The 144179-nt window shown below is 44.2% G+C and overlaps 6 protein-coding genes, 1 long non-coding RNA gene, 1 other non-coding gene and 1 pseudogene across 15 annotated transcripts; 4 read left to right on the forward strand and 5 right to left on the reverse strand.

Annotated features, from left to right (window-relative positions):
• Window positions 1-351: 351 nt before the first annotated feature.
• On the forward strand, window positions 352-458 carry LOC120680380. The gene has a single exon (XR_005677646.1). It is a non-coding gene; the product is annotated as a small nucleolar RNA R71 (small nucleolar RNA).
• A 21432-nt stretch (window positions 459-21890) lies between these two features.
• Window positions 21891-31814, forward strand: LOC120679601 (protein NRT1/ PTR FAMILY 4.3-like). The gene is made up of 5 exons (XM_039961222.1): window positions 21891-22165; window positions 22301-22518; window positions 29896-30336; window positions 30479-30606; window positions 30706-31814. Exons 1-5 carry the CDS (start codon window positions 22060-22062, stop codon window positions 31586-31588), a joined length of 1776 nt encoding a protein of 591 aa, XP_039817156.1. The 5' UTR covers window positions 21891-22059; the 3' UTR covers window positions 31589-31814.
• Window positions 24939-30561, reverse strand: LOC120679602. The gene is made up of 2 exons (XR_005677260.1): window positions 30439-30561; window positions 24939-27677 (listed from the first exon to the last, which is right to left on the reverse strand). It is a non-coding gene; the product is annotated as an uncharacterized LOC120679602 (long non-coding RNA).
• Window positions 31815-35090: 3276 nt separating the features above from the next.
• On the forward strand, window positions 35091-80328 carry LOC120679786 (putative receptor-like protein kinase At4g00960). Of its 8 annotated transcripts, none has more exons than XM_039961440.1 (20): window positions 35091-35138; window positions 35309-35519; window positions 35621-35903; window positions 36310-36532; window positions 36623-36743; window positions 54207-54407; window positions 66287-66333; window positions 68670-68892; window positions 69008-69128; window positions 69897-70096; window positions 70332-70488; window positions 70597-70849; window positions 71007-71229; window positions 71342-71465; window positions 71907-72076; window positions 72205-72361; window positions 72452-72695; window positions 72864-73087; window positions 73225-73345; window positions 79932-80328. In XM_039961440.1, the coding sequence occupies exons 8-18, from the start codon at window positions 68804-68806 to the stop codon at window positions 72992-72994; spliced, it is 1869 nt and encodes a 622-aa protein (XP_039817374.1). In that variant the 5' UTR covers window positions 35091-35138; window positions 35309-35519; window positions 35621-35903; window positions 36310-36532; window positions 36623-36743; window positions 54207-54407; window positions 66287-66333; window positions 68670-68803; the 3' UTR covers window positions 72995-73087; window positions 73225-73345; window positions 79932-80328. The 8 variants fall into 8 exon arrangements, with proteins under 8 accessions (XP_039817374.1, XP_039817375.1, XP_039817377.1 ...); XM_039961441.1 differs by having other exon boundaries at window positions 35365-35519; XM_039961438.1 differs by lacking the exon at window positions 35091-35138 and adding an exon at window positions 65351-66026 and having other exon boundaries at window positions 35153-35519.
• Window positions 35367-35923, forward strand: LOC120677944 (cysteine-rich receptor-like protein kinase 45). The gene is made up of 2 exons (XM_039959129.1): window positions 35367-35519; window positions 35621-35923. The coding sequence occupies exons 1-2, from the start codon at window positions 35367-35369 to the stop codon at window positions 35921-35923; spliced, it is 456 nt and encodes a 151-aa protein (XP_039815063.1).
• Window positions 73758-74958, reverse strand: LOC120677945 (uncharacterized mitochondrial protein AtMg00810-like). Its single transcript, XM_039959130.1, has 2 exons — window positions 74838-74958; window positions 73758-74152 (listed from the first exon to the last, which is right to left on the reverse strand). Exons 1-2 carry the CDS (start codon window positions 74956-74958, stop codon window positions 73758-73760), a joined length of 516 nt encoding a protein of 171 aa, XP_039815064.1.
• Window positions 78711-82403, reverse strand: LOC120677946 (BTB/POZ and MATH domain-containing protein 2-like). Its single transcript, XM_039959131.1, has 2 exons — window positions 81321-82403; window positions 78711-78965 (listed from the first exon to the last, which is right to left on the reverse strand). The coding sequence occupies exons 1-2, from the start codon at window positions 82401-82403 to the stop codon at window positions 78711-78713; spliced, it is 1338 nt and encodes a 445-aa protein (XP_039815065.1).
• A 35970-nt stretch (window positions 82404-118373) lies between these two features.
• Window positions 118374-119444, reverse strand: LOC120678759 (BTB/POZ and MATH domain-containing protein 1-like). Its single transcript, XM_039960074.1, has one exon. The coding sequence runs from the start codon at window positions 119442-119444 to the stop codon at window positions 118374-118376; it is 1071 nt and encodes a 356-aa protein (XP_039816008.1).
• Window positions 119445-124104: 4660 nt separating this feature from the next.
• LOC120677948 lies at window positions 124105-125174 on the reverse strand (annotated as a pseudogene).
• Window positions 125175-144179: the final 19005 nt, after the last annotated feature.

The raw sequence follows: 144179 nt of genomic DNA on the forward strand, positions 1-144179 counted from the left end.
TTAGCCTGGCCAAAAACAAGGTCTCTCAAGGAGGGTTGATTCGAATTGAAATTCGAATTGAAGTAGTTATTTCTGTGTTTCTTGAATTCTGCCCTTTCATGCAGATGTTTGAGTAGGAGGTCTAGTTTGGCGGCAAGCATGTCCGTCTCCTTAACGGTATGCATTCCGCCCTTTGTTCTGGGCTAGGAACGCTCCTCGTTCCAGCCCTGGTTGGAGACCATCTTTTCAATTAAGGTCGTAGCCTTGGCAATTGTCAGGTCTAGATAGGCTCCTTCAGCAGCGGTATCAAGATGGGCTCTGGATGTTGTCGTTAGCCTGTTGTAGAAGTTTTGGAGCACGAGCCACTCATCCATCCCATGATGAGGATAGGCAAGTATGTATTCTTGAAGTCTCTCCCAAGCTTCTGGGATGGATTCCATCCCTGTCTGCTGAAAACTTGAAATTCTTCCATGTAGGACATTTGTTTTGCCCAACGGGAAGAATTTGGCGAGGAACGCCATGGAACACTTGTTCCACGTGCTGACGGCTTCCTTATTCTGATAAAACCACTATTTCGCCTTCTCTAGGTGGGAGAAAGGAAATAGGAGGAGGCTGATGGCGTTAGCCGTAACGCCCCATATGGTTACAGTCTTGCATAACTCCAGAAAGTTCTGGAGATGGGCGTTGGCGTCCTCATTTGGCTTACCACAAAAAGGGCTAGCATGCACCATGTTTATGAGGCTGGACTTCAGCTCAAAGTTCACGTCCCCAACATCAACGTTGGGTCCAGTTGCCAGATTGACAGCGGAGGGGACGGAGAAGTCGCGGAGAGTCTTCTCAGCCATGGGTTCGGTGATTGTTGATGATGCTTGGGAAGCTGATTCGCTTGTCAACTGCGAGAACGGAGGAGGGACGACGCGAGGTCGGACCCTTCTCACGAGTTTCTCGGGATTTTCAATGAAGTTTGTCAGCAAAGAGAAACCAGACATACACTACCCTGTTTTCAACCAATCAGGAGAAAAACAAAAAACATAAACACATTAGCCTATATAAGCAGTAGCTACCTCTTACTCATATTGCCATGTTTATGTGGTTAGTAAAATCTTTACACCTAGTGCCACCCCCGGCAACGGCGCCAGAAATGCTTGTTGACATTTCTTAGCACAATCACTAGGAACGGGGGTGTCCCTAGTAACGGCGCTAGAAATGCCGTTGTAGCATTTCACCCGGAACTATTCAGGGTATCGTTATTTATATTTTCCCAAGGGATGGCGAGGTTGTGTAAAGATATTTACTAGTTCCATAACCATGACTTTATGAAATAAGGTGCAGACTATAGATTATGCAGGGGTAAGTGATAAATAAATGATAATCAGGGGTAATGTGACACACAGAACAGCCAACTCTCATGAATAAAGAATAAACAAGCACACCTAAGGTTAGTGAGAGCATAAGCTTAGATCCTAGTATACTATTCATGTCAGCAGATAAGTTACGTTAGCCACATGCTTAGAGCTGCAGGTGTCGGGAAATTAGGGACATCGGGGAGAATGACCCGCACTGGAGAACACCCAGTCCCGTTTCATCTTTGCATGAACTCCTACACGATACCCAAACGTCGGGGAGTACGCTAACCGAGAAGCAGCTTCCCGGCGGACCGACAGGACTGTCACCACCTGCGGTCTACGCTAGTCAAACCGTGGAGCACCGTCATATCTGAAGGATCCCGCATACCCGGGCACCATGCCCGCATATGAGGTCACTACCTTAGCACCCCCGGGTCTCCAACCCTTCGGATGGACAGGTAAGATGCTAAGGTAAGCCCGAAAGCACAACGAACTGATATCCTTACCCAGATCATCTGGTCTAAGCAAGCGACTAGTATAACTTGATAAAGCACAGATCAAGACTAAGCATGCTAAGAACATAGCAAGATAACCAAGAACGAACTCAATATGAATAGCATAACGAAAGTCGGAATACAAAGCCATACTAGAGGCCAAGGATTGCTCGCCGACCCCGAGGACGACTGGATTTGCTAAAGGAGATGAAGTACTAGCCTAGCTCCACTACCATAAGGAGTACAAGTCACAAGAGAGTGTGAGAGAGAGGCCTTCAAGTGGTTTGTATTGTGAGAGTGGTGGGAGGCCCCTTATTTAGCCCTTGAGGTCGGTTCCTGCCAATTTTATACATGGAAACATCCATAACCGCCTTCAGTAGGATCAGATCAAACATCCTGCCAAAATACACCTGGACGGGAGGTGGGCCAGGTTCGGCCGACCCATGGGGTCGGCCGGTCCCACCTCACCGCCTCTGGCCGACCCAGGTGGTACACTGCCTAGTGGGCCCCTTGTGTTGATATGTCGGTGCCGGGGCTTCGTTGGTCGGTTTGGTCTGGTTTGTGGGCCTCTTTTGCATGTGTTACGCAGGACGTGATCTTCTGTGACTTTGTCTGCGTATTCTTCGTGTTTTCTTCTTATTCCGGACTTGTGCTCCTAAAAACATAAATCTTTGAAAACAACTGCGGGTCTAGGTTAGTGATACAAATATGCAAGTAAGAGGTATGGATTTTCTTCTTTTATGAGTATAGTTGACGGTCATATTTCGCACTTAACGACCGTCAACACATAGATCTGAATGGTGCCAAGTCTCTCTTCTCCTCTAAACCCTTGAAAGGTTTTCGAGGTTGTTTTTCTTGCACACATGATTGGCACTTTGATCCTTTGACTACTTCCAATTTTGGAATAAACTCTAATCTGGACATTCTAGCAATGGTGTCAAAATTGATATGACAGAAACGAGAGTGCCACACATTGGACTCACAAATTTGATTCATGGATGCAATATTTAGTTGGAAATTTGGATCAATAGTATTTAAGCAGAACAAGCCTCCGCTCTCATAGCCTTTACCAACAAAGTTCCCGAATTTAGAAATTACAACTTTATTGGATTCAAAGACTAACTTAAAACCATCTCGACATAACAAGGATCCACTAATTAGGTTCCTGTTTATTGACGGAGCATGTTGCACGTTCTTCAAGTGGACAATCTTTCCTGAACTCAATTTCAGTTCGACCATACCAACACCAAGAACAGGCGCAACAGATCCATTTCCCATCAAGACGGAGGAAGTCCACTCTCCCAGGTAAGAAGTAAACAAGAATATGTCAGAGCATACATGTATATTCACACCAGTATCAACCCACCAATCTGTAGATTGAATTGCCGAAAATACAACTGGGAAATTACCATACCGAGATCCACCGGCCTCATCGCCATTGCCTATGGTGACGTTCACCTTCTTGTTAGGCTTGCTATCATCTCGGTCCTTGAGGTAGCGGCAATTTTTCGCAAGGTGCCCTTCTTTGCCACACACATAACATGCTCTGACCTTATCATCCTTCTCAGGTCTCTTCTTGAAGTTAGTGGTTTTATTAGGCTTTCAACCATAGTTCATCTTACCCTTTCCCTTACCCTTATAGGTGGGCTTGTTCACTATGATGTTTGCACTTGCCCCTTGAGCGGATGTTCCTGGAGCATCCTTTGCCCTTGCTTTCTCTTCCACATCGAGAGCTATAATCAGATTCTCGGTGGAGATATCCCCTCGTTTGTGTTTCAGGGTTGTGGCAAAATCCATCCAAGATGTAGGGAGTTTGTCAACAATGCCTGCTGCCACAAACCTGTCCGGCAAAGGACATCCCAAACTTGCAATCTCCCCCAACCAGTAGCAGCATCTCATGTGACTATGCAACTATTGACTTTGCAGCATCAACGCTGAAGTCATAGAACTGCTCACATGCATAGAGTAAGCGACCACCTTCTGAGACTGCAAATTTGCGCTCAAGTGCATCCCACAACTCTGTGGGGTTTGTGTAATCCATGTACAGATCGTAAAGCTGATCTGACAGCAGGGATAGGATACATCCAAGCGCCTTATCACTATCACTTACAAACGCCACGGTCTGCTCAACCGTGAATGGCATTGCTGGATGGATCACCCACCATAGTTCCATAAACATGAGCCAAAATTTGACTCTAGTCTGCCATCTCCGGAAGTTACCACTGGCAAACCTCTCAGGTTTCATTGCATCCGAAGGACCATCCATTGCTGAATTACAATAAACACATAAATAAGATTTTTGGATTGTTGGAAATATGCGTTTAAAGAGTCCAGATTTCAATTTGAGGCAAAATAGAAGTAACAACACTACTGCTATCTCAAACAAAAATGAAAACTGACAGAGTAAAACGAACCGAAAGATACTCATGTTAAATTCGATTACTCTTTCCGATCAGTGCTCCATCCTCGTGAAGAGACGATGCAGTGCAGATTGTAGCAGTGCAGAACATAGTCGATCAGCCTCGAGCAGTCGCGCAGTTGCGCTACCCAGAAACCTTATTGCCGTCCCTCGTGCAGGCTTCATGTGGCAAAACCGCCTAAATTATCCCGGCTCAAGTGCGTAAACCATCACCATAAAGGCAACATTAGCTTAAACGCACTTCAAACGGAACAATTTTTGGTCTGTCGGGTAACGTCCTGATACAACCACCGATTCTCGGATCGAACAAGCATACCCCGCACGAAGGCGAGTTCAGAGATATTACAACCACACTTTTACAACACAGGCATATTAAAGATTACAAACCAGTTCAAAAGATTATTACAAAAACCAACTTAAGTAAAACAGTTATACAAAACATAAGTGTAGAATCAGAGTTTAAAACAGCGGAAGATGAAATACGATGACTACAACACGTCGCCAAAAGTATACCAAGCTAGCCCAAGCCTGGTATCACTCGTCATAGTCATTGCCGGCCGAAGAGGTATCCCATTCTACGGACCAGCCAGGAGGCAAAGCGCAAGGATAGGTCAAGCTAGCGATCTGATCCTCAAAACTCATACCTGAAAAAGGGGTTTCAACAGCAAGGCTGAGTATTCTAATACTCAGCAAGACTTAACCGTCAACGGGTATAAGTAGCCCACCTTAGCTAGACTATGCAAGGCTTTGTAAGGCTCTGGTTTTCCTTTGCTGAAAAGCAATAAAGAGTAGGTCCTTACTTTCAAGTTTTAGCTTCAACATTCTAGTTGATTAACCATTCTATGTAAGCATCTACTAACCAAACATGGTGGAACTTCTAAACAAACATCAAGATTAATAAGAATATTGTTGCTCTTATTACTCTGTGTGGCAAAGAGATCAAGCAGTCTCATTTCATCGTGAGAGGCGGACGATTCTGAATCGAAATTCAACCTTGCAAGGAAAACCCAACACACACGTTTGGAATACCGTCGGGTCATTTCCAAACAACCGTTTGCCTTTCTTTCCGGCTCGTGGATAGGAACACTCTCCCCGACTACAGGGCTCCAAGGTCCACCCGTGCCCGGTCCACCCTTGTCCCTAGAAGTCATAGTGTTGCGTAACATAAAATAAAACCTATCTCTAAGAGAGAGTGTCAGGTATATCCACTCCCCGGTCCAATCGGTTACTAGGCTTACCGCGTACCATATTTACGGCATGTGGCTAGTACGTTCAAAAACTTAACCAACACTACCACACACCGCGACCTTAGCAAGTTCATCAACACAGACGGGGTCTCACATAGGACATGATATCGAACACAACCCCGTCCGTCGTCCTTATATTGATAACAGAAAGTAAACAAGCAATTCCTATAAAGCTCGCGAGTGACAGGCAATCACTCGACTTTTACCGTTCCTATAAGCTTAGCAATTACTCGAACTCAAGTCTAGTGTTCAGTACATTGGTTCCTAGGATCATGCATCTAGGTTTTCAATTCAACTCCTATGAACTGTAAATGCACAAGTAAAATAATACAGTAAATGATATTAATTTGAAGTATAGGTTATGTCCGGGGCTTGCCTTCTCGGTAGTTGCTAACTATTTCAGCGCTAGGCTCTTCCGAACTTTGGTTCGGGGCTTCAGTTAGTTCCGCAGTGTTCACTTGAGCTTCGAGATCACCTCCGTCAGACTCCGGAATCAGCTCGTACGTCCCGTCTGACAAGGTAGTCGTATCTATATGTAATGCAAGAACAACATTATAAACAAACATGGGCAATCGTTTATAGAGTAGTTAAATAACAAATTTAACTACACAAGGCATCATGATCAACAGCACAAAAGAAGTTAACTAACTTCATAGAATGAGTGGTGGTGATTTCCTCTACGATTAAATCATGGTTTGTAAATAAAACAACAACTCAGAGTACAAATAGTAATAAAATCTACCAAAATTACACTAAACAGAACATGAACAAAGTAATCTACCCTACAAAAATCATATCAAGACATGTAACCATTTAATCACAATAAATCATTTATACAGGCAACACCTAGTACAAGCCTGAATTATACAGATCAAAATAGATCAAAACAGAAGCTCAAAATTTAACAGGAGATCTAAACAGGGATGATCTAGCTACTGTGAATGTTTCATGATTTTATATACAAGGAATTAATTCAGATAAATTAAACAAAACAGACACCAGTTTAACAAGATTCAATTTTAACTCCTATTCTAGCCATGAACTGAAGCTTAAACTTCCTGGACAAGCTAATCTACTCAAAAAGAACATGCCAAAATAAAATCATGATTTATTACAAACAGAAACTATTTACCATAAATAAAGTGTACTAAACAAAGATTAAAACAAATCAATAGCTACACAAGGGAACTGACCATGAAATTTTTATAGCAAAGCTAGTGTTACATGAGTAAACTACCACCAAAATTTCATAGCAATAACAGCTTTCAAGCATCAGATAAGAAAAAGACTAAACATCTAGTATTTATTTATCTAGTGACATAAAACCATTTATACAGCAAAAACTGGCAACTAAAGCCTAACATATTATGGTTCTACTGCATAGATCTCTCCAAAAGGATTCCAAAACATCAAGATTTGCTATTTTACGAATTTTCTATGAATTGATCTAGAATTTCAAAGTTCACTGAAAAATATTACAAAGCAGTCCTTAGTGCACTATTCACATGAGTCTAGGTCTATTCAAATAACACCCTGAAGTTTTGTTTCTTCCACCCCGAGGTCCCTGGGCCGGGTCAGAGAGAGGGGGCGGCGGTTGACCGGCGATTTCCCGGCGAGGGGCTCACCGGCGGCGAGAGTGGAGGGGTGCGTGAGCTTCACGGGTGCAAGGCGCACCTCTGGGTGGCCTAGGGTCGCGGGGAGAGGCTCGGAAGCGGCGGCTCGGCGGAGCAGGGCGGGTCGGCGGCGGAGGCGAGCAACGGCGAGGGTGCTCCGGTGAGGTTTGGGCGAGGGGAAATGGCCTGGGAGCTGCGCGAGGTCGAGGCGGTGCTAAGGGTGGGGGCTGTAGGGGTGGAGCGGGTCTAGGGTGGCGGCTCCGCTGCGGGGTGGAGCTCGCCGGGGTTCAAGCAGGGCGGCGGCGGCGTTCTGCGGCGTGGGAGCGATGAGAGAGCGAAGGGAAGCACGAAATCGAGTTCTGGGGCTCTTGTAGTGCTCGGGCGCTCGCTAGAATAGAGCGGCGGGCTCTGCAGGGGACGCTCCACGGCGGCGTCGCGGTGGCAGCCGTCGGGGAGGTTCTGGGCGCGGCGGGGGTGCGTGGCGAGGGGTGGAGGCTCCAGCGCGAGGCAACAGGAGGGGGAGGAGCTCGTCCGCGACGCGTGGGCGCCAGCGCACGGCGGAGTTATGGCCGGGAAAGCCGGGAAGGCGCTCCACGGCGGCGCTGTCGGTGGCCGGCGACGGGAAGCAAAGCAGGGAGGGGAAGAAGGGGATAAGGGCGATTTTGCAATTTCCAAAAGTTCCAGGGACTAAATTGTAAACCAGTGATAACTTTTAAACCAAAGCTCAAATGGAAAAGTGCCCAACATGAAAGTTGTTCAAAATTTCAAGATCTACAACTTTGATGTTGTGCAAAAATTTATTTGGCCAAAGCTTCAAGAGCTAAAATTAAAATTGTTGAAGGGATTTTGAATTCCAGGAAATTCGTCTTTTTCAAAGCAATTTCATTTCAAATGTAGACCTTCAAGCAAAAAAAAATTGATGCCATGCAATAAATGCACTGAAATTTTGCACAAACACCCTTCACTAAAACTATAATTGCTCAACCTACTCAACACAACTGCAGAAAGGACCTTGCATAAAATCATAATTACACATATACCCTTTCATAATTACAAAAGGATCCTTTTTAAGCATTTCAAGCACATGATGCAAAGCAAACCTACACCATTACTGTGCGGACACTTATTTAATTACTGTGCAAACACCCGGGGTGTTACAGCCTTCCCCCCTAAAAGGAAATCTCGTCCCGAGATTACAGAAAGAAAAGGGTACAAAAACTGGGTACCTGGATTGGTTCTAAGGAAATCGGGAAAGTTTCTTTGGAGAAAATTTTCAGTTTCCCAAGTAGCTTCTTCTACAGTATGCTGATTCCACTGGATCTTGTACATTTTAACTTTCTCCCTTCTAGTACTTCTTTCTTTGGTGTCAAGAATCTTGATCGGATACTCCTTATAAGATAGATCGGATTCAATCTCAATATCCTGTGGTTCAAGGATCTCAGTAGGTACCCTGGTGCACTTCCGAAGTTGTGAGACATGGAAGACATCATGAACGGCAGCCAACTGAGATGAAAGACGAAGTCGGTAGGCAACGGGTCCACAAGTTTCGATAATTTCAAATGGTCCGATGTATCGGGGTGCTAATTTCCCTTTTAAGCCAAAGCGTTGAACACTTTTAGTAGGAGATACTCGCAAATATACAAAGTCTCCTACCTCGAATTGTAAAGGATCTCTCCTTTTGTCTGCATAACTTTTCTGTCTTGATTGAGCTGCTTTAAGATTAACCTGGATAATTCTGACTTGCTCCTCTGCCTCCGAAACTAAATCTGGCCCAAAAATTTTGCGTTCTCCAGCTTGTGACCAATTCAAAGGAGTTCGACACCTTCGACCGTATAATGCTTCAAATGGTGCCATTTGCAAGCTGGATTGATAGCTGTTATTGTATGAAAACTCTGCCAGTGCTAGGCACTTAACCCAGTTCTTGCCATATTGAATAGTACATGCCCTCAACATGTCCTCAAGGATTTGATTGATTCGTTCAGTTTGCCCATCTGTTTGTGGATGATAAGCTGAACTACGAATCAATTTTGTTCCAAGGGATTCCTGCATTTGCTCCCAGAAACGTGCTATAAACTGAGGCCCACGATCAGAAATAATCGTCTTTGGAATGCCATGTAAACGAACAATCTGATCGAGATAAATCTCTGCGTACTTCTTGGCAGAATAAGTGGTGTGTACTGGAATAAAATGAGCGGTCTTGGTGAGTCTATCAACGATTACCCAAACAGAATCCTGCTTATGAGGAGTAGTGGGTAAACCAACGATAAAATCCATACTGATATCCTCCCATTTCCAGGATGGAATGGGTAAAGGTTGGAGAGTACCAGCTACTTTCAAGTGACTAGCTTTAACTCTTTGACAGACATCACACTCAGAAACATATCTGGCGATCTCTCTTTTCATTCGAGTCCACCAGAAATTTTGTTTGAGATCATGGTACATCTTGGTACCACCGGGATGAATCGAAAACTTCGATAGATGTGCTTCATCAAGGATTTGTTTTCTAAGCTCATGATTCTTGGGTACAACTAGTCGAGATTCAAACCATAAAACTCCTCTATGATCCACTCAGAAACATTTATACTTTGGTTCACCTTGGGATAACTTTTCCTTGATGACCTTGATACCCTCATCCTGTAATTGCCCCATGATGATGCTATCATGAAGTGTTGGCTCAAGGGATATATGGTTCAAACTTCCTTGAGGTACCATTTCTAGGTTTAACTTCATCATTTCCTGGCATAGAGTTTCATTGAATGGTTCTACAGATAGACAATGGCATTGTGACTTGCGGCTGAGTGCATCCGCAACCACATTAGCCTTTCCTGGATGATAGTGCACTTCTAGATCATAATCCTTTATTAACTCTAGCCATCGTCTCTGCCTCATGTTGAGATCAGCTTGAGTAAAGATATATTTGAGGCTCTTATGGTCAGTGTAAATATTACAGTGAGTTCCCATAAGATGATGTCTCCAAATCTTAAGAGCGTGAATGACAGCTGCTAATTCCAGATCATGGGTTGGATAATTCTTTTCATGATCCCGGAGAGCTCTTGATGCATAAGAGATAACCCGGTTGTCCTACATAAGCACACAACCAAGTCCCGTACCCGACGCATCACAATAGACATCAAAAGGTTTAGTACTGTCCGGTGTAGACAATACTGGAGCGGTAGTTAATCATGCTTTGAGGGTTTGGAAAGCTTCTTCACACTTATCATTCCAAACAAACTTTACTCCCTTCTTCAATAACTCCGTCATAGGCTTGGCTATTCTGGAGAAATCAGTAATGAATCGACGATAATATCCAGCTAAACCAAGAAAACTGCGAATTTGATGAACTGAAATAGGAGATTCCCAATCCATCACTTCTTGTACTTTAGTTGGATCAACAGATATACCATCACTGGAGATAGTGTGACCTAAGAATTTCACACTGTCCAACCAAAATTCACACTTGGAGAATTTGGCATAAAGATGATGATCTCGTAATCGTTGAAGAACGATACGCAAATGTTCAGCATGATCTTCTTCATTCTTGGAGTAGATCAAAATATCGTCAATGAAAACCACGACGAATTTATCCAGCTCCGGCATGAAGACTGAATTCATCAAGTACATAAAATATGCTGGGGCGTTGGTAAGACCAAAAGACATAACCAAATATTCATATAGTCCATATCTAGTAGAGAAAGCAGTCTTTGGAATATCACAAGGCTTGATCTTTATTTGATGGTAGCCAGAACGAAGATCAATCTTAGAGAAAACCTTAGCTCCAGCTAACTGATCAAATAGAATATCAATGCGGGGAAGAGGATACTTGTTTTTAATAGTGACCGCATTGAGTGGTCGATAATCAACACATAGCCTCAAACTATTGTCTTTCTTCTTCACAAACAGGGCTGGACATCCCCAGGGTGAAGAACTTGGACGTATAAAACCTTTGTCAAGAAGGTCTTGGAGTTGGACTTTCAATTCTGCTAATTCATTTGGAGGCATTCGGTACGACCTCTTAGAAATAGGGGCGGTACCGGGTTGAAGTTCGATAACAAACTCGATGTCTCTATCAGGGGGCATTCCAGGCAAATCATCTGGAAATACATCCGCATACTCCCACACAATGGGGATATCTTCAAGTTTAATTTCTTTTGTGGCATAAGCACAAGAGTTAATGCACTCTCGTTGTGGTAGATAGAGTATGGTGGCTCCTTGATGTGGTGAATCTATCTCGATAGCTCGGGAAGAGATATCTAACAGTACTCTATGTTTAGTCATCCAATCCATGCCCAGAATAACATCCATGCCTTCTAAATTCAACAAAATCAAATCTGTCTTTATCACTTTACTACCCAACTTAAGAGGTACATGTGTAGTGATTTGATTGGAAGCTATCTTCCCACCAGGAGTTGTTATCATAAAAGATCCCTTAGTATGACAAAAGTCCAATCCTACTCTTGCTCCAAATTTGGCACTTATAAAACTATGTGTTGCACCAGAATCAAATAATATAACTGCGGGTTTATTGTGGATAGAGAAAGTACCCGTCATAACTGGTGCTCCTGCTGGAAGGTCTGCAAGAGTAGTGAAATTAACTCGCCCTTGCCGGACTTGCACCATTTGCCTCTTGCCCTTGCCCTTGTTGTTGTTGTTGTTGTTGTTCTGATTAGAGTTTTGCCCTGGATTATTCCTTCTGGGTTGTGGACAATTCTTGGCAAAATGAGAAGCACTTCCGCAGTTGAAACATCGATTATTACTATTCCCACTATTGAACTGTGGGGCATTCGGCCTCGGGCTAAATTGCTGTTGTTGCGGCTGAGGCACTGGAGGTCTGAATCCTCCTTGTTGCTGAGGCGGCCTAAAGACAAACCTACCCACTGGGGCATTTCTTTGTGGAGGCCTTGGTGGAGTATTTTGCACCAGGCGATACCTTGGTGGCTGGGCACTCGAGGGTCCCGTTGGTGCCTTCTGCTTTTTCTCAGCACGATGTGCAGCAATACAATCTTCCTGTGTAATGGCCATATTCACCAGCTCATTATAGGTATGGGGCTGAACCAAGTTTAAACGTTCCTTGAGCTTAGTATTGAGGCCACGACGGAAACGATCACGTTTCTTGGCATCAGTATCAGCATGATGGCCCGCATACTGGCACAGATGATTGAAGGTCTGTGCATATTGAAGAACAGTGCGGGTTCCCTGATCTAGAGCCAAGAATTCATTCAACTTTCTTTCGATTAGTCCATCCGGAATATGATGTGATCTGAATGCAGTTCTAAATTTCTCCCAAGATATGATATGTTCAGCAGGCTGCATTGCACAATAATTATCCCACCATATACGTGCAGGACCACGCAGCTGTTGGGCGGCAAAGGGGGCCTTGTTTGCATCAACACACGGTACTGCTAACAAAGCGAACTTGGAATTGATTGTACGGAGCCAAGCATCGGCATCCAATGGGTCATCAGCTTTGCTGAACAGTGGAGGTTGGGTACCAAAGAATTCCTGGTAACCCGCTGGTTGTGCCTCCCGTCCTCCATACTGTTGGCGTGGCTGATTTTGTTGCCCTTGGACTAGCTGGCGAAGCAACTCTGTTTGCATGGCCATTAACTCGGCCAGATTTGATGGGGGTGGCGGTGGTTGCTGAGATCCACTGCCAGTTTCACAACCAAAGCCATCAGGCGTTCCGCGTGTATGACCAACCATCTGTAATCATGGAAGACATCCATTAGATACATATTTCTCGCTTCCAAAATCAATGGTACGTATAATGATCATACATTTGGATAAAACAAAATCAGCAAAAATGTAACTAGATGCGGTGTAGCACAATGTGCACAACACATAAATGTGCAACCCACAAAATTCAAAACTGGTCCGCGGCTAGATAGCTTCATGCTTCATCGTATAGAGACTCAATGCTGAGAGCAAAGGGTAAAGAAAATAATCTATCAATTCGCTCTTCATCGCTATGTGCTATGTTGCTAAACAACAGAGATCATAGAAGGGGTTGGACTAAAATTTAGTCTCACAGATTCAACATGCTAACATTTGATGGGCACATATGCCACAAAAATCTGCAACATCTTGTATTCATCAAACGGCGTGAAAATGCACAAATGCAGAGATTTGCTAAGTAGAAAGATTATGATTTCCAAGCTGGTAGTCGCTACTTATATTACATCCAAAGCAGCCTTGTTCTTACAACCTAACATCGCTTAACCTTACCACATATAATACAACAAGTGGTACTCCTCCCTAAGGCTATTTTACAATAACATCTTCCCTATATACATATGCTACAACAAGAGAACACAACTATCTAGGACAAAGTCTAAGACGCCTAGAAGTCGTCGAGGTTGCCCACAGAAGAGGCACTGCCGGAAGAAGAGTCGTCCGGCTGAGGGTTAGGCTCAGCAAGTGCGTGCTCGGAATCTAAGTCAGATACTCCCTCAATCTCCTCTGGGTGGGTCCTCCTCTGCTGCTGCCGGCTCAGCTGGGGCATCTAGTTGCTCCTGGAGCATACCAACATGTGCTAAAGCATCAGCCCAATCTGCTTGCAGCTCATTCACCTGCGCCTGAAGAAAACCGATAACTGTGTTGCGCTGCTCTATCTCAGCACCATACTCCATAGCCTGATGCTCAAACTGTGCAATAGCAGTATCCCTCCCAGCCACGGCATCCTGAAGTCCCTCAATCTGAATATCCTTCAGACGAAGGCCTCGCTGAAAACTCTGGGCCAAGTCTATCACCTGGTCCATGTGTCGCTGCTGAAGTATCTGGTAGTGAGACTGGGCATTCATATATCTGACTACTGCCTCGATAGTCTCATCCGCTACATCTCCAATCAAGTGTCCAAAGTGTGTGACCCTGAACAGCCACTCTGCATTTCCAGCACTGACTGCTGGGAACAAACCAATAGGATATGCTGCTACCTCCTCGGGATGGTGCTCACAAAAAGTGGTGATAGCGTTGAGAGCTGCTTTCTCAAACGCATCCACAAGACGGTACCCAATCACCTTGATCTCAATCGGTGGCCACTCCAAGGTGGGGTGCTGAGGAATGGTCATCTTAACTCTGTTCTTCTTAATTCCATCCTCCGAAAACTGGCGTCCCGTGTACTGGGGTGGATCTGGGTAGTGGAAGATACGAAGTGAATCCCAAAGAATCCTCGGAAAACCCTCCCAGTACAGACAATCGGTATGAGCATTTCCCTCCTCATCCCAAAAGATCTGAGAACAAGTCGCCATCTGAATCAAAAAGGATTCAAATGTGAGTAATGCAATTATCTCAAGACTTCTCAAATAAAGCTTTAAGAAGACTGCGGTAAACAAATGTGTTCTAATTCACAAGATGATATGATTCCAACTCAAAGAATAATAAACCACAATTGGTACTGGTTCATCATTTGAGATTCTAAGGAATGAAAAGATCCTTATAACAACAAGATGGGGTTTAGGAGGAAGGCATGACTCGGAACCATATTTTTCATCCAAGGAAACCTAAGCATTTTAACAAGCATGCTACTAAAATCAGAGTTTCACTCACTCATGTTTTAAGCATACTAACACTTATCTTATAAGGATTCATACTAGAAATTCCTTAACAAGCTCATGTAGCAACTTCAACTATTATAAACCAATCAAACATCAACCAAATATGCATGCACGTCCTGACCGTCCTCACAAGATAGACAATTGCCAACTATGGTTGGGCTTACGTGGTTAGCACAGTGGTATACATAAATACGGCTATCCCTATATAGCTAGTCGATACATTCTAACCGTTCTTATCTTAACAAATCGCGGTTAGTGTTCCTGCAGAAGATTGACAGAACATATATATATATCCAATGAACCTTTCATGCCAGCACTCATGAAAGCATTCCCAAACATTACCGCTCACTATAGAAGCGGCAGCCATACAATTTCCGCTGTATGGCCAACGTTAACATACGCTACTCAGAGGCGTATTCACAAGTTCCTTTACTCCCAATATAGTCGACCGAGGTCGGTATATTGGCAGCAGCTCAAGTAGGCCACTGCTTGAGCGCAGCGTTCGGTTCGCATCACCGACGGGAAGGTCAGACTCCCTCAGCTGACTGAGCACACTTTACTTCCAATATAGTCAACTAATAGTCGATATATTGGAAGCACCTCAAGTAAGCCACTGCTTGAGGGCAGCGTTCGGCTCGCATCACCGACGGGAAGGTCAGACTCCCTCAGCTGACTGAGGATCCTTACCATCTTACCTCACGTAGGTGCGTCGTTACAAGAAGTAAGAGTTGCTTGTGAGCATGGTTTGACAAAATGTAAAGTGCTGGAAGTCAGATAACATAAACCATACAAAAATAACCACCTAGTAATTCCCATAAATTCCCTAGGACTTTACGTTCTAACACAACTCTTAACGAATCCAACGTAGTTTTCCGAAATTCTTTATGGTTCCAATTTTATATGGAAAATGGTTTTTAAGGTTCCAACACCTCCGATGTATGCTTGCAGCTCTGATACCAGCTGTGGCAGAACCGCCTAAATTATCCCGGCTCAAGTGCATAAACCATCACCATAAAGGCAACATTAGCTTAAACGCACTTCAAACGGAACAATTTTTGGTCTGTCGGGTAACGTCCCGATACAACCACCGATTCTCGGATCGAACAAGCATACCCCGCACGAAGGCGAGTTCAGAGATATTACAACCACACTTTTACAACACAGGCATATTAAAGATTACAAACCAGTTCAAAAGATTATTACAAAAACCAACTTAAGTAAAACAGTTATACAAAACATAAGTGTAGAATCAGAGTTTAAAACAGCGGAAGATGAAATACGATGACTACAACACGTCGCCAAAAGTATACCAAGCTAGCCCAAGCCTGGTATCACTCGTCATAGTCATTGCCGGCCGAAGAGGTATCCCATTCTACGGACCAGCCAGGAGGCAAAGCGCAAGGATAGGTCAAGCTAGCGAACTGATCCTCAAAACTCATACCTGAAAAAAGGGTTTCAACAGCAAGGCTGAGTATTCTAATACTCAGCAAGACTTAACCGTCAACGGGTATAAGTAGCCCACCTTAGCTAGACTATGCAAGGCTTTGTAAGGCTCTGGTTTTCCTTTGCTGAAAAGCAATAAAGAGTAGGTCCTTACTTTCAAGTTTTAGCTTCAACATTCTAGTTGATTAACCATTCTATGTAAGCATCTACTAACCAAACATGGTGGAACTTCTAAACAAACATCAAGATTAATAAGAATATTGTTGCTCTTATTACTCTGTGTGGCAAAGAGATCAAGCAGTCTCATTTCATCGTGAGAGGCGGACGATTCTGAATCGAAATTCAACCTTGCAAGGAAAACCCAACACACACGTTTGGAATACCGTCGGGTCATTTCCAAACAACCGTTTGCCTTTCTTTCCGGCTCGTGGATAGGAACACTCTCCCCGACTACAGGGCTCCAAGGTCCACCCGTGCCCGGTCCACCCTTGTCCCTAGAAGTCGTAGTGTTGCGCAACATAAAATAAAACCTATCTCTAAGAGAGAGTGTCAGGTATATCCACTCCCCGATCCAATCGGTTACTAGGCTTACCGCGTACCATATTTACGGCATGTGGCTAGTACGTTCAAAAACTTAACCAACACTACCACACACCGCGACCTTAGCAAGTTCATCAACACAGACGGGGTCTCACATAGGACATGATATCGAACACAACCCCATCCGTCGTCCTTATATTGATAACAGAAAGTAAACAAGCAATTCCTATAAAGCTCGCGAGTGACAGGCAATCACTCGACTTTTACCGTTCCTATAAGCTTAGCAATTACTCGAACTCAAGTCTAGTGTTCAGTACATTGGTTCCTAGGATCATGCATCTAGGTTTTCAATTCAACTCCTATGAACTGTAAATGCACAAGTAAAATAATACAGTAAATGATATTAATTTGAAGTATAGGTTATGTCCGGGGCTTGCCTTCTCGGTAGTTGCTAACTATTTCAGCGCTAGGCTCTTCCGAACTTTGGTTCGGGGCTTCAGTTAGTTCCGCAGTGTTCACTTGAGCTTCGAGATCACCTCCGTCAGACTCCGGAATCAGCTCGTACGTCCCGTCTGACAAGGTAGTCGTATCTATATATAATGCAAGAACAACATTATAAACAAACATGGGCAATTGTTTATAGAGTAGTTAAATAACAAATTTAACTACACAAGGCATCATGATCAACAGCACAAAAGAAGTTAACTAACTTCATAGAATGAGTGGTGGTGATTTCCTCTACGATTAAATCATGGTTTGTAAATAAAACAACAACTCAGAGTACAAATAGTAATAAAATCTACCAAAATTACACTAAACAGAACATGAACAAAGTAATCTACCCTACAAAAATCATATCAAGACATGTAACCATTTAATCACAATAAATCATTTATGCAGGCAACACCTAGTACAAGCCTGAATTATACAGATCAAAATAGATCAAAACAGAAGCTCAAAATTTAACAGGAGATCTACACAGGGATGATCTAGCTACTGTGAATTTTTCATGATTTTATATACACGGAATTAATTCAGATAAATTAAACAAAACAGACACCAGTTTAACAAGATTCAATTTTAACTCCTATTCTAGCCATGAACTAAAGCTTAAACTTCCTGGACAAGCTAATCTACTCAAAAAGAACATGCCAAAATAAAATCATGATTTATTACAAACAGAAACTATTTACCATAAATAAAGTGTACTAAACAAAGATTAAAACAAATCAATAGCTACACAAGGGAACTGACCATGAAATTTTTATAGCAAAGCTAGTGTTACATGAGTAAACTACCACCAAAATTTCATAGCAATAACAGCTTTCAAGCATCAGATAAGAAAAAGACTAAACATCTAGTATTTATTTATCTAGTGACACAAAACCATTTATACAGCAAAAACTGGCAACTAAAGCCTAACATATTATGGTTCTACTGCATAGAGCTCTCCAAAAGGATTCCAAAACATCAAGATTTGCTATTTTACGAATTTTCTATGAATTGATCTAGAATTTCAAAGTTCACTGAAAAATATTACAAAGCAGTCCTTAGTGCACTATTCACATGAGTCTAGGTCTATTCAAATAACACCCTGAAGTTTTGTTTCTTCCACCCCGAGGTCCCTGGGCCGGGTCAGAGAGAGGGGGCGGCGGTTGACCGGCGATTTCCCGGCGAGGGGCTCACCGGCGGCGAGAGTGGGGGGTGCGTGAGCTTCACGGGTGCAAGGCGCACCTCTGGGTGGCCTAGGGTCGCGGGGAGAGGCTCGGAAGCGGCGGCTCGGCGGAGCAGGGTGGGTCGGCGGCGGAGGCGAGCAACGGCGAGGGTGCTCCGGTGAGGTTTGGGCGAGGGGAAATGGCCTGGGAGCTGCGCGAGGTCGAGGCGGTGCTAAGGGTGGGGGCTGTAGGGGTGGAGCGGGTCTGGGGTGGCGGCTCCGCGGCGGGGTGGAGCTCGCCGGGGTTCAAGCAGGGCGGCGGCGGCGTTCTGCGGCGTGGGAGCGATGAGAGAGCGAAGGGAAGCACGAAATCGAGTTCTGGGGCTCTTGTAGTGCTCGGGCGCTCGCTAGAATAGAGCGGCGGGCTCTGCAGGGGACGCTCCACGGCGGCGTCACGGTGGCGGCCGTCGGGGAGGTTCTGGGCGCGGCGGGGGTGCGTGGCGAGGGGTGGAGGCTCCAGCGCGAGGCAACAGGAGGGGGAGGAGCTCGTCCGCGACGCGTGGGCGCCAGCGCACGGCGGAGTTATGGCCGGGAAAGCCGGGAAGGCGCTCCACGGCGGCGCTGTCGGTGGCCGGCGACGGGAAGCAGAGCAGGGAGGGGAAGAAGGGGATAAGGGCGATTTTGCAATTTCCAAAAGTTCCAGGGACTAAATTGTAAACCAGTGATAACTTTTAAACCAAAGCTCAAATGGAAATGTGCCCAACATGAAAGTTGTTCAAAATTTCAAGATCTACAACTTTGATGTTGTGCAAAAATTTATTTGGCCAAAGCTTCAAGAGCTAAAATTAAAATTGTTGAAGGGATTTTGAATTCCAGGAAATTCGTCTTTTTCAAAGCAATTTCATTTCAAATGTAGACCTTCAAGCAAAAAAAAATTGATGCCATGCAATAAATGCACTGAAATTTTGCACAAGCACCCTTCACTAAAACTATAATTGCTCAACCTACTCAACACAACTGCAGAAAGGACCTTGCATAAAATCATAATTACACATATACCCTTTCATAATTACAAAAAGATCCTTTTTAAGCATTTCAAGCACATGATGCAAAGCAAACCTACACCATTACTGTGCGGACACTTATTTAATTACTGTGCAAACACCCGGGGTGTTACACTTCACGACGATAAGGGTTTGGAGATACCACTCACCCTTCTTCTCAGTGCACGGCAAGGGAAGGGCCGTCGAGATCCAGCAGCTCGATGTCATAGCACAGCAAGAGGTGGAAGAATGGCCGGGAATTAAGAGATATTTTCCGGAATATTTTCAGTCCACTAATATAGGCGTGGCAGCCCTCGAGGAGCCGTTTTCTCTTTGATGACGCCCATAAAAGACATTAAAACGTATTCAGGATGGTCATGACAATTTACTGGGTATTATGGAATTAACCGGCCATTGATTAGCGTCAAATTAGTGCACAACGGTTAAAATGTGAGAGACACAAGTGGCAAAATATTGGCTGAATTACAGCCACATAACCACACGTCACAAGTCACAAGTCACGCGGATATACATGCGAAAAGACGCGAATACGCGCGCGTGCGTTGGTGTGTGTTTAGCAAAACCTTACACACTCCATCTCTTGGCTGCTCCATTCAACCTATAGAAAGTGCTCCAATATTTAAATTGGTGTCCACTTGTTTGTATTAGCAGTATGTGATAATACTAACCAGCCACATGTTGCTTTAGAATTCTCTTGAATGGGCCATAAATGAATCAAATTCCAACACACATCACACACATATGATGTCTTCCAATGGGATCCTGTTTGTGTTTTGTACTAAAGATAGAAATTTGTACCACTTTATATGAGCACTTACACACCAGATCTATGGGTAATATGATGGCCCCTTTGACATAGCTTCTTGAGGAGCTTCAAAAAGAGCTTCACATGAAGCTATACCAAAAGGGTAAAATTCCATCAGCTTCATCAATGAAGCAACCCACCAGCTTACACTATGGTGGAGAAGCTGGAATATGTGGCTTCGACAGCTTCAACTTCAGCTTCAGTTTCATTGGAGAAGCAGCTTCACCAGAAAAGCAGCTTCAGAAGTCATTTTAGACTAAAGCTATGCCAAAGGAGCCCGAAGGAGCTAGTCCCTCGCAGGAAAGTCCCCGACAAAGAGTAAAAAAAAGAATACTTGCTAAAAATTTTAAGCTAGTTTAAAGTACTGTCGAAGGTTTAGAAGATGTCTAGTAATTTTAAAATAATGTTCTAAAAATTTTGGAATAATGTTTAAGAAACTACTGAAAAACTATCGTCCAGTTCCCAAAAATGCTGAAAGTAGATATTTAGGAAAAAGCTATAGCACACCAGATATTTATTAGGAAAAAAGATTTAGCATACTCCCTCATATAATTGTCATTTCAAACCGTGATTAGTCATAAAGACACTAATTTGTCAACTTTAGCACTAATTAATAATATAAATTTGTAAGTACAATCAAAAAATATATATCAAGCGCACACTAGGTATATAATTTTTAAAAATTAACTCTAGAACATTTAAAAGTTTAATGATGGTCAAAACTGACATTTGTTGACTAGACACATCCAAATATTAGTAAGGATTTTTTTTTGACATCTCTGGCAGCCCAATTTATTACTCGTCTTCAACCTCTCCATGTCCCCTGATAAAAAGAACGAGAAACTGGCAAACAGTAGCAAATATATAAGGCCCGGCTTAGATCTTTAATCGTAAACCCAGTAAACGAAAAAAAAATATCACATCAAATATTTTGACACATGCATGGAGTACTAAATGAAGTCTATTTACAATTTTTTTGCATGGATGGGCTGTAAATCGCGAGACGAATCTAATGAGCCTACTTAATCCATGATTTGCAACAGTGATGCTACAGTAACCATCTGCTAATTATGAATTAATTAGCATCATTAGATTCGTCTCGCGATTTACAACCCATCTATGCAAAAAAAATTTATAAATAGACTTCATTTAATACTTCAAATTAGTAAAATTTCTTTGTAAAATTTTTACACATAAACAACTAAACAAGCCCATTTGTCTTGCATTGTCGTCGGAAGATGCAAGAACGTGCAGAAAGTAAAGCACACACACGCACATAGAGAGAGAGAGCGCGCACTACGTTCAGCGTTTCCATTGGAAAAAAATGCAAGTCAGACTGTCAGGGAGCACTATATGTTCACCAGTTGGTCAGCACCAATTCCCAATGCCTGCTCTGATCACAAGTACTCTCCAAACAATTCCGGACAGTGTGAAAGGCCAGTGTTTTCTTCTGTTTCAGAGTTCAGATTAGACGGAGACGACCGGCTGGCACACGGCGCGGCAAGCAAGCCGAACGCGCCGCGCCGTGTGCCCGACTCCAACTGCTACCGGTCGCCCCGTGCAGCGTGCGCACGTGACGTGCGTTCGAACCCAGCCGGCTGGCCAATGTGTAACCGAGAAGGAACTCAACCACACGCCGCCTCGTCTCTTACTTCTCGCGTACATATATTTATATCTTTATATATATGTGTAAATATATATATATATATACATATCTTTATATATAACCCCTGCCACTGCCAGCTTGCTGACTTGACCACTAAGCTTAGCTTCATTGCTTGCCCATCCACTTCTGCCGGAGCTGGACCGACTCGCCAGCTTCGAGCGCAGAGCGTCCTAGCAAGTCAACTCCTACCTGGGCAGGAGAGTGTGTGTGAGAGAGGGGGAGACATCATATCAGCCGCCATGGATGTGGAGAGCTCCCCGGCGGCCGGGGCCTCCGTGGACTGGCGCGGCCGCCCGTGCCGCCCGCGCCGGCACGGCGGCATGCGCGCCGCCGTCTTCGTCCTAGGTACGCCGCCCGGCCCGCGCCTCTCATCCGTGCACATTTCTTTTATTTGTAGCATAACTAGTACCGGAAGGACGAAGCTCTCAGGGGGCCGGCAATGGCGCGGCGGTCGTGCCTGATGATTACATTGTATCGCAGTGTTCCAGTCGGCGCAGACGATGGCGCTGGCGGCGGTGGGGAGCAACCTGATCACCTACGTCTTCGGCGAGCTCCACTTCCCGCTGTCGCAGGCGGCCAACGTGGTGACCAACTTCGTCGGCACCGTCTTCATCCTCTCGCCGCTCGGCGGCTTCCTCTCCGACTCCTACGCCGGATGCTTCTGGACGCTCCTCGCCTTCGGCGCCGTCGAGCTCGCGGTACGTGCTTCGATCATCTCATATGCTGCTGGCCTGCTGCTGCAAGCCTGCAACTCCACCCACCCATCCATCGATCGCCATTGATTGGTTGGTTCGTTCATTGGTTGATGGATCCCCCTCTATTCTACATCCCATTCACTAGTAGCTAGACACAGATAGCAGCTGCTCGCTTTCAAGGAGGACCAGCCCAGCCGGCCGGCCAGCTAGTGTTTCCTTTTCCTCCATTGTTTTTGACCCGGGTCTCCGGCCTTGTCAAGCAAGGGAGATGAACTGAGCACAAGAACATGGTAGGGTCGTCGCCATGGACGGATGGGCCGGAAAGGGCGCCAGTCACCATCACCCGGCATGGCGACGACCAAAAGCTCGTGATTTTTTTTTCTTCAAAAAAAGGAAAAGTCAGGGCATTGGATTCCAATACAACTAGCTGCACAAAGATCCCAGCTGGGCGCGGTTCAGCATTTTTTGGGCTTCGGATCCGTCGGCCCCAAAGTCGAGTCCATTGGTCTTCTGGGTTGAAACTTTTCTTAAAGGGTTTGTTTAGATATTTTGGCGTAATTTTTTTAGAAGAAAATCTTACTATTTAGGAATACTAAATAAAGTCTATTTATAAATCTTTTTGTATGGATGAGTTGTAAATCGCGAGACGAATCTAATGAGGCTAATTAATCTAGAATTAATTCATAATTAGTTGATGATTACTGTAACATCGCTGTTGCAAATTATAGATTAAATATACTCATTAGATTCATTTCGCGATTTACGACCCATCCATATAATAAGTTTTGCAAATAGATTTTATTTAGTACTCCATGCATGTACCCAAATATTTGATGTGATATTTTTGGAGATCTAAACAAAGGCCAAAATCTGTTCAAACTGTCAGAACTGAATGGGAGGATTCCGGACAGGAGCATTGGGATTCACGAGCTGGTCCAATGCATGCACCTGCTGGTGCCCCCCCCCCCCCCCCCCCCCCCACTCATCAGTCACCGGGAAAGGTTTTTGTGACCTGTGTGTTTGGTGGCTTCCGATTGATCTCTGGGGGATGGCACTGAGTTTTCATTGCTGGGCCAAGGCCCGTATCATTGTGTCGCTCGCCCTACCCCTGACCCTGAGGCCACTTACCTTTTTCTTTTTAATTCTATGTCCTTTTTTTCCTACTTACTTTATCAGCATATATAATCAGACAGCTCTCATGCTGTATATTATTGAGGAGGTTTAATTGCTGGGGCCAAATGAATAAGGCTTGTATCATTGAGTCCATGGGGGTAGATGCTTGAGTTTTTTTCTTTTTTCTGCTGCATTTTTTTTCATGAATTATCCAGCCCTATGATGATTGGGCAGTTCTCATTGCTGGGGCCAAAGCTTGTACCACTAGGTTGCTCCACCAAGCTAAAGCGTGAAATTTATTTTTTATTTTTTCATGCTAATTTTCTCTTACTTAATTTAATTTGTTAAAATAATCATGCCTCTTCCTGATTTACTCAAAAGAAAAGGAGAGACAGCATGCCTGTGCGTGGTTGTACTGGAGATTCTGATTTTATTACATAGAGCTGTAGAGGCACAGGCACTAGCTAGGAGCATGTAAGCTGTGCTGTAGTGCTTGGACTGAGCTATAGGCTGACACTGCTCCTACGTAGAGAAAAGTTTTTCTTTTTTTATTTCGATAACTTGCCTGGGCAAGTATTTTACTAAGAAGACAAGTCTTCCACGGACTGTAAATATGTTCATCTAGATTTTGATTTAATCACACTTTTACAATTTTGATCATCATTATCTAAAATTTACCCCGTCAAAAAAAAGTATCTAAAATTTACAACATAAGATTAAGTGATTATCAGTACCTAAACTCATTATAGAAAATACTTTTATTAATATATAACTCTGTTCAATGAAGAGAATATATTTTCTATGTAATTATTTTTCTAATAACCCTTATCAAAATGAAATGAAATATGATTTTTATAAAAATGGAAGGACAACGTTACCAATAAATTGTATAAAAAATTTTAACTTTTTTTACCAGGGCTTGATATTACTGTCGGTACAAGAACATTATGAAAATACTTTTATTATTGATATATAACTCTGTTCAATGAAGAGAATATATTTTTCTCTGTACTCTAGAAAATTAACTTTGGACAAATCTAAATGGACTTGTATTGGTGATCAAAGGAAGTATTAGTAAATAATAGTTAGTCCATAACAATTTGCTAAAGGCATGCCCACCCGGCCCATACATAATTATTTTATTGGACCTGGCTAACGTACGGCCGGCCGTAAATTAGGCCGGCCGTACGGCCTATCCCTTTTTTGGCAACCGGATGTCCGGACCAGCTACTGCTTACTCTTTTTGGAAAAATTAACGCCGCAGCCCAAATGCAATGATGATTGAGGACCAGAAAAAAAAAGCATAGGCATATCAGAATGTACATGTCTTGATATACAACACATGATTTTGAACTGCAAATGATTGTAAACCCAGCAGTTTGGATAATAATTGGTTATTTACACAAACATATTTGCCTCTCTAAATCCAAAACTACATCACATGCAAAACTAAACATCCATGACTCATGGTGTTGTGCATGTATGTTACTAAAAAGAGATCTACCAACATAGTATTACAAATGCACGTTATCATCGTACTTGCATAACTGATGATCTTTTTTTATGACCTGTCATACAATGAGAAAAAAGAGAAGCAGATCAGTTAGTTTATAGCATGTAAGAACTAGCTTATGTATCCTAATAGTCAATGGACAATCAATAGGTACACAAAAAATGTTATTAGTAAATAGTAGCTGCTGAACTCAATCAGAAAACAAACCTAATTGATTGCCAGACCTGCAGTAAACTACACAAACAACCTTATGAGTTTTTAAAAAATTGCTCAAAGGAACTAGGGCAGCTAGACTTAACGGCGTTCAGTTCGAGGAGAGGGAGTCCTAACAAATACCTCTAGTAATATTTCATCAGGTTTACCTCCATGGTTCAATTGTAAAAATGCTAAACCATGATATATGAATTGCTCAACTATTATTGGAGAAATGCTAAAGTCCCAGCTATAATTGCATAATGCAATTATTAGTCTAAAAGTTGCTAAAGAGCCATAAGTAAAATGCTTAGTTGTAACTAGAAAAGATGCTTAACTAAAAATGAAAGTTAGCTTTAGAAATTGATCAGTAGAACCAAAATAGGAAAAATCATCAACATATCAAAGATTGCTAAAACAAGAACACAAAAATGCGACACCACAATGGACAAATTGCTTGGTGACCACAGCAGACAAATTGCTTGGTGATCTGACATAACTATCCTGCATAAAAAGTGTCTGAGGCATCATTGTTTTGTGGAGGTAATTGCATTTTGGAGTTAAGAGCATCAAGCAAACAACATAATTAAAAGAGGGAAAGATATGTAGATTTATAGGGGCTGCAAAAGAAATCAGTGTTTTCTGTCATGAATGATCTATATTATTGGGTGAAAAAAGATAATATCAGTCACCATATACTTATTATGAGCATATTATAAAGAGTTTAAGATGTTGGTCACCAAGGAGAACTAAGATTTCTCAAAAAGCTCACCGTCTAAAGTGAAGTGTCACTAGTTTTGACTATCACGTCATTGTATGAGCTCATTCATATCTTGCCTGTAGCAAAAATGTTTCTTTTCTGGAGCTTTGAGTATGGAAAAGCAAAGAAATGTTGTTCTTCAAAATCTCGAATCAAGTCTTACCGCATCTGCATCTTCTTCTAGATTAATGTAAAGCATCGTTCATCCTTTAGATATTCACAAATCGTTTGGGCAGCCTCCTTCCCTATAGATGAAACAATAGCTCTATTAGGACATTTGTGCACATATGCACAGAATTAGAGCATCTATATACAATACAAGTGCTTTATTTGAGTCAAGAAATACAATTGTTCAATTGAGCAGGGAATAGCTAAGTACTACTTAAATGCTTGGTCTGACCATTTTAAAATTGCTTACCAAATATTATTAACTTACTACCTCAGTACTACTTAAATACCAATTAAATATTATTAAACTATTTTGTTACTGCATAAGAATATTTTCTTATGACCATGACTTCTATAATTACCTAGAAAAGGTGTAACGCAAATGTGCACTAGTAGCTGCAGTTTTACAGGGAAGTGATCTGGATAAAAAAAGCCGAGTAGGCTGGCTGCATAATGTGTAAAGAAAAAAAAAATAAGGCTGCACAGTCTAACAACCAAATATTCGTTTTTGTATACAAATTAGGAAGTGCGCTTGAAAAAAAGTATGACGGTGTGAACTAAATTTTACCCATGCTATCATGAATGTTTGCCAAAGAGCCTGCTACCCCTCCATACAGAGAAAAAGGAAGTACATGTCTAGTGAAAAGAGCAACATATGGGATCTAGTAGGAAAGCTCCTATTTCTGTGACAATAGTTCAGATCATGCTTCAAAAACTGAACAATAGTTCTAAAGAACTTGCTTTTAGATCTATTGGGAATGCTGCTATCTCTCTACAACATATTGAAAATTACATATCCAATAACATTGCCTAATGAAGTAAACTATATTACCTTTTTAGTGCTATATTAGTGCCTAATTAAGAACCACATATCTGTCTAAATTAGCCTATATTGTACCCCAATGAATTTTGAATATGTACTCTCAAGATGACTGCACACAGCATTAACTTCCATGTGGTTAGGCTAAGGAACTAGGTACTGTGTTAAATAGCAGTGCTGATGGTTGTATATTACCTTGTACTTCAGGCAACCAATGAAAATAAATTCAAAAATTTTAAATTAAACATTGCCTAATGAAGTAAACTATTTTGCCTAGTTAAGAACCATATTATTGCCTAATCAGAACCATATTAATGCCTAATGAAGTATATTATTTTGGATAATCCAGAACCATATTTATTTCTGAAGTTGCTATTCATTTATATTTCCTAACAAAGTAAAATGTCGTATACTAAAACGTATCGTTGCCTACTGAGAAAACAAGTAGCAGAAAAAAAGAGAGGTTGATATACCACATTAGATGAGGCAGCACGACCATGCCGCCGCTTTTGCCCTCTTGTCATTGTAACTTGGTATGGTTATTTGATTAGCATTAACCAGGTTCTCAGGTGAATCATTAATGCGTTGTTTGCACTCTGCAATATACACAATTATAAAGAAAAACCATGTGATTCTGCATAGGCAATATATTCAAGCGATTCAGAAAAAGGTAGCCGTCAAATTTCTGCTAGAATGTCCTACCACAACAGAAAAAAATTGTTAAGCTAACACATTTCACTACAAAAATTGGGCTAGTTACACCAGTATATCTCTAAGACAAATAGACATAGCAACACAGTGGGCTTTACTTTAAAAAAAAGCAAAACGGTGGACTTGTTACCCGCACCAAAACAATTTCACCAAAATAAAAGAAAACACACTACACAGAGCTGCTAAGATTAGGTTCAGCATGCGAGTTAGTTTTTCACAAATATTTAACACATATCTTCCGTGATGGTATTTTCATACAAAACAATGGTAGACTAAAAAATGCCCAATCTGCTTGTAGATTTAACATATATGCAGCCTACAAATGAATTCCAGTAAACCAAATATTTAGTCAATAAATTATGTTATTGCCTAATAAATACAATATTATTGCATATACCGGATTACTAAATTGGTATTGAATAATCACTAAACTGCTTGGCTTCAACTTACATGCTAGAAATGATATATATATATATGAACAAGAACAATACTTCTTTCACAATTTCAAACAAGAAAACTTGACTTGCCAAAGTCGGCAGATCCTTGAATAGTTGTGCTTAATAAACTACACTACCTTGTTGATCTTGAAAAATTCCAATTAACCAAATGTGAGCTCTGCATAGGCAAATATATCCAAGCGAATAAAAAAGGAAACTGCCAAATCTCTGCTAGAACCTACATCAGCAAAACAACTATTAAGCTAACCCATTTTCACTGGTAAAAAGAAACTAAAGATAAGGATAATATAGTATTTAGTTATCTAGCTCTAGCTCTAGCTATCATTCAGTTAAGCTACTCATTTCTTCTGATGAAAAAAACATGTCTAAAAATCAATACACTAGCTCTTAAGCTACTGATCTTAGTTATCATCCTCTATTGTATTCAAAACTTGACCCTATTCCTTATACTCATTCTAGCAGCACGAACTCTACCTACCCCCCTCCTGCCATTAGAAAAATACATGAGTCCTATTGCAGGATTATGTATACAACAGACAACTATTTCAGCACAAGTGATTGCAGTAAATGCTTAGCATGGATACACTAAATTGCTCGGAAAAAATGACCACAAATGCATGCTGGTGTAGGGGTGCTAGATCCAGCGAGGAGGGTGGGGCTTCAGGGGCGTGGAAGCCTTTTTGGCCTTGACGTTGTCGAGCTCGTTAGTGCCTGGAGAGCCTCTCCGTGCCTAACCCCCACCCAACCCCCAGCTCCAATTCTTCAAATCCTAACCTATCCATGCCTCAATCAGGGAGATACAAAGGGGAAGGAAGACCATTACCTGGCAGTGATAATCATGAGGTGAAACACTACCCCTACACGCCGCGGCGGCCATCCCACGCTGCAGCACCCACGGATCCGTGCCGCTCCTCGCCCCGCCCGTAGTAGCATCCAAGCCACCGGTCATCCTCCCGCTCGCCGCCTCATCCTCGACGCGCCGCATTGCCATGTCCTCGCTCATGTTCCTGTGCGTCGCCGCGGAGGGAGATCCTCGCCACGCCGGGCCGCCATGTCCTCATGCGCATGCCTGCGTGCCACCGCGGAGGGTGGTACTCGCCACGCCGTGCCGCCGTGTCCTCCCGCGTGTGCCGGCGTGCCGCCGCAGTGGGAGGAAGTTGGGGGACAAGGAGAGGAGGGGAGGAAGGAGTTGCGGTGGGGTGGGGAGAGAAGGGGAGCCTGGGGAGGACGTGGTAGCGGGGAGGAGTGGAGGAGAGCGCAGGGACGCCATTGGAGGAGGCGGCGGTAGATCTGCCGAGGAAGAAGGGGGCAGGGGAATGGGGAGAGGAGTAGGTGGGTGGGGCGGTTCCAATTAAATGTTTTGTTGGATGCCGGATAGATTCATGCGGCCGCTCCAATCGAACAAAATACGGCCGGCTGTGGAGAAGTCATTACCTTGTTTTATTAGTACATAATTCTGTGACAAAATGTTAATGACATCATATTTCTGTCAGTAAATATTTTCTTCTTAGTATATTTCTGTATAACATAAGTAATTATTGTTATAATAATCCTTATCCAAACGAAATGAAATATGACTTCTATAAAACCGGAAGGTGAACATTATCAATAAACTGTATCGACAATTTTAAATTTTTGTTACCAGGGCTTGATACTACTGTCGGTACAAGCACATCTGCCGCAGCTCAAGTCGGCGCCGTGCAACATGCTCACCATGGTCGGCAGCTGCGAGCGGGCCAGCGGCTTCAAGGCCACCATCTTCTTCGTGGCGCTCTACCTGGTGGCGCTCGGCTGCGGCTGCGTCATGCCCAACATGACGGCGTACGGCGGCGACCAGTTCGCTGGCGCGGCGGAGAAGGACGCCAAGATGCTGCCGACCTACTTCAACCTGTCCTACTTCGGCTACTGCGCCGGCGAGCTCGTCGCGCTGACGGCTATTGTCTGGGCGCAGACGCGCTACGGGATGGACGTCGGGTTCGGCCTGGCCGCCGCCGCCCTGGGGGCCGGGCTCATCAGCCTGGTCTCCGGCGTGGTGTTCTACCGGATCAAGCCGCCACGGGGCAGCATCGTCACTCCGATTGCAAGGGTGAGAAATTCACATTCACACAATCTTTCAAGTTCGTGTGCATTTTGCTTTACTACATTTTAGTTTTGCAAAATCATCTTTGAAGTTCAGAGTTCGGAGTACCTGAAAAATAATGGTTTCTCAACCGTGCAAATTTCGTCAGGTTTTTGTTGCTGCGTTCACAAAGAGGAAGCAAATTTGCCCTTCCGGCTCTTCCAATCCTGCCAACGGCGGAGCCGGTGATCCGGCGGCGACCGTCGACGACAACTTCCCTCACGCCAATAAATTCAGGTGAGCTTCTCGTACGCCATTCACATTCAGCCTTCAGGTACTTAATTCAGGGTTCAGGATCTTCAGGCTGACAAGGAAAAATCTGAAACTTTGACACAGGTTCTTGGACAAGGCGTGCATCAGGGTCGCGCCGGAGCCGGACACGGAGCCGGAGAGTCCATGGAGGCTCTGCACGGCGGCGGAGGTGCGGCAGGTCAAGACGCTCCTCGCCGTGATGCCCATCGTGGCGTGCACCATCGTCTTCAACACCGTGCTCGCGCAGCTGCAGACCTTCTCGGTGCAGCAGGGCAGCGCCATGGACACCAGGCTGGCGCCGGGCTCCTCCTCCTTCGCCATCCCGCCGGCGTCGCTGCAGGCCATCCCCTACACCATGCTCCTCGCGCTCGTCCCGGCCTACGAGCTCCTCCTCGTCCCGCTGCTGCGGCGGGTCATGGGCACCCGGTCCGGGATCACCCCGCTCCAGCGCATCGGCGTGGGCCTCTGCGTGGTCGCGCTGTCCATGGCCGCCGCCGCGCTCGTCGAGCGCCGGCGCCGGGACGCCTCCGTGTCCGGCGGCGGGCGGCTGTCCGTCTTCTGGCTCGTGCCGCAGTTCCTCATCTTCGGCGTGTCGGAGCTGTTCACCAACGTGGGGCTCATGGAGTTCTTCTACAAGCAGGCGGCCGCCGGCACGATGCAGGCCTTCTTCATGGCGCTCTTCTACTGCTCCTTCTCCTTCGGCTTCTTCCTCAGCTCCGTGCTGGTCTCGCTGGTGAACCGGGCCACGGCGAGGGGCGGCCGCCGCGGCTGGCTCGGCGACAACAACCTCGACAGGGACAGGCTCGACCTCTTCTACTGGGTGCTCGCCGCGCTCAGCGTGCTCAACTTCTTCTGCTACCTGCTGTGCGCGAGGTGGTACAACTCCGGCGGTGCGGGCGGCTCCGATGAGGCCGCCTCCGGCGAGGCCGCATCCGAGGACGAAGACGACGGCAAGGGGCTCATCTGAAGAAATCAAGAACGAGCATGATACTGAAACTGATCGATGTATATGAGCATGGTCCTCTTTTTATTAGGAAGTATACAGGTCTCCTACATATAGAAGAAGAATGGTAGATATTAGCATGCATACAAAGTGTGAGTGTGACGCCAAAGATTTCTACCGGAATTGGCCAGAGATACCACCCATTGTGCCGCCCATTCATGTTAACGAGAACTTATTATGTTTGTATACCTGTCAATTAATTGAAAGTGTGAATGTTCCTGCTCAAGGTGACCCTGTCCCCATTCTGCAGTGTTGCAGTGACAGTTGCTCTTGCTACACAATTACTTTGCCCATGTACTAACTCTCTAATCCTGAAAAGATTCCTTGTGTATTTGTCAAATAATACAATTGTCTCCATTCAAAATGAAATAAATTTTCACTGCTGACAAGTCCATCATGCAGATTTTTTAGGTGACACGAAGTGCTCTGTGTTTGTATCCAGTAGGTTTTCAGCTTAAATTTCTATTGACAGTCACTTGGTTCTCAGCTTAAAGGTATATCCCTGGATCTGTCAGGATATCCTGATCAGAGGGGTACTAACTTCAGCACACGCCTCATTGACCAAGGAATGAGAGTGAGGACAAATTGCATGTTCCTTATGGTCAGATGACTGAGTACAGTTGCATACTCTGTAGTTTGAGGCTGAGGACTCGCAGTGGGGGAGGACACCGGGCTTCCACGGCAAAATCTATTCCTCACACCCGCGAGTAGGAGTTTTCTTTTTTGAGAAACCTGGTTTATATTCCATTCAGATTTTGGTAATTACAGCCCACAACTTAACAGGATATTCCTAAAAGAAAGTAAAATTACATTCTAATCCTTGTAGCCATCTCCCGGTCGTTCTCGCCGGGTTATGTGTCGCTTCAGGTGATGGTTGGGACTGAAACAACGAGCAACTCATATTTCGGGCCCCAATTAGGCCCATTCAAAGAGAAAAGATTCTGTACATGCAAAGAGAACTGGGACGATGACATCACCCACATACAGGCAATTTCGAAACTAAAAAGTTATAATTATTAAACCGAGCATCCAAATTAAATTTGAATAGCACCATTATCTTTCTTGTGACAAGATCTTCGAAATAAACAGTCGCCTATGTTTGCGTGAAAGTTTTTATAATATTTTCTTTTACAGTAAATAATTAATTTCGGATCCTAGGAACAAATAATTTAACAACACGGAAAAATAATTATTTTGATGAACAAAAAAACATAATGAACAAATAAAAATTCACAACGAACAAAATATTAAACATCCCGAACATTTCATTGTATAGGATAAGTAATGAAAAATGAATATTGCGAACAAATGAGTCAGCATCATGAAAAAATTTAATCTACAAAAGTGAACAAATAGGTTAACATCATAGAACATTTGATTGTAAATGAGTTTAAAATGAAAAAGAGGTCAAGAGAAAAATAAATAAATAATGAATACAAAGCAGTAAAAGAATAAAGAAATGAAAAACAAAAATTAGGAAAAAAACTAGAATTAGAGAAATAAACATAAAGAAGAAGGGAAGAATGCTACAGTACTTGCAGCTTGAAGTCTCAAAAAGAAAAAAAAAGTAGAAAAACAACTATATGGACCTAAAGTTGTAATGGGCCCAAAATACCTGCACTTCTCGCTTCAGACAATGCTATCGCGTATAGCCTTTCCGGTTGTCGCCACCACCCTACGACCTTCGGAGTCGTTCGTGAGCAGGAGTCCCTGACTTAATATTTCTCGTCACGAACTTTAGTTGGAGTGGATCCAAATAGAACTTGAGAGCAACTCTAGTAAAATTCCTACTTAAACCCGTACTTATAAACTAGGGAATGAATGGAAAAAACTTACTCCAGTAGGCTCCACTTGGGTCCCTGACTCCCTGGTTCCTGGAGCAGGGAGTCCCTCGGATTTCATTCACCAGCCCCTTCTACCACAGGTGGGAAGGGAGCCCCTACTCGATCTCGAGCGCTGCTCCCGCCGCAACCTGCACGATTCCGCCGCCATTCCACCACCATGTGCTCGATTCCATTGCGCCTGTCGCCGTCACCTGCTTGATTCCGCCACTGTTCTATTCCACCGTGCCTTGGAGAGCACCGCGAGCCTGAAGTGCTGCCACAGCTCGCCCATAGAGCGCCGCGAGCCTATGCCCAGAGTGCCACCGAGCTTTGGATCGGAGCTTCCAACCCTCCCACCATCTCGCCTGAGCAGCCATGGAGCTACCTGCCTGCGGGAGAGATGCATCGGGGGAGAGGAAGAGAAGAATGCGTCCAGCCATCGAGCTACTTGCCTGCGGGAGATATGCATGGGGGAATAGGAAGAGAAGGATGTGCGTCCGCAGGGGAGAGAGATGTGTCCGAGGAGAGAGATGGGTCATGAGAACAAAAAAGAAAAAGAAAAAGTGTGAGCCACGTAAAGGTAAGTGTTGTTACTATAGCTGATGGTAAAAATTATAGTTCCAAAAATAAGAAGAATCCCTACTTAAAAAATGTAGGAACCAAAAAGATACAAACATTTTAGAAACGGTTGGTTTTATCAACATCTTAAAATTTTTGCATCTAACGGCCTGAGGTTTATGTGGAAATGTTTTAGGTGAGGGAAGCGTTTTAGATCTTTATATTATATATAGATATAGATAGATAAAATAGATAGATAAATACTCCATCCTTCCATGTTTATAAATAATGGTATAATATGATACACTCTCCTAAATAACACTTTAACTATTTATTTATCATATATTATATCACTTATGGTTATAAACTTATAATCGTGGTAAAGTACATTTGATTACGAATCCAACCACATAAAATTTTTATTATAAAAATAAAAGAATATTAGTTAAATTATTGGTCAAACGTAGAAAAATTTGAATATTGATATGCACGTGTGTCTTATAAACAGTTAAGGAGGGAGTAGATATATATAGACCGTGTTTGGATTTCACCGTATGACCACTAATTAAGAGTATTAAATAAAATTTAATTATAAAACCATGTGCATAATCCCTAGTTAAATTCGCGAGACAAACCTAATAAGGCCTTTTGGACCGTATGATTAGAGGAAGGTTACTGCAGCACCACTGTAGCAAATCATGGATTAATCACCATCATTAAATTCGTTGCGCCAAACTGCACTCATATGTAAAAAGATTTTACAAATAGATTTTATTTAATACTTTGTACATGCAAGATTCTGAAAATTTTTCCCCCTAACCAAAGGTGATCTAGATTATAGTGTAGATTAAAAGTGGCCTAGATTATAGTATAGATTAAGCTGGACCCACCGTCAAGTGTCAGCTCTTGGAATCCTCAGCTCTTTTAATTTTTCACCCACCACGCATCCGTTCTTATCTCTTCCTGCGCTCGACCGGAGCGCCATCGAATCTCAAGTAACAAACCGCCCGGGGGAGGCGCGGGGCCAGCCCGGCCACGTCGCCCTCAAATCCCGGTCCCTGCGATGCGCATCGTCCGCCTCGTTTGGGGATGTGCCGATGTTGGGCCATCAGCTCTTATGCTAGGTGAATTCGGTAATTACCTACTGTAAAATGTGGGTCAAATGCGGTACTTTTCGATTTTTTTACGATTTTGTTTAGCCTTAGAATTCGATAGAATCTCAAATACGATTCCCAATTATAGTTTTCGTTTTCATCCCCAGTAGTATATTCTCCAATAGAGACGGTATAATTTACATTTGCAGCAAAAGGAAAAAAATTGTTGCCGCCGATCTTATTCAGCAAGAGTGTGACTTTGTAGAAATGGGTGATCAGATAAGTGAAGTTGAAGAACTGGAACGCATATTTGCTGATACAAGAGCAGAGCCAATCAAGATATCCTATGCTGCTATTAAATATGTTACAAAGAATTTCGCGGAAGTGATAGGTCGTGGTGGATTTGGGGTGGTTTACCTGGTAAGATTTGTTCTTGACTACCTCCCAAATAGTAATTTTCATACAACTTCCTAAGTCAGAGGACAATGTTCATGTCAATGCTTAAAGGGTGTGTTAAACAGGGAGGTCTTCGAAACGGGATGGTTGCTGTGAAGAAACTTTTCGCAACGATGGATCTTTCTGAACTTTTCGCAACGATGGAACTTTCTCATAAGCAATTTTTGGATGAAGTTATCTCCCTAGCGAAGCTAAACCACAAAAATGTTGTAAGATTTCTAGCATACTGTGTAGAGACAACACTTGAAGTCAGGGAAGCAGAAGGAAAACTTGCGGATATTGAGGTGCAGCAAAGGTTTCTCTGCTTTGAGTATGCACCTAATGGAAACCTTCACCATTATCTTCAAGGTAAAAAGTTTGCTACATGACTCTTCCCCATCTGTACTAAATCAAACAATTACTAATTGATGATATCAGCTATCCATTCTCCTTGTCAGTTCTGGTTATTTTTTTAAAAAAACGTTTCATGAGCCCCTGAATTATGCACACTAGCTTTTTGCAAGAGTACTTTCTTCGAATATTGGAGGATGTATATATGATTTTAATTCTGAACTATGGTACTCCAACATGCATATGTGTACTATTATGTGCATTCCTTAAGATGCAACTGATACCATGGAAAGAACAAAACTAAATTTTACTCAGTGTCTAGCATCAAAACATTATGAAAGCCACAGCTCACATGACAACGTACCTTTTCTTTTATGAATTTTCATGACAAAAGCACTAACATTTTGACTGTTTACTTCTACAGAAAAAACTCATGCGCATGAATGGAGCGTGTGTTATGAAATAATTAAGGGAATTTGTCACGGTTTGTGTTATATTCATGACAAAAGAATCTTTCATTTAGATCTCAAACCTGCTAATGTGCTGCTGGGTGCCAATATGGAGCCAAAAATTTCAGATTTTGGTCTATCAAGGGTTTTCAATGAAAACGTGGCTACGGTTGTCACTAAAAACATTGCGGGAAGACTGTAAGTTCAATCTCTTTCGCTGTCTTGTTGAAATAAAATATTTGAAATCACCTTCATGCTCTGATGGCAAAACCATATTATTGCCTGCAGCGGATATATGGCACCAGAATTGATTGATCAAGGCAAAGTATCATTGAAGACAGATATATTCAGTCTGGGTATTATCATGATAAGATTATTAGTACGGCATAATGATACTATTATTGAAAATGTAATGATAATTTACCAATCTATATTCTTTTAACTTTTAAACTTCAAATTTTACCAGTTCATTACCTTAGAATTAGAGGCGCCTGCTTTTTCTATGAACGATCGCAACATTCGAAACAACATGGTCGGCCTAGGGCTTCTGACAGGCCCTAAGAATCTATTTGCACGGACAGTCAACCTAACAAACCAGCTGAGTATACATACATTTTAATGGTCATAAAAATGTATGTATACTTAGGCCCGTTTGGATCCACCTTGACTGTAGTTTAGTCCGGACTAAAGTTTAGGCAACTAAAGGTTAGGTGACTAAACTGTAGTCTATAGGTGTTTGGATCCATGGACTAAGTTTAGATGGGGAAACCATTTAAAACATATAATGTCCCTTTTGCCCTCAATTTTTCCTGCTTGCTACACGCTGCCGCTGCTGGTTTGCCTGCTGCACTCCACTGCTGCCTGCTGATGCTGCCTCTGCCGCTACTACTCCGAAGAGGGCCGGCGGGGAGGAGGTCGGGGCGCACGGATACAGCAAGGAGAGGGCCAGAGTGGATGCGTGAGCTACTCCGATGAGTGGCTGTACGAGCTCCCCGCGAGCTTCTTGCGAGTTCCCCCAAAGCTATTGGAGAGGTGGCGGTGTGCGGACGGATCAGGAGGGGCGCCGTGAGACCTTGCCGATGATGGGGGCGGCGGGCAGGTGGGTGGAGGATGGCGCCGTCGCCGAGCCGACGGATTGGGGTGGCTGCGGCGCGGGAGTAAGGGGAGGCGGCGGCGTGCGGACGGAATGGGAGGGGGTGTCGCGTGGGCGGATGGAGCAATGCGCTAGTGCATGTGTCGGGGGTGGTGTCATCTATGCAGGTCGGGGGGGGGGGGGGGGGTGGGAGTGGCTGACGTCGGAGCGAGAGATGCGGTAACATGTCGACGGATCAAGATGTGAGCAGCGCTAGAGCTCCATGTCAGCCTTTCTGACCTCCCTCTTATCCTTAAGCAGGGGCAAGCGTCCATGCTACGTGAGTGGGGTGGCCCTAAAGACGCGGCCAACCATGCGGCGCGAGCTGGTCCGTGTGATTGAGCGGCGGGGGCGCTGTGCGGGTGCATGGTGTGAAGGCTCGTGTGGCGAAGCGCCGGATTGGCGATGGCACGAGCGAAGAGTGGCTATGACGGCGTGGAGTGAAGGCCCTTACGGTGGAGGATGCGAGCGGCATGAGCCACCTGAGCAAGCGCGGAATCAATGCTTGGGCAAGCAGTCGGCACCCAAGGTGGCAGCAGAGCTCAAGGTGGCAACGTGTGGTAGCACTAAAGGAGGCCAAGCTGGAGGCAGGGTGGTAATAGATCATGCCTTAATACTCCTTTCATAATTCAACTCAGCCCTTATTTATTCTTAGCTAAAAACATACTATAGAATATAAGCCCGTTCTTTTTTAGCCTGCTCCTTTTCTAGTTTAGTTTTTTTAGAAACAATTTTAGATCCTTCATCACTGGCTGGAGAGTGGAGACAATGGGTAGGACTCGGGTTAAGGAGGTGTAGCTCGTGGCAGCGTAGGTCGTGAACGCGTAGAAGGAATCGGGATGAGATTGATGTTTTAAATAGTGGATTGTGCAGTTTAGCTCTCATTCCTCAAAACTAATGGGCTACAACAGAAGCTAAATTATTTAGCAGATTTTGAAAAAAAGGAAAACTTAAGGATGCTACACAAAATTAGAATTGAAATTGAACCAATCTACACCATTGGATCAAAAGCCCAAATAGACTCCCTAGATAGAGATGCGTGTCCCTATCTCCTATATCTCACGCCCATGACCCAACGTCACTCTAAGACTCCAACGTCGCCTGCCTGCGCGTCCCTCCAAGGTGTCCCTATGTACTCTCCTGAGCGCATGTGCGACCTGCGACTAGGCCTGCTAATGGGTTGGGTTGAAATGAGTTTTATGGGGTGTGTTTAGAAATGGAGTGTGTTTGGATGAGTTAAAATGGGTTGTATTAGTTAATGGGGTGGGTCGGGGCGGGTTCTATATAAATGCGGGTTGAGGCGGGTTGGGGTGGGTTGAAATGGATACTTTTTACAAAATAGTATAACTATATATAAATGTGGGTTCCACGTGAGAGCTGGACTCTGAAATTAAACCACGTGTTTATATCAGAAAATTTTATCGAAATTGACTGAATTTTGTTGGAGATGACTCAGTACGACTGACAGCTATTTTGTGCAAAACAGTGTGCCTAGAACTACCTGTGGGCCCCACATGAAGAGCCGGACCCTGGAATTAAAACCTCGCGTTCACACTATAAAATTTTATCGAAATTGACTGAAATTTGTTGGAGATGACTCAGTACGACTGGCAGCTACTCTGTGCAAAGCAGCGTGGCTAGAACTACATGTGGGCTCCACATCAAGAGCCGGACCCTAGAATTAAAATCTCGCGTTCACACTATAAAATTTTATCGAAATTGACTGAAATTTTTAGAGATGAGTCAATATGACTGACAGATACTCTGTGCAAAGTAGTGTGGCTAGACATATATGTGGTCCCCACATTAAGTGTAGAACCACTAAATTCCTCTGCATAATAGAACCCATGGGTTTTTATGGGTTACCCGCTTATAATGGGGCGGGTTGGTTAGAGTTGAGAAATTAACTAATTGGGTTGGGTGGGGTTGGGTATCTAAATATGTTAATTTTGGGTGGGATTGAGTATGGTGCGGGTTCCAACCCATTAGCAGGGCTACCTGCGACCTGCGCGTGAACTATGCCGAGGGAAGTGTGGCTACACCCATCATCGGGAGCGTCGTCACCGTCAGCTAGGTCCCTAGTCGATTCAGCTTGTTCAGCCACCATTGACCTCGCCGGCAGCTCCTTGGGCGTTGGTTTAGCCTCTCCTGCACCTCCAAGTGAGGTTCTAGTCCCACCACCAAGCCATAGCACCGCTAATATCCGTGAAATCGGCCGTAACTGCAGTAGTAGTAAAAAATGATGGTAGCGTAGCGCCGAACCGCTATAACCTGTAGCCCAATATTTGAAACCTTGGCCTGAGAATTGAGATATGGGCATATTTAGAGTTGTACCCAACCTTTGGTGGTTCCAGGAAATCTAACCGGGAATTTAAGAGATCCATGGATCCACCAGTTCCAAAAAAAAACTTGAATCCAGCTGGTAGACGCCTGCTAGGTGCGGCCGCCGCTACCGTTGCCGCTGTCGTTGCCCTTGCGAGTGCCGCCGCCGGTCTTGGGGGGAGCCACTGCGTCGTCGCTGGTGCTGCCAGAGGGGGCGCCCATGGTGCTGGAGCGGCCCCCGCCCAGGCTGGTGCAGCCAAAACCAGTGAACGGGAGGAGGGCAGTGTTGGCGATGCTCCTGTTGTCGTGAGATAGCCGGGTCTCCTTGAGGACGAGCATGTCGTGGGCGCGGGAGAACGACGGAGTTGTGATGTCATCGACGGTGCTGGCGAAGCGAGGGTTGAGCCCGTGGAGCATGGTGAGGACGAGCGGGCGGCCCTCGATGGGGTGGCCGACGGCGTAGAGTTCAACAGCCTTCAACTTGATGCGCTGGTGGTGAAGATCTCAACAATGGCGACTCAAAGTTGCCGTGCGGTTTGATCATCACCGGCGAGGGTGAGGTCGAGGACGGAGTCGCCGACGGAGCCGAAGAGCCAACTCTTGACACAAGAGTCGGCGATGACCCACTGTGGATCGTCGGGGAAGGGGGTGCCGGGGCGTCAATTTGCGGACGGAGGCTGAACTTGCAGCACAACACCTTGAAGTAGGAGACCCACTTGATGTAGATGGAGTTTATCTCCAACATGAAAGGAACGTGGGTCTTCACGCAGATGGCGGCCGCCGGATGTATGAAGAGGGGCGGTGCAGAATCGCCGGAGCTGGTGGAGGCGCTGGAGGAGCTCGATGTGGTGGAGGAGGTCGCAACGCTGGTGTAAGGATCACCGGGGTGTCCGACCCTAGAGGGGGAGGGGGTGAATAGGGTTGCTAATCGCTTTCTATCATAGGGCTCAATCTATTTGCATGAGATAAACCTAACACGTCCTACACATGCTAGTTATGACTAAGATTTATCTATGCTACTCTCTACTTACCCCTAAAAGACTTGCAACCTATAGCCAATCCTAATCAAACTAACTAGGAAAGTAAAGGTACGCAAGATAGAGTAAATGCAAAAATGTAATACGATAAGTAAAGAGGTAAGGGAGAGAATATGCAAACTCCCGTGAAGACACCAAGACACACGATTTAACGTGGTTCAGTTATGACACCAAGTCCCTCCCTACGTCCACGGCCACTTGTCCAACAAGAACAAGTGTGATGCCAAGTCTCTTCGCTTGATCACCGTCTTGTGTTCGCCACCAAGGCTCCCGGCAAGCAAAGGCTAAGTGACCTCAAGTCACCAAGACAAGGCCACCGCCACCGTCTCTCTCGAAGCGTCACCAACGGCACCGTCTTCACTATTGGAGCTTCTCACCAAGAGGGGTCTCCTTCCCCGCACAAAGTGTCGTTGCCGCTCCACACCAAGTCGGAGGGTCACACGACGAGTACACAAGATGCTTGCCGCAGCAAGACTTTCACTCAAGCTAGTTCCCTCAAGAACTAAGCCTAATCAAGCACTAAGCACTCTCACAAGTGTGCTTAAGCCTATATGATGTACAATGAAGCTCTATGATGGTTGGAGGTGTTGGAGGTGTTCTTCAAGTGTAGTAAGCTTTCAGCAACTCCAGCACACACAAATGACCCAGCCTTGGGGGTATATATAGGCAACACAAGCAAATATAGCCGTTGGAGAAAAGCTGCTAGAAAAATACTTAACGCCGGTTAATCCGACGTACCTCTAAAAGCCATCGTCGGTTCAACCGGTGATACTAAACTGCCCGCCTCAAAAACTAGCCGTTGTGTGTACGGGCAATCAACCGATGCTGCGTCGGTTTAACCAGTGAGTGTAGTTGTTCTGTGAACTCTGAAAAACAAACTCTCTGGACAACTGCACCGACGTTCACCAAGACCCGATCGTCTGTTTATTCGGTGTATAGACCTTGCCTCAGCTTCTGGGTCCATTGCACCGACGTTCTCAACTTTCCTGACGTCGATTCAACCGGTGATACTAAACTTCCTAGTGTGCTCCAAGTCAATGCACCGACATATGTGATTTTCTCAGCGTCGGTTCAACCGGTGATACTAAAGTATCTCTGTCTTGATTTCTTTGACTTTGTTTTCTTCACGGTCTCTTCAATTCTTGTCCTTTAGACCGAAGAGGTTTCAGGGCACTGCCCTGAGACCCACGAGGGGCGGCTCCCCCTCGACCCCCGTCCGCGGAACCACCATAGGTGCAGCCCTTCGGGCCTAGCTACGCCTATCTTCTCTTTGTCATCACTTGAACCTAAAAGCTTGAGAATGTTCATCTTAACAATCATATTAGTCCAAGTATTGTGTTGTCTATATCAATCACCAAAACATTATATTGAAATATGACATGAGAGGCCATTTTCGCTACAGCTGGTCGACATTGCGGCGAAGGGACGCGACGCGATTAGGAAGGGATGTGCGACGCAGGGCTGGGTTTGGCAGCGTGCTGCAAATCAATTTGATCAGCGGCATGTCGATGGGGGGGTGGACGCGTAGGGAGGGAATTCTAGCGCGAGGGATGGCGTGCAGCTGATCAGGGAGATCGGCGGCAGGGTTATGGGTGGTGGCGTCTAGGCAGGCAGCAGCCGACGTGCAAGGGTGGGTGTTGTCTACCGAAACCCACCGGCGAGCAACGACGGGCAACACGAAGAGCCGGGAGGTTGCTGGTGCGCTGGCAAGCACTGCTCCCTCGTCGACGGCCCGCAATTTCCGTCACGCGCCCGGAGAATGTGTGAAAGGCGGGCGTGCCACCTGACCTATACCCGATCAGGAGGGTGTAGACGTGCCCCGAACAGTTTCCTGCATACAAAGACACGTGTAAACGTAAGTCCGAGCCGTGGTCGGCTCCCCGGGACGACTCTTGCATCGGCTTTGAAGAGCCGATCGAGTCCCGGTGTCAGACGGGATCTGATTGTATCCGGATATGATAAATAGAGCAAATCACTATAAAACTGCTTCAATCAAGTCCAATTAATCTTAACCCACGATGGTAACAGCCTCACTGCTAGATCGGAACATCCTACACGTGACTGGGCCTAGCGAACGTAACAGACAACTAAACCACAACCTAAAACAGAGGCCTAAGAACTAGCAAGAGCCGATTCCCGGAACAATCCCTATCAAGGCTAAGAAAAAGCATCTACTACGCCACCGGATCATCCAATCCGTTTGCAAGGCCTAACCCAGCAGATATTATGCCAACTCTTAAGATAAGAGCAAACCATAACAGATTGGATCTACTAAACATGAAAGAAGCAGGGTGTTGTCCCTGTGCGACTAGTTCTACGCGATAAGAACTAGCGAGAGATTGAAACGTGACTACACAGAGACAACATGATATTCGCAGATGATAAGCAACAAAGCACAAAAGATCTACTAAAAGCCATGCTACGAACATCATGATAACTAGTACTACTCGCCATCAAAAACGCTTCAGTACGAGTAATACCAAGGTAAAAGCAAGAACAATACTGCCCTGATCGCAAGAAGCGATCAGGGCAGCATGGCACTTACTTGGTTGAAACCCTAGGATTAAGGGTGGCGATGCGCCGAGAGTTGTTGTTTGCGAGTCGTGATGACGCTCCCCTTACGAATAACAAAGGATACATATTTATAGTCCGGAGACTTGGGAAATAATCTAAACTTATCTTGTCCCGATTGGACTCTATCTCTAATCTTGAACTAAATCTAAGAATACACGGCCAACGTGGCCCATATGCTCACGCAGGAGCCGATTTACAAGCCTTCCTTAATCTTCTGCTTGAAGCCCATCTTTCTTTCGGCCCATAAATTAACCCTTGTTAATTTATGGCGATAACACATGCCCCCCTGATTTTGGCAACGATAGTTCCAAAACCAATCCGTCGCTTCATCTTCCCATTAATGCTCATTAATCATACTGCAACCACCAAGGAAGACGCACCATCTCTGCAACTGACTCCTTGTAGAATGTGAAACTGCAGATCCATCTTCTATCTTCTTACTATTTAACCTCCCTCTGTATCGGCTCTTCTTCATAGCAAAACTCCATCTTCTTCCCAAAGCCAGTAGCACAGAAACCACCCCAATCCTCCAACAGCCATGGCCATCTCTTCCTCCTCCGGCTCCAACTCGTTCGGAGACTCTTCTTCTTCTTCCTCTTCCCTTTCTTCTTCTTCCTCCCTTTCGGCCTCCTCCATTGAATCTATCCCAGAGAGCCGAGAGCCGACCCCTGAGTGGGACCCAACAGCGGCCTACGAGGCGCTGGCTCCTCTGCACTGGGATGCAGAGGAGTTCGATTTCAGGGTCGCCTCCGAGGAGGACGAACCCATGACCGAAGGAGAAGACCTCCGACTCCTGTTCCAAGAAGAGTCGGAGAAGGACGAGGAAGAAGACCCCTCATCGGACGGAGTCGACTCTTCCTCGGAAGAGGAGATCGACTCCCCCTCCGATGACGACGAGCCGATGGGCGGAAAGCCCTTCCAGTTCCTCGGGTCCTCCGAGGAGGACAGCGAAGAGGAGGTCAGCGGCGACGACAGCGGCTGGAGCAACTCCGGGTCTGAAGGCGGCAGCAGCGCCTTCAGCAGCGACGACGACGACGACGACGGCAGCGACGACAATGGCAGCGGGGATGTGCCAGCCCGAAGCCCCAAGCGTCGTAGGTACTAGGTACCTACGAACAGTAGTAATACCATAAGGGTAGAATCACAAAGCCGAAGGATTGATTCCTTTGTAAAATCGGCTTTCCCTGTAATAAACTTTCCTTTAATGAAATCGAGTTCCGTCAATCTTGTGTGTCTTCATTTACTTTCCCAAAAAGCCGATGGCAACACATCAGGCTTCCATAAATATCCAAGAGCCGACGAAATTCAAACTAGAAGCAACCCGCACAAGAATAATACTTCCAGTCTGATCCAAACTCGACGAACCCTCAAATTTGAGTGCAATTCGAAAAACAAACTCTACAAATCCGAGCAAGAACTCTCCAGGCAGCCAGAATTCGAACCAGAATCTCCAACAACCAAACCCTAAGTCCACAGATCTGTGACCATGGCGGATTCTACAGTTCAGACAACAAGTTCTAACGATGCGGCAATCCATGGCCTGAAGGTAATATTCGGCCTAATCTTTTAGTTTTCTTCAGCTCACTAAGCTTCTGAAACTGAAACTCTGAAACATGACACCAAACGCATATTTCTGAACTTCTGAACTTCAGGTGTCAGACATCCTTCTGCCGCATCCCTCCAATCCAAAATCTTTCTGTCTTGGCCCACAAACCCATGAAACCCCCACAGATTTGATCTCTTGTGAAGCAAATAGGATCCCTTTTGTGAGTCAAAACATTGATTTGAACCTCTGGGCCGACTGCTTAAGAGCCTGGCCTAATCCACCTGAAAGCTGGATAACATGGTATAACAGAGTAGCAAAAGCCCACATGCCCTTGTGGCAAGATTTGAACATAGCCGATGCACTTAGCTTATCACTGTCACCCCTTGACAAAGATGAAAATCTTCTGAAAACCATCGGCTATTTCTGGTCTGATGCTCTGAATTGTTTCCTTTTTGGTCATGGACCCATGACCCCTACTCTGCTAGATGTTGTCATGATCACCGGACTAGACATTAGCTCTCCTAATCCTGCTGCTCACAAAATGGCAGAAGTCCCCTTTAAACTTTCTTCCAAAGTCAACTACACAAACTGGGGTACTTACCTGAGTCAGCACATGAAAACGAAAGGTCCAGTGACTGAGAAGGAACACACAACATTTTTAAATCTTTGGCTAGAGCACTTCATCTTCTGTGGCCCTTCTTTAGCTCCAACTAAGAACTATCTCCCCTTGGCCTATCACCTGGCCCATGGTAATCACACTGGCCTAGGCAAACTTTTTCTTGGAGAAACATATAGATATCTCCACTTAATGACATCCAATCTGCTCAACCACAAGAAACTGAGAACTGGAGGCCCTTGGTGGTTCATTCAGTTATGAGCACAGCTGTACTTCCAGCATCATATTCCCAACTTCCAAGGCCTGACCAAGAACTCTTTCCCTGATGAGAGTGGCAAACCAATTAGATGCACAAGCTATGGCCAAGCTTTATTCAGTCTTCCTGGCAGTAAACTAAATTCAGCAGATGCAGCAAACTGGTTCAGAGTCTTCTACAAAGGACTAGATAATCCCCTATATTTCCCATTTACTGAATCTGAATCCTTCGAAAACCCAACTGCCTTTAGATTAGATAACTTTGCCGATGACGACAGCACTCGGCATCTGTATTCTTTGATGATTCGACCTAGCTTCCTTCCTGTTGGCATCAGCACTTCTAATAGAATTATCAAGCCAGGCTATGAATCTTACCAGCCAGTCGTAGCAGCCCGGCAACTTGGTCTAGGACAGGTCCCTCCCCACTTCCATATTCACCACTTGGTGGAGAGCAGAGCCGATCTGCCCGATGGTATCACCAGTTCAAGATGCTACAGTATGTTTGATGACCTCCACATCCCAATACCAGCCGATCTGTTCTTTATCTCTTCATCAATCGGCTTTGATACTTGGTGGAACATGTGGAGAACTCATGTCTTCAGAAAAGCTCTAGGTCCTCGACTGCAGCAAATCGATCCTGAATATGTAATCCTCGAGGAAGAGGTACTGAATTTGTACATTTAATTCCTCCTAAGTCCCCTATCCTTTTCTCTTGGCTAATCCTGCTCATCCTGTTAGCAGCAACAAGATGGCCCAGAACCCATAACCAGTACTGGGGAACCGTTTCACCTTCTTCCAACTGCTCCTGATGTACTTTTCTGCAAAGGATTACCACCAATGAAGAAAGTGATAATGACTGTCCAGCCAGACTTACTTCAGTCAGCTTTCAAACGAAGACAAACTTCTGCAGTAGTTGCCCCCCGAGTCTTGACCAAGAAAAGGAAGATGATCACCAGGCGAGTGATCAAGAAACCAGTACCAACTTCTTCGAGCCCATCAGAGTCCAACACCAACCAGGTAACTCATCATTCAAGAACTTCCTCTTTATTTCAGACATATATACTCTGGTTGACTGTAATTCTATTTTCAGGATGCAGCTGAAGAAACCTTCAATGCAGAAGGCCTGAATCAACATGAGATGGCTGCAACTCCTGATGCACTGATGGATACAAACGAAGAACAAGCAGATACAGTCGATGCTCTTGACGCTAATACTAGCTCTGATGGGACGATTCCTCCTGAACCGACCAACACTTCTTCTCCAGAACAGGTGACATCACAAAACCAATTCTGAACCAGCCGATAACTTCATAAATGCACCTTGTTCTAACTCCAAAGATGTCCATAGAGCTTTGACATTTCAGGTTTGCTTTCCTTCGACCCGGCATCAATGGGTCTGATTGTCCCTGGAGCAGAAACATTATCTCTGCAGCAATCGGCTAACTTGACACATCAGCTTCAACTCATCAAGGATCTTCTATCCGCTCCAATCACCGCTCTGGTTGACGATTCCAGCAAAATAAAGAACATCTTCGAGCAAATAGAATCCCAACTTCCAGAGCCATTGCAAATCAAGCTCTGGTCGGCCAGCAACCTCCCATTTTTTCGGATAGAAGTCAGTAAAGCACAACAAAGGATGGAAGCACGTCGCTCTCAAACTTCTCTGAAAGCTGACATTACCCAAAAGTGCAAGGCCCTCAACCAGAAGAAGGCAACTCTAGATATCAAAGCTGACGTGTCTGCCAACGTGAACCGACTCAACCTCCTGAAGAAAGAGCTGGCGGAACTCGAAGAAAAGGTCCGCACCACCAAAGAACTCATCCAGGCCGAAGAAACCTCCATCGCAAACTCCAAGCAAGAAACCCAGGAAATAGCCAAGCAGATACAAGCAGAGTTTGCAGACATCAGCACCTTGAGTCGGCAGATAGTCACAGGCGATGACAAGGATGACGAAGCGATTGTAGCACGAGCAGACGCCGTCCGTACTGAAGCCATCCATGCCATAGTGGAATTCCTGAACCAGTAGATAGGCTCAAGAGAGAATTAGTACCACCTGTTCATTTGAGACTTGCAACTGTTCTTTTAAAACATCTTAAGTCGATGGTCACACATCGGCTGTTCGCTTTTCATATTTTTCACTAGCCAACTCAAAGTGTTGGCCTGTCATGATTTTTCTTTTTCTTTTTTTTACTGGCCAACTCAACGTGTTGGCCTTTCATGACTCTTTTTTTTTACTGGCCAACTCAACGTGTTGGCCCGTCGTGATATAGCCAGATGGACGTCATCGGCTTTCATTACTCGCCTTCCCACACGCTCGGGAAATACCTCTTGAGATGCTGACCATTGACAGCAACAGGAAACTTGACACCGTCCAATTCCTCGAGCATGTATGCGTTCCCAGGCAAAACCTGATCAACCTTGTATGGCCCATGCCAAGTTGGAGACCATTTACCAAACTTTTTGTCTTTAGTTCCCAATGGCAATACCGCCTCCCAAACCAGATCTCCAACTCGGAAATCCTTAGGCTTGACCTTCTTGTTGTATGCACGGGCAACTTTAGCTTTGTTCTCTTTGACTTTTTCCAGCGACCAAAGCCTTAGCTCTGTCAGGTCCTCCACGTTATTGTTCATCAAGGCTGCATACTGTTCAGCAGATAGATCATTCTGAAACTCAACACGCCTTGATCCAGCCGTGATTTCCCATGGTAGCACAGCGTCCTGGCCGTAGACTAGATGGTACGGCGACGTCTTGGTAGACCCATGACATGAAATACGATATGCCCACAAAGCTTCTGATAACACCTCATGCCAGCGCCTAGGATATTCATCGATCTTTCTCTTTATGATCTTGATAAGGCTCTGGTTGGATGCTTCAGCTTGTCCATTAGCTTGGGCATAATACGGAGATGATCTGATCAGCTTAATCCCCATGTCATCGGCAAACTTTCTGAACTCCTCTGATATAAAGACCGATCCTCCATCGGTCGTAATGGTCTGAGGAATCCCAAACCTGTGAATGATGTGTTCTTTGACAAAGCTGATCACATCTCTCGATGCTACTGACCTCATGGGCACTGCCTCTACCCACTTTGTGAAATAATATGTGGCAGCTAAGACCCATTGGTGACCCTTGCTAGACGACGGATTGATCTGTCCAATCATGTCCATGCCCCATCCTCTGAATGGCCAAGGTTTGATGATAGGATTCATCACTGATGCTGGCACTATCTGAATTTTGCCAAACTTCTGACATGCTTGACATCCCTTGTAATATTTGAAACAATCCTCAAGCATAGTGGGCCAGTAATAACCCGATCGCCTAATCAGCCATTTCATTTTATGAGCCGATTGGTGAGTACCGCAGGCTCCTTCATGTACCTCATGCAAGAGCCGATTTGACTCTGAAGGCCCCAGACATTTGAGCAGTAGTCCTTCCAAGGTCCTGTAGAACATGTCATCCCCTATCAGAACATACTTCATGGCCTTGAGTCTTATCCTTCTGGGTGCCCCCCGAGCCGAATCCTTCAAGTAATTGAAGATATCGGCTCTCCAGTCTCCGGGTTCTAGAAACTGAACCTCCACATCGACTCCATCGGCTGCTTCCCTGTACCCGGAAGCCATCTGTGCCAAATCATTGGCTTCATTGTTCAGAGTCCTGCGTATCCAGTGGAAATTGATGTATCTAAATTGTGACATCAACTCACGGCACTGCATCCATATCGGGAAAAGAGCCTCGCTCTCACATCTATATTCCTCCGTGAGCTGAGAAATCACCAATTTTGAGTCCCCAAAAATTTCCACCGCCTCTGCTCCAGCTTCAAGGAGTAGTTCCATCCCTTTGCGAACGGCTTCATATTCCACCAAATTATTGGTGCATGAGGCAGTCATTCTGATGGAAAAAGAATATGTCGCCCCACGAGGCGAGACCAACAGAATTCCCACACCGCACCCATCATCACAAGCCGATCCATCAAAGAACATAGCCCAAGCACGAATAAATACTGCAGCAATATCAGTGCTGATCCTGTCCGCAACAAGATCCGCCAGTGCTTGTCCCTTGACTGCTTTTGCAGGCTGGAATCGGATATCAAACTCTGACAATGCAAACATCCATTTTCCATGTCGGCCTTTCAGGACATGAGCCGACAGCATGTGCTTTATGACATCTGATTTGCATATAACAATTGTTTCCGCCGAGAGCAAAATATGACGAAGCTTTGTACATGTAAAGTATAAGCAAAGGCAAAGCTTCTCGATTTCAGGGTACCTGGTCTCGGCGTCTATCATGCATCTGCTAAGGTAGAAAACCACCCTCTCCTGGCCGTCATGCTTCTGAACCAACACTGAAGCAATAGAAGTGTCACCCACGGATAGGTACATATAAAACGGCCTATCATGCTGAGGAGGAACCAACACTGGAGGCTTTGACAAATATTCTTTGATTTCATCGAAAGTTTGCTGTTGTTCTGCCCCCCAGCGAAACTCATCATCAGATTTGATCTTCACTAGACCCATGAACGGCTCAATGCGCCCAGACAGATTAGAGATAAACCGTCTGACAAAATTGATTTTACCGATGAGCTTCTGCAATTCTTTTTTCGTAGTAGGTGGCTTCATCGTCTTCACAGCCTCTTGACTCTTTAGGCTGATCTCAATTCCCCATTCATGCACGAGGAATCCTAGAAATTGACCGGCCGATACACCGAAGGCACACTTCTTTGGGTTCATTTTGAGCCCGAATCTTCGAGTCCGCTCCATAACTTGACGCAGATCTTCTAAATGCTCCGCAGTTGACTTGGACTTGACCACAACGTCATCAATATAAATCTCCACCAGCTTGCCGATGAGATCGTAAAAAATGTAATTCATAGCACGTTGGTACGTTGCACCGGCATTTTTTAGTCCGAAGGTCATAACCAAGTACTCAAACAAGCCATCTACACCTGGTACTCTGAACGCAGTCTTGTTCACGTCCTCTGGGGCCATGAAGATCTGGTTGTAACCGGCGTTGCCATCCATAAAACTCATCATTTTGTGGCCAGCAGCGGCATTGATCAACGTCTCTGCAACAGGCATTGGGTATTCATCCTTCGGAGTTGCTCTGTTGAGATCTCTAAAATCGACGCAGACACGCCATCGGCCATCTTTCTTTTGTACCGGCACCACACTGGAGATCCATTCTGCATACCGGCACGGCCTGATGAACCCAGCATCCAGCATCTTCTCCACCTCTTTCTTAACTTCTTCTAGGACTTCGGCCTTCATCTGACGTGCTGGTTGCTGAAACGGCCGAAACCCCTTCTTGAGCGGGAGTCGATGCTCGACGATGCTTCTATCCAGATCGAGCATTTCAGTGTAGTCCCATGCAAAACAGTCCCGATACTCTTTCAGTAATGCAATCATCTCCTCACACAAAACCGGATCCAACTTTTTGCTGACAAATGTCGGCCGTGGCTTATCCCCAGAACCGATGTCAACTTCTTCCAAATCGTTAGCTGACGTGAACCCGTATCCTAGTTTGCCGTCGTCTGAGAAACCAGCCGCGAACGCAGGCGAGTCTTCATTGTCTGCAAGATCAGCGGCAAACACAGGGAGATGACAAGAAAAATTATTTGGCCAACCGCATGGGCTGGCTGCCTCTATACTTCCATTATAATTCGAAATCAAATAGTGCATGAGTGGCCAACTGCCAGAGCAGGCCATCGTGTGTACATGATGTAACAATTCCGAACCCAAATAGGATTTTCCTATTTTTTGGGGCCGATCGCCGGGATCGGCCTCTCTATTTCTATTACATCCCGTGGCATGCCAGGATGCATTTACTCTATGAGGCCAGTGGATAAGACCAGCCTCAATCCATTTTTTGTCGCCTCGATCCGATCACAGTCTTCAAGGGCAATCCCTGAGATCCGCTCTTGTCCTTCTGCATCCCAAGCATGCATATCCGCGACGGAGACTTCGCTGGAATCGTCTGCAGGGACCACTTCTACTTCATCGCCGTCCCATTGGACGAGGTACTGATGCATTGTGGAGGGGATACAACAGTTGGCATGAATCCAGTCCTTTCCAAGCAGCACCGTGTATGTACTCTTGCTGTTAACGATGAAGAACGATGTCGGTACGGTCTTGCGGCCCACTGTCAGTTCCACATTAAGAACCCCCATTGCTTCTGATGGTTGTCTGTTGAAGTCATTGAGCATCACATTGGTCTTGATCAGATCAGCAGAAGAACGACCCAGTCGGCGCAGCACAGAGTACGGCATCAAGTTGACTGCAGCGCCAGTGTCGACCAACATCCTGTTCACAGGCTTGCCGTTGATGAAGCCCTTGAGATATAACCCCTTCAAGTGTTTGTAGCTCTTCTCCTTGGGCTTCTCGAAAATGATTGGCCGTGGGCCGAGATCCAGCTGCCAGAATGTGTTGTCTGCCGAAACCCACCGGCGAGCAACGACGGGCAACACGAAGAGCCGGGAGGTTGCTGGTGCGCTGGCAAGCACTGCTCCCTCGTCGACGGCCCGCAATTTCCGTCATGCGCCCGGAGAATGTGTGAAAGCCGGGCGTGCCACCTGACCTATACCCGATCAGGAGGGTGTAGACGTGCCTCGAACAGTTTCCTGCATACAAAGACACGTGTAAATGTAAGTCCGAGCCGTGGTCGGCTCCCCGGGACGACTCTTGCATCGGCTTTGAAGAGCCGATCGAGTCCCGGTGTCAGACGGGATCTGATTGTATCCGGATATGATAAATAGAGCAAATCACTATAAAACTGCTTCAATCAAGTCCAATTAATCTTAACCCACGATGGTAACAGCCTCACTGCTAGATCGGAACATTCTACACGTGACTGGGCCTAGCGAACAAAACAGACAACTAAACCACAACCTAAAACAGAGGCCTAAGAACTAGCAAGAGCCGATTCCCGGAACAATCCCTATCAAGGCTAAGAAAAAGCATCTACTACGCCACCGGATCATCCAATCCGTTTGCAAGGCCTAACCCAGCAGATATTATGCCAACTCTTAAGATAAGAGCAAACCATAACAGATCGGATCTACTAAACATGAAAGAAGCAGGGTGTTGTCCCTGTGCGACTAGTTCTACGCGATAAGAACTAGCGAGAGATTGAAATGTGACTACACAGAGACAACATGATATTCGCAGATGATAAGCAACAAAGCACAAAAGATCTACTAAAAGCCATGCTATGAACATCATGATAACTAGTACTACTCGCCATCAAAAACGCTTCAGTACGAGTAATACCAAGGTAAAAGCAAGAACAATACTGCCCTGATCGCAAGAAGCGATCAGGGCAGCATGGCACTTACTTGGTTGAAACCCTAGGATTAAGGGTGGCGATGCGCCGAGAGTTGTTGTTTGCGAGTCGTGATGACGCTCCCCTTACGAATAACAAAGGATACATATTTATAGTCCGGAGACTTGGGAAACAATCTAAACTAATCTTGTCCCGATTGGACTCTATCTCTAATCTTGAACTAAATCTAAGAATACACGGCCAACGTGGCCCATATGCTCACGCAGGAGCCAATTTACAAGCCTTCCTTAATCTTCTGCTTTAAGCCCATCTTACTTTCGGCCCATAAATTAACCCTTGTTAATTTATGGCGATAACAGTGGGAACCCTAGCGCAGGGAGCTGAAGCGAGACAGGGATGATCATCCTTGATACCATGTAGAAAGGTAGAGAGAGATGAGAAACACAACACACCCTAATCGGGGGGTGACCTTTCATTATATAGTGCCAATATGTCTTGGAGTACAAGATGTACATGCCCAATGGGCTTATGCGCCTAATACATGCCTAATATTGCATGTTTAGTAGCTCCATCCATATCCATATTAGATCTCGTGTCTAGAGAGCCCTACCAAACTAGTATAAAATGAAAAAAAAACTTGAATCTTTTGTTTGTTTCAATGTTTAAAATGCAATTCCTCATGAGTGGTAACTCGCCGCTAATGTACAGCATCCTATATGCGCATGGGGACAATATATGTATGTATTGATTTGTGTATATGTGTGTGGAGAGAGGGAGGCATTGTTTTGGAAGAAGACCACTTTTAGCCCTATGAAACATACGGTGCCATGAGTTAGGGAGGAAGAAGGGTGACGTGGAAGTTTAAAACTGTTTCGACAGACCACGTGGCAATACCACTGTCCATGTCAAGTGATCTGGTATTGAAAACTAAGGTGGTTGTTAAAAACGCAAACAAATAGTTTAGGGGGCCGGGTTATGTAGAATCTCTGAATACTTTGAAAGAGTAGACCTTTTTTATGTTTTAATAGCATATATGTGCTCTCTCACACAGACTGTTCTCTTGCAAAAAGGTACATATTCATGCTCTCATGATTGCGATATGTTCAACTTTGCAGTGGCATGAGACAATAGATGCAAACTGCCCAAAAATGAAGAGATGCATTGAAATAGCACGAATTTGTGTCGACCACGACCCACATAAAAGACCTACCTTGTATGATATCATTTGCGCACTTGATGACATAGAAATAACCGTTGAAGAAGATCCTCCAATTATTAATGAGCCAAGAAATGATCCAAGGTCTTCATTATACTAGGTATGATCGCTCAAAGTAAATTTTACATGGGTATTCATCAAAAGGATTCTTCACTGCATATTGTAAAATAATTAATATTGGAAAAAATCTCTACATGTCACTGGTTAAAATTTAAATCCATTATATGCTACTGCCAATGACTGTGGGCCCGAGTTCCCACCTGTCATAGTAGATAAGTCGACGGCATAGAATGGATTATGAGTTTCTCAGTGTCATATAAAGAAAATTTCCTATAATATTTGTTTACATAACATTTTATGAGAAATTTGAAAATTGTTTGCCATATTTATGAGAAACATGCTCTCATATAATTATATGATTCCTTAATTTACGCATATAAAAAAATAATATTACGATTTTCATGGCAACAATTGTAACAGCCGGTTTATGAAGGCAAACCGAATGCATCTCATATGTGCGCCTGGATCAGTTTACATACATATGATTAACCATAAAGTGAATATCACAACTAGTTCAAGCGTAAAGAGAGTATTAAAGACTTTATTATAAAACCGAATGTCTTAAGAAAATAAATAAATGTCTATAGAGTAGCAGCGGAATCTTCTTCAGCACAGGCAGATGACTGGGAGACATACGCCTAGAAATCCTCAAAGTCTTCTGGAAACTCCGGACAGTTGTTATTACGGTCTGAGCAGCAAGTATGCAAGGGTGAGTACACTTATGGTTGGTACTCAGCAAATGGCAGGGAAATAACTATAATATATGCAAGGCTAATTCAAGGAATAGCTGACACGGTTTAACTGCACTCAGCAATTTTAGTTGATCGAATTTTATTAGCAAGCATTATATAGATATAAGTATATACCATTAAACCCACAAGATAAGCATATATAAAGATAAACAACAACTAACCATAAATTAGAGCATCGATTTAGATCAACTTCAAGTTCAATTATCATGTGAGGGTCCAAGCCGCTCTTGACCGTGAGCACGGCTAACCGGTTAGTTTTACACTCTGCAGAGGTTGTACACTTTACCCACAATTCGTGTTTCCCATGTCGCCCGGGTTTGCAAAGCCCTTAAACACTTCCTTTGGTGAGTGGCTAGGGATTCACTACGAGGCTTTTCCAAAGAATCACTATATGTACGCACTGGTCCCTTTTTCTGCGGTGCCTCAGAAGACGAAGCTTCGTTCACCCGCTCCTCAAAGCACGATAACCCGAAAAATCCACCAATCACCGCCCCAGCACGACATATAGATCATCTAGTTACTTAGCCAAGACCAGAGTCATATAGTATTGTGGTTGCACTGTTTTCCTGGGTGGTTCTCCATGTTCCAATTAAATCATATACTCTTGATTAACAACATTAGGCATCATGAACATGGGATAAAAACAAGTATAACATGTGTATCATCATTAACCAACCATAACCCAGAGTATAGCAACTAGCATAGCTACCCAACATGAAATTAAACCCAAGTTGATCAAGGAATAAGGTAAACAATACTTGGCATGTCCTTAACTCGGTTCCCATCATTTTATAGACACATGCATGTACATAAAACTAAATGTGATAGATTTGGTGATTTCATGGGTCAAAAACATGAACAAGGGTCCACTTGCCTTCCTCAAACTGCTGCTGGTCCGGCCCTCCGAAGCCTTGATCTTGCTGCTGCTCCTCAAACTGCGGATCGCCTATCGTATCGCACACGCACATACAAATAAACAAATACAAACAATAACAAACAGTACACCAGACAACATAAACAATACAAAAAGAGGTTACTAAACTATACTACTCGTTGCAACGATCGCGTGAGCGTAAAGATCATCGAAAACGGATCTAAAACAGAAAAATTATGGATAAAACAAGATCTAAGGGCCAAAGCGTAATTAAACCTTATACTCAGGGGCTAAAACATATAAGAAAGGGCTTTTCCGTAAATACTTTTCAACAGCAGTGGACGGCAGGTAAATTTTGGAAAAATAGAGGGGCTTATGTGCAAAAATGGCATGGTTGACCGGCCATGGCTGGGTTGACTTAGATTGAATCTAATTCGGACCGTTGATCTCAAATCGAACGGCCACCACGTGTTGAGGCTAAGCGGGCGGCGCTGGCGGCGGCGCAGACGACCGGCGGCGAGGCGTATGCGGCGGCGAGATGGCCGGACTTGGTGGAACGGCCGTCCAGGGCTCTTTTCGAGCACGGGTTGCGCGGTTAGCGAGCTCGCGAGTTCGCGAACTCAATTAGGGGGGTTTGGGAGGGCGCTAGGGCAGTGGAGCGGGCTTGCGGCGGCGCACAGCGGAGCTGTGGTGGCAGCGAGCCTAAGCGGGCGAAACAGAGTGAGAGGGAGGGAGAGAAGAGGTCGGCGAGGTTCCTCTCACCACAGCGAAGCTCCGGAGCAGCGATGTCGTCGAGGAAGCAGAGCGGAACGGTGGCACGATGGCGGGCTTCGAACTCGACGAAGGCGGCGGCTTTGGGAGCTATGGTTAGCGAGGGCTAAGGTGGCGGCTGCGGGTTTGGCGAGGTCTAGGGGGGGTCTCGGGTTCCTTTTTTAGGGGCGACCGGGCGCCTGGGCGTGCGGGCCCAAGGGGGATAAGGCGGCGCGCGCGGCCGGGTCGAACTCGAGCTTGAGTCCAGCTCGGTCGGGGGAGGGAGACGGTCCCGACACGCGGGGCCCGCTTGGCGGCGAGACAGGGAGGGGAGGTGGGCCAGGGGCGGGGAACGGGCCGGCGGGGAGGAAAGGGGCGGCGCCGGTTGGGCCGAAACAAAAGAAAACGGGCCGCGGGAAAGGAGAAAGGAAGAAAAGGAAAAGGTGGGCCGGGCTAAAAGGGGTGAGGGGAAAAAGAAAACCCTTTTCATTTTCTGGAACGATTCAAACACTTTCAATTTAAATTCAAACTCAAAGATTTGAATTTAAGTTGAACAATAAACAAATAAAAATGCAAACCAGCATGAGATGCACAAAACTATTTTCCTTACATTTATTTTATGGCTAAATTTTTTTATTTAAGCTTGCGATAAATGCTCTAAATTCAAAATAAAATAAATAGAACCTTATCGAACCTACAGAAAACCTAATTACATTTATTTAGGTTCCTAATTTGAAAATACGGGTGTTACAAACCTACCCCCCTAAAAGGAATCTCGTCCTCGAGATTCAGCTGGGCTAGCAAAGAGCTGAGGGAATTCTGCCTGTAACTCATCTTCTCTTTCCCAAGTAGCCTCATCCTCTGCATGATGACTCCACTGAACCTTACACATCCGTATCCTCTTACTCCGAGTAATCCTCTCTAACGTGTCTAGAATTTTGACCGAATACTCAGTATAAGTCAGATCATCTTGAACATTCAGTTCCTCCAGTGGCAATTCCTCCTCTGGCACCCTCAAACACTTCCTCAACTGAGATATATGGAACACATTGTGCACATCGGATAATCAGGCCGGTAGTTCTAGCTCATAAGCTACTTCACCCTTCCGGGCCAAGATCTTAAATGGTCCGATGTAACGAGGTGACAACTTCCCCTTAACTTTGAATCTGCGCAAACCTCTGATAGGTGACACTTTGAGATACACAAAATCTCCTTCTTCAAAGATCAACTCCCTACGTCCCATGTCTGCATAGCTTTTCTGCCTCGACTGTGCCACTTTTAGATTCTCTCTGACAATCTGTACTTGTCATTCGGCCTCTTTGATGATCTCTGGGCCGAACAACTGGCTTTCTCCCGTCTCACTCCAATATAATGGAGTTCTGCACTTCCTTCCATATAGTGCCTCAAACGGTGCCATCTTCAAGCTGGCCTGGTAACTGTTGTTGTATGAAAACTCTGCATATGGCAAGCTCTTATCCCAACTGCCTCCGTACTTTGGAGTACAAGCTCTAAGCATATCCTCTAACACCTGATTAGTCCTTTCTGTCTGCCCATCTGTCTGCGGGTGATAAGCTGAGCTGAAGTTCAGCTTCGTATCCATTGACTCATGCAACTTCTGCCAAATCCAAGACGTGAACTGAGTACCTCTATCGGACACAATCTTCTTAGGTACCCCATGTAGGTAGACAATCCTGGATATGTATAGCTCTGCCAGTTTGGCTCCCGAGTAAGTAGTCTTCACTGGAATGAAGTGAGCTACCTTTGTCAACCTATCCATAATAACCCATATGGAATCATAGCCATCCTTTGTACGTGGTAACCCCACAATGAAATCCATACCAATTTCTTCCCATTTCCATTCTAGTATTTTCAATGGTTGCAACAAACCGGCTGGCCTCTAGTGTTCCGCCTTGACTCTCTGACAAACATCACATATGGCCACGTGAGCTGCAACATCACGCTTCATGCCATACCACCAATATCTCTCTTTCAAGTCCTGGTACATCTTGGTGCTGCCTGGGTGAATCGAATAGGCCGAATCATGGGCTTCCTTTAGAATCTTCTCTCGTAGATGATCCACCTCTGGCACACATATCCTCTTTCTGAACCACACGGTTCCATGTTCATCCTCAGTAAAGTTAGGTACCTTGCCTCTTTTTATCAGCTCCTTGATCTCTTTGATTTTATCATCCTCAAGCTGACCCTTCCGTATCTCTTGCTCAAGAGTTGGCTCGACTTCTATAGTGATTCCCTCAGTGTGACCGACAAAACCAAGGTTGAGTTTCTCAAACTCCCAACACAATTCTTGAGGCATCTGGTTGACTCTCATTGCATTTACATGGCTCTTGTGGCTCAAAGCATCAGCAACCACATTAGCCTTTCCGGGGTGATAGTGTATCTCCAAATCATAATCCTTTATGAGCTCTAACCATCTTCTCTGTCTCAGGTTAAGGTCATTCTGAGTGAAGATGTATTTTAGACTCTTGTGATCAGTATATATCTGACATCTATGTCCCAACAGATAATGCCTCCATATCTTCAAAGCATGCACCACAGCTGCTAGTTCCAAATCATGAGTGGGGTAGTTCTGCTCATGCTTCCTTAACTGACGAGACGCATAAGCAATCACATGTCCATCTTGCATCAGCACACAACCTAGTCCTTGCCGGTATGCATCACAATATATATCAAAGCTCTTGTGGATATCCGGCATAGCCAACACTGGTGCTGTGGTCAATCGCCTCCTCAATTCCTCAAAACTGGCTTGGCACTCATCGGACCATACAAACTCTTTTCCTTTCTCCAGTAGTGAAGTAAGGGGTTTCACTATCTTAGAGAAGCCTTCTATAAATCTTCTGTAGTAGCCTGCGAGTCCTAAGAAACTCTAGATTTCTGACACTATCTGAGGTGGTTCCCACTTCAACACATCTCTGACCTTGCTGGGATCAACTGCAATTCCTCCATCTGTGATGACATGACCAAGAAACGAAACCTCATTCAACCAGAATTCACATTTGCTGAACTTGGCATACAACTGGTTCTCCCTGAGCTTCTGCAAAACAAGCCTCAAATGTTCCTCATGTTCTTCCTCATTCTTGGAGTACACCAATATATCATCAATGAACACCACTACGAACTTGTCGAGATACTCCATAAACACCTTATTCATCAAGTAAATAAAGTAAGCTGGTGCATTGGTCAACCCGAATGACATAACCATATATTCATACAACCCATATATGGTAGTGAAAGCGCTCTTTGGAATATCCAATGGTCGTATCCTCAACTGGTGATACCCAGACCTCAGATCGATCTTGGACAATACCTTGGCTCCTCTCAGCTGGTCAAACAAATCTTCTATAAGAGGCAACGGATACTTGTTCTTGATAGTAACTTCATTTAATGACTTGTAGTCCACACACATCCTCTGTGTACCATCCTTCTTGTCAACAAAGATCACTGGTGCTCCCCATTGTGATGAACTAGCATGAATAAATTTCTTATCTAACAATTCCTTTAATTGTTTCTTAAGTTCTTCTAGTTCACCAGCGGACATCCTATATGGTCTCTTAGCAATAGGTGCAGTACCAGGTAAAAGATCTATAATGAACTCAATGTCACGTTCAGGTGGCATACCTGGCAAGTCATCGGGGAACACATCTGAGTACTCGCATGCTATCCTGATGTCCTCTATCAGAGCAGCCTTCATCTGATTCACAGTACAATCTGCTGGTGTTGGAGGGGTTGCAACAAACTCAAACCTCTCACCTGCTGGACTGGTAAGGAGCACTGATCTCTTGGCACATTGAATGACAGCATCGTGCTTGGTTAACTAGTCCATCCCAAGAATAACATCAATTCCATCCGAATCCAGAACTATAGGTCTTGCATCAAACTCTCTACCCATAATCTGAATTTTAATTCCGTGGCACTGGTACATAGCTCTCATATTTCCCCCGGGTGAGTTTACTAGCATAGCTCTAGGCATGGTGCAAAGCGGTATGGAGTGCTTGGCCATGTATTGAGTAGATATAAAAGTATGCGATGCTCCAGAATCGAATAAAACTGATGCAGGGGCTGAGTTGACTAAGAACATACCGAATACAGCGTCCTGATCCTCCTGAGCGGTGTCTGCAGCCACGTGGTTGACCCTGCCGTGGATGTAGTTCTGCTATCCTCTGTTGTTCTGCGGGGTCTGATTGTTGTTCCTGGGCTGCTGCTGCGGAGTCTGCCTCTGTCCGCTGGCGTTGTTCTGAGCAGGAGTGTTCTGAGGAGGATTGGGACAACTGTTCGCATAGTGACCATATCCACCACACTTGAAACACACAGTGGGCCCAGTAGGGGTTGTGTTGTTGTTCCTCACGGGAGTACCGACATGAGTGTTCTGACGGTTCTGCTGGGGGTTGAAGCATTGCGCCGACTGCTGATTCTATTGATTCTGCTGAACTTGGCGTGGGTACTGATACTAGTTCTGCCCAAAGTTGGCATTCTGCCCTCCGGGGCGAATCTGGTTTCCTTGTGGGGGTCCAAAGTGCGGGCGTGAGTTGCTAGATTGGCCTTGTGACTCGAACTTCCGCTTCTGTTTGCCCATCTCCTTGCGAGCATTCTCCACGGAGATGGCATCGTCCACCAGTTTCTGGAAGCTTTCAAACCTGTGCACCAACAACTGATATCTGATGGGTGCAACCAACCCTAGCCTGAAGTAGTCCTGCTTCTGCCCATCTGTGGCCACGTCTGTGGAGGCATAGCGGGACAGCTGGATGAACTTGTCCTGATACTCACTTACGGACATTCCACCTTGCTTCAGATCTAGGAATTCCTGCCTCTTCAGCTTCGTCAAACCCTTAGGTATGTGGTGCTCTCCGAATTGAGTCCTGAACTCTTCCCAGGTGATGGTGTTTTGATCAGCATGGGCGGCGGTATAAGCATCCCACCAGTCTGCTGCAGTTCCTTCCAATCTACCTGAGGCATACAGTACTTTCTCCCTGTCTGTACACTGAACTATGTTCAGCATCTTCTCAATGGTCTTGAGCCAGTCAACGGCATGAAGAGGATCTGGTGAGTGGGAGAAGGTAGGAGGTCTGTGAATCATGAAGTCACGGTGGCGATCCCTCTGTGGCGGCTGTGGTACTGGAGCTTGGTTCGCTTGAGCTTGTAGATTGGCCATGGCGTTGGCCATTTGAGTCAACAGCTGTGTCTGTGCAGCAAGGAATTTCTCCATCCCTGCTGGTGGTGGTGGCGGTGGCCCGTTGTTCTGGTTGTTGCCTCCACTCATGTTGTTGGGTTGCTGGTTGTTGCCTCTTCTCTGACGCTGCACTGGTGGCTGATCAACTCCTGATCCAGACCTGGTGTTCACCATCTGACCCGTTAGAAAAGAAAGACTCATGAAATAATCATGGTAAAATATAGGTGCAAGGTTGAGATAGAGACAACATAAAATAAAATAGATAACCCCAAGCTTTACTAACTAGCTAACTTTATTAAAAGCTTGATGCAATCATGGTCATCACTCCATAATTACACCGCAATCATTACAGAAAGCCAACTCACAAATGTTCACAAAACCAAGCATTGAAACACACTGATTAACTAACACACTTAAACAAACGTTCACGAACTAGCGATTACAAAAAGACTCTTTACAAGACTCAACCTAAACTCTTAAGCCTATCATCTAATAGAAACGGTTCTGGTAGCCACGGTCGCCGAAATGAAGCCTCTTGCGTGGGGGTGACAAGGCGGGAAGCGGAGGCTCCTCCTCTGGAATAGGTGGAGGCGCCTCTCCTACAAGCTGGGCCTCTAGCTGGCGAATCCTGTGATGAGCTTCTCTTAGGCGGTCTTGGGTGTCGTCCAGCTGGTTGATGACGCTCCTTAGGTCCGTGTCAACTCCGGCGAGAGCCCGCATTGTGACATTGACGCGGTTCTCCTCATCCCCTCCGAGTGTCAACTCCGTATACTCTGTCCCACGAGCACGACGAGGAAGATGCTGATAGTCTGAGTTCTCCAAGTCTCGGCGGTTGGTGTGGTTGAAAGACTAGAGTGCCCTCCTGGCGGCATAGCTAACTGAGGCACGGTAGGTCGCCATGGGTGTGGAGGAGTCATGTGCAGAGATGGTCATCTTGCCTCGGGGCCCATTGTCCACCCTTATGTGGACCCGAGTAACGTAGTAGTCGCCGAGTGCAGGGTCTTCATAGTGCCATGTCTCGTACATGGGAGCCACAGGGTTATGAAGCTCTTCCAGCACGTCCCGAAGCAGAAGGGGAAAGTGACCCTCCTCGTGGAATGAGGTGTAGACGCAGTACGGTGTCCTTTCTTTTGGCGGGTCGTCATCCTGATCATCTTCATCATCACCCTCGTCGTCCGGGTCCTCTGGATCCTCTGGGTCTTCCGGGTCTCCTCCAGCGGGTGCAGGCGCTTTAGCAGCTAGAGCAGGAGGTGCAGGTGGTGGTACTGGAGCTTCATCCTCTGATATCTCCAGGGGCTCCTCCTCTTGTCCTCCTCCAGCGACGGCGGTCGCTAGAACCTGAGCTTCGAAATAGGCCAGTGGCGGGCCTAGATCGTGTGCTGGCGTCGGTGACGGTAGAGATGGCTGCATGTTTCCGTCCGCATCGAATTCCCGGATGTTGCCTTCTTGGTCTTCGTCGAAGAAATAATCCCTCCCGGGCACTTCCTCAACCTCTTCCTCTGGCTGAGCTGGCACTGGAGCAGGCGCTGGGGCGGGTACTGGCTCAGCGGGTGCAGGAACGGTACGACGGGAGAAGGCACGACCTCCAGTGCTCTTGTGTGCAGTCTGCCTAGTTCTGGCCATCTGAAGAACATGATAGAAAGGTTTTAGAACATACTTGAAAGAAAAGACAAGTATGCGATCAAGGATGAGATAAAAGCTATCAATAAGGATTAAGCAAATAAGCATGAAAGAACATGGCTGCGGATCGTCTATTGCATCGCACACGCACATACAAACAAACAAATACAAACAATAAGAAATAGTACACCAGACAACATAAACAGTACAAAAAGAGGTTACTAAACTATACTACTCATTGTAACGATCGCGTGAGCGTAAAGATCATCGAAAACGGATCTAAAACGGAAAAATTATGGATAAAACAAGATCTAAGGGCCAAAGCGTAATTAAACCTTATACTCAGGGGCTAAAACATAAAAGAAAGGGCTTTTCCGTAAATACTTTTCAACAGCAGTGGACGGCGGGTTAATTTTGGAAAAACAGAGGGGCTTATGTGCAAAAACGGCATGGTTGACCGGCCATGGCTGGGTTGACTTAGATTGAATCTAATTCGGACCGCCGATCTCAGATCGAACGGCCACCACGCGTTGAGGCTGAGCGGGCGGCGCTGGCGGCGGCGCAGACGACCGACGGCGAGATGGCTGAACTTGGCCGGAACGGCCGTCCGGGGCTCTTTTCGAGCACGGGTTGCGCGGTTAGCGAGCTCGCGAACTCAATTAGGTGGGTTTGGGAGGGCGCTAGGGCAGCGGAGCGGGCTTGCAGTGGCGCACGGCGGAGCTGCGGCGGCGGCGAGCCTAAGCGGGCGAAACAGAGCGAGAGGGAGGGAGAGAAGAGGTCGGCGAGGTTCCTCTCACCACAGCGAAGCTCCGGAGCAGCGATGTCGTCGAGGAAGCAGAGCGGAACGGCAGCGGGCTCCGAACTCGACGAAGGCGGCGGCTTTGGGAGCTAGGGTCAGCGAGGGCTAAGGCGGTGGCTGCGGGTTTGGCGAGGTCTAGGGGGGGTCTCGGGTTCCTTTTATAGGGGCGACCGGGCGCCTAGGCGTGCGGGCCCAAGGGGGACGCGGCGGTGCGCGCGGCCGGGTCGGACTCGAGCTTGAGTCCGGCTCGGTCGGGGGAGGGAGACGGTCCCGACACGCGGGGCCCGCTTGGCGGCGAGACAGGGAGGGGAGGTGGGCCAGGGGCGGGGAACGGGCCGCGGGGAGGAAGGGGGGGGGGTGCCGGTTGGGCCGAAACAAAATAAAACGGGCCGCGGGAAAGGAGAAAGGAAGAAAAAGAAAAGGTGGGCCGGGCTGAAAGGGGTGAGGGGAAAAAGAAAACCCTTTTCATTTTCTAGAACGATTCAAACACTTTCAATTTAAATTCAAACTCAAAGATTTGAATTTAAGTTGAACAACAAGCAAATAAAAATGCAAACCAGCATGAGATGCACAAACCTATTTTCCTTACATTTATTTTATGGCTAATTTTTTTTATTTAAGCTTGCGATAAATGCTCTAAATTCAAAATAAAATAAATAGAACCTTATCAAACCTATAGAAAACCTAATTAAATTTATTTAGGTTCCTAATTTGAAAATACGGGTGTTACAACAATTCTTATGACTTTTACTCGTAAAATTTAGATTATGAGGTGGTTGTTTTGTAAAATAATGATTGCTTTCTCTCACCTTGTTCTCTCTCCACCACATCACAAAAAGTCTTATGTTAAATTGTATGAGATGACCTATGAGACTCCTCCTTTTTGTTTTAATTTATCTAATCAGTAGGGGTTGAAATCCCCTCCTGTTCTCTTCAAAAAAAAAAAAGAGAGACTGCCAACGTATAACAATGTATTTACCCTTAATACTTTATTCCTTTGAAGATGAAGTCACTTCGTTGCATTCAAATGCACCAGCACGTAAGAATGATAACATCCATGAACAAGGGGGCATGTAACTGCATTTTTTAAGTCTTCTAGTGCTGGAAAGGGGTCATCAAACTGAATCTGAAGCTGTATAGCTTACCAGCAAGTAATTGCAAATGGGCACATAAGGAAAAGATGGAATAAAGTCTACTGTTCCATTCTGGCAATAGACACAATTGTATGAAGGCAGATCCATGTTGCATCGCGGAAGAATGTCTCTGGTACTTAACCTATCAACAAGAAGTAACGAGAAGAAGACACAATGTTTGTTTAGGCATCATGATTTCCAGAGCCACTTAAAAACTGGATAAATCATTCTGTGACCAGTTAATTGCCTATAAAGCTTTGACATATGAGAAAAGAGGTGACCCCAAATATAAATCCAATTGAATCTGTTGTCTTGGGTTGAGGCTTGAAGGGCTTTAGGTTGGGCCAGCACCATTGTGGCACGTGGACTGCGCCGCATGGTGCCAGGGCCGGCTCCATCGTGATTGCTCCAATTTGGGCATGGATCTTGCTCAAGACGTCTATATTTCCAGAAGCTCGGATGACCTTAATTTGCTACTTTTTTACCTGATTTAGAAACATGCTTTGAAAAAAGAAAGCACAACTCCTCAAAGTCGTTACTTTGCAGGTAATAATTGGTAGATCTGTGTTGAATTAAGCATTAAATAATATAAGATATAGGTGATAAAAGGTTACAATAACAAGCATGAGATAAGGAAACAATGACACATCATTGTATAGCCATGCAAATGTTTGACACCATATACACTGCCTATAGAAGTTAAATAATAGATTTAGTTGGATTTTGTCTTTCTTGCATTTTAAATTTAACCGGACAATTGATTCAAACAATTCATTGGGAGTCATATTCTGTATTCTGAATTGCAGGTTGTCCTAAGATTTCGGGCTCTGCCGCCTCTTGGTGAAAATTCCAGGTACACAAATGCGAATTCTTTATTATCCAATTGAAATCTTTTTACGCAAGCAGAATCGAGAAAATAAATGTCTTGCCTGTAGCATGCTGAAAGAGCAACCACCACATTAGACAGGTGGAGCACAATATATTTAAAGATCACAAGCAACATTTAACTTAGAAGATTGTATTAAATCAACTGCCGTTGGTCTCAAAGCAGCATGTGATAAAGTACAGAAAAATCAGCTCAGCAGTTTAGGTATAAGATTTTTAGAAAGTACGCAAAGGATGGACACTTCAATTGTTTTTTCTTTTGCCAAAATATAGATGTTGCAAAAGAAAAATTAAGCGTCCAGACAAGACAGTTGTGATAATATCTTACTGGACAGACACACCAGTTAGATTCCAGTATGATTTTTGTGCTAGAGAACGTTACCACTTTCTTGTAACTATCCCATAGGCTGTGAAACATTTAAATTTTAACATGCTTGTTGATATCAGGAAATTTAGAATGGCATCCTGTAACTTGTTGATACCTTGATGTTTTGTACGGTCTTCGAGGATACTGTCGGTGTACTTGTGAATGTGAAGCACTCCCATTCAGACCTAGAATACCTCGTGATTGAAAAACCAACCAAGAATTGTAATGAGCAGATCAGGTAACCTTAAGCAAGAGCACAGATTATGGAAGATTTGATGGTGGATGCATACTACCAACAAAAGAATTGACTCTTATTCTATTAATTAGATTGTCCTTTAAACCAAAATATGTTTTGACATACCATAAACCTAATGTAAATGTTAGTATAAATGAACCATGGCTAACACACTCAAGCTTGTTTAGGATGGAACAAATTATGGCAGTTATAATTCTTAGCAGTGGAACATTTCAGGGGAAGTTGGAGTTGACACATAGCAACCACGGGAGTCCTTCACTATCCTAACAATTGTTTAGACTATATCATTGTAACTGGCAACTTGAAACCAGTATCCTGAACTTTTGACAAGATATACCTTTCACAAGTCAAAAGTTGCACAACTTATTCATAGAGGCTAAGTGGAGATGCATCTCTGTGTAGCTTTTGGGTTGTTATGCAAACACTCTAATGGATTAACAGGAATTTCAGTAATTTTAGGAAACAGTCTAACAGATTGAAACAATAACTGAGGACATACCCTTGGAAGAAGGTCCCACACATTAGGTGAGTTGATAGATTCGGATCAGTGGATTTAAATCATCAATTCGACAAGTCTCTGTCTACACCAATGCAACAAATCATCAACCAATTTAGTTGAAATCTGAACTTAGCCAATAGCCCAACAAGCAGAGATAATAGACCAACCAATGCGCACAACAGAAAGGCTCGCAATACCAGCTGAGCACTAACACAATTCATCAAACATTTGGGGTGCGGGAGATAAGAACACTAACAATACAGGAAAGCAAATAGCAATTTGTTGGAGATATAAATCAATAGACATCCACAGCTACGCCATCGATGTGACATCATCTCTGCACAACTCGCGAGCATAGTTGCCACAGCTCCAAATATACACCATGCATCCAATGCAGTGTCAACTCCACGTGCGCCTCCAATGCACATAATCCGAAGGTCTCGTAACATCTGTGATCACCAGTTCCTCCTGATCCTAGTTCCAGTCCATCATTGACCACGTTCTACCGCAAAGCAACACCAGCACATGAACAAACAAACCGTGTCCATGCAACAATAATCCCATGATTTGATTCCTGATCTGTCCATCTAAGACCAGTTATTTGAGTGGGTGTTATCATATTAAGATAACTACTACTAGTGTATCTAATCATCAACATGGTATCACAAGCAAGCACATCCAAACACGCTACTACCACTAGTGTATCACGCAACACATGCACATCATCCGATGCCATGCTAATCAGTTTGCATTGACAATTTGGATATAAACTATTTTTTTCATTACACATGATCTCGCACGTTGTTTACTCAGGGTCAGAGTGGATACTTTATATATCAAACTTGATGTCCCCGAGTGCATATTTGAGGGAATAAGCAAGAAGCCGAGTAAACTATCATTTCAACTTTTACAGACCATCACTCGAGGTTTTTCTGATGAGCAAAGGATTGGTTTTGGTGGTTTCGGAATCATATACAGAGTAAAGACTGTTTCACTGTTTAACTTTCTCCACAGCAACGTTGAACTTCATATTAGGATCATGACCTTGCTAAAAGTACCAAGTGAATTTAAACAGGGAACCCTGGCGCTTCGGAACGTTGCTGTGAAGAGGCGTTACAGGACCATGGATATTGATGATAGCATGTTCCATAATGAAATTAAAAATATTTCTGTTGCTTCCAGATGCATCTTGTGGGCTTGAATGGAGAACGCGGTACCAAATAATCAAGGGAATATGTGAGGGCTTACACAATCTTCACAGAAATCATATTGTTCACTTAGATATCAAACCTGATAATATATTACTGGATGATAACATGGCACCAAAAATTGCTGATTTTGGTATATCAAGGCGCTTTGGTGAAAATCGAAGCCAGACTATTACAGAAAACATGATTGGATCACGGTAAGCTATAGCTTAGCCACTTCGAAGGTCTTTTATTTTTCCGGTTAGGTATGGATGATCTTACATTCTTTTGCACATTAATCAGTTGGAATATATGACATGATGTTTCATGTAGGGGATATATGGCACCAGAATTCTATAAAGGAGTGATCACATTTAAGACAGATATATATAGTCTTGGAGTTACAATCACACAGATATTGATTGGGAAGAAGTACTATTCTGCTACGGACAATGTAAGAATAATTTATGCAACTGTTTATTTATCTTCATTTGTGGAGAATTTTGTCAATCTGTTTGATGTATTGACATGACAAACACAACACATGGGTGGTAATCTAGTCTGACATATATCATTAGCGTGTTTGGGTCCAGGGGCGACGCTAGGTTTATCTTTCTTGGTGCACTGCACCAGTGTCCAAAAGAAATTAAAGTTATTTTGCGAAGCGATTACCTGCGAATTATAGGGTTGCTAGAGACATGATAGAGAGGTGCACCAGGATGCTCTTGCATCTAGCTTCGCCACTGTTTGGGTCATCATGTTCTCTTTATCGGTTGTGTGTATCCTGTTACATAGAGGTCAGAAGTATTTTCAATACTTTATTTCGACCCGATGTGATTTTCTTGAAAATTAATAAAGCTTCTTTATTGGTAAGAAAGAGGACAAATTGGCGTGCATGGTTCGACACCAGCGTCGATATTTGGCTTCTGTATACTGTTCGCAAGTCACAAGCATTAACGTGTATACTTGGAGATCTGAGTATTATCTCTACGTATTCCTCCGATCCCTTGGTCAGACTATCTCCTAAGCTAGTATTCTACCTCAAATTCACATTGTGTCTACCTCCAATTCATAATATCTTGAAACTTATGTACAGACGCAATGGATGGCAGCATATAGTGCTGAGTATGTTCATTGAGTGTTATCCTTCGCACATGAGATTATTTCCTCCATATTTCCACTAGCACTAATTAGGGGTTGCCGTTACATAGGTACTTGAAAGCTGGAGGAACAGATTGGAAGCATCGTTGGAAGACACAATACTCTTGGAACAAGAGTATGTGCTGAGATAAGCGAAGCTTGCATTAACGGAGATCCAGCAAAGAGGCCAGATACATGGCGTATAATCAAGATGCTTGTTGAAACTGAGACGGACGATAGAGCAGTAGCCGTGATGGACAAGGACGCCGCAGTATTCGATAAGTAAGCTATACCTTATCAACATTACAATAGGTCTCGCACACTTCAGCATATTACTAGTTCGCCTCTATTACACATCTATTTGCATATTAAGTTATTAACGCTGATAAAGGCACCTGCCTATGGAGTCTGGAGTGTAGTTGTATTATCATGTCTCCATTATCTTATCAAGAGATGGTTTCCTGAAGCAAGATAGTTTTTCACTTATCTAATTTTGAAATATACATTATTTAACCAGAGTGAATACTGTATCCATGGAACTTGATGTCCCGGAGTGCATATTTGAGGGAAGCAAGAAACCTGGTAACCTGTGCTATCAACTATTACGATTCATCACTGGAAATTTTTCGGATGAGCAAATAATTGGCAAGACTGGATTCGCAAACATATTCAAGGTATCCTCGTTTTTTGTGCGTCACAATTCCTTCTAGTCTCTTCATAGCAAATAAGACTGACATTAGGATTAGGATCATGGTAAAAAAGTACTCCCTGAACTGAAACAGGGCACCCTTGGGCTGCGGAACGTTGCTGTGAAGAGCTACAGGAGCATCCATATTGATGATCAGAAGTTCCATAATGAGGTTATAGTAATGTTGCTAGCTCAGCACAAAAACATTGTAAAGTATCTAGGCTACTGTTCTCATACAGAAATAGAGGTGTTTGAAGTTGAAGGAAAATTTGTCATAGATGCGACGCGGGAAAGGGTGCTCTGTTTTGAATATTTAAGGAACGGGAGCCTTGATGGCTATGTTTCTGGTATGGTAACATAAATGTCGTGGTAGCCACATAAGCATAGAATGAGAACTCCATTTCTTTACAGTAACAATTATTAATCATATTAGAACTAATATTTTATATTAGAAGTTATATAAAATTAATACCCACTCCACCCACAAAATTCTGTTGCTTCCAGATGCATCTTGTGGACTTGAATGGAGACCACGGTACCAAATAATCAGAGGAATTTGCGAGGGCTTACACTACCTCCACGGAGAGCGCATCGTTCACTTAGATCTTAACCCTACTAGTATACTGCTGGATGATAACATGGTACCAAAACTTGGTGATTTTTATCTATCAAGATTCTTGGGAGAAAATGAAAGTCAGACTACTGCAACAAGCTCTTTTGGAACACGGTAAGCTAGCTTCACCTATTCAAAGCAATTTTTTTCTTCTTTTTCTTAGATATGAATGGCCTTGCATTTATTTTGCACAGTAGTCACTCACTGTATATGATTTTTCATGCAGGGGATATATGGCACCGGAATTCCTGGATACTCAAGTTATCACATTCAAGTCAGACATATATAGCCTTGGGGTTACAATCACAGAGATACTAATAGGACACAAGCATTATTCTGCTATTGAGAATGTAAGAACAATTTATGTGATCCTGCCAGGATAAAACCTCTTCTTGCAAGAGGACTAATGATTTAGTATGGGTACCACATCGATCTATTGTGCATGTAGAGAAAAAATAGGTCGCAAAAGAGTCAAATCCTTCGTTTTGAGTTCCAGTTTACAATAAAATTAGCGCAGGATAAAAAGCAATGCAGTTTTTATGTAGAGCTAATTAATTGCACCAAAACATAGGAGAAATAGAAACTAAACAAGCAAGAAACAGCTTTAGAAGATAAATGCAGTTCACCTGAGAATGCAATTTTTAGCAAGGCGTTATTAGTACCTCAATAGAAACTGTTAGCTTACCTTCATGTTGTCATCGTGATGGATGAATTGACGCGCTAGCATCGATATATGCCTCGTATATATATACTCTCATCTCAAATCCTTATTGAGCATTGCTGTTTCATAGGTACTTGAATGCTGGAAGAACAGATTATTGCATATGTCCTCCGCAGACATGGTCTTATTGGAACAAGTAAGAGTATGCGCTGAGATAAGCAGCGCTTGCATAGGCGATGACCCCGACAAAAGGCCAGATATGAGACGTATAATCGAGATGCTTGATGAAGCAGAAAATAAGTAAGCTATTGTTTTAAAAATACAAAGACTATCATAAATAATAAATATTAAAGATAAAAGCACTTGTGTGTGGACTGCAGAAAGCTACTTTTTGAATTATCTAATTTGGTAACATATTGTCTACTCAGTGTGGATGCCTTATATGTGGAACTTGATGTCATCGAGTGCATACTTGAGGGAGGCAAGGAGCCGAGTATACTATCACATCAAATTTTACTGTTCATCACTGGAATTTTTTCTCGTGAGCAAGAAATTGGTCGAAGTGAATACACAATCACGTATAGGGTAATGTTCTTATAAGTTTTCTGACAACAAATTTGAACTTCATATTTGCTTTTACGGACATGCTAACAAGTACCAAGCGAATTCAAACAGGGTATCCTGCGACAGAGGAGCATTGCTGTTAAGAGGCTCTTGATGCCCATAGGTTTTAATGAACAAATGTTTCAGAATCAAGTTAAAACCATGATGTTGGCTCAGCACAAAAATATAGTACAGTTTCTAGGATACTGTAGTTATAACCAACAAGAAGCAGGGGAATTCGACATGGCTGACATGCGGGAAAGACTGACCTGTTTCGAAGATTTAAGCAACGGGAGCCTTGATCGCTATGTTTTGGGTATGGTGTGATAAATTTGGTGTTACCTACAGAAGCGTTAACTCCATTTCTTTGAGATAAGCTGTTTTAATCTTCCTCATCTTTGACAAATGATACAAGAAATCCTATGTAAACTCATGAAAAATAACCACATACACACACAAAACTAAACATTTATGTTACCTCCAGATGCATCACTAGGACTTGAATGGAGTGTGAGGTATCAAATAATAAAGGGGATCTGCGAGGGCTTAACACTATCTTCACGGAAACAAGATTGTTCTTGGAGAACTCAGACCTATCAATATACTGCTGGATGACAAAATGGTACCGAAAATTTATATTTTCTGTCTATCAAGGTGCTTTGTTGAACACCAAAGTAGGGCTATTGCGCCAATCAAAATGGGATCAATGTAAGCTAGCATGTCATCTTCAGAGATTTTCTTTTCGTTTCCTTAGCTATGAATTGCCCTGCATTTCCTTCGCACACTAATGAGTCTCCGTTTGAATCGTGATTAAAAAAAGGAATATATATGATTTTGTTCTGCAGGGGATATATGGCACCGGAAGTCTTTGCTGGATTTAAGATCACATTCATGTCCGACATATATAGCCTTGGGATCATAATCACAGTGAAGCTGACAGGATGCAAGGACATACCAAAAGAGAGTGTAAGAATAATATATTCGACTCTGTTAAGATAAACAAAGCCGCTTGCTGCAAAAGCACATAAACTTTAGTCTGGGGAGGAACATTTATAGTAGTGCAAAGTAAAATCGTTTCAAAAAAAGTTGAATTATATATAAATATTCTGAGTTCCTGAAAGAAAATATGGCTCGGGAAATTGGTGATTGATTATTGAGAGTACAAGAGTACATTATATAGGCAATGATCGGTATCTAGGGTTTATAGAATACACCCAATCAATGGAGATCCTTGCCTAATCAAGATCAATTACCATAAACCCACAAGGCAGCCCTAGCCGACTAGGCTAGGCGCCATGGCCCAATGGCCAGCCCAGTAAGCCCACTAATAGCATTGCTAACACGTCCCCGCAGTCTGATCATCAGCCACCGCGCACGTTCAGATTGGTCCTGAACTCCGTGAATACTGAAGAAGGGAGTGGAGCTCGTGCAGCAACTGACGCAACCACGTAGCCAAAGCAAAACCGTTGGCCATGGCGCGATACTTAGCCTCGGCTCTGGATCTGGAGATAGTGTTCTGACGCTTGGAGGACCAGGAGATGAGGTTGTCACCGAGAAACATAGCATAGCCTGAGGTGGACTTGCGCGTAACTGGACAACCAGCCCAATCAGTATCAGTGTACACCACAAGATTAGTCAAGAAATATGGTCGCAGCAGAAGGCCGAGATGAAGGGTGCCACGGACATAGCGAAGAATGCGCTTCAAAGCCGCCAGGTGAGGTGCTCGTGGATCATGCATGTGGAGGCAGACCTGCTGAACATCATAGGCAATATCTGGCCGAGTGAAGGTCAAGTACTGTAAGGCAGGGTTTTTAAGGCGTCGCCTAGGCGTCCGAGCGGAAAAAAACTCTGGGCGTAGGCGTCGCCTTACCATTCCTCGCCTTGGCCGGCGTTCCAGTGCCGCGCCACCGGGGGACGGAGCTGCGCCGCTGCCTCCTGTCCTTCCTCCTCCTCCGGTCTTGCATCGGGCGGAGGCAGGGGCTGGCGGCGGAGGAGGCAGAGGTGGGCGGCGGAGGAGGCAGGGGTGGGTGGCTACGGAGGGGGCAGAGGCGGAGGGGGAGGAGGGCAGCGACAGTGGCTGAGGAGGAGGAGGCGGGCAGGCAGCGGCGGTGGCGACGCGGTCGGAGGAGGAGAGGCAGAGGCTGCGGCCGTTGGAGAGGCAGAGGCGGCGGGATGGAAGGCAGAGGTGCGGGACGGGATGAGAGGCTAGGGTTGGGCGATTGGGATAAGGTGGAGGGGGCATGGTTAAATTGGGTTGGGCTCATTTGATGGGCCTATTTTCCACCTCTAGGCCCAGTGGTCCTCTATTTTTTCTTTTCTTTTACAGGTAAATGTATATATTTTAGAGGTAAATGAATGCTTTTTACAGGTAAATAAGGCGTCGCCTCGCCTCACGCCTTATCACCTAGGCGTCCGAGAGGTGGCGCATCGCCTCGCCTCGCCTTACCGCTTTAAAAACCTTGATGTAAGGCTCCACCAAGACGGCGGAAATCAGAAGCATCGTCAACAGGAGCACCATCAGCTGCGGCCACCTTGGGATTTGTATCAACCGGGGTAGAACACAGCTTGCAATCAGCCATGTCAGCACGATCCAGAATGTCCAACATATACTGCTGCTGAGACAGAAGTAAGCCATCACCGCAACGCTGAACATGCATACTAAGAAAGTGATGCAGTTCGCCTAAGTCCATGGAGAATTCCTGCTGCAGGGCTGAAATGATCCGGTGAAGGAAAGCCTGGGACGAAGCTGTGAGAACAATATCATCAACGTACAACAATAAGTAGGCAGTGTCGAGACCCCGCTGGTAGACAAAAAGCGAAGTGTCGGTCTTGGCTTCAACAAAACCCAGTGACAGAAGGAAGGTGGCGAACCGACTGTACCAGGCACGAGGAGCCTGCTTCAACCCATATAGTGACTTGTTGAGGCGACACACGAAGTCCTCGAAACCAGACGGCTACGCGCAGAACACTCTCTGACAAGGTGTCGTGCAAGAAAGCATTCTTCACATCCAACTGATGAATAGGCCAGTGCTAGGCGAGTGCCAGAGAGAGAACAATACGGATGGTGGCAGGCTTGACCACTGGACTGAAGGTCTCTGCAAAATCCACACCAGGACGCTGAGTGAAGCCCCGAAGTACCTAGTGTGCTTTGTAGCGCTCCAGAGTCCCGTCAGCATTGAACTTGTGCTTGAAAATCCACTTGCCCGTGACGACGTTGGCTCGCGGGGGGCGAGGCACAAGGTCCCAGGTGTGGTTCTTCAGCAAGGCATCATATTCTTCCACCATAGCAGCTCGCCAATTGGGATCGGCAAGAGCACTACAATAGGTATTCGGGATGGCGGAGAGAGGAGCAGCGTGGTATAGTGCTGGTACCCGAAAGCCACTCTTGGCCCTTGTGCGCATAGCATGCTGGTTGGACGGTGGAGGCACCGCAACAGCGCCGGCTGGAAGCTATGGATCCTCAGAAGGAGCTGGCGGCTGCAGCTCCTCAAAAGGGGCCAGTTGCCGCGGTCGGCGCGTGTACACCTGGGTGATCACACGCTGGGCAGGGAAGGAGGGTGCCCGCGGCAGCGTCGGGATGGCCGGCGCAAGGCCGACTGGGGAGCCGATGGCTGTGCGGGCGCAGCTAAGGGCGACGAAGAAGCCGGGGCTGCACGTGGCTGTGCGACAATGAAGGGGGCCGCATGTGGCAGTGCAGGCGCATCCAAGGGCGATGAGGAGGACGGGATCTCGGCTGGGAGCATAGGATGCGCTACCAGACCAGCCGGGGTGGCATCGAGAAGCACCAAAGGCGCAGCCGCTCGTGGCTGTGCGGAAGGGAGATCTCCAAGTCCTGCAGGGAGAAGCTGATGCACAGGTCCAATAGAAGCTGGCACAGAGTCAGTAGCATCCAAAAACTCAAGATCCGTCGGAGTGGGAGAGGAGCCGTGCTCAGCAAAAGGAAAAAGGCTGACTCGTCGAAGATGACATGGCGGGAGATGATCACTCTATTGGAAGGGAGATCGAGACAGCGGTACCCTCTATGGTGAGCAGAGTATCCCAAGAAAACACATAGGGTGGATCGGGGGGAGAGTTTGTGGGTGGCGGTGGCAGACAGGTTGGCATAACATTTGCAACCGAAGACACGGAGGTGGTCGTAGGAGGGCGCAGCGCCAAAGAGAGCGGTGTGCGGTGTAGAGGACCGAAGTGTCTTGGTGGGCAAAATATTGAGGAGGTAGGTGGCTGTCTGGAGGGCTTCGACCCAGTAGGAGGGCGGAAGGGAGGCCTGAAACAGAAGGCAGCACACAACATTGTTGAGAGAACGGATGAGGCACTCAGCCTTACCATTTTGAGGCGAGGTGTAGGGACAGGACATGCGGATGTGCATGTCGTGGGTGAGGAAGAACGTGCGAGAGCTGGAGTTGTTGAACTCCTTGCCATTCTCGCACTGGACTGCCTTCACAGTGGAGCCAAACTGAGTAATCACGTAGGCAAAAAAGTGAGTGAGCGTAGAAAATGCGTCAAATTTCAGTTTTAGTGGGAACGTCCATGTATAATGAGAGCAATCGTCAAGTATAACGAGATAGTATTTGTAACCAGAAACACTAAGAACAGGAGATGTCCACAGGTCACAATGAAGAAGTTCAAAATTACTGGACGCTCTAGACATTGAAGTACTGAAAGGAAGACGCATATGACGGCCTAGCTGACAGGCGTGACAAAGCGAGGAGCTGGTGTCATGGCGGCAGGCAGGTAGGCCGGACGACGCTAACTTGGAGAGGGCCTTGTGTCCAGGATGGCTGAGGCGGTGATGCCAAAGTGATGACCCAGAGGAAGCAACCAAGGAGTGCGCAGCTAGAAGGCGGAGATGGTACAGCGGCCCAGAGCTATTGCACCTGACGATCATGTTCCGAGACTGAAGGTCCTTCATAGAACAACCAGGCGGGTCAAACTCAACAGAACAATTATTGTCGGTGGTGAACTGGTGAACAGAAATAAGGTTCTTAATAAGTTGTGGAGAAACCAAAACATTATTAAGATGCAAGGATGGATGTAGAACAATAACGCCAGTGGAAGTGACAGGTAACAAGGAACCATTACCGAAAACAATAGAAGTAGGAGTAGGATACCGCATTGGAGAATTATGTGAAAGAATGTCGGAATGAGAGGCCATGTGACAGGTAGCACCTGAGTCGAAGTACCACTCGTTGTTTTGTTGCGGCTAGTTCAGTGTCATGGTGCTAAAGGTATAGGCGAGGGGCTGCTGATCCTATGAGGGCGTCCCGACGATGGGATGGTAGAACCCCAGGGGGAGCCCACTGGTCAGTGGTGTCCTGGACCGGTGCGGCGGCCTGAGGTTGGTGTTGCACCTGCTCGAGCTGCTGCGCTAGCAAAGCCTGCTGCTGCTGTGGTCGTGGAGGGAGCGGCGCTAGGGGAGGCTGCGGACCGGGCCACATCTGGATGGACCCGGTCCAGGGGTTCCAGAAGGAAGGCCAGGGTGTGGACGCTGCTTTGGCGCCAGCGGGCTGGCCACTACCAGGCCGCCGCCACACTTGGATCGCCGGTTCTTGGACTTGGGCGCCATAGGAGCAGCACCAGAGCCGGCGCGGGCGGGGTGGAGGGAGACCGATGTGCCATGTTCATCTCTTTGAGGAGGAGCTCAGCTTGGGCCTCCTTGAAGGTCGGGAACGGGCGCCCGCGACGAAGATGGACGCCGATGTTGGTGAAGTGCTAGTTCAGGCCGCGAAGAACGTTGAGGATGAGCGTGCGGTCCGGAACAGGGGCCCCAAGATCAGCGAGCTGATCAGCCATCTTCTTGAAGCGCCGACAGTAGTCGGCGACGGAGAGATCGCCCTGGGCAAAGCCGTGGAACTCGACGTCGAGGAGAAGCGTGCGCGTCTCCCGGTTCCCCAGAAACTATGACTCCACCACGACCCAAAGATCGCGAGCAGTGGAGCTTCAGCAAGGTCATCGGAGAGGGTGCCGGCGATACAGGACTAGACCACGCAGTCCATGCAAGCCCAGTCCGGGGAGGCAAGGGCCCGGGCGTTGAGCAGAACATGATCCTGAAGAGAGAACTTGCCGGTGGTGAGCAGAAACTGATCACGCCAGCATAGTTACCAGAGTTGATGTCGAGGGTAGTTGGGATCAGGCTCCGAATGTTCTGGAGCGAGAAGGCCTGGGCGTGGAGGTTGAGGATGGTGGCGGCCTCGTGTAGCAGCATGGCGTCGTGCAGCTCATGCTGCTGTGGGCCGTCGGCGTCCTTGTCACCGGGAGATGGCGGGGGCGGGGTGGGGCTGGCGGCGGGGCTGCTGGCAGCCCTGCGTGCAGTGGCGGTGCGATCCAGGGCGGCCTAGATCCGTGTGGCGGCTGCGTTGCGGTCCACCGTCGCCTGTAGGAGGTCCTCCTCCTCCTCAGCCTTGACGAGGGCGAGCGCGTCTGCACGAGCCTGCTCTGCGGCCTTGGCGGCGGCGGCGGCGTCCGCCGGATTGGCGGGCTGGGCGGCAGATGGAGAGGACGGCTGGGTGCCAGCTATGGCGCAGCACAAAGGGGATCCAGCGCGCAAGGGGAGGAGGGTGCAGCATGGCGAGGGGTCGGCGCGCGAGCACTGCACGGCAAGGAGCCGGCGTGCTAGGGCAGCGGAAGGGGGATCCGAGGAAGTCGGACTCGTAATACCATGAAAGCAAATATGGCTCGGGAAGTTGGTGATTGATTATTGAGAGTATAAGGGTACATTATATAGGCAAGGATCGGTATCTAGGGTTTATAGAATGCACCCAATCAACGGAGATCTTGCCTAATCAAGATCAATTACTATAAACCCACAAGGCAGCCCTAGCCGACTAGGCTAGGCGCCATGGTCCAATGGCCAGCCCAGTAAGCCCACTAATAGCCTTGCTAACAGTTCCAAGTTAATTGTCAAATGTCGTAGGATAACATGGATGACAAGTCAACTCAAGATAGTGTTTACATAGAGGTAGTAAGTAAATAAAAATGTTAGGGGAAAAGAAATAGAGAAAGAACCAAAAGAGGCTTACAATAGCTCTAGAAAAGAAAATTTCAACATGGCAAGCTTTATTAATCTTAGATAGTTACATTAAGGTATTAGAATCATACTAAGATCTATCCCGGCCTCTGTATAGTTAGGATACAGAACATATGAAATTATATTAGAAACCAAAAGACGACATGACAAATAATATATCATTCCTCAGCAAATTACAATACATTACCTCATTTTCTGTTCTATACACCACCGTAGCAACACATGCCCTGCAAGAAAGGCTTCCTGAATACAACGCCTTTAATAAGAAAACAACATGCACGCACACTATCTTTGCCATGACCCAACCAATAAAAGCCAGATCATAGGTTGAGATGAACTCCTCGAACTCCAAACAATGCTCCTACAACCAACTAATGTCTGACCTGGGATTCCTCCCCAAAGGTACTTTATGTTATTAACTCGGTTGGTTTCGATTAAAGAAGTAACGTGCATGGAGGCACACTAGTATCAATATGTGATTTGCATATACAGAACTTCTCTGAAATCCCAAGTATTACTATTTGATAGGTACTTGAAAGCTGGAGGACCAGACTGGATACATCATTGACAGACATACTCTTGGAACAAGTAAGAGTATGTACAGAGATAAGCATGGCTTGCGTAAACCCTGACCCAGAAAGTAGGCCAAATATCCAGCGTATAATCAAGATGCTAGATGAAATAAAATGTGAGGAACCAACAGAGCAGTAGCGGAGCTGGACAAGAACAAGTGGGCGGCAGTTGATTGTGCTTTGTATTTGAGTAGGATACCTTTGTATCTCCTAGATTATTTGCTGTCCAAATCAGTATATGCTATGGTGTACATGTAATCCACAAATACATAGTGCAACTGACCGAGGCATTGTTGATTGTGGCCTCATTTATCGTTTACAGGGTATGGGAATGTTACATTTTTTTTATTGCATCATCTTAGTATGCTGACTATTACAACTGAAAAAACTCGAATTCTGGTGTTGTATTTTGTTCTCTGGACTGCAATAAGCCAATTTATATCGAATTACTCGTTCACAAGTGAGAACTGACGATACAATTATACATTAAGACTGAACCCTTGTTTGCACTACAGTTTGACTATTCTTATAAAAAACAAAGGCAGAGCATCGATTAATCTTTACTTGTGGCACTGAAAACAAACTTGTAGAATCTTTGTGTACTGCAATAGAACCTACCATCCATAAATTGTGCGAATGCAAATGACTAAACTTTGAAACAATAACAACCGATTTATTATCAGGGTCGAATCACATCTTGTTACGGACAGGGACACCTGGAAAAGATGAAACTTACTGCTATCGCTGCAGTTCATCAAGCAAAATTATTCATTCCTCAATTTTCTTTATTCATTTGGAGCTCTGAATATGATTAGGTTTCTCAAATGTAAATCCTAGAGGATAAAGGAAACAATTGCACTATAGTTTCACTATATGTTCAAGCATTCAAATAATGTATCATGTATGAAATCAATCAACAGTGGCGATAGTTACCTAGTAAGGTTGTTCAGAGTTGTGTGCAATGCTCTTCTAAACAAATTATATTGCAATGTTTATAAACAAAAGCTTCTAAATGTTCGACTGTCTAGCTATGTACCTGACAGTTTAACATAATATGCACCCGAGCAGTACAGTTTTGGGAAAATATATACCAGCCCTTTTTGTGAGAAAAAAATAGAAGCTTTTTAATCAGCAGAAACATGAAACAATGAGTGAAACAAACAACCGATGCAATAATGTATTAATTAAGGATACGACTAGCTAAAACAATAAAGTGTTCAGAAAAATGTAAATACTAAACTGACAATTGACATAGCACTAATAACTTCAAACCATCCAAACTCTAGCAGGCACTCTTATTATTAGGTGCATCTCCCAGTGCTTTTTTGGTTAACTTTTTGCCGACCTTGCTCATCCTCACCATCGCCTCAGCCAAGACCGAAGGCGAAGTTGTGGCGAGATCCTTGTACCCTTGTGTGTCCACAACCGCTTCCATGTTATTAGAAAAGCACATGAACTCGACGCACGCCTGCTTCAGCCTGTCGCAGTGATGCTGATCGGCTAAGGCCAGCGTCGTCGCCACGTTCTTGACGTCAAGGTTGCTGCAGAGGATGCTCTGGCAGGTCAGCTTGAGCCTCTCAATGGCGTACCTGTCCGCCGCCACCAGCAGGTGCCGGACCATGTCGCAGTTCTTGCCGTGGTAATCCCTCCCGAGGTCGTCGTTGTGATCCATGGAGTCGGTGTAGATGAAGTAGAGCATGGCCCGGAAGACGTCCGGCTGCATGTCCTCGATGGCGATGGGCTGCGCCCCGGCCTCCCTCATGGGGCCGCAGAGCTCCGCCTTGAAGACCGGCGAGCGCATGGCGAGCACGAGCCGGTGCGCGGCGAACGTCTCGCCGGCGACGGCGAACACGACGTCGGCGCCCTCCCTGCTCTCCAGCAGGCCGGCGAGCTGGCGCTTGAGGTTGGAGCCGGGCACCCTGATGCTGGGGAACGCCCTGGTCTTGCTCACCCGCGGCTCCTTCCTGACGGTGACCACGCACTCCATGGTGAGGCGGTCGTCCCGCAGGTAGGTGCCCTCGAGCTCGCCGCGGCTGATGCACATGCAGTGGCAGACCTTGCTGCCGTCGCCGTCGGGGTCGAGCTCCCGCACGGCGACCAGGGACGGGTGCACCGACACCGCCACGCCCGTGGCGGGGTTGACGAGGCGCAGGTCGCAGGAGGCGCGCACCTTGCCGCAGCCGGTGCTGAGGAGGCGGAGGTAGGCGGAGACGAAGTCGAAGCCGCCGGCCTCCTCGCCGTACCCGTCGGGGTAGAAGAAGATGACCCAGCTGTAGCCGGCGACGTCGAAGACGCCCGACCGGATGAAGGCGTGCGCGCCGATGCCGCGGTGCTGGCTGTAGCCGAGGATGTCGAACACGTGCGTGCCCTGCACCGTCTCCGGCGGGCGGCACGTCGACGCCGTCTTCACGTGGGTCGTCGTCGGCATGCTGGGGATGCCCGTTCTTGGTTCGGGATGACGCGAGATCGGGTGGGGATGGGAGATCGGGTGGGCCGTAGGAGGCGGCAACGGCGACGGCGAACAAGGGGATCAGATCAGGGCGCGTGGAATGGAACCGTTCGTCCAAAAATCCCGGTCCAAAATGAAACCGACGGTTTGCAAATGGGCCGATATAGCGGCCTTGCTGCTTGCACGATGCCGTTGGGCCATCATCAGTTACTTGAAGCCCATAATCTAGTGCACATGATTTTATATTGTTTTCTTTTCTTTGTTTCTTTAAGGACATCATGCTACTAATTCCACATCGATCGTCTTAACAAAATTACTTCAGAGATTTAGCTCCAATTCATCACAAGTAATTAATTCGACACAAAGGGAAGACAACAGTTTGCCCAATTAATTAATTCCAACTGCTCCTGATTTTATTATGCATGCAGCTTATATGATACATCCTATGCTTGGATCATGATAGTAGTTTTTCCTTCTCTTTCCTTTTCCTTTATTCCTTTCCTTCATTATTTTTTCTTTCTTCTTCTTTTTATAATTATTTTAATATTGTATTTTCATTTGATTTTAATTTTAAACTAGTTTTTATTTTTTTAATAGTTTATATCATTTGTATCGTTTTATGATTGTATGTTATCAAATGTATATATTTGATTTAGTTATTTTCTATGCTTTCATTTCGTCTTTTCTTTTCCTTTCTTTATTATATTAATCATCCGAAGTTTAATTTTTCTATTTTTTGATTTCTCTATTTCTTTCCTTTTTTCTAACTGTGCTTTAGTTTTTCTAATGTTATTCATTTTGTGAATGCAGCACCTAATAGTCTTTATCTAGATTTGTAATTCATCTTTTTTCACAATTTATATCATCTATATTTTATTTTTTATAACTAATTTTAACAAATCTATATACTTGATTCATCATCATATTACTAATCTGTTCGCATAGAAGACTCAATAGTTGATGAGGTAATTTTTATCTACTTTCTACATTAATAGATTTTACCTTTTCCATTTCAAATATGTATCCTTTTGGTTACTTCATTGATATTTTATAATGATTCTTTGTCTTCCCTTCCTATGGTTTCCTTTTCTTTATTTTTTATTCTATTCTTTTTTTCCTATTTTAACCATGCATATACAATTTTTTCTTTATTCTTTCATTTATACTTATTTTTCTTTTATATTCTTATCTTTATTTTTCTTTTTTCCTTTTAAAATAGTTTCTATTTGTATTTATAGCTTGTATCATTTGTATTCAGATTATATGTTATTAAATATATATTTGATTGAATTATCTGCTATGTAAACTATTTATTCATAATAAAAAATAATAATTATAGTATACAACTATCTATTCACATTTAAGAGTAAGTCATACTCAATGTATACAAATTTGTTTGTCTTGTAGATTTATAAATTGGGGTGCAAAATGATTCATAAATCAGATGTTATTAAATAAATATCTTTGACTGCATTTAGATGTATTCATCTTCATGTAAAATTGTTTGTCTGCGTGTAACTAATTTGTTTGTAACCCCAAATTTTTTCATTTTGTAGATTAATTGTTTCGTGATGTCAATTTATTTGTTCCCGATATTCATTTTTCATTATTTATCTTATACGATCAGACGTTTCAAGATGTGTAATATTTGTTTGTTGTGCATTACTATTTGTTCATTACATTTAACTTTTTGATAGTAGAGAATAATCTTTTGTTCGTGCTTCTAAAATATTTGTTCCAGTAGATGAAATTAATTATGTAGTTTAAAAAAATAATATTTACAAAATATCGTGCAAACATCGGCAAGTGTGGCACTGTTTTGAAAATCTTGTCATAAGAAAGATAATAGTGCAATTCAAATTTAATATGGATGATCAGTTTAATAGATAGTTTTTAATTTTGAATTTGCATGCATATGGATGACATCACTGTCAGACGCGGGCAGCGGGACTACTCACAGGCGTAAAATGTTCTAGGATAAGGGATGACACGTGGGTCATACCATACGCTATTGTAATTACTTGGACACAAGTAGACCTAGTCAGAACAGAAGTAAACTATCCGAGTTGCACTCGGTAGGTTTCTAAGCTCGCATCTGGCTAGGATTTTCTATGTAACCCTGTCCTCCAGACATATGAGGGAGGGCAGGGACCCTTTCGAAACATACAACATCTAATACAATACAAACCAACACAAAAGACATAGGGTACTATGCTCTCGGCGGCCTGAACTTGTCTAAAGTTTCATGTTCCTTGCACCATCGAGTTTCTGATCTCGGCGACACCCTACCTACAAACTAACCACCTCGGGGGTATCCCTCAGTGGGCTTGACTGCTAAACACTGACAGCTAGCACAGCAGTAGGAGTGTTCATCAAAGATCCACCGGTGAATTTGATAGCATCGTCCAACTTCAAATGCATCGTGACCGACGAGAGCTCAACGTCCGCCTTTGGCTCATGTGTCTGCGTCGCCAACGGTTTAGGTGGCTTCAATGGCCACCTAGCCAACATCAGGGAGCCGGAGGCATTAGAGGCGAAGCAGAAGATCGTCCTTGATGAGTTTGCCGACAATCTCGATGAGATGTTACTTCCCAACCCCACCAAGGAGATTGAGGAGTAGTCCGTTTTCTACACGACTCTGACTCGCCCTCCACCAGTATTCCTTGGATCGGACTCAACCCAATCAGAGGAATCCCGCACCCGATTTTCTTTTGGGTTGTACAACACGACTTCTATTTACCGGAACACATTCCAGTCCGAGTTTCTCTCCTCATTGGAGGAGGACTTGGATCGCCTGCTCAATATTGGAGAGGAGGACACCACCGCTTGTCGGGAGGCCCCTATCTTCGACAACTACTTGGATTCAGATGACGACAGTTTTTTCCGGTAGTCACCTGGGTCTGACCATCACTTTGACACCACAAGGCTATGGAGCCCTCTAAACTACTAGACGACTCTCACCTTGTGGCATATATCCCCGATTTGCCTTACTAGGAAGGCACATCTTCATGGCCACCATCGGAGATTGTGATAATGATCCACACGCCAATGAACTACTCAATTAAATCTCCGGTGATGAGCGGATGGTGGATGCTCCCCAAGACGAGGATGACACCCACAAAGCTTCAAGGAGGGCCAGAAACGCCAAGCGCGCCCAGCATAGGCATGATGCTGCCGCACATGCTCGCAACAACAACCCACACAATATCAGCCCTTGTCCCCGCAACCTTCATGAAGCTTTCACAGAGGTAGGCGACTGCATGTACACCACCCCCATTGGGAACATCACAGAAACCACGATGCTCCTCTTGAGTCTCCCCTTAATGAAGAGACACAACGGGTCATCCAGCTCACCAAGCAAACGATGATCCAGCTAGATGAGCAGAACCCGATGCCCTCTCAACATCGTACCCGCTCCAGGACCGCCAGCGTGGCTGCTGAAGCTAGCCACACACCTAGAGGCGGGCCTAACCCACATCGCGGAGCACAACAAGAGGTCGCGCGACCTAAGGGAAATAGGGTCAATCAACAGGAAGCTCACCAGGAAGTAGAGCAACAAGAAAGGCCGCAAGGCAGTCAGCATTAAGGCAATCACCGCCACTAAGGAGTGGCCGCCGCAGGGCAAATATCATGACTACCAAGATCGCAATCACTACTTGCGTCACCAAATCAACTCCAACCGTGACGCACGAACAATCATCACCTGCTCCCAGCGGTAGGAGCGCAACACTGAGAACTCTGACTGATTCTCGGCATTCAGTCGCAACATCTCCTACACTGATTACCCCATGGAGTTCAAACCCATCAACCTCCCGAAATATGACGGTAAGTAAGATCCGCGTCAATTGTTGTCCACTTTTGCATGCATGCATAGATTCTCTCTCCTATTTAGCTGGCAACATCACATAAACAATCAGTGCATGCTTCATTATTGAGCTGAACCCATCTAAAATTCTTCTCAGGTGATGGTTGGTGATACCATCACCTTAAGCGATGTGTTACCGCACCCCTAATGTGCTGCGCATCAGTAGGACGGATAGAGAATTACGAAATTACTAAGCAACACTCGATTGTTCTTATTCTCTATCCTCACTCGATGTTTGGCATGGGTGTATTTGTTCATTCTCTATTTTTGTTTCTGTAATATGGCCCAGCCCATGCTCATCCTCTACCGCCTACACCGATGACCACCACTACATCGACCATGGTTACTACATCATTATGATCGGCTATGTCTATATTAACTCATCGGCAACAACTATAGTCAAACCGTTCATGTCATTGCTATCATCTTGCAAGACACTCCTGCTATGACTGACAAATACACAAACTACAAAGTATCTCCAAGAGATTCTCCATATTCAACTTTTCTTTGACCATCTATTTGCCTCTCCATAAAGATCCCACTCCATTAAGCATCTCACTACAATAGACTCTTCATTTTCCACTCTCCAAACCCCAATAGCTACATTCAACTCTTCCTTTATGTGTGGATCCCATACTTGGCCAGACAATTTGGCTAGCCAGACTGGCTAGCCAAGTTTGGCTAGCGAGTGGGCCAATTTGGAGAGCCGGATAGCTTCACAAGTTGGATAGCTAGTCTATTGTAGAGCTATTTTGGTGTTGAGTAGTCAAAATTTGGTTAGTTGAGCTATGTGGCCTATCTAATGGTCTTAATCGAGAACAATGCTGAAACAAAAAAACTCATGGAATTAAGGAAGCCTGACAGCACTACAACTAATCTTAAATTGTTCATAAAGTGCATGTGTAGCTTATATTTACACTATACTGTTTTACAAAATGTATCAATGCTTTTCTTAATCACAAATAGCTGTTAGTTTTTCAGTTTTCCACAACCACACAATATTCCTGATCTAAAAACACAAACGTACAGCAGAAAAAGTGGCAAGCAACTTTATATCAGTTGATCTGATGAAGTCAGGGAAGTAGCACAGTCAATCCTTAATTTTGATAGAGTAGTGTATTCAATAAAGCAAACAGATTTGTAAATTCAAAACTATCTTGTCAAGCTCAAATCAGCTGTTGCCCGTCAACAAGGCCAAAAAAGAAAAAAAGAAAACATCTTCTCCAGGATTCCAGTGGTCAAGGATATGTACAAATTTTTAATGAAATGCTTATGTTTTTACAAGAAGCTTTTTTCCTTAAATGATGTGTAGAATGCCAGCGATCGTATCAAACATGCAAAATGTGCACAAAAAGAAAGGAAATTTTGCGGAGGCTAACAGTAAATGTTACATATATCACTATAGCAGGAATCACAAGTTAATCAGACCAGTGGACAATTTATACATTAAACCATCTATAACAGATTAATCCAGCAAACTGTTTAGAAGGTTATTAGATAATTCATACATTAAATCATCTAACTGATTAACCAGCCAACTGTTTACTTAGAAGGTTAGGTACCGGATTCAGACACTAGTAGACTAAACAGTTCTTTGGCATGAAGTGATCTAGGAAAACAATATATGATAGTCTTTCCGATTCCAACTCCCAAGAAGTAAATAAGTAATAAGAAAATAACTTAACAATTCTGTGACTAATAAATCTATTGCCTAGTAACACTCAGTCCCTGACAAGCTGCTCTAGCAATCCTGGTGACGATCTATTCATAAAATTAAAACATAGTGGACAGTTGGAGGTGATCTTCTTAACTTTTATGGAACCTCAATGTCTTCTCAAACATATCTATCAAAGCAGCAGGACATGTCATCTTCAGATCCTTATAACCATCAGTTGCCATCACTGCATCCATCACACTTGAAATGGAGATGAAATCAAGGCAAATACCCTTAAGCCTGTCGCAGTTATGCTGATAAGCTAGAGCCAACGTAGCGGACAGAGTTTCCACCTCAAGATTCTTGCAAAAGATTCTTTCACATAGTGACTTCAGCCTGTCTACGGCATATCTGTCAGCAGCCACAAGTAAATGCCAGATCAAATCACTTTTGGACACTCCCGCATTCTGATCAACGTCGTCAGGCAAGGAATCAGTATATATGAAATGGAACAGGGCCCTGAAAACAGCAGGCTGCATGTCAATGGTCACATGCTGCGCTGAAGTGCATCTAGGCCGATAGATGTAATAGTAAGTTTCGGTGATTAATGACAACCGTATGCGACTAACGTGTGTTTTGAAGGAAAAATTAATGATTAATTTAGTCTCATATGAAATGCGAAAAGAGACCCCTCAATTCGGAACAACCATCAATGCCAAGGACTCAATTCTAAAGGTTAAGGACCTTTCTAGTCTCAAGTGTCACAAGGAGATGAAGGACACTTGATTTAGATAGGGTTTATAATTTTTAGTTCTTGACCGTACTATTAAGAGGGGTTCATGAGTTAGTAGCTTGATCAAAATTGAGTTGGCCTTAGAAATCATGCACACTCGCTCAAAAACAGCCCAAGATGGTCAATAGAAGTCAACACAACACTTGGAAGAAGAAACAATCAAAGTTACGGTCGAATCCAAGTCAACTCAGCTGAAAACAATGAAAAACAGCAGCACCGGTTGAACCGGTGCCCTAGCGTCGGAGCATCCGATGCTTGGCGGAAGGACCGATGCCCTGTCGGTCTATCCTCTCTGGATGCCAGCAGATATCAAATCAGAAATCCCTATAGCACCGGTTGAACCGATGGTTCCAAGAAAAGCACCGGTGCATTAGATGTGCCTTATTCCAGAGAGCATGTTTTGATGGACTTCAATTTCTCTTCAGCACCGGTTGAACCGACGGTTCAGAATCAAAGCACCGGTGCATTAGACGTCCTATGTTCCAGAGATCTTGTTTGTGTTGATCAGTGAAACTCTTCAGCACCGGTTGAACCGATGCCCCTACGGAGCATGCACCAGTGCATTGACGCAAGCCTGGATACTGTGTCAGAACCCCAACGGCTACAATTTGGACACAGAGAGACCGGTTGAACCGACGCCTCAAATCTGACACCCATCGGTTCTTCCGGTGCTCACGGTTTTTCTGCAGTGGACTTCCAACGGCTATGTAACTCCTTCCACTCTATATAAGGGCACCCCATGGCTCATTTCAGTTGCCTTTGACATCCTGAATACTAGAGGCCACCCTTGAGAAGAAGAGAAAGTGCTTTGAGCAAACAAGAGAAGATCTAGCATTTTGTTTGTGCTTCAACCTTGAAGAATCCATCCTTTGCAAATGTAGCAAGTGTGCTTGAGCTAGGGCCAACTGAGTGTAGGTCAAGTGAAGGCTTAGGGGCTTGTTACTCTTGGTGTTTGACGGCACCTAGCCGGTCTTGGTGATCGGGAGGTTCTTGGTGAGCTCTTGGTGTTTGTGGGAGCCCCAAGACAAGAAGATTGTACACGGTGTGAAGCTCGCCGTTCCGGAGATGGAGAAAGAGCACTCTTAGTGATCGCTTGCTCCTTGGTGAAGCAAGGGAGCTATACCCTTGTGTGGGTGCTCCAACCTGGATTAGGGGGGGGGCGTCAACTCCTTGATACCACGGGAAAAGATCCGGTTGTCATGTGTCTCTTACTTTTATTTCAAGCAATTAAATCCTTTTGTTGTTACTCTTGTCTTTGATTGCTTGTAGTTTGACTAGGACAACTTGCATGGTAGTGTGATCTTTTACTTAGGTTTTGATCTTGCTAGTGTGATATTTTTTAGGCAACATGATCATGATAGTGTGTTTACCTACCTAAGGACCTTGTGCTAGCATGCTCTAGTGACTAGGTTTCAAATTTATAGATTGGGTAATACTAGTTTAGGCTAAGGACTTGATAGAAACTTGAAAAAGTCCCAATTCAACCCCCCTTCTTGGGTCACGATCCTTACAATTGGTATCAGAGCGAGGGCTCTCTTTTTAGGCTTAAAATCCTAGAGTATGGCCGGGGGAAATGGTGGTCCACCCAAACTCGATGGGAGACACTATGGTTATTGGAAAGCTCGCATGGTGGGTTACCTTGAGGCTATTAATCCCATGGCTTGGGCGGTCACGGAAAAACCTATTGTTGGTCCGTGGAATGAAGATCAAGTCAAATATGGTGCTAGAGCAAAGAATGCTTTGTTTGATGCTCTTAGTGAGGAGATCTTTGCTCGTGTTCACAGCAAAAAGACCGCTCATGAAATTTGGGAAGCACTTGAAGCTATTTATGTAGGTTCTAAAAAGCTTCGTGAAGAAAAATATCAAGTGCTTAAGGAAAAACTAAATGAATTCAAAATGCTTCCAAATAAATTGGTTGAACAAATGTATGCTCGATTGAATGTGCTTATTGAGGACATTAACGCTCTTGATATTTCTCCTTTGTCTACTAGTGATATCATCCGGAAAATTCTACATTGTCTACACAAGCCCAAGTACAACATCGTCACCTCATTGCTCTATGAGAAGGATCTTGAAACACTTGATGTGAGTGATGTTGTTGGGAAGATTCGGTCTCATGAGATGTTCCTCTTGGGAGAAGTTGATCCACCGCAAGACAAGAGAGATCTTGCACTCAAAGCTAAAAGTGATAATAAGTCCATGAAAAAGAACAAGTGCAAAGCTCCATCACCAAGCTCAAGCAAAGATGAAGCTAACGAAGATTCAAGTGATGAAGATGGTGATGTTGAGCTAGTACTTCTCATGAGGAAGACCTCCAAGATGATGTCAAGATTGAACAAGAGAGGGTACAACTATGACCCCAAGAAAAATAAGTTTCGTACCCGGAAGAGCAAGGACAATGTCAAGAAAGTTTGTTACAATTGTGGCAAATATGGTCATCTCTCATATGATTGTCCGGAGCCTTCAAAGCTCAACAAGAAACAAGAAGATGGTGACAATCAATACAAGACTTCAAAGAAAAGTCATGAGAAGAAGGACCAAAAGAAGAAAGGGTCTTTCACAAGAAAAGAGAAGGTCAAGGCTTTCCTTGGAGAATGGATCACGGATGGTGAATCCTCAAATGATGACTCAAGTGATGAAGAATCCAAGAAAAAGATTGTGGGGATTGCCATGCATGATGATGAAGATGATGGTGATGAGGCACCTCTACCTCCACCACCCATGTGCTTCATGGCAAGAGGTAACTCCAAGGTGAGTGATGATGAAGACTCCTCTAGTGATGAAAGTGAACATTGCTTATCTCCTAATGAAGTGCAAAACATCCTAGAAGAGTACCAACAAGTGATCAAGAAGTACAAATCAAAATGTAAAGTTCTTGAAATTGAATATGCCAAGCTTAAGGCCTCAAATAATGAGTTGATTGTTAGGCATAATGAGGTAGTAGAAACTCATGATACAAGCATTGTTCCTAGCAAACAACTCAAAGAGGAGCATGACAAGCTACTTGTTAATCATGATGAATTGAATGTTAAATATGAGGAAGTAGTTGTGCTTAACAAGTCACTTACTTCATGCAACAAGAAGCTTAAGCTTGATTGTGCTAACTTAAATATGAAATATCAAGAACTTGACCTTGCCTTTGATGCTTTGGATGAAGAACTAAAAGAAACTCAAAAGAAAGTCATCAAAGTCAATATAGCTACTTCTTGTGATGATCTTGTGGAGTTGCCTCACCCTATTACTTGTCATCATGCTTCTCATTCTTGTTCAAAGACTAACCATGATAGGGAGAAACAACTTGAGGAGGAACTTGAAAGCATGACCAAATACGTGTTCAATGTGACAAGAGAAGAATACTTGCATAAGGAGATTCTCTTACACAATGCAAGGCACTTTGGGACAAATGGACTTGGATCATTTCCCAACCCTCCGGAAAATTGTCCCAAGTCGCCGGAGCTCATGGCATGCTTCAACAAGAAGGTTGGCTCATATTGTCAACATTGTCAAGTCACCGGGCATCACACAAGGGAGTGTCCAATTCCTACTCGTCCACCTCCTACCTTGCCTCCTAATTACAAGTCTCAATTCAATGAAAATCATTTCTTGTTAAGCAAGCTTAAAAGTGGCAAGGTTAAGGCAAAGTTTATTGGCACTCAAATTAAGGGAAAGCTATCACGCCAACTTTGGGTTCCTAAAGTTTTAGTAACTCATGTCAAAGGACCCAAACTTGCATGGGTTCCCAAACCTCAAAAGTGATTCATTTGTGTGTAGGTGAACTACAAAGCCGGTGGCAAACATTGGGTGCTTGATAGCGGATGTACACAATACATGACCGGCTATGTAAAGATGTTCACCTTACTAGATGAAGATGTGGGCGATTATGAACATGTCACCTTTGGTGACAACTCAAAAGGAAAAGTGGTAGGTTTGGGTAAGGTAGCCATAACCAAGGATCTCTCTATCTCTAATGTGTTGCTTGTTGAGTCGGTTAGTTTCAATTTGTTATCTATTGCTCGACTTTGTGATTTAGGACTAATATGCACCTTTAGTGATAGTGAGGTTGTAGTGACAAGCAAGGAGGACAAGAGCTTAATATTCAAAGGATTTCGACATGGTAACATTTACCTTGTTGATTTCTCATCAAATGATGCAAGCTTGGCGACATGTCTCTTCTCCAAGAACTCCATGGGTTAGCTTTGGCATCACCGCATTGCTCATATTGACATGAGCCAACTCAAGAAGGCCTTCAAACGAGGTATGATGGTTGGTGTTAAAGATGTTACATTTGACAAAAACAAATTGTGTAGTGCTTGTCAAGCCGGGAAGCAATTTACATCATCACATCCCATGAAGGCTTATTTGTCAACATCAAGAAGCTTGGAGTTACTACACATGGATCTCTTTGGGCCAACCACCTACAAAAGTCTTGGCGGTAATCTCTATTGTCTTGTAATTGTTGATGATTATTATAGATATACTTGGACTTTCTTTTTAGAGGACAAGAGCAAGACTATGGGGATCTTCAAGATTTTTGTCAAGCAAACTCAAAATGAATTTGAGTCAAGTGTTGTGAAGGTCCGGAGTGACAATGGCACGGAGTTTGGAACACTCAAGTAGAAGAGCTTTACAACGACTTGGGGATCAAGCATGAATTTTCATCAACATACACACCCCAACAAAATGGAGTGGTGGAGAGGAAGAACAAGACATCGATCACTCTTGCAAGAGCAATGTTGGATGACTATGGCATCTCACAAAGATTTTGGGCGGAAGCCATCAACACCGCATGCCATGCATCCAACCGAGTTTATCTTCACCGCCTCTTGGGAAAGACACCCTATGAGCTTCTCATTGGGAGGAAGCCCAACATCTCCTACTTCCGGGTGTTTGGTTGCAAATGCTACATCTTCAAGAAAAGGAAGCACCTAGGCAAGTTTGAAAGTAGATGTGATGTTGATTTTCTTATTGGTTATTCATCAAACTCCAAAGCATATCGAGTATTCAATAGTGCTACAAGCAAGATTGAAGAAACTTGTGATGTGGAGTTTGATGAGACTAATGGCTCCCAAGGGGAAGTTTTCTCTTGTGATGATGTAGGTGATGAACCACTTCGAGAATTCATGAAGAACATCACTATTGGGCAAGTCAAGCCAAAGGAGGAGGTACAAGAGCTACAAGTCTCATCCACTCAAGTTGAAGTCACTTCCAAGGATGACTCAAAGGATGAAGACAAGTCTACATCATCACATCACCATGATGAGTCATCCGATGAAGAAGATGATGCCTCACCTCCTTTCCATGATGTCCAAAATGAACAAGTGGTTGAAGAACAACTTCCATTTGATGACACGCACATCACAAGTGAACAAGCCCAAGCTCAAGATCAAGATGACGAATCACTAGAAGAATCAACGTCTCAAGCACAAGAGAGGCTTACAAGAACTTCAAGAAATCATCCCATTGACTTGGTCATGGGTAACCCCTCTAGTGGAGTAAGAACTCGAAGACGTCAATATGCCTCTTTTTGTGAACATTACTCGTTTGTTTCTTGCTTGGAACCCACAAATATAGATGAAGCTCTTGAGGACCCGGATTGGGTGATAGCCATGCAAGAAGAGCTCAACAACTTCACCCGCAATGAAGTTTGGGTTCTTGAAGAACGTCCTCAAGACAAGAATATCATTGGTACAAAGTGGGTCTTCCGCAAAAAACAAGATGAGCATGGTGTAGTGATTCGCAACAAGGCAAGACTTGTGGCAAAGGGCTTTGCACAAGTTGAAGGGTTGGACTTTGGTGAAACATTTGCCCTGTTGCAAGACTTGAAGCCATCCGTATCCTTTTAGCGTACGCTTCACATCATAACTTGAAACTCTTTCAAATGGATGTGAAGAGTGCGTTCTTAAATGGCTTTATTAATGAGTTGGTGTTTGTTGAACAACCTCCCGGGTTTGAGGACCCTAGATATCCTAACCATGTTTATAGGTTGCACAAGGCGCTCTACAGGCTTAAGCAAGCGCCAAGGGCTTGGTATGAACGCCTTCGTGACTTCCTTCTCAACAAGGGCTTCAAGATCGGGAGGGTGGATACAACTCTATTCACAAGAATCATCAATGAAGAACTATTCGTATGTCAAATTTATGTTGATGATATCATTTTTGGTTCAACTAACCCCACTCTTTGCAAAGAATTTTGAGAAATGATGGCTAGGGAATTTGAGATGTTCATGATCGGTGAGCTCAATTTCTTCCTTGGATTTCAAATCAAACAATTGAAGGAATGGACTTTCAACCATCAAGAAAAGTATACAAAAGATATACTCAAGAAATTCAAGATGGATGATTGCAAGCCGATCAATACTCCAATGCCAACTAATGGACATCTCGACTTGGATGAAGGAGGTAAATTGGTTGACCAAACTCTCTATCGTTCCATGATTGGGTCAGTCCTTTACCTAACCGCATCTAGGCCCGATATCATGTTTAGCGTATGCATGTGTGCCCGTTTTCAAGCTAATCCTAAGGAATCACACATTAGTGCTATTAAGAGGATCCTTAGATATCTCAAGCATACGCCTAGCATAGGCTTGTGGTACCCCAAAGGCGCTAGTTTTACACTTTTGGGATACTCGGATTCGGACTTTGCCGGATGTCGTGTTGATCGCAAGAGTACATCGGGTGGGTGCCACTTGCTAGGGTGTTCCTTAGTCTCTTGGTCGTCAAAGAAACAAAATTCCGTGGCCTTGTCAACCTGCGGAGGCAGAATATATTGCCGCCGGGGCTTGTTGTGCTCAAATCCTCTACATGAAGCAAAACCTCTTGGACTATGGTGTAGTATTAGATAGGATCCCGCTCCTTTGTGATAACGAGAGTGCCGTTAAAATTGCTAATAACCCGGTTCAACACTCTCGTACCAAGCACATAGATATTCGCCATCCCTTTCTAAGAGATCATGTGGCAAGGAATGATATACTACTTTGTGGTGTTCGTTCTGAAGATCAATTGGTGGATATCTTCACCAAACCTCTAGATGAGAGCACCTTTTGTAGGTTGCGAAGTGAGCTAAACGTTTTAGATGCTTCTAACGTCATATAGTTGCCTTGTCATATAGATGCATTTCATATGTACATGTGCTAGGGGCTTGTCTAACCTTGTCAAGATAGTGATGAACATGGGTCTTGCATGAGCCGGTGGTCTTGGTTTTGCTCATGGCATGAAGAATGGTTCATCATGAAGAAGCTTGCCGAGGGTTCAAACTTGACAAGATAGATTTATTTTTTGCAATGCATGTGCTTGTCATATAGAATGCATCCATGTTTAATTTCTAGCTTTGCATTGGCATTGCATCACGTTAGTAGCATCACAAGGGAGCAAATCACACTTCGAGAAAGATATTCATGCTAAATTTGATATATCATCTCCCCAAGAGTGATAAGATCAATTTTTGCGCTTTCATGCCTATTGAGTCACGTCCTATCGAACTTAAAGTTTCAATCTCTAAGTTCATAGGCAAAGTGGCTCATACATTTGGTTTTTGTGTTTAAACCTCGCTTGAATCTTAATTTGCCTATGTTTAATTAAAAGCTTGCGAGCACTTAGTATGAGTGTTTGAGAGGTGAGGTTGTCTCTCGAAAATGGTCCAAATTGAGTGTTTATGGCTTTGGTTTTGCAAATTTGGATCAGAAGTAGAGTTTGTAGTTCAGCAGAAAATTTCCTTAACCACCGGTTAAACCGACGCCTGGTTTTACACTGCATCGGTTCAACCGGTGATTAAAGTCTTCGTGGCTCGGTTTCTGCATCGTCTCTGGAACAAACTCCGACCGTTACACCGATGGCCACCGGTGCATCCGATGGTTGGCGGATGAACCGACGCCTTTGCATCGGTTCAACCGGTGCTACTGCGTGAAGTCTTGGCCCTTGCAGCGTCTCTGGACCTTACTCCTGCCAATGCACCGACGCCCGTCGGATGTTCCAGTGCCTCAGTGGCAGATCTTCCGGTGCCCCTGTTGACCACGTTTTCATCTCAGTCAGATCTGGTCAAAGTTACACCGGTGATTACACCGATGCTCTTTTCTCTGAACCATCGGATCTTCCGGTGCGTAGGGTTGGCGGGCCCGCTCGTTCTGTTTTCACTTAACCCTTCCGCGGGCCCCACGCGTCAGCTTCACATGGTTTTTCTTCCTCCTCGCGAAACCGCCGCCCTGCACCCGCGCCCGTACGCCGCTCCGCCGCCGCCACTCCTGCGCCGCCCCTCCGCCGCTGCTCACGCGCCGCCTGCGCACTGCTCCTCTAACGCCACCGCGCCCGCTCACGCGCCGCGCTTGTGCCCGCGCCACGACTGCGCCGTCCTGCGCCGCCCTGCTCCGCGCGCCGCCGCCGTCCACGATCCCCAGCGCCGCCGCAGCACCTTCCCCACCTCCGCACGCGCGCTCCTCTATTCCTTTGCCCTCCTCGTGCCGCAACCAGGGATCTATTCCATCCTCTACACCCTTTGCTCAGGCGCCCTCAAGGTGGTCGAGGAATTGCCTCTTAGGTTTTTCTTCGATTTCTTCCCTGATTTACAAGGGTACGGCCTTTACACCTTTTTGCAAAGTGAAATTCCATTGATACATCATCCTTTGCACACTGGTTTACATATATCCTTGCCTTGATCACTCACATAAGAATCTTGTCACTTATGTTTGCACATGCTCACATAAATATCTTTTAAATCTTTTAGCGTGTCATCGATATCAAGGCTGCTATCCACTAGAATTCACGTCATAGGCTCAAATCAAATCTTTGTTTTGACTCTCTATGACTGATGGCCGGTGACAAGAAGGGCAAGGGTAAGATGGTAGCGCAGAAGAAGAAGAAGCACACCCGTGAGGACCGCGAGCGAGAGCAAGCAGAGGCAGTTGCAGATGCAGCAGATATGCAGGGATCGCTTAGGATCAGGGATCCTCAAGTTCAGGGGGAGCCACAGCAGCAGTTACGTCGCTCAGGACGTACTCAGACAGCTCAGACCTCACCTGAGTCCCGCTCTCGTCCACGGACTCGAGGTGGTGCTACTCAGAGGGGAGCAGGCCATGCACAGCAGCAGCACACCGGCAGTGGCACTCAGACAGGAGGTCAGGATAGTGGTGAGGAGCTGCCCGAGGTTGAGTTATTTGATCTCAGGGGTATTCCAGGACCTAGGGTCAAGAGACTGAGATATGTCACCCCAGAGCAGTGGTTTCTCGAGCATAGAGACATTGGAGTTGATCGTCGCTTTCACACCCTGCTCCAGGAGTCTTTTTACCACACCTACTGCCAGTTGGATATCAAGATCAGTGAGCACAAGATGCTCCACTGGGTGGCTATGCGTGTAGCAGCAGGTGGGACTCCAGTGCTTCCTCTCTTCGAGAGATATGATGGATTGCCTGCTCTACTCAGTGAGAGGTCATGATACATTCGAGAGTGGGTTCGAGTCTTCTACGCCACTCTGTTTATTGAGGAGGACCGGCAGTTTATTGATTTCATGTTCCAGGAGAGGCACTATCGTTTGACCCGAGCTCGACTGGCTACCCTCCTTGGAGTTCAAATTACCGAGGAGCCACACTTCGTGCACTATCAGGCTTATGGCAGCACGGTGCCTCCTCGACGTCCTCATGAGTCTCACGTTCCATCTGACGAGGAGATCAGTGTTCTCTTTCAGCAGTCCTTCCTGCCTGGCACACCGAGGACTCCGGACAGGCTGACTCCCATGGCACACTCTATCCACCTAGCTCTGAGGAAGAGTCTGCTGTTCCGGATTGGATACAACGAGGGGATTACAGCTCTGCAGCAGTGGCTCTTATTATATATCATGACAGGTCGTGACTTTGACCCAGTCGACTTGTTTATCTGCGAGCTAGAGGACGTAATTCTGGATGGGATGACAGTTCACCGTCGCCATCCTTTTGCTCATTGGATCTGCTGGATTCTTGCTCAGCTCAGTCAGAATGAGCATATGGATGAGCTGGAGCACTCGAGGACACACTTCAGTTTTTACTCACCTGCTACTCCTCGAGACGGTCGTCGTGGCTCGAGAGGCCAGCGCCGAGCACAGCAGGTTCTAGATGAGCGTATCTTGGCTGAGGGCAGAGTTGCAGACGATCCGACAACAGCCGAGGACGCTTCACTAGCAGTAGCAGAGGCTCAGCTCCCACACTACCTGATCACAGACTCAGAGGACTCGGAGGATGACGAGGATTTCATTCCCACTGTTACTGTCCCTCGAGGTGCTCATGACGATGAGGCAGGATCCTCCGATGCAGCACGAGCCCCTGCTCCTCCAGTTACCACTGCACAGATCACACAGCCAGACTCTCTTGCAGCGATACTTACTCGGCTCTCTGACCAGCAGGACCAGTTTGCTGCAGCTCAGCCGAGCAGGCTCGCCAGCAGGAGGCCCAGACACTTGTTCTTGAGGGCATTCGGCAGCAGCAGGAGGCCATGAGGTTACAGCTTCAGCAGCAGTCCCAGATCCAGCAGCAGATGTTCACTTTCTTCTCGGGATGCTTCGGTCAGCTGTACCGTCACACTGGACTGCCTGAGCCTCAGCTCCCTACACCCCAGCAGCTCCAGTTCGACCCTACTGCTCCCGCTCCTCCTGTTGGCGGTTTTGTGCAGACACCCTTGGCGTCATTCCCGATGTCACCCTTTCTTCAAACTGGGTTGTTTGCCAGTCCTGCTCATACTTCCACCGCTGCTCCGGCTCATGCTCCACAGCCTAGCATCTGGACCGCCGAGCAGCGTCCTCAGACAGCAGCAGGTTCTGCATCAGCTTCAGCATCCCTCAGCTCAGTCACTCACGTTCGACTCACCTTCTCAGCCTGAGGTGCTCCGTCCGTCCGTCGTGCGCCCCACTCAGCCAGACCTGACTCCCGTCACGTCTGCTCCTCCGACGGACTCCACGATCGTCGCCGAGCCTGCTTCTACCACTACTCCAGCTACTTCTACTGCTCCGACGACTCCAGTCGAGCAGAAGTCTTCTTCGGTCGACGACGACTGGACGGACGACGACGCCGACGACTCCGCCGCTCAATTTTCCACCGGACCCAGCAGGAAGACCACGCCTTCTCCAGCTCAGGATTAGATCGCCTTTCTTTTTGGTGCTTTGTTGCCAAAGGGGGAGATAGATAGGGGGAGTAGAGATAGGGGGAGCTTGGTGGTTTGTGGCGTGATTGGATCTTCATGGTTTTTGTGTATGGACATGTTATTTGGATATTGTGTATGCTCTGTGTTGACATGTCCCTACATGTGCTTTATCTCGAGTAATGGATGCTTGTTTATCGCTTTCAATTTCTTATAGTATGTATCTCTACTTTGTGTTGTCATCAATCACCAAAAAGGGGGAGATTGAATTGCATCTAGGACGATAGATGTTATGGTAAGTTTCGGTGATTAATGACAACCGTATGCGACTAACGTGTGTTTTGAAGGAAAAATTAATGATTAATTTAGTCTCATATGAAATGCGAAAAGAGATCCCTCAATTCGGAACAACCATGCGTGCCAAGGACTCAATTCTAAAGGTTAAGGACCTTTCTAGTCTCAAGTGTCACAAGGAGATGAAGGACACTTGATTTGGATAGGGTTTATAATTTTTAGTTCTTGACCGTACTATTAAGAGGGGTTCATGAGTTAGTAGCTTGATCAAAATTGAGTTGGCCTTAGAAATCATGCACACTCGCTTAAAAACAGCCCAAGATGGTCAATAGAAGTCAACACAACACTTGGAAGAAGAAACAATCAAAGTTACGGTCGAATCCAAGTCAACTCAGCTGAAAACAATGAAAAACAGTAGCACCGGTTGAACCGGTGCCCTAGCGTCGGAGCATCCGATGCTTGGCGGAAGGACCGATGCCCTGTCGGTCTATCCTCTCTGGATGCCAGCAGATATCAAATCAGAAATCCCTATAGCACCGGTTGAACCGATGGTTCCAAGAAAAGCACCGGTGCATTAGATGTGCCTTGTTCCAGAGAGCATGTTTTGATGGACTTCAATTTCTCTTCAGCACCGGTTGAACCGACGGTTCAGAATCAAAGCACCGGTGCATTAGACGTCCTATGTTCCAGAGATCTTGTTTGTGTTGATCAGTGAAACTCTTCAGCACCGGTTGAACCGATGCCCCTACGGAGCATGCACCTAGTGCATTGACGCAAGCCTGGATACTGTGTCAGAACCCCAACGGCTACAATTTGGACACAGAGAGACCGGTTGAACCGACGCCTCAAATCTGACATCCATCGGTTCTTCCGGTGCTCACGGTTTTTCTGCAGTGGACTTCCAACGGCTATGTAACTCCTTCCACTCTATATAAGGGCACCCCATGGCTCATTTCAGTTGCCTTTGACATCCTGAATACTAGAGGCCACCCTTGAGAAGAAGAGAAAGTGCTTTGAGCAAACAAGAGAAGATCTAGCATTTTGTTTGTGCTTCAACCTTGAAGAATCCATCCTTTGCAAGTGTAGCAAGTGTGCTTGAGCTAGGGCCAACTGAGTGTAGGTCAAGTGAAGGCTTAGGAGCTTGTTACTCTTGGTGTTTGACGGCACCTAGCCGGTCTTGGTGATCGGGAGGTTCTTGGTGAGCTCTTGGTGTTTGTGGGAGCCCCAAGACAAGAAGATTGTACACGGTGTGAAGCTCGCCGTTCCGAAGATGGAGAAAGAGCATTCTTAGTGATCACTTGCTCCTTGGTGAAGCAAGGGAGCTATACCCTTGTGTGGGTGCTCCAACGTAGATTAGGGGGGAGCGTCAACTCCTCGATACCACGGGAAAAAAATCCGGTTGTCTCGTGTCTCTTACTTTTATTTCGAGCAATTAAATCCTTTTGTTGTTACTCTTGTCTTTGATTGCTTGTAGTTTGACTAGGACAACTTGCATGGTAGTGTGATCTTTTACTTAGATTTTGATCTTACTAGTGTGATATCTTTTAGGCAACTTGATCATGATAGTGTGTTTACCTACCTAAGGACCTTGTGCTAGCATGCTCTAGTGACTTGGTTTCAAATTTATAGATTGGGCAATACTAGTCTTGGCTAAGGACTTGATAGAAATTTGAAAAAGTCCCAATTCAACCCCCCTTCTTGGGCCACATCGTTACATGCGCCTTGGACTCCTTCATCGGCCCATAGAGCTCTGCTCTGAAAACTGGCGACCGCACCGCCAGCAGAATCTTGTGTGCTCCAATCGTCTGTCCCCCAACACTGAATGTGACATCTGCATTCAGGGCCGGCTCTTGGGCCATGCGGCAGAGGCGACCGCCGGGGGCCCACAAGAAGGAGGGGGCCCAAAAACTAATACACCATGTACTGTACCCTATCTAGTTTAGTCCGGCCTGCTAGGCACAGCCGCACAGGCAGCCGTCGTCCTGCAATCGAGACGAGGGCACCAGGCCTCTACGCTGCCTCTGCACATGACTCTGCCCCCTCTCCTGCCTGTGATCGCCTATCCAATCCATCGCCGTCGCCCTGCAGGCTGCAGGGTCATGCTCCCTGGCCCCTGCTAAGGGTGGGAATGTGGAAATGGTTATTCGAATTTTTTGCATCTGTATTCGTATCCGCACCTAATATGGATATCCGTATCCGTATCCGATTGTAATGTGATACTAAAGTGGATATATCCGAATTCATTTTTCTCATTTTTCTCTATCCGATTCCATATTCGTATTCGACAATATCCGCAACATCCATATTCGAATAAGAATGAGCACATAGAAAACTATTAAAAATTATATATATAACTAATGATTAGTGATAGATTAGTTTTAGTATTAATAATAATGTATTTAGTGGAACTATTGAAGAGTGATCATGAATAAATGACATGTGCTCCTAGGTTTAATATTACTAATGATATATAAAGATTAAGTTTAATAAATTTCAATTTAATTAACTATATTTTGATATGGATAATCATATTGATTTTAATTTACTTTGGTTTATCCACTTATTGATAGAATTATAAATATACTTTATTCCATTTATTCTTTATAACTATTGATATTTCCACTAAAATATTTATTCATTTGCATTTTATATCTTTATATTATTAACTATTTAAATATTTATGGATAAATATGTTTTGATGAGATTTCTTTTTCTTAACTACAACAGTTACATACTTTAATCCTTATTGTATAATGACTTAGCGATACCTTCGAAATATATTTATAATGAATAAAACAAATGAATATAACTATGTTCCAAATCAAGTAAATATTCGAATCTGTATCCGAATTCGAGACATCTATTTTGCATCGTATCTAACAACATCTGAATCCGTATCCGTATCCGAGTTAAAATGTGGTAAAAAGTGCTATCCGAATCCGATTCCATACGTATCCGATCCGATTCCATCCTTAGCCCCTGCCCAGCATCAAAGTCAAGAGGGAAACGGTAAGAAAAGATTGAGTGTCCCAGCTCCCGAAAGATTCCAAGAGCAGGGTTGCATGCAGTTTCTAATTGTGATTGGTAATTCCTATAATCCTATTTAATATATTTTATCTAGTGTCTTAGATATTTAGTTCTTTTCAATTCTAGCGAGGTAGCGACTAGCGAGTTAGTGACCATGACTTGCTTTTCTATTTGGGTCTTAGATGATGCCCAAGAAACAATTGTCAGGTGCTCAGAAAAGAAAAAAGAGAAAACATGATGATCAATTGGCTGAATCGCAAAGGGGTGCTTTACATAAGTTTTTTGTCAGTTCAAGTAATGTTGATGTCAATGAAGTTGGGCTGGAATCTGATCATGGGCAGCAGGAACATGATCATAATTTAAATGCAGAAGATGAAATCAATGAAGATGGTCCAATGGATGAAGATTTAATTGCAGAAATTGATGCATTGGAGGATAGAATGGGGCAGGAAAATTTGCATCCCTCATCTGATCATGAAAATTCAAATGGTGATGAACTAGATGGTTCTGGTTTATCAATCTATGATCCTAGAACATGGGATAATCTTGACAATCGCAAAAGGGATATCTTAACTGAAAATGGGCCTGTGAGAGAATTGAATCTTGTTTTCCCTAAGGATGCCCTTGGAAGACATTTTGCATATGCTTACTACTCCAGAGATTTAACTAATTGTGAGTCTGTTGATAGAAAGTGGTTGGTTTACTATAAACATGCGGACAAAGTCTATTGTTTTTGCTGCAAATTGTTCAAGTCAAACAAAAGCAAGTCTTTTTAGCATCTGATGGAGTGAGGGACTGGCAGCGTCTTAGCAGGAAACTCAAAGAACATGAGAGCAGTGTTGAGCATCTGACAAACATGAATACATGGAATAAAGTTAGATTGAGGTTAAGCAAAAACCATACAATCGATGATGATATGCAACGGGAAATCTCAAATGAAAAAGAGCGTTGGAGGCAAGTTTTGGTAAGAATAGTTTCTGCTGAGAAGTTTCTTGCTAAACATAATTTGGCCTTTCGAGTATCAAATGAGAAGCTTTATCAAGGTAATAATGGCAATTTTCTAGGCACAATTGAAATGATTGTTGAGTTTGATCCTGTGATGCAAGAACATATTAGGTGCATTAAAAGTAATGAAATTCATAATCATTATCTTGGCCACAATATTCAGAATGAGTTAATTTCTCTTATTGCTGGTGCTGTGAAGGAGTATATCTTGAAGATTGTCAAGGATGCTAAGTATTTCTCTGTTATCTTGGATTGTACCCCAGATGCGAGCCATCAAGAACAAATGACCCTAATTGTGCGTTGTGTCAATATGTCAAGTGGCATTCCAAGAGTGGAGGAGTTTTTCTAGGGTTCTTAAAGGTTGATGACACATCAGAGTTGGGCCTTTTTGAGGTGTTGATAGATACATTAAAGAAATTGGATTTGAATGTTGCTCATGTGAGAGGTCAAGGTTATGACAATGGGTCCAATATGAAGGGACATACGAAAGGTGTACAGAATCGTTTGCTTCAAATTAATCCCAAAGCATTATACATGCCATGTGCATGTCACAGTCTAAATCTCACTCTTTGTGATATGGCGAAATCTTGCAGACAAGCTATTTTATTCTTTGGTGTTATACAACGGATATATGCATTATTTGCACGTTCTACTAAAAGATGGAAGGTTTTGTTGGACAATGTTCCAAAATTGACTGTTAAACATTTATCTAATACTCGCTGGGAGAGTCGAATAAAAAGTGTGCAACCTATTCGGTACCAAACTCCACAAATAAGATCGGCTTTGTAGAAAGTGGAGGAGGTTTGTACTGATGACCCATCAGCAGTAAGTGATGCTCAAGCTTTGGTTGGTACACTTGAGAATTTTGAATTTATAGTTGGTATGGTTATTTGGCATGATGTTTTATTTTCTATAAACATGGTGAGCAAAAAGTTGCAATCTAAGATTGTGTGCATGGATGCTACTCTCAAACAAATTGAAGGGGTTATCTCGTATTTTCAAAAATATAGAGTCGAAGGCTTTGACTCTAGTATTGAGGTTGCAAAAGCCATTGCTGCTGATATGGATATAGAGCCGAAATTTCCTACAAAGCGCCAAAGTAAAAGGAAGAAGCAATTTGATGAAAAAAGTGATGAAGAAATACAGCTATGAGCTATGGAATCATTTAGAGTCAATTACTTTATTGTCATCGTTGACACGGCAATTGCTTCATTGACTAGTCGATTTGAGCAGCTGAAGACATTTGAAAAGTTGTTTGGTTTTCTATTCAACTCAGATAATTTGAAGTCCTTGGATAATAACAATCTACGTAAGCTTTGCACTACTTTTGCAGAAGTTTTTTCTCATGATAATTCATCTGATGTTGATCTAGATGACTTTTTCTCTGAAATTAAAGTACATCAAGTAACTCTGCCAGATGGTTTTATGTCAGCCCCAGAGATTCTTCAATTTGTTACAACTGTAGATTGCTATCCAAATGTCTCTATTGCATATCGGATCCTCCTAACTGTGCCGGTGACTGTAGCATCAGTTGAAAGAAGTTTCTCAAAACTGAAACTATTGAGAAATTGTTTGAGAACAACTATGTTACAAGAAAGATTGAATGGCTTAGCTATGTGCAGCATTGAGAAAGATATCTCGGACAACCTTGATCTAGATACGATTATTAATGATTTTGCATCAAGAAATGCCCGAATGATCTTTTTTGTCAAGAACTGAAATATTACTGTTGATGGAATCATGGGTTTAGCTATTATTTGAGGTAATCGTACTTGTTTTATTTTTTATTCTTTAATTTGTAATATAGACATTGTTCTTGAAAAATTATATATGTGATTAGTATTATTATCTATTTTCTCATGTTAAAAAAATTATTTTGCCTAAGGGGCCCTAAAGCATGGTTCGCTCGGGGGCACTAAGAATCCTAGAGCCGGCCCTGTCTGCATTCTCCTCACCCTCCAGTAACTTGGCAAGCTGCTCCGTGATGCTGGAAGCCGGCGGCGCCTCGATTTTGTTGACGAATTGGGTTGTAGATACACGTGATTTCCTCACGGTGACAATGCACTCGATGGTGAGGTGATCATCTCGAAGGTACACCGATTTCTCGAACAGTCCGCGATTCATGCGCAAGCCTGAACATTTAATATGACAAGAGGTCTTTTACGGTGCATAATACTACCACTTGGTAGTATGTAGTATAGAAAAGATATAACCATTGATTAGAAAAGGTAAAACTGTCATTAGTAATTTAATATAAATTGATGAGAATTTTAGACTTTTTTTGCATTTTAGCCCCCTCCTCGTCGCGCATCTGGCGCCGATCGCATCCGCTGCCGCCCGTACTCGTCAAGGTCACCGGAACCGCTCGGCTGTTCCCTTCCAGGCCGCGGCCCGTCCTCGTCGCCGCCGGCCACAAGATCGGGACAGCAGGCGATGCCGGCAACTCATTTTTGCGCCACCGTGGGCCTCGACTTCCCTTGCTTCGCGTGTTACCGCGGGCGCCGCCAGGTGCCATCGCCCTCCAGCTCTCCCCCTAGGCCGTGACGCTCGCCGCCCAGCTCGCCCCCTATGTCCCATGATGCTAGCCGTAAGTGATCTCTACATGCTGTTGACTTTGGTTTTAGCTTCTTTGTATTTGACAAGTCAAACCATGTTTTCTGCTGTATTGTTAAACTTCATGATGTTTGTAAGAGGTAGCCAGCCATTATCACTTGATCGTATTGGTATTCATACAAGCAGCTGAAATCCTAGAACTTATTTTCTTAAGAAGCAGAAATATTTGAACCTTTCAATCTTGACAAGCCAGCGTGAATATTTAGTCGCTTGTGTGTACATGCTGTCAGGATCATGCATGATCAAGAATAAATCCATATGAAGGATTAAATCCATCAGCACTTGCAATTTTTTTGTTACTGATTAAATTTGAAATGGATGTGGATCATTTTTTTAATTCCTGAAGGGTGTACTGAAAAACTGGAAGGGAAGGAACAATCGTGGATTGATGAGTTTGTGGATTCGAAATTGGAACGGTCATTCAACTACGTGCAACCAAGAACACTAATCAAATTGGCATTGTCCTGCTTGGAGGAAGACGGAAGCAAGAGAGCAACCATGGAATATATAGTAAAGACCCTCCTGAAAGCTGGTGAATGAGTGGCCGAATGAATATATGTGTATTTCCTGCTTGGACGGAGATAGATGCAATGGACCAACTAGTTTCCGGCTTTTACACTAAAATAAATTACATATACAGAGTATCTTTGGTTTGTCAGAAGATGTAGTATGTATTAGAGTCTAACAATCATGGAACCTGTTGTTCGCTCTCACAATTATGAAAAGGTCGTGTTCCTCAAACTAGTTTGGAGTTGCATTTGTCCTTTGGTGATGACTACTAGTTTGTTACCGGCACAGACTTGTACCAGTAATTTTAGTTTCCTTTAAGCCAGACACAAAAGAAAACAAGCTGTTTCTCGTGCCAATGCAAGTAGCACACTTGCCGACGCAAGCAACAAATCAGAATAAAAGTACATCGTCTATAAGTGAACTTTTACATTGCATTACAAGATCAACATTAATCAATTCTTGATTTCAAAGTTTGAATAGACACAGTTTGACGGCAAAAAATTCACAGCCTCGACATTTACATATTACAAAAAAAAACACCAGTATTTTTTTTATGAAAGGAAACTTTATTTATTCAGAACATCGTACATCAATGAGGTCAGACTGGCCCCATGTTACATGCTGGAGTGCTGATAGAACAGCATAGTTGGATCGGTGATCCTCTGAAGAACAAGAGGAGACAGAACCGTGACTACATAGCAACTTAGCAAGGCAGTGTGCATACCTATTCTCTTGCCTATTAATTTTGAACACCTTAAAGAAACAGCTATCTTGGAGATTTAGAATTTGAGAGACAAGTGGCCGTAGCTTTCAAAAGGAAGCTCCTTATCCTCTATGCAATTGAAGAACCGCCTCCCTGCAATCTGTGTGGAAATTGTCTTCTCTGTAATGTGAAGGGCCATTTTACATCTGTCGTGTTAAGGGCAGTTCTAGGTATAAAGACGGAGGGAGAAGCAAACGGGGGCAGGTTTTAATCAGCCTGATTCTTGCAGTATCTTCAGTCTCCCTATTAACCTGATCAGGATGTGTAGGTGAATTAACAGAAAAAGCCAACATGTTTGAACTGTGAATGTCAGCCATAACCTCCTGAGAGATCCTCCTCACAGTCCATCTTTAACTAATGAACCTGAAATCATTTCTGGCTCTCCATAAGTACCACAACCTGGTAAGAATTTCCTGAAGCAATCCTTCAGAAAATTTGTTAGTTAAAATAGCCACTAAAGTGAGTTGCAAACTCTCTCCATCAGAAGCCAATAAATCTGATCTCAAAGGAGGATTAGAGGAGAACCAAACAGCCCCGACAAAAGAGCACTCAAAAAAGAGATGAAAATCAGTTTCAGGTAAACCACAAGATTTGCAAGAGGCATCGATCTTGGAACTGAAATAAGAAGCTCTGTGGCCAGAAGCTAAAGCACTTCTGATCTACCTCCAAGTGAACACCAGTAGGTTTGAGCCAGCACGCCAGGATAGCAAGGAGAACACATCAAGAAGCCGTGTGAGTATTCTTTTCACCATATGAATCCATGTGCTGCAGCGAAAAGTAAAAAGAGGGGATCAGATCATGACATACAACTTGCATACACTCAGTAATGTCTATGCAAAATAGGATGCAAAATTGAAGCATCACTTGGAGATGGAAGAAACAAACGCGCCAATGCAAGCTGCACACTTGCCGACACAAGCAACAAATCTGAATAAAAGTATATCGTCTGTAAGTGAACTTTTACATTGCATTGAAGTGTCCTCATGAGATTCCACAAGTAATTGGGGAAAATGAGGCATAGTGAGGGTCCTCATGATTAGCCAATATATGCAAAATAAAGCAAGGAATAACATGAAAATCTAGCGATTGACAAGCATGGCTCATAATTAAGCAAATTTTATCTCGAGTATCCACTTCCTCCTCTGTAGTAATCAAAAAAATTATGTACCAGCACACAGAGGCAAAACCAATGATCCAAAGCTACATATGTTTTAAACATTTATTTCTGGTACTGAGATTACTCTAGTCTTTGCTGTCAAAATTATTCTAATTCATTAAGGAAGATCACAGTTCACAGTTCAATTCAGACGAGAAGTACACTAGTAATCCATTATTGTACTCCTAAAAGTAGATCACAGTTCAATTTCAGGTGCAAAATAGTAACCCTAATGGAGTACATGTACCTTCTATTAAAAAATAATGAAAAAATTGATCATCTTGACCAGAAGGGGTGGGTGACGGAGGCAAGGCCGCAAGGGGCCCTCATCCGTCACGCAACCAGGATGCAGAGGCCAACGGCGCCAAGGCCATAGCCCTGGCCCCCAGCGCCACACCACCATGGTTGATCCAGCCGCCTAGGATGTGGTCGCCCTCATGTGCGCCCGTCCAATCCGGTCTCCGCCATGGCAGATCCCGTTCTAAACGCAGGGGGCGTCGCCGCCGCCAAGGTGTGAATGCCGAGCGGGGGCCCGAATCCCTGGCAGCGAACGACAGGGTGTGCGTAGGCCGACGCTCAAGCGGCTTGAGGCGGCCGACTTTACGACGGCGACCGGTGGCGGCATGCGCGGGATGATTCCCCAGCGGCGATTCCGACGTGGGTGCATTAAACCCTAGGCATCGCTTGCTCGTAAGCAGAGTGAATGATAATGAAAGGATAAAAAAAGAGAATGATAATTATAATGTAAAAGTGATAATAATCTTTCCTATATTACTCTTATACTATCAATACTACCTAGCTATACTACCTCGTCCTAATAATCAATGTCCAGTAGTATAGATAAATCTAGACCGTACGATGTTTACATACATGTCCTTTTCAAACAGTAGTATATAGTAGTATTGTGCACCATAAAAGTCCTCTATAACAGAAGGGATTGAACCATGTCCACGCCAAGTTTGTCTTCTGAAAGACTGAAGTCTGCCCGGTGGTCTGGTCGACCATCCCCAGCTCACAGGACGCCCGCACCTAATCGTGGCTCAGGTTATTTAGAAAGATGCAGATTTCATCGCGGTTGCTGTACCCGTCTAGGTAGAAGAGGAGGGCCCAGTCGTAGCCACCGACGGAGAAGAACTGATGAAGTACTGCTTCAAGCCCAAGTCGTTCTTGTGTTCGCTGTACCCGAAGATGTCAAACATATGCTTCCCGTGCTCTGTCTGCGGGGTGCATGTCGAAAAAGTCGTCGGCGTCGGCATGAGGTGAGGCGCTGAAGACGAGGAGGATGGCGGCAGCAGGAAGAATCGGCGGCGGCGGCGGCAAGAGTGTGCCCTAGACATCCAAATGGCAACAAAAAAAGGCGCAATTCAAGATTATATGCCGAGAGGAAAGAAAAGGTGCTGGTTAAAGCCATCGAACCTTTTAACTCCGATGATGGCCGGACTGCCGGAGCAAGCGGCGGCAAGGGATAGGCGAGACTGTTAGAAAAAATGGATTGTCTAGGAGTAGATCAAGTGGATGAAATATTAACTGTGGAGAAAAACTTATCCTTGTACCCTCCGTGGCCACCTCCCATGGCGCCGCCGTGGACGTCGAAGTCCATCAGAGTGGTTCTGCGCTAGGGCAGCGTCGGGCGGGGTAGATGCTTCATGGTGGCGATGCCGGCGTGGCGCAGAGGCGACGGCGTTGTAGTCGACGGCGAGCCAGTGGCAGTGACGGCATGGCACAGTGAAGCTTCCCGTCGATCTCAGCCCTCCCTCTAGATCAGTCTAGGGTTTGAAGTGGGGAACGGTGGCGGCAGTGATGAACCTTGTGTCCTGAGCTGCCAGTCCCCACCTCCTCTTTATAGGGCTACGCGATGGGGGCCCACCAGCCTCTTCTTGGGCTGGGCACCCCTGATCAGGGCGCGAGTCAAGGGTCCAGACATGGCCGTTGGTCCAAATCTAGTGGAGATCAACCTAACATTCTCCCCCTTGATCTCCTCTTATACTTTCAACTTTATATCTTTTACTTTTTTTTCATATTTCATCACAGATTAATGCATAGAGCAGCTTCACCGTCACGGTCAGTTGCCGATAGATTCAACAGCTACAACACATGTCTCTGTTCTGAAATAGATACTTTAACTTTGGGGCCCTTTATTGTCCGAAAAATATAGGCTATACCATAAACCCATGTCGACTGTGTGTTCTCTGTACACACTGGGCGGCAAGCCTTTAATAAGTGGATCCACAAACACATGTCTGTCATTCTTTTATTCAATGCATTTCAATATAATTCCGGACTTTCTCCTTTACAACGTATAACTTTGTGTCAATGTGTTTGGCACCACACTTGACTCGTTGTCATAGGAGCAAACTACTTAAATGGTTATCGCTGTTATCAACCATTATCAACTCCGGGTACAGGATCCCTTGACCATTTTGCCTGTCCCTCGGCCTCGTATCATGCTATACCATGTCTTTGCATCACATTGATGTTAATTGTTTTATTTTGGAGATTTTCCACACAAAAACTCCAAGTGTGAAAGTTAGCGACAATTGTGGATTTCGCTACATATTTCACAAGCTCTACTTTTGTACTCACTACCCTTTTGAGAGCACTAATTATTTCCTTCTTAGCATGAGGCCGATATTCTCAATTTCATTTCAGTGATCTATATCTGGATTGAACTTTTGCCAAAATGACCCGGATACACAAAAAATGCCAGGGTAAATTCTTTACTTGCGCACTCATAAAGCTTCCAACAGCTGAAGCATATGGAACTATTTCCATCTCACATTGGCTCCTGGAACGCTAAAGTTCCCAAAACTGTTACCCTTGACAATAGGAACAGGCGTAGGTTTACTCATATGCATACTTCATCTCTTTAAAATCTTTTCTAAGTATGCCTTTGTTGTAACCATAATACCCCTTTCTTTTTATCTCGATGAGTTTCAATTCTTAGAACGAAAACTAACCACCGAGATCAAAAACTTGAGGACAATAATTCTTTATCTGAAATATCATATTAACACCACCACTAGTGGGTAGGATGTTATTTTTAAGTTGTGGAAATAAAATTTCCCATTCATTAACTTTTCTTAAAACTATTGTCCTCCTCAATCTCTTTAAACCCAAATTTTCTTACTATTTTTATGAACTTTAGACACCACCATATCAAGGCTTTAAATGGGTTTCTTCTTGTGGTATCTCATATATTCTTTCTTTCCATGACAAAACGTCAAGTAGTGTCATGTAAACATTTCTTCTCTTTGTGTGAAACTTTTGTCACAAGCCTTGTGTTATATCTTTCACCATTCCCTCTAGAGTCACATTTCTCTTTATAGGTCTATTACAACCTACTGTGATGACTCTTTTAGGAATCATTTTCCTTTTCCATGGACTTAGCCCATAGAATTCTCGTGACTTCTTCAAATGAGGTGGAATCAACCTCCATTTCTTTTCTTGGCTCGTTGTTTTCTATATGGGGCTGCTGTTGCTCTTTGCCAAAAGGCAATGGACTCTATAGGCTCTTGCATAACAAGACTCTTCTTTACATTATTCATATTCTTTGAAAAGCTAACAACAGGTGTTGTATACAACATCAAGTATGAGAAACTTATTGCTCCTGAATCATCGAAGTACAACATCAACAAGTATGAGAAACTTATTGCTCCTGAATCATCGAAGTAGACACGCATTCCTACTTCTCTTCAAGGCTTAGGTCTCTACATACCATGCTCCCCCAGATTATTCCATCTTTTGTAAAGATGGCATATCAGTAAATCTCTTGTTTGGGTTCCATCTGTTAAAGACTTTATATATGCTTTGAAGCACCATCTTACTATCTTTGAGGGTTGTCCAGTATGAATACTGGTGGCTAACTCACTATTTTCCTTTTGGAACTGTAAAAAGGTCCTGAAATTTAGCTATTTCTTTACATAGGGGTATCAATATAGTGACCGTTGTACTCCCCCTGGCGGTCACATTTATCTTTGATAGATCATCTCTTGCTTTCAATGCATAGTATGCATCATAAAGTGCAGGGAAGTATCTTTTTTAACTGTTTCATATTTCTCCCCCTCAAAATGTGGCATGAACTTTTCTGCCACAATTTCAAAATCTATTCATAACTCTTGTGAATGAGGGAACTTTTATTACTTCATCCACATGATTACAACATGCAGGTCAAAGTAATTTCTTAATTCGTATGGGAGTACTTTTTCCGCATTTCACTTCGAGAACTCAATAGAGTCCTTTATGACTAGTAATTTAGCGAGTCACGCTCGCGCATCATCCTTATCTTGAGGTTCGCATGTAACTTTTCATTCTTCTTGAACTCATTGAGTGCTTAATCACTGTGACACAATAGAAGTGCCCGATCAATTTTAGAATAGCATAAGAGCTACTCCAAAAGTTCTCTCCCACTATGGGATGCACCAAAAGCACATGAGTCATCACAACTTTTCCCGCCATGTAGGATAAAACTATGCCAATTTTAACCGCATTACGGGTATTATCCCATATTTTTTCTGGACATAAATGCCAAGATTAGATCGTGTTCAATCATTAATTCAGAAATTAATCTGAATATTCCATAACACGCATGCTTAGTCTGACGTTGGTCAAATTAGCCATGCATGCCTTATTACACCTCTGACTGAACTCAAAATAAATTCTTTTTGATAGAAAGTACATAAGAGACATTTCTCAAACTGAACTCTTATTACTAGCACACGGCATAATAATAATTTTTTCTCTTCTCACCTCGCAATTTTTTCTCGTGTTTCGAAGGTAAAAAAGTTGTTTCGAACATGTTTTGCTGTGTGTTAGATCGAGAACACACGTCAAAGCAAGTCTTGCCGTGTGCCCTAGATCTGGCACACAGCAAAGTAAGATTTAAATTTGTATAAACGACCAAAACAAAATTTGTATATCTCAAATAGTTATAAAACTTTTTAGTTGACAACTTTTTTATTTGCATTCATTTAGGATCTCAAACAAGTAATTTATACTCGGTTTAGTATAATATGTGGGGAAAGAAAATGGAGTATAGACACAAGTGAGTGTGTGGTGCAGTGATAGAAGAGGTTACTCATGAGGGGGAGGCCACTGGTTCGAATCCTGCCAGCGCGTAGCGTGCAAAAAGTGGTGCGACTTGCGACTTCTATGGAGTGGGCAGGTGGCTGGGCTTTGTAGTTGACCAAAATGACTAGGCTTAGTCCTGTTGCCTCACCATCAACTCCTCCCACACAGTCTGCACGCTCCCTTCCCACATGGCTCGTCCCCGCGCGCTCCATCCCTTCCGGCGCGGCATGTCCCCACCGCTCCACCCCCCCTCTTCCTTAACCCCTTTCGTCCTCCTCCAGAGCCTAACTAAGCTCCAAGCAGACCATTACTGCTGGCGCTCCGTCCAACTTCGACAGTCGTGCCTCGATTACTCACACAACGCGAGCACCTTCCCCAAACCCCGATTGCACTCCTCCCCCACTGAATCAACCAGAATTGATCCCGCTCTGACCGACCACCATTGGAGCCTGCCCGAAGCTTTGAGCTGCCCGTTGACCCCTCCTCTCCGGTATCCCTCTACCAGGACCGAGCCCCACTAAGGCGAGCCGCATGCTCCTCATCCTCCCCAAGCCGCCAGGCAGCCACCTCGGCCCCTACCTCGCCGTAGCGATGCGGCACCTCTTCGCCACCACCGTCCCAACCACCTCCACCTTGGCTCTTGCATTAAACCAGCGCAGGTGAGCCCCTGATGCTCTCATGCCACCCCTCATCGCTGGCCAAGCCCTCCCTCGCCGGGAATTTCATCCACACTGTCGCAGGCATGCTCGGGGACTACATTGAAAGCTCCAAGTTCTTTATAGGGTGTTTAGTGCAAAATCCAAGGACCTCATTTGAATTTTACATTCTCAAGATTTATCTAGTCTGTTAGTTTCTCCACCATTTAGGAGGCTCTCTATTTTTTTTTCAGGGTTGGAAAACTCTAAATTTAGCTAGGAGGATAGTTATTCTTTTGGAGTTGTCTCTATTGTATCTAAAAAAACTTTTTTTGGAACGTGCCAAAGCACATATTTTATTAAGAGTATCTCAAAAACAAAACTAGTAATGTCTCTAAGAGCATCTCTAAGAGTTTTTCTAAATTTCACTCTCTAAATAATCATTTGGATAGTCATGTGCATAAAAATCGCTTTCTATACATCTTCATTCTCCAACAGCTTTTTTATATCTTGTTTACATTCTAGAGAGACATTTTCGCTATCTATCTTTGGCTAGCGAGAAATCCGAAATGGATGATGGCTATATTTGGATAACCACTTAGAGAAGCTCTTGGAGACTATTTTTCCATCAAAATCTCTATTTCAACAATTAGAATGAATATAAAGAGTCTCTTGGAGTTGCTCTAATTAGTTTTGTATGTTGGGCAAAGTGACAATTGTCACGGCAACTCCTACAATATGCTCAAATATCCAAATGTTCTCCAAAGAAAATTTTTGAAATCAGGGCAGTACCAGTACAACAGCAGTCAATACTAACTAGTCAATTTTTGACGAATACTAAATTCAATAAACATGCACACTCCCGACATCAATAGTATCTTCTTTGCTACTCACACAAAAAAAAATGTGGCATCGTATTTTTTTTTGTTGTGTTGACGTTGTTTCTAGAAAAAAAAAAGTGCACAATTTTGCTTGACACCGTTGGTTTTTTTTCCTTATTGCTAAACACACCGTTGGTTTGTTTTTTCCTCCAATCGCTTGCACGTTTGTTTGTAAAATATCTACGTTGGCATGGCATGGTTCACCTGCCTATCGCCCTTTTCATTATCTCCCTCTTCAATAGGTCTGTCCCCACCAGCATGTCGCAGCTTCTCCAACGGACTACAATTCCACCCACATAGCTCCAAATGGTCTCAACACTTGGGGGCTCTACTGCTTAGCAGACTCCCAATCCCACAGTCTAATACCTTTGTTTTCGTCAATGGACTCACTTGTCAGATCCACTTCTCTCCTCTCAGCTGAGTGAGAGGCCAGCACAGAGGTTTATGATTGAGGGGCCTAAGAATGAACACAATAAAACAAAAATCCAGAGTCAATCCTACATGGTTATCATTGAAAAGGCCTCAAATGTCAACTACTACAGGACTCTAGTGCTTAATCTACCAAAGTACTAATTTCTCATTAGAAATTTTATTTAACTTAAAAATGATATTTTTAGAAAAAAATGTGCTTCCTAATTCAATTTGTATGCAAAACACACAAACTTCATAGGGTTGCACAGTTTTTTCTGAAACTTGATGGCTGAAAAGTCATATAAAGTTGATCTGAAGGAGTAGGGAATAAGGGTTACTTTTTTATTTCTTCTTATATATATATATATATATATATATATATATATATATATATATATATATATATATATATGAAGCGTCCCACTAATTATATTAATAGTTATGCAAGAACTCGACAAATTAACTATCTGTTCTGCCACAAGGCAATGTCCAGTACGTGATCTGTCACTTTTACGAGAAGTATCAAAAATTACTACAAACTACAAGTGGCTAAAACATGTGAGATATGTCTTAGTATATGAGCATAGAGATTCAAGATTATATTCCATATCCTCTAACTCACATTACATCAAGTGATATATTCTGTTTGCTGATGTTTTTTCTAGACCAACTGCCAATATCTGTTAATTTGAGTTACCACTGATAGCAATATTATCCACTATAGAAACACAAATCCACATGTCAAAAGTCACAAATGACTTTCCAAAAAACTGATATGAAGTCAGGGCAATAAACCCAAACTCTTGAAGTCTTGTTTGATTTTATTAGAGCACTGAATTCTATAAACAAAATAAATCCCAAACTTCAATGGCCGTGTTTGGATCCAAGAGCTAGAGCTATTTGGGCTAGAGCTAATTAGCTCAAGCAAATAGCCCTTGACATGTTTGGATTCAAGAGCTATTTAGTCTTTAAAACACCTTTCCCAATCATTGGAGTCCTATTACCTCTCTTGCTATGGTGGGGTCCATCTGAAATAGCCAAAATAATGATCCTTTGTGTGGGATAGTTTTCTGAGGTAGACTATTTACAAATAGCCAAAAACTAGCCCTCATGTTTGGGGATTTTGGGCTATTTTGGGCTAAAAATAGCTCTAGCCCTTGGATCTAAATACGCCCAATATTATCTTCTTCGCTCAAATTAGCTATTGCCTTTCGGTCAATGCCCATAAATAAAAAAAACTATACCAATACATGGACTTTAGTGCAGTGGCAAGATCATGTGCATGGTCTATTATGAAGTTTGTTTCATTAACTGAAATATCAATGTAGGAATTCATAATTTTCTGCAAATATATACAAAGAACATGATACACAAATTATACATGTACTTATAAATAAAAGAGTATAATTAGAAAAATAAATGGTAAAACTTTATTAAGAAGGGTAATAACACTGCAACAGTGTTAACTTTTTTTCCATTTATATATGATGCTAGTCCTTAATAATATGCTATCATTATGTATAAAACTAATTTTTAATTGATGGGTCCTTAGTAGTACTTTTGTAACTGTAGACTTTTTGGTGTATCCATTGGTGGCAAAGTGTTCACAAAAAAAAAGAAGAGAAAAATTGTAAACGCATCCTAGAATCAAGAACAGGATCGGAGTGTATACCGCACGCAGACTCGTACAGGCAAATATTGGTACACTATGAAGCAAAATAAACGCCATAAGAGTGTCAAAGTTTTCCTAGCAATGATTATAGCCCTCAATAATTAATAATATACTATCATTATATTTAACACTGAATTATATTAATGGATGACTAGTGCACCATAGCATTAGGAAGTAAATACTGTCTGCATGTGTCCATTATTTGTGAATGGGTATGTACACAGAGACAGATTTTGCAGATAAAAAGTGATGCTATACAGTGGGAATACTAAGTATATATAGAGAGAAAAGTAGGCAGTTCGCAGATCAAGCCATTCAAAAGATAAAGCAAGCAGACTGCTTGGAAAACTTAAATATGGATAGAGCACGATGAAGTATATTTTAGATTCATCTAATAATGGTGAGCTGCTCAATGCTAAAATTATAACAAACTTCTATGCCAGCATCTCTCAAACTATTTTGTGTAATTTAAGAACTACCACTACTGATGGACAGCTAGATATGAGCTCCTTATGCTTTATGTAGCTTCCTTGACTTCTCAAATAAATCTACTAGTGCAGAAGGGCAGGTTGTCTTCAGATTCTTATAACCTTGGGTTGCTACCACTGAATCCATCACACTTGATGAACTGGTGATAAACTCTAGGCAAATATCTTTAAGCCTGCCGCAGTTATGCTGATAAGCCAATGCCATTGTAGCTGATACAGTCTCGACATCAATATTATTACGAAGAATGCTTTGACATACCAATTTGAGCCTGTCCACAGCATATCTATCAGCAGCCACGAGCAAATGCTGGATCAGTTCTCTCTCGACATCTCCATCCAGAGCATCCATGTCAGGTAAAGAATCGGTATAGATGAAATGGAGCAGGGCTCTAAAAACTTCCGGTTGCATCTCTTCGATGGTCACTAGCTGTTCCTTGGCCTCCCTCATTTGCCCAAACAGCTCCGCTTTGAAAACTGGTGACCTCATCGCAAGCACGACCTTGTGTGCTGCAAAGGTGTCTCCTCCAACACTGAATCTGACATCCACTCCCTCCCCTGCATCCAAAAAGTTCCAAAGATGCTCCCCGATGTTGGATGGCGGGACCTCAATTTCATTCAGTAACACAGGTGCAGATACCTGTGGTCCTTTCCTTACTGTAACAATGCATTGGATGGTGAGGTGATCATCCCGAAGGTACGCCGACGCTTCGAACACGCCCCGCTGCATGAACGAGGCATTCAGTGGACCAAATCCGGTAATATCACCGGAATTGAACACCCTCAGATCCGTCTTGTGCACTGATGTCGGCAGCCCGGTGGTCTGGTCGACCAGGCTCAGGTCGCAGCTGGCCCGCGCTCTGGTGTCCTTGCTCAGGAGCTCGAGGCAAACTGAGATGTAATTCGTGCTTAACGTATTGAACCCGTCGGGGTAGAAGCGGATGGCCCAGTCGAATCCACCGACGGAGAATGTTCCTGACCTGATGAACTCCGCGTTGCCCATACCACGATGCTTGCTATAATCAAAGATCTCAAAGACATGTTTGCCTTGCTCCGTCACCGAGGTGCACGTCGACACTGTCGTGGGCGTTGTCATGTCGCCGGCGAGGCGTCGGGACCGCGCGCGACAAGGTGCAGGCCGGAGCGGAGGAATCGGCGGCGGCAAGCCTCCCGTGCCGGCGTGCCCTAGACATCCGATCGGAAGAAGGGAAAAAAGAAAAGGCATGTTTCAGACGGGAATGCAAGCGTGAGAGAAGAAATCTTGTCGGAGGCAACCAACCTTCAGCAGATGGCAGCAGAAGGCGGCGAAGGCGGCGGCGAAGAAATCGTTTACAAAAGCTAGTCCATAAGCTGTTACAAATTCGGCCCACCCCATAGGGCGGCCCATTGTGGCCGACCCCCTTTATCCTTTTTTTTTGTTTTTTCCTCCTCCGCCATAAGAGGTGGTAATGAACTATGGTTTTAATGTTTTCTTCACAATTCTATTTGATACTAATTTTTTTAACTTAATATTATAAAAGATGAGAGCCCGAACATTTTAGTGCCCGGTCCTTAGACTATCTAGGAAAAAAAATTAAGACTCTTTATCACCCCTAAATATAAGTGTCTACCCTTAAACAAAACGTATTAAGTAAAGACTTTTGCGATTTATCGGTTGACAGATTTCTTTAGCAGCAAATTTGTCTACCCTTCTTATATATTTGATTGTGCTTTAGGATTTGTGCAATAATTATCTACTAGATTGTATGTATAAAAGATCTGAAAAAATTTATACAAAATCTATCAGCATATATTTTTATCATATAAAATATGTCGGCAGATAACTAGACACTGCCGTCAGTAAAACAAGTCAGTAAAACAATCACAAACCATTGTGGCTGACCCCCTTGAAGTAGAGCCGGGATTTGAACCATGCTATTTTCGGATGGGTTATGGTACAATCTTTTGGCACGACCCAAATTACGGCATTGCACGAACATGAGGGCGTGTCATATTTAGAATCTTAGCAAGATGACTGGTTTACATGGCTCGCATTTTGAATTGTGCTTGAACCAGCACGGCGTGAAAATAGTCCATAGCCCGTAGTTCTACTATAATAGTTAATATTGTTTTCTAATTAACAACAACCGTGCAATGAATAGAGGTTATCTTTGCAACAGTGTACACTGTACTCTTACTCTCACTGGGGAGTTATTATGAGATGTAAGGTTTTTAATGAGATAGTGCACTAATGCAAAATAAAATTAATAAAGCATATTTTTCTCAATTTTATCTCTTCTCATATTTTATATTAATTTGCCTTTTTTTCTTATTGTTGATAGGCACGGCAAGGATTATGTTTGGATTTGGTAAAAATTTTGAAATGTCAACATGATATGATACGATGTACCAATCGTATATAGAAATCTTAATCCGCGGCACGAGGCACACAGGGCTGGACTGGACCGGCACGGCCAAAGTTCCACTTCTACAATGAAGTCGCGAGACCGGATGAAGGAGCTGGTGCGCCCCGATGCCGCGGTGCTCAGCCGAGTATGTCGAACAAGTGCGTGCACGTCAGCGCCGTCTTGGCGTCTTCACGTGGGTCGTCATCGACATGGAGTCGGTCTATTATGACTATAGGCCTTGCTTGCGCAATGCAATTTTTTTTTATTTTTAATACAAATTTTAATAAAAATTACGTAATAATACCTTGGATTCGAGAAATTACAAATCTAGCTCACAATCGTCTACCCAGAACAGAAGGAGGAGAAACGCAAGAAAGACCAGGAAGATATTTGGAAGAGGATTGAAGAAGTGGAACGTTAGGAAGCGGAGGAACGTGAAGCTGACATGAAGAGGAAGCGAGAGAGGGCCCGCCATGCTAAGAAAGCAGAACCCGAAGCTATTAGAAAGGGGAAATATCTCCGGTGCACTCAGTAAAGCATCGCACCACCATGTAATCCCGGCAATTTATATTCCCTAAGGCATGATAGGTTTAGATACAACACGCGGTTACCGTGTTGCACGTGCCACTGCACTTTGTTGTTTAAGTACCCAGTTAAGAGCAATTATCTCACGCGCCATTTACCGTAGTAGTACAAACGTAATGGGGCGTTGCTTTGTAATTGTTATCTTAATGAATGCCGGGAATTTACGTTTCTTGCCTAATTTGCAGAACTAGTTTCAGCACATTGATATACAACACATTATGTCTACACAGTTCCAAATAGAAAAGAAATGAAGTTTATATTAAATTATATATTGTAAAATACATTCAAAATATGGAGCACACTGCAAAGGTTGGTAAAATTTTTAATCTCCTAGATTTCGTCCAGCCAGTAGACAATATCTAAATTTTGTCCAACCAGTGGACAATATTTAAATTTCGTCCAACAATATTTCAATTTCGTCCAACCAGCAGACAATATCTAGATTTCGTCCAACCAGCAGCAATATTTAAATTTCGTCAAACCAGTAGCCAATATCTAGATTTCGTCATGCAAATCCATGCAAAGTTGATGAAATTTGCTGAAAATTTCATTTTTAAATTAATTTCGTCTAATGGACAGACGAAATTAGTTTTCGTGTTATGGATAGACGAAATTCCTGTATTCCGTTCTCCGTGTAGACACTTTCTTACAATTTCGTCTAACCGGTGGACGAAATCTATATTTCATCCATCCAGTGGACGATTGTGCTCTAGATATGTAAATCTTGAAATCTAGAGTATTAAAACGTAAATTTGATTAAAAATTGTATTAAAAATAAAAAATTCTGCGCAATGCAGTTGCATTAACAGCTACCTCGAAGCCCAATCTACTGCACATCATTTTCTTTCTTTTTCTTTTTCTTGAGGACATCTACTGCGCCGCGCATGACGGACAGAGGAACAGTATATGACTGGGCAGAGGAACACGGCAAAAATTTGAAAAAGTCGTAACAGTACACTGAATGCTTAAATCAGCCACATAGTGTAGTTGGTACAAAATGCCACGGAAAAAGCCACACAGATCGAACGGGGAGGATCCCTCATCCACCATTGAATTCAGAATATCTTCACATGGCAAGAACATTCAAAGATTCAGGAGCCCTCTGGTTCGAGTGGCATGATGTTCTTTTTCAGTTGAAATTCGTTTCTACTTGTTTTTTTCCTGATGTTTCTCTTTACAGGTGGTGTATAGGAATTACGAAATAAAACGAGTAGCACGGCTAAGGTTTGCACCAAATAACGTAGTTATTATCACCGCGGCAGCACATAGCATTTAATATCCTACAAAATCAGGATATAGTGAATGATGAGAGAAAAAAAAAAGGTAGAAAGGGGCCCCTCATATACTTTCCAAAGATAAGCTGCATCCTCACTGTACTGCTTGCTCATCAGTACAAATGTAGTGCGAAAGAAGAAACAGGAACCTATATCCATTTTTCAGCTAAGGATCGACCACTATCATAGGATCACTGAAAAATGCATAGCAACACAAGTTGTCTGCCACATATTACATAACAGGAATGCAAGAATCCACACAGTCAAATCCAAAGATCAAGTACATACATTTTACATAGTTACGATATACACTACTGCGAACACTAAAGATCACAGTTCAGAAATATATAAATTGTTTCTTCCATCCCCATCAATGGTCAGCATTACCAAAGCTTGTTATATTAATTTTACACAAATGCAGCTATCTGCCAAAAGGCTAATATAACACAACTCCAAACATAAGATGGTAATTTGTGGAAAATGTCAAGGACACAGAGTACTGGTGGGTAAAAAGGTGAGGATGGTCTTATCTGACAGTGCTGAATAGAGAAAACAGAACCACGTAAGTGAACTGAAGAAGCATAACAGATCTCAATCTTTATACATATAGCGATTTCAGCTTATGTTTTTACTACAATTATATCTGTAAGAATGTAAACCATAACAAAGAAATACTTGGTGTATAGATTGCCAATGCATCTCATTTTGTGTGGTTCTTCCTAAATTATGAACATTAATTATTCTAACACAAAAACAGCAGCATAGATAGTCACTAGTACCTCGCCATGCAAAGATCTCAAGTCAGGTCGATAAACTAAATTTGGAGCCAGTCCTAAAGGACTTCTGTGAAATATTGCATTTAACAGAGTATCATGGGTGTCGATCAATTGTTGCTTATGAACAGGGCATCCAAAATCACAACTAAGACAAGCAATTTCTCCTAGTTTCTTATGATTTAATATCTGTTTGTTTCATTACCAGAAAACAGGAATCAAGGTAATCATTTTATTTAGTCATATTATTTAAAGCACATGGACCTCCAAAATTAAGCACAATATTGAGATAGAAGACTGCTGCCGGGACATATAAATGCTAAATTAATGACTAAAGAAGGAGGTTCAAATAGCGATTTACAAAGCTATTTCATCTATCTGATGATAGCTCTCAACAGCATTCTGGGATTATGGTTAAAGCTATTTGGTAATGGATATGGATCAGTCCAACGTAGCGTTGTGTGCAAAACATAAACATGTGTATGTGTTTTAAGAACCCGAAAAGAAACAGAAACTTTGTACTTGATGAACAGTAAATGGTGCATAGCAGGTATAGCAAGTTTTGCAGACATTAATATAGTCTAGGATTAACTACGGTACTTGACACTTCACAGTTCACAGTAAAGTAAGAACAGACCAAGTTAACCATTCTTAAATTAGTCTAACACGAAATTCTTAGATTCATCTAACATTGGGTTCCTCGTCCCTGAGTTCAAATTATCATGAGCTTCTTATGTTTATCTTGATGACATTCCCTTCGCAAATGCATCTGCGAGTGCGGAAGGGCAGGTTGTCTTGAGATCCTTATAACCTTGGGTAGCCTCCAGTCCTCCACTGCATCCATCACATTTGAGCTGGTCATAAATTCAAGGCACGCCTCGGTAAGCCTCGGACAGTTATATTGATAAGCCAAAGCCATTGTTGTTGCCACAGACTCCACATCAATTTTCTGGCAAAGGATGCTTTGACATATCAACTTGAGCCTGTCCAGAGCATATCTGTCTGCAGCTACAAGTAAATGCCGGATCATTTCAATGTGAACAGCTCCGCCATGATCATCATTGTCGAGCAAAGAGTCGGTATAGATAAAACGCAGCAGGGCCTTGAACACAGAAGGCTGCATGTCTTCGATGGTAACAAGCTGCGTTCTTCCCTCCTTCATCGGACCATAGAGCTCCGCTTTGAAGACAGATGACCGCATAGCGAGCACAAGCCTATGTGCGGCGAAAGTTTGTCCCCCAACACTGAATGTGACATCTGCCCCCTCCTCTGCTTCTAACAACTGGCCAAGACGCTCCCCAATGTCTGATGGAGGCACCTCGATTTTTCTTAGGAATTTGGTTTCAGACACCGTCGTTTTTTTTACAACAGTGACAATGCATTCGATCACGAGGCGATCATCTTGAAGGCACCCTGAGTCTTCAAGCTCGCTTCGTTTCTGGAAGGAGCTAGTCTGGGGAGCGTACCTACTGACGTCATTGTAGTTGAACATCCTCAGCTCTGTCCTGTGCACCAAAGATGGCAACCCAGTACTCCGGTTGATCAGGCTCAGGTCGCAGGACGCTCGCACTTTGGCGCCTCCTTTCATGAGCTCGAGATAAACTGAGATGTAATCCGTGCTAGTCGTGGAGGATCCGTCGGGGTAGAAGCGGATGGCCCAGTCGAATCCACCGACGGAGAACGTTCCTGACCTGATAAACTCCCCTATGCCCATTCCCCTATGCTTGCTATAATCAAAGATCTCAAAGACATGTTTGCCTTGCTCCCTCACCGCGGTGCAGGTCGAAACTGTCGTAAGCGTCTTCATATGGTCGGCGAGGCGTCGGGACTCGGGACTGCTACAGTGGAGCGGAGGAATCGGCGCGGTGGCGGTGGCAAGCCTCCCGTGCCGGTGTGCCCTACTAGACATCCGATTGGAAGAAGGAAAAAAGAAAAGCCACGTTTCAGAAGGGAATGCCAGCGTGAGAGAAGGAATTCCATCGGAGGCGACCAACCTTCAGCAGATGGCAGCAGAACTGCAGAAGGTGACGGCGGCGGCGGAGAAATCGCGACGCCGGAGAAGGCGAAGCGACGATACCAGGAGGACTCCAGGAGGATCCGTTTACAAAAGCTGAAATAAATTCGGCCCATAAGGCGGCCCATTGTGGCTGACCCCGTTTTCCTTTCCTTTTGGGTTTTTTTCTCCTCCGGCACAAATGTAAGGAAGTGGTCTACCCCTCAAAAAGGAAAAGTATAAGTAAAACTGTTGAGTAAAATGGATGTCAACTCTTGTGTATTGATGAACGATGTATAATATATATATATATATATATATATATATATATATATATATATATATATATATATATATATATATATATATACAAGGGAACAGGCAGATGCCCAAAAGGTGTCTATTGGCACCAAAAGATGTCTATTGCTATGCCTACCGTACATGTGTCATTAGCAGTTGCTAATGACACAATTAATCCTAATTGATCACTATTAATTAATTCTAATTAATCCTTAACACTCCCCCTTGATCAATTGTCTTCTTGTTGGCATCGTTACTTGTTCATCAGTTATTGTCTTGAAGCTTTGGAAAATCATGTGGGAAAAACCAAAGTATATCGATATACCTGGTAAAACTCCTTAGAAACCCAGTGGGAAAAATAAAGAGAAACGCCATGATATATATAACTCCCAATGTTCATAGACCCTTAGGTAATTCTAAAGACATAGTCTAAAACAATTTGATCTGAGATCAATATGTCATATATTATCCTTGAAAAACCTCAGTGAGGAAAAATAGATAATATGACAATTACCATGTTTTAACATTACCTCATTAAAAACTTTATGTGAGAAAACTCTTTTAGAAGTAAAACTTGTATAAAGAAAGGAGTGTAATGTGATGCTTATGTAGATTATATCTCAATGAGATTCTCCCCCCGATTCTTGCAAATCTCTAAGCCATCTCATACCAATGCCCTCAATGCATTTACGAAATGCAGTGTATGGTAGAGACTTTGTGAATAAATCAGCTAGATTATCACAAGATTTAGTTTGCAAGATTTCGATCTCTCCATTCTTTTGGAGTTCATGGGGGTAGAACAACTTAGGGATAATATGCTTAGTCATATTACTCTTAATATAACCTGACTCCATCTGAGTAACACATGCTGAATTATCCTCAAAGATAATTGTTGGTGTATCAATCGCACCGATACCCCATGACTGTGTTATGTGGTTTATCATTCTGCGGAGCCATACGCATTCGTGTGATGCCTCGTATAAAGCTATTATCTTAGAATGATTGGTGGATGTAGATACTAAGGTATGCTTTGTAGATTTCCAAGATATTGTTGTACCATCTTGTAAGTATACAAAGCCAGTTTGTGATCTGCCATTGTGGGGATCTAATAAATAACCAGCATCTGTATATCCTAACAAAACTGGATCTTGACTTCTACTATAAAATAATCCAAGACGTTTGGTATCTAGTGCCATTGAGGTATCTAAATACTGTTTTAATTCCTATCCAATGACGTTTGGTAGGAGCAGCACTATACCTTGCTAATAAATTAACTATAAATTCAATATCCGGCCGGGTATTGTTAGCAAGATACATAAGTGCTCCAATAGCACTCAAGTATGGGACATGTGGTCCTAATACCTCTTCTCCTTCCTCTCGTGGTCTAAAAGGATCCTTCTCGTCGTCTAAGGATCTTACTACCATGGGAGTCTTTGTAGGATATGATTTGTCCATATTGAATTTCTTCAATATTTTCTCGACTTAGGCAGCTTGGTATACAAATATACTAGTTGGTAAATGCTCAAGATGTAAACCTAAGCAGAATTTTGTTTTACCCAAATCCTTCATTTCAAACTCCGTCTTTAAATAATGACGTGCTTCATTAATATCGGTTTCGTTGCCAATGATATTTAGATCATCAACATATACCGATATGATACAAAATCATGTTGATGATTTTTAATGAAGACGCATGGACAGTCATCATTATTTGTGTATCCCTTCAATTTAAGGAATTCATTTAATCGATTGTACCACATTCGGCCTGACTGCTTTAAGCCATATAGTGAATTTTGCAATTTAATACAATACATGTTGCGATTCGCCTTAGGATTCGGTATGCTAATTCCATCAGGAACTTTCATGTATATATCCGAATCTAATGACCCATATAAGTATGCGGTCACGACGTCCATCAACTGCATAGATAGACGATTTTGTACTGCCAGAGATATTAAGATATTAAGTATCGGAACATTATTCTGCTCATTACCAGAGAGTAAGTTTTGTTGAAATCAACACTAGGTCTTTGCGTAAAACCTTGTGCCACTAGCCTTGCTTTATATCTCACCACTTCATTGTTTTCATTCTTTTTATGAACGAAAACCCATTTGTATCCCACAAGAAGGATACTAGGAGGTGTTGGCATTACTGCCGAAAATACCTTTCTTTTATTAAGAGAGGCTATCTCTGTTTCAATTGCAACCTTCCACTTATCCCAGTCCGAGCGCTTCTTGCACTCAGTCATAGACTTAGGATCTGAATTGATTTCAAGGATATTTGCAATTTGCTTAGAGAAGTAACAGTCGACTATTATGGACTTACGGCCATAAGACTCTCCAGTCTCAATGAAATTTATAGCTATTTCATTTACCTTTAAAGATTCATCATGACTTCCCGAAACGATGGATCTAGGGTCTTCCGATGTTCCAGCCTCAGTGTTTATGCGCATATCTGAGCTGGGGTGTGGATTATAAATATCCACAGGACATACAATGTCCTCTAGGTGTCTTTCAACCAAAGGTTGAGTTGCATTTCCAGTCTTCTTTTTCTTATTTGCAATAGCATCCTATTTATTGGAAGTGCTTCTCCCCCTCTTTTTGCCAAGTTGGGGATGAGTGGTTTTATTAGGTACCTCCACTCTTTCGGGCACAATCCTTGCAGGATGGAGAGACTTTGTGACACCTTTATAATCTGTAAAAGCGTCTAGCAGATTATTTGCAACATTTTGCAAATCAATAATTTTCTAAACCTGTTGTTCAACTTCCGTAGTACGTGGATCAGAAAATTGGATGCCTTTTGCATTCCAATCTATTTCTTGGCATTACTTTTGGTACAATTCTCCCCCTAATGCCGGGAAATGATCCTCATTAAAAATACAATCAGCGAATCGGACAGTGAATAGATCCCCTGTCATAGGTTCTAAGTACTTTATGATTGATGGAGATGAATATCCGATATAGATCCCCAATTTTCTATGGGGGCCCATGGATGTTCGCTGAGGTGGTGAGATGGGTACGTATACAGCGCACCCAAATTTACGCAAATGGGAAATACTTGGTGGATTCCCATTTACTAACTGCAATGGGGAGGTTTCATGATATGCAGTTGGTCGTAGTTGGATTAGGTCAGCAGCGTGCAGAACTGCGTGACCCCAACATGACGAAGGCAATTTGCAATTCATCAACATAGGTCTTGCAATGAGCTTGATTCTTTTAATCAATGATTCAGCCAAACCATTTTGAGTATGTACGTATGGGACTGAATGCTGAACCTAAATTCCCAATGCCATGCAATAATCATTGAAAATACGGGAGGAGAATTCAGCAGCATTGTCCATACGAATTGACTTAATTCGATGTTCAGGATAATAGGCTTTCGACTTGATAAGTTGAACCATTATTTTGGCAAAAGCATGGTTGTGTGTCGACAGAAGAGACACGTGAGACCAATGCGTAGATGCGTCTATCAATACCATGAAGTACCTGAACGGCCCCGATAATGGTTGGATTGGACCATAAATATCTCCTTGAATTCTTTCATGGAATTTTAGTGGTTCAGCTCGAATTTTAAGATATGATGGTCTTAAAATTAATTTCCCTATTGCACAAGCAGTGCAACCAAAATCTTTATCTTGAGAAAATTTTATGTTTTCCATATCATGATCTATGGAATTGTCAATAATTTTTCGCATCATCCCTATTCCAGGGTGCCCAAGTCGATCATGCCAATTTTGGAATGTATTGACGTTTTGAAAAATTATCTTATAAGCAACATGAGCAATGGGCTTTATGTATGTAAAGTACAATCCGGTTTGGAGTGAAGAAAATTTTGTGTTTTCCAAACCTCGTGAGTTTAGTTAAGAGTAGAAATTCCTCTTTATTATCCTGATGTGTTTCCACAAGGAAACCATTCTTACGGATATCTCTATAACTTAGAACGGTACGAGTCGAATCGGGATACAACAAAGCATCCTCCATCGTTATCTGTGTACCCATAGGGAGAGTAACAGTAGCTCGACCTAAACCAACTATTAATGCATCTTGACCAGCAATGGTCATAATATTTCCTTCTCCTTTCTCTAGAGTCTAGAAATATTTTATCTCTCTAAGTATAGAATTTGTGGTACATGAGTCCACAAGACATAATTCTTCCTCCTTTGGATTGTTATCAACAGACATCTTGCAGAAGTCCGGCGAGGTCGCCGGTGAGTGCTCCAGGTCCCACGAACTTCCGCCGGCGAGTTCTTCTTTTCTTTTCTTGTCTCTGTTCCTCTCTCTGCCTACAGCGTCAGCGGTGGATAGAGCAAGTTGCTTGCGTGATAACGTGTGTTGAGTAAAATGGATGTCAACTCTTGTGTATTGATGAACAATGTAGAATATATATATACAAGGGAATAGGCAGTTGCCTGTTGCGAAGGGGCCAAAGGCCCGAAGGGGCCAGATACCCAAAAGGTGTCTGTTGGCACCAAAAGATGTCTATTGCTATGCCTACCGTACAAGTTGCTAATGACACAATTAATCCTAATTGATCACTATTAATTAATCCTAATTAATCCTTAACAAAAACAATGGCACAAACAACAATATTAGTTCGCAAGTAGTAGATCCTGGTTTAGTTTTTGATTGGTTTTGTATTCAATAGACCGAACAGATTCCAACCTCCAATATAAGACGTTTTCTTTTTCAAACACGTAGGAGAATTTTGTATCATTACCTTAGGAAGAAGACTATTAATAAAAGATACAACAGTTTCCTTATCTTAAGATTCATTTTACAGAGGCAACCAACCCGTAGCACTACAATAGTCAATAGCCTCTAGCTGCTACTAGAACATCCCTAAGCCCTTAGATCCAACAAGACACCACAGGTGCACTTCCTCGTATCTCCGGCATATTACTCATCTGTCATATTCTACATATTTTCTCATTCTCCATCCAACAATACCTTTTACATTTTTTGTAGCCAATATTATAACAAATTATTTTAAGGATAGGGTAAAGGAAAGAAATCCTCTACATTTGTATAATGTAAGAGCATCTCAAACAGACTACTCATCTCTCTCCTCTAAATAAATCAATGTTTTGGTGATGGCATTACTGTGTTTTTGGTAATCACCAAAACACACCTCCCTTTCCCCTAAATACAGTGGGATTTTCCTCTATGCTGTTCTTGGTAGACTGCTACAGTAACTATTACGAAAAACACAAAATTAGTTATTGGTAATGGAGAGAGAATATGTTTTGAATATGGAATATGAGTAATCTATTGGAGATGCTGTTTTGGTAAAAAAAAATGGTATTGAAGATGAAATTGGTAATCTGTTGAAACACCTTCCATTATGAAAAGGATAGTTTTTTTGTTATTAGGGAGAGAAATGAGTAATCTACTGAAGATACTAATTTATCATCATTTCCTATTAAATATTGTGCAAACTAGTTAGAGTCTTAGATTAAGGTTTTAAGTCGCCTAATTCACCCCTTCCCCTCTTAGGCTATGAGCACCCGATTCCTTTCAAGTGGTATCAGAGCCGGGACTCGCATCTTTCACAAAGAATGCTAATTCCATTGGCAATTTGTGTATACTGGCTCATTGGATCGGTTAGGCTTCACCACCTAGTGAGTTAGCTCATAAGGGAAGGGATGAATCCCTTAGAAATGTCTTCACGGTTCAACGCGGAAGGGTTGAGTATTTTACCATGTAGTTTTCCCCAAAAGGTTGAGAGAAGGCACAAGAAGAAGTAGAAGGAAAAGAAGGAGAAAAATCCCAAGGATGAACCTCGTATTTTTCTTGGAGAATGGGTGGGTGGCGATGAAGAGCCAAGCAAAAGCTCAAGTGATGAGTCTATCAAGAGCACCACCACCCGCACAAACAAGGGAGCTTTATCGTCATCCAACAAGTGCCACATGGCCAAAGGTACGGATAGCAATGTAAGTGATGATGACTCCGACTCTCCTTCATTTGAAGATCTTCTTAACTTAATTCATGAGCATCAAAAAGTCATTAAGAAATAATCTAAAGAAATAAAGCAACTTAATGCTCTTAAAGATTTTAATGCTACCCTTGCTACAAATTATGAAGATTTATTGTGCAAATTCAAATTGCATAACTGTTGACGGCCATAAATTCACATTCTAGCCGTCAACTTCTCGAGAATAACATGAGCTTTACACTATATTCCATTCATATTTTATTTATTTCTGACGAGTTCCACAAGTTTTGGATGAGTTTTGATTTCAGGAGTAGGTGTACAAAAAATGAGCAAATTTGGGCAAAAACCTAGGCCGGCCGGCCTGGCACCTCTAAAGACACGACCCTGGCTTCGATCCAGTGGCAATGTGGCACAACCATGATGCCCTGAGTCGAGGATAGGGTCTTGGTTTAATCGAATGGACTGAAAGGCTTGCACAAGGATCAAGGGACCCACCATTCAGTGCAAACTCGTGTCCAGGTCAGCAATCCAGCACCCAGGGACGATCACAAGCATGCAAGTGCAAGGTCGGCACAACGGAGGGACGAGACGAGCCAGAGGGAGGCCGGCCGGCCTCCCCTAGGCCGGCCGGCCTAGCACATTCATGCGTGGATCCAAAGCAACCGTCAACCACCTCCAGGAGAAGATCAGAGCCGCTGTCCAAAAGTAGGTGGACACGTGGCAGGACCCCCAAGCCGGCCGGCCTAGGGGAGGCCGGTCGGCCCCACTTGGAAGCCTCTTAGGCTGGGTCTTGGCGTGGAAGCTAGGCTCAACTGTCTTACCTTCTTACAACCGACGCCAACTGCAGTACCGGCCGTGAACCGACCTTGGAAGGCTATAAATAGAAGGCACCATCCATCACTTCAACACACACCATTGGAGCTCTTCTCTCTTCACTTGTACTTTCTAGAGTAGGTTAGTAGCTTGGGAGTTAGAGTCGAGTCGAGCTTGCTCGGGATTCCGGAGTCGTCGGAAGTCTGGTATAGCTGTTGTATCTTTCTTTTGACATTATTAATATAAGCTATCTTCTTTACTTTTCTGAATCAGCTTTACTTTCCGCTGTCTTTTATTTACTCAAATCTGAGTGTTCAGCTTGAGCGCGAAAGCTTTGCCTTTGCTTATTCTTTACATGCACAAAGCTTCGTCATATTTTGCTCTCGGCGGAAACAATTGTTATATGCAAATCGGATGTCATAAATCATATGTTGTCGGCTCCTGTTCTGAAAGTCCGGCTTGGAAAATGGATGTTTGCATTGTCAGAGTTCGATATTCGGTATCAGCCTGCAAAAGCAGTCAGAGGACAGGCACTGGCGGATCTTGTTGCAGACAGGATCAGTACTGATATTGCTGCACTATTTATTCGTGCTTGGGCTATGTTTTTTTGACGGATCGGCTTGTGATGATGGATGCGGTGTGGGAATTCTGTTGGTATCGCCTCGAGGGGCGACTTACTCCTTCTCCATCAGGATGACTGCCCCATGCACCAATAATTCGGTAGAATATGAAGCCGTTCACAAAGGGATGGAACTACTCCTCGAAGCTGGTGCAGAAGCGGTGAAAATTTTTGGAGATTCAAAGCTGGTGATTTCTCAGCTCACGGAAGAATATAGATGTGAGAGCGAGGCTCTTTTTCCGATATGGATGTAGTGCCGTGAGTTGATGTCACAATTCAGGTACATCAATTTCCACTGGATACGCAGAACTCTGAACAATGAAGCCAATGATTTGGCTCAGATGGCTTCTGGCTACAAAGAAACAGCCAATGGAGTCGATGTAGAGGTTCAGTTTCTAGAACCCGGAGACTGGAGAGCCGATATCTTCAATTACTTGAAGGATTCGGCTAGGGGGGCACCCAGAAGGATAAGACTCAAGGCCATGAAGTATGTTCTGATAGGGGATGACATGTTCTACAGGACCTTGGAAGGACTACTGCTTAAATGTTTGGGACCTTCAGAGTCAAATTGGCTCTTGCATGAGGTTCATGAAGGAGCCTGCGGTACTCATCAATCGGCTCATAAGATGAAGTGGCTGATTAGGCAATCAGGTTATTACTGGCCCACTATGCTTGAAGATTGCTTCAGATATTACAAGGGATGTCAGGCATGTCAGAGGTTTGGCAAAATTCAGATAGTGCCAGCATCAGTAATGAATCCTATCATCAAACCGTGGCCGTTCAGGGGTTGGGCCATGGACATGATTGGTCAGATCAACCCGTCGTCTAGCAAGGGTCACCAATGGGTCTTAGCTGCTACAGATTATTTCACAAAGTGGGTAGAAGCAGTGCCCATGAGGTCAGTAGCGTCAAGAGATGTGATCAGCTTTGTCAAAGAGCACATCATCCACAGATTTGGAATTCCTCAAACTATTACGACCGATGGAGGATCGGTCTTCATATCGGAGGAGTTCAGAAAGTTTGCCGATGACATGGGGATTAAGATGATCAGATTATCTCCAAATTATGCCCAAGCTAATGGACAGGCTGAAGCATCCAACCAGAGCCTCATCAAGCTCATAAAGAGAAAGATCGATGAATATCCTAGGCGCTGGCATGAGGTGTTGTCAGAAGCTTTGTGGGCATATCGTATTTCATGTCACGGGTCCACCAAGACATCGCCGTACCATTTAGTCTACGGCCTAAGATGCTGTGCTACCATGGAAGATCACGGCCGGATCAAGGCATGTTGAGTTTCAGAATGATTTATCTGTTGAACAGTATGCAGTCTTGATGAATGATAATGTGGAGGACCTGACAGAGCTAAGGCTTTGGTCGCTGGAGAAGATCAAGGAAAATAAGACTAAAGTTGCTCGCGCATACAACAAGAAGGTCAAGCCAAAGAATTTCTAGGTTGGAGACTTGGTTTGGGAGGCGGTATTGCCATTGGGAACTAAAGATAAAAAGTTTGGTAAATGGTCTCCAATTTGGCATGGGCCATACAAGATCGATCAGGTTTTGCCTAGGAATGCATACATGCTTGAGGAATTGGACGGCGTCAAGTTTCCTGTTGCTGTCAATGGTCAACACCTCAAGAAGTATTTCCCGAGCATATGGGAAAGCGAGTAACAAGAGCCGATGAGATCCATCTGGCTGTACTAAGATAGGCCAACACGTTGAGTTGGCCTGTAAAAAAAAAGGGGAAAGAAAAGAGATAGGCCAACACGTTGAGTTGGCCGATAAAAAAAATATAATAAGGGGAAGCCAACACGTTGAGTTGGCTAGTAAAAATACATATGGGAAGCAAGATAGCCGATGTGCGACCATCGACTTAAGATGTTTTTAACAGTCACGAGTTTCAGGATTAACAGGCAGTACTAATTATTTCTTGAGCCTATCTATTGGTTCAGGAATTCTTCTATGGCATGGATGGCTTCAGTGCGGATGACGTCTGCTCGTGCTACGATCGCTTCATCATCCTTGTCATCGCCTGTAACTATCTGCCGATTCAAGGTGCTGATCTCCGCAAACTCTGCTTGTATCTGCTCGGCTATTTCTTGGGTTTCTTGTTTGGAGTTTTCGATGGAAGCTTCCTCGGCCTAGATGAGTTTCTTGGTGGTATGAATCTTTTCTTCGAGTTCTGCCAGTTCTTTCTTCAGGAGGTCGAGTCGGTTCATATTGGCAGACACATCAGCTTTGATATCTAGAGTTGCCTTCTTCTGGTTGAGGGCCTTGCACTTTTGAGAAATGTCAGCTTTCAGAGAAGCTTGAGAGCGACATGCTTCTATTCTTTGTTGTGCTTTATTCACTTCTACTCGGAAGAATGGAAGATTGCTGGCTGGCCAAAGCTTGATTTGCAATGGCTCTGGGAGTTGGGATTCTATTTGCTCGAAAATGTTCTTTATTTCACTGGAATCACCAACTAGAGCAGTGAGTGGAGCAGATAGTAGATCCTTGATAAGATGAAGTTGATGTGCCAAATTAGCCGATTACTGCAAAGATGGTGTTTTTGCTCCAGGGGCAGTCAGACCCATTGATGCCGGGTCAAAGGAAAGCAAACCTGAAATATCAAAGCCCTATGGACATATCTGAGGTTAGAGCAAGGTGCGTTTATGAAGCTATCGGCTGTTTCAGAATTGGTTTTGTAATGTTACCTGTTCTGAAGAAGAAGTGTTGGGCGGTTCAAGAGCGATCGTCCTGTTAGAGCTTGTATTGACATCAAGAACATCGACTGTATCAGCTTGTTCCTCATTTGCCTCCATCAGTGCATCAGGAGTTGCAGCCATCTCATGTTGTTCCAGGCTTTCTACATTGGGGATTTCTTCAGCTGCGTCCTGGAACTAGAACTACAGTCAACCAGAATACATGTGTTTTCCACATTCCCCACCATGTGCTAAAATTGATCGATGAGGGATTAAAGGACAGATCGGCTGGTATTGGAATGTGGAGATCATCAAACATGTCGTAGCATCTTGAATTGGTGAGGCCATCAGGCAGATCGGCTCTACTCTCCACCAAGTGGTGAATATGGAAGTGGGGAGGGACTTGTCCTAAGCCAAATTGCCGAGCTGCTATGACTGGTTGGTAAGATTCATAACCTACCTTGATAATTCTATTAGAGGTGCTAATTCCAACGGGAAGGAAACCAGGTCAGATCATTAAAGAATATAGATGCCGAGTGCTGTCGTCATCGGCAACTAATCTGAAGGCAGTTGGGTTCTCAAAGGATTCAGATTCAGTGAATGGGAAAAAGAGAGGATTGTCTAGTCCTTTGTAGAAGATTCTGAACCAATTTGCTGCATCTGCAGAATTCAGTTTACTGCCAGGAAGACTAAATAAAGCTTGGCCATAGCTAGTACATCTGATTGGTCTGCCGCTCTCATCAGGAAAAGAGTTCTTGGTCAGGCCTTGGAAGTTCGGAATCTGGTTCTGAAAATATAGTTGTGCCCACAACTGAATAAACCACCAAGGACCTCCAGTTCTCAGTTTCTTTTGGTTAAGCAAGTTAGATGTCATCAAATGGAGATATCTGTAGGTTTCTCCAAGAAAAAGTTTACCTAGGCCGATGTGATTGCCATGGGCCAGGTGATAGGCCAAGGGAAGATAGTTCTTAGTTGGAGCTAAGGAATGGCCACAGAAGATGAAGTGTTCTAGCCAAAGATTTAAGAAGGTTGTGTGTTCCTTCTCAGTCACTGGACCTTTTGTTTTCATGTGCTGATTCATGTAAGTACCCCAGTTTGTGCAGTTAGCCTTGGAAGAAAGTTTAAAGGGGACTTCTGCCATTTTGTGGGCAGCTGGATTAGGAGATCCAATGTCTAGGCCAGTGATCATAGTGACATCTAGCAGAGTGGGAGTCATGGGTCCATGACCAAAGAGGAAACAATTCAGAGCATCGGACCAGAAATAGCCGATAGTTTCAGAAGATTTTCATCTTTGTCAAGTGGAGACAATGATAAACTAAGTGCATCGGCTATGTTTAAATCCTGCCACAAGGGCATATGAACTTTTGCTACTCTGCTATACCATGTAATCCAGCTCTCAGGAGGATTAGGCCAGGCTCTTAAGCAGTCGGCCCAAAGGTTCAAATCGATGTTTTGACTCACGAAAGGTATCCTATTTGCTTCACAAGAGATCAAATCTATGGGATTTTCATAGGTTCGTGGGCCAAGACATAAAGATTTTGGATTGGAGGGATACGGCAGAAGGATGTCTGACACCTGAAGTTCAGAAATTCAGAAGTATGCATATGGTGTCATGTTTCAGAGTTTAAGTTTCAGAAGCTTAATAAGCTAAGGAAAACTAAAGGATTAGGCCGAATATTACCTTCAGGCCGCAAATTGCCGCATCGTCGATTGCAGAGCTTGTCGTCTGAGCTACAGAATCTGCCATGGTACAGATCCGTTGACTTGGGATTGGCTGTTGTGGGTTCTGATTCGAATTCTGGGTGCTTGGAGAGTTCTTGCTTGAATTTGTAGAGCTTGTTTTTCGAATTACGCTCGGATTTGAGAGCTTGTTTCGAGTTCAGTTCAAGGTGGAGGTGATGCTCTCTTATGCGGGTTGCTTCTAGTTTGAATTTCGTCAGCTCTTGGATATTTATAGAAGCCTGATGCGTTGCCATCGGCTTTTTGGAAAGTAAACAGATGCACGGAATTGAAGGAAATTTGATTTCATTAAAGGAAAGTTCATTACAAGGAAAGCCGATTTTTACAAAGGAATTAATCCATCAGCTTTGTGATCCTACCCCTACAATGCTACTACTACTGTTCGTAGGTACCTAGTACCTACGGCGCTTGGGGCTTCGGGCTGGCGCATCCCCGCTGCCGTCGTCGTCGCTGTCCTCGTCATCGTCATCATCGCTGCTGAAGGCGCTGTTGCCGCCTTCAGACCCGAAGTCGCTCCAGCCGTTGCCGCCGCCGCTCTTCTCTTCCTCGTTGTCCTCCTCGGAGGACCCGAGGAACTGAAAGGGCTTTCCGCCCATCGGCTTGTCGTCGTCGGAGGGGGAGTCGATCTCCTCTTCCGAGGAGGAATCGACTCCTTCCGGAGAAGGGTCTTCCTCTTCGCTGCTCTCCGACTTCTCCTGAAACAGGAGCCGGAGGTCTTCTCCTTTAGTCATGGGCTCGTCCTCCTCGGAGACGACCCCGAAGTCGAACTCCTCTCCATCCCAGTGCAGAGGAGCCAGCGCTTCATACGCTGCAGTTGGGTCCCACTTCGGCGTCGGCTCCCGACTCTCCGGAATGGAGTCGATGGAAGAAGTAGGGAGGGGGGAAGAAGAAGGAGAAGAGGAGGAGGAAGTGTCTCCAAAGGAGTTGGAGTCGGAGGAGGAAGAGATCGCCATGACTATTGGCACTGGAGGAGTAGGGTTTTCTGCGCTACTGGCTTTGGGAAGAAGAAGGAGTTCGCTGTGAAGAAGAGCCGATTCGGGGTGAGATTAAATAGCGAAAAGATGGATGACGGATCGGCAGTTTCACGTTCTACGAGGAGCCAGTTGCAGAGACGTTGCGTCTTCCTTGGTGGTTGCAGTGTGTTTAATGAGCATTAACGGGAAGATGAAGCGACGGATTGGTTTTGGAACTATCATTGCCAAAACCAAGGGGGCATGTGTTATCGCCATAAATTAACAGGATTAATTTATGGGCCGAAAGCAAGATGGGCTTAAAGTAAAAGATTGAAGAAGGCTTGTAAATCGGCTCCTGCGTGAGCATTTGGGCCACATGGGCCATGTATCTTAGATTTAGTTCAAGATTAGAGATAGAGTCCGATCGGGACAAGATTAGTTTAGATTGTTTCCTAAGTCTCCGGACTATAAATATGTACCTTATCTTATTCAAGAAAAAGAACGTCATCACGTCTCACAAACAACAATCTCGGCGCATCGCCACCCCTAATCATAGGGTTTTCATCCAAGTAAGCGCCATGCTGCCCTGATCGCTTCTCGTGTGCAGGGCAGCGTAGTTCTTGCTTTTACCTTGGTATTACTCATACTGAAGCGTTTTTGATGGCGAGTAATGCTAGTTATCCTGATGTTCGTAGCATGGCTTTTAGTAGATCTGTTGTGCTCTGTTGCCTATCATCTACGAATATCATGTTGTCTTTACGCGATCATGTTGTCATCTTATGCTAGCTCTTGTTGCATAGAGTTAGTTGTGTAAAGGCAACACCCTGCTTCTTTTATGTTTAGTAGATCTGATCTGTTATGGTTTGCTCTTATTCTTAAAAGTTGGCGTAATATATGTTAGATTAGGCCTTGCAAACGGGTTGGATGATCCGGTGGTGTATTAGATGCTTTATCTTAGCCTTAATTGGGATTGTTCCGAGAATCGGCTCTTGCTAGTTCTTAGGCCTCTGTTTTGGGTTATGGTTTAGTTATCTGTTACGTTCATTAGGCCCAGTCATGTGTAGGATGTTCCGATCTAGCAGTGAAGCTTTTACCATCGTGAATTAGATTGATTAGATTTAATTGAAGCAGCTTTACAGTTATTTGCTTTATTCATCATCATTTAGTGGCGTTTTTGGCAAAACAAACCCCACCAACCAAAAAGCCTTGCATGTCTAGTTATCGGACTATGTTATATCCGGAGACGGGTCAGTCTTGCTGAGTATTAGTATACTCAGCCTTGCTTGTGGCACTGTTTTTTAGGTACTAACTTCGAGGATCTGTTTGCAAGTCTTACTTGGCCGTGTACCTTGCCTCCGGGTTGTTCTGTAGAATGGGATGACCCTTCAGCTGGTGCTGACCACCCTCCCGCTGAGTGACGCTTTCGTACGGGCTTTATCGATGTGTCACGTTATCTCGCTAGTTATCTTTTACTACTTCCGCTGAACATTGAGACTTGAATAATTTTAGTAGATGGAACTCTGTAGTACTTTGCTACTCTGAACATGGTTTGTAATAAATTTTCCTTTCCGCTGCAATCACTCTGAGATGTATGAAATGTTTTGTGTTGTAATCTCTGGGCTCACCTTCGTGTGAGTGTTGTCTGCTGATCCTGGATTAGCGTGGCTTTTATCGAGGCTTCACTCGAGGAACTACCGGTGAGTGCCAATTTGGGTCAGAGTTGCTTAGCAACAAAGATCAGTGCACCCGGGCCCAGTAGTTTTGGGTGGTTCCGCGACAGCTGGCATCAGAGCTCGCAGACAGCCTACCAGAGATGGCAGCCTCTGTTTTGAAAACAACAAATTAAAACTCGACATCAAAACTACTAAAGTTGTTGAAAGAGTTTAGGATCTCCAAGGACAAGTCTAGGACGTAAAGCCCTAGGGAATATTATGGGTATAATCAGGTGGCTTATATTGTATGGCTAACTTCCAGCACTTTACTTTCCAGTATTTAAATTCTGTAATTTAAATTCTGCAACTACATCGTCGCCACGGAGGTATGCTTACTCAGTCAGCTGAGGGAGTCTGACCTTCCCGTCGGTGATGCGAGCCGAACGCTGGAGCTCAAGCAGTGGCCTACTTGAGCTGCTGCCCATATACCAACTTCGGTTGATTATATGGGGAGTAATGGTTCGAAATTGGAATTCAATTCCCCGTCAAAGACGGTACTCGGTCAATACGTTGTTCTCAATAACGTATGCTTAACGTTGTCCATACGGCGGTAATTGTATGGATGCCGGTTCTATAGTGATCGGTAATGTATGGGAACGCTTTTGTGAGTGCTGGCACGGAAGGTTCAATCTATATATTGTCAATTTTCTGCAGGTACGCTAACTCGAAATCGAATCTTAGGCTATCTAGCTATATCGAGTAGCTACATAGTGGGATACGTAATATGTATGCCACCAAAGTCATTTGCGTAAGACCAAGGTTACTTGGCAATTCTTTTTTCCTTGGTGAGGGCGAATAGGTTCTGCATTCATTCTCAAATCACCAGCAAAGAAACTTTTGGAAGAAACCGTAATCAAAAAGAGTAAAACACAATCTCAAGGATCATCTAGACAGACTGCAAATTTTGGAAAATGGGCTTTCTCGAATTTTTAAGATATGAATATTTGCTCAAATAAAGTTGGGTCAGTAAGATGAAATGAATCTACCTAAATCACCAAACTACTGTAAAAGTTTGAGTATTTTTAAAGCCTTCTAGCTTGGTATTTGTGATTTTAGATCAACCCTGTGTAAAACTGTTAACTCTGAACAGTCTGGACAACTGAAATTTTTCGACCTTCATAAGTTGTTCAAACGAAAAATAGTTCAACATGAAAGTTGTATCCAACTAAGTGATGAACTTACCATAAAAATTTGAATAATTTTTGACAATTAGTTTGAGAGTTATGGTCAAAATACACCCTCTATGGACACCCAGTTTTCCTGGTTGACGTCACTTTGACAACCTGAGCATATCACCCTCATGGAGTCCAAATTGATCTTACTGTTGACTAGATGAATTGTTCCTGGTTATCCTAGGGATCTTGTCTAAATTTTTGAGAATTTTCGGAGCAAAATATCTATCATTTTGGCAATTTCTTTCACTGTCCAGAGTCAGCTATTCCTTGTTACCATCGGCTGATCCATCGGTCTTTTGTTGGGACAGATGGAGGAGCTGCTGGTTGTTGACGCGCAGGGGCACGTGCACTCCGCTTGCTTGCACTGGGATGGTTTTCCTCGCCGCCTTTGGGAGCTTTTGAGTGCAGCCGGTTACCTCCAGCCACCGATTTACGATGGCCACGAGTTTGTGGAGGACGGAGTTCGTCGCTGCAGTGTGACGATGGTGATCCCGCAGCACCCGCTCAACGGGTGGGAGCCGATCGTGACTTAGATGGTCGGTCACTACCTGCTGGACACTTGGGAGCATACCGCCATGAGGGCGATGACCGCTTTTTGCTCTTCGCACCCTCTGGAGGTGGTTCTGACAGCGTTCGGGTTGTTCCCTGCACCTGACCCGACAGACCCGCTTTGGCTCGACCGGATGGCACACGTGGATGTGGTCGCTACCCTTGACCCGGTCGGGGCACTTCGGACAACAGCGATGTGCTTGGACGGCCTCTACAGACTCCACACTTACCAGAGTTACGCCGTCACTCAGTTGGTGGACCATGCTCAGGCCTTGCACCTGGCGGTCCAGCTGAGAGATGGGCAGCTTTAGGAGGCTAGTACCGAGCTCGAGGGTAGGGCTACTCTTATCGCCCAGCTCCCCGGCCAGGTTCACGAGCTTCAGGACACGGTGATGGATCATGACGCTACGGTCAACTTCCTGGAGGACCAGTTCCACGACCTGCAGCTTGAGTTGGACGAGGCCCAAGGGCAGCTCCACGCGATACAGCACGCACAGAATGCCCTTCACGCACCACCCGACGAGATGCAGGTGGACGGTGAGGACGAGCCCCGGGAGATCGAGGGTGTTTCGGAGGTGGACTCCGAGGACCAGGCGCCGCAGTCCGCACCGGTTGAGGTTCACACTCCCGCGGCGAGTGAGGCATCGTCAACATGTAGACCGAGGCGCTGTTTTCTTAGCTTTTGTAGACTCCTCTTAGTGTAGCCTACTTTTGGATCATGGCTACTGGGCTAACTTAGAGTTGAGTAACCCCCTTAGTACTGATGTTAGAAGTAACCAAGTGGAAATGAGAGGATGATGAATGTAATGGACCTCTAATGCTACTAATGTGATCTATCGGTGGTCTGTGAAAAGCTGAATGCAGCAGCTAGTTCGAATTTTTATCCTCCTTTCCTTTCTGATTTAGCTTCTGAGTTGAATACCAAAGTTGTTCCAAATTTCATCGGGAAAATGCTCACAAAATTTCAGCCCAAACGGATTAGTATCGCAGGAGATAATCGCAAATTACAGAAGCTCTGTTTTCTGTAAAACAGAAAAACCAGAGGAGGAGTAAATGAATTTTTTGACTAACCTACTAGGGAAATATGACTTTGTGATGACTACCAAAGTTGTATCTCATGAAATTATCTATCTCCTGTAAAAGTTTCAAGTTTATATCATGTACAGAACTCCAGTTATGAGCGATTTCGTATCACTGGTTTTGCTGTACAACATGATTTAAGCAATTTCCATTACTTCCATGTCATTTTTAGTTGTAACTTCCATTTGAAATGATGATAATGTTGAACCTAATGCAAAATTACTCACATTTCAGATGGTTGGATCAACTCAAGGAACCCCTAGTGGTTTTGGAGCCGGGGGGAATGGCGATCCACCTCCACCTCCTCCACCAGTGGGTATCGCTGAGGTTCTTGCCGCCCAGACAGAAATTTTGCGGCAGTTGGTTCAAGCTCAGCATCAACCGCGGGGTGGGCATCATGCTCATCAAGCACAAGAAGCGAGCTACCAAGATTCCCTCAGTACTCAGCCTCCGCTGTTCAATAAAGCGGATGAGCCTCTGGACGCGGACGCTTGGATTCGTACAATCGAGTCCAAGTTTTCTCTATTGACTACTCCTTGTTCAGAAGCGAACAAGACTTGCTACGCCGCGCAGCAGCTTTGCGGATCAGCTCGTATGTGGTGGGACCATTACCATGGGATGCTGCCGGCTGATCATGTGGTGAATTGGGATGAGTTCAAAATGGCTTTTCAGGATCATCATATTCCAGCTGGACTTCTTGACCGTAAGCTCAACGAGTTCTTGGCTTTAACACAGGGCACTCGTACTGTGGTGCAGTATGCCCAAGTATTCAATCAACTGTGTCAATATGCTGGACAACACGCGGATACCGACGCTAAGAAGCGTGAATGCTTCCGTCGAGGCCTTAGCACCAAGTTACAAGAAAGGCTAAATCTTGTCCGTGCGGACTCTTTCAATGGATTGGTCAATATGGCTATCTCTCAGCAGGATCTTATTTCTGTACACCGCGCTGAAAAGAAGTGCAAGGCACCTGCTGGACCCTCGAGTGCCTCTGCACCGAGGTATCGTATTGTGCAGAATAACCCACCCGCACCCTCTCAGAAGGCCCCTCAGCCAGGGCGTTGGATTATTCGGCCTCCTCAACAGCAGTAGCAGACTCGAATTGGGTTTCCTCAGCAAGCTCGATTTGCACCTCAGCAGCAGCAGAACGGCCCAAGGCCGAATACTCAGCAATCCGCTCGTCCTGACAACAATAACCGCTGTTTCAAATGCGGGAGTCCAAATCACTTTGCCAAGATGTGCCCCCAGGCGTGCCAAGCTCAAGGG

This window comes from Panicum virgatum, chromosome 6N (assembly GCF_016808335.1).
Source record: "Panicum virgatum strain AP13 chromosome 6N, P.virgatum_v5, whole genome shotgun sequence".
NCBI classification, from domain to species: domain Eukaryota; kingdom Viridiplantae; phylum Streptophyta; class Magnoliopsida; order Poales; family Poaceae; genus Panicum; species Panicum virgatum.

Coding starts and splice junctions, on each gene's coding strand:
- LOC120679601 (XM_039961222.1), top strand. CDS start 22,060: ATGGATGTGGAGAGCTCCCCGGCGGCCGGGGCCTCCGTGGACTGGCGC. Junction 30,337..30,478: donor TCGTCACTCCGATTGCAAGG/GTGAGAAATTCA, acceptor AAATTTCGTCAG/GTTTTTGTTGCTGCGTTCAC. Junction 30,607..30,705: donor CCTCACGCCAATAAATTCAG/GTGAGCTTCTCG, acceptor ACTTTGACACAG/GTTCTTGGACAAGGCGTGCA.
- LOC120677944 (XM_039959129.1), top strand. CDS start 35,367: ATGGGTGATCAGATAAGTGAAGTTGAAGAACTGGAACGCATATTTGCT. Junction 35,520..35,620: donor GATTTGGGGTGGTTTACCTG/GTAAGATTTGTT, acceptor TGTGTTAAACAG/GGAGGTCTTCGAAACGGGAT.
- LOC120679786 (XM_039961440.1), top strand. CDS start 68,804: ATGGCACCAAAAATTGCTGATTTTGGTATATCAAGGCGCTTTGGTGAA. Junction 70,097..70,331: donor GACGCCGCAGTATTCGATAA/GTAAGCTATACC, acceptor TTATTTAACCAG/AGTGAATACTGTATCCATGG. Junction 71,466..71,906: donor ATTATTCTGCTATTGAGAAT/GTAAGAACAATT, acceptor GCTGTTTCATAG/GTACTTGAATGCTGGAAGAA.
- LOC120677945 (XM_039959130.1), bottom strand. CDS start 74,958: ATGGCTGATTGCAAGCTGTGTTCTACCCCGGTTGATACAAATCCCAAG. Junction 74,153..74,837: donor TGGTGGAGCCTTACATCAAG/GTTTTTAAAGCG, acceptor TCACTCGGCCAG/ATATTGCCTATGATGTTCAG.
- LOC120677946 (XM_039959131.1), bottom strand. CDS start 82,403: ATGCCGACGACGACCCACGTGAAGACGGCGTCGACGTGCCGCCCGCCG. Junction 78,966..81,320: donor CGATGGTGAGGATGAGCAAG/GTCGGCAAAAAG, acceptor CTTGCCGTGCAG/TGCTCGCGCGCCGACCCCTC.
- LOC120678759 (XM_039960074.1), bottom strand. CDS start 119,444: ATGACAACGCCCACGACAGTGTCGACGTGCACCTCGGTGACGGAGCAA.